Source organism: Carassius auratus, chromosome 11, assembly GCF_003368295.1.
Source record: "Carassius auratus strain Wakin chromosome 11, ASM336829v1, whole genome shotgun sequence".
Classification (NCBI taxonomy): domain Eukaryota; kingdom Metazoa; phylum Chordata; class Actinopteri; order Cypriniformes; family Cyprinidae; genus Carassius; species Carassius auratus.
Genome location: NC_039253.1, coordinates 4,492,562 through 4,636,740, shown reverse-complemented (window position 1 = coordinate 4,636,740; position 144,179 = coordinate 4,492,562). Strand labels below are relative to the sequence as shown.

The window sequence follows — 144,179 nt, the reverse complement described above, 5'->3', positions numbered from 1 at the left end:
ACTTCTCTCGAAAACATAAATAACTTTACAAACTTCTTAATGGTAAAAAGCTTAACTCAAAGAAATACCATGGTAGAAACAAACGTCCAAAAACACTCACTGTTTATGATTAGTCCATTTTTTATGTTCCTCTTATAAAATAATTAATGTAACATTTGTTAAAAAAAAAACAGTGCCTGGCATTTCAAACCACATACTGAGGATGCTTATTAATATTTGGCTTCTTTAGCAAATTATATAGTATGAATCTGAGCAAAAAGCATGAAATCTTTGAGAAGGGAAGGAAATCTCTTTCAGCACATTAGCTGGTGGAAAGGTATATATATATGACTATCTTATCAGTAGTAAGTTTATAATTTGAAGAGTAATGTCAATCACAGTGACACCCTCACTATGAGGAACTGCCTACAAAAACCTTGCATGTGTGGGCCAAAGAAATTTATGATTTAATGTTATCTCTGCTTAATGTTAACTGGATCTGTCATAAATTTGACAGTATGTCTGCCTGACTAGATGAGCTTTATCGATAAGAAACTGAATCAAATAAATCTCACAGCTGAAGGTATGTACTTTCTGAGGCGGTGACAAACATAAAGAAATTATTAAGTCTGAATGTAGCTTTAAAATGTATTAGTTTAGAGTAGCAAGCAGTGTAACTTAAATGACTGAAAACAGTTGATCAAGACCAGATCGGTCACCAAACAAACATGCACAATTAATGCCTGTTTTCAGACAGGTTTCCGTCTGCCATTAGTTGGCCAAATTAATCGTCTTACTTAAACTCTTAAAATATCTTATTTGGAGGTTACATATAACAGTTACTGACTCCAAAATTTGAATAGTGTGTGCTCACAATCAGTATTTGGCATTGAGTTTGTACTAATATTTCCTTCCTAATATGCTCCTTCCTTTCACCCCTCTTTTTTTCATTTTCTAATATGAATTCTGTCCTTATGCTCTTTATCACTCACATCATTCGATCATTATTTTCTTCCTTCAAAAGTAACTAATGCATTTCCTTCACCCCTATTGCTTTTCCTTCTACACTTCTACGCCCTTCTTTACACACTTCCAGGACTTCCATGGTTACTCAGACACTTTCACAGCAAATGATTATCACTTTATCTGACATGAGCTGTATTATACATACACTCTAAACGCTTCATTTGCAGTAAACATGTTTCATTTGTAACAATTAGGAGCGTATTCAACGGAAGTTTTCTACAGGTGTTTTCCTGGAGTATGATATTTCTACAAGGACACATACTCAACGTGAAGCTTTGCACAAAGCTTCAAGGTCACAGTGAATCCCCAACTAATTCAATCAGCGAAAATGTAGCGCACAAGATAAAGCATTATGGATTGACTGCTGCACAGACTAGATTGACTGCTGTACTTCATGTCAAAGTTTGCCATTTAATCGCCAATCAATACAATTTTCTGAGCTGATGTCATAGATGCATTTATTTGACACTAAAGAGATTTAACACAGTGAATGTTGAGTCTATTTTTATATAGAAGCTCAACTTTTTTTGTGGTGCACTTGAACTTAGATAAGCTTTTAACGGTAAAATCCTTTCACTGACATGCAGCCGATGTCAGTAAACATTATTACTTTAATTCAAACGCTATTGCTTTTTCACAATATCCTGTTCATTTGTTTACTACGAGCGAGTCTCACCTGGGAGGCCTGAGCAATGAACAACAGAGCATGTATTAATATGAGGTAATGCATTGAATACTGAATTGGACCGGCATGGTGCTCCAGAGGCCAACTGCGTTTGGGCCATTATGTGATGCCTGTGTAATAATTTACCTTTCTGATTCAATGATTCACATGCTCATTGAGATACATTACAGATACATAATTTTCAATGAGAGCCTGTTGTCGGTCAGCAATGGTCAAGGGTATTTTTCCTAGCGGCAGTGTACTGTGGATAATCAATTCCACTTTGGGCGTGACATTTTCATGAATCATTGGAGAGGCATGCGAATTAAAGCTGTAATCAATGTTTAGTGAGTTTCAATGGTACAGTTGATATTCTATGCATCTTATTGCATCTTCACAAAAGACCCAACTGTGTCATCACATAATTACTTTGAGGTTTGTTCCAGTAGATCGCTGGAAAAAGGGGTAAAAAAAAAAAAAAAAAAAATTAAACAGTTCCTTTTTTAATGAATAAATTTGATTACGTGATTATCTGATGTGCTATTTTTTGTGTAAGCAAATATGCTGGGATGTATTTTGCTGAGGTGGTATGGAACCCCAGGTTTCTTTGACAGTAGCCTTCAGATCATCTGCATTTTTTTTTTTTTTTGGTCTCTTGTTTCTCATTTTCCTCTTGACAATACCCCATAGATTCTCTATGGGGGTCAGGTCTGGTGAGTTTGCTGGCCAGTGAAGCACACCAACACCATGGTCATTTAACCAACTTTTGGTGTTTTTGGCAGTGTGGGCAGGTGCCAAATCCTGCTGGAAAATGAAATCAGCATCTTCAAAAAGCTGGTCTGCAGAAGGAATTATGAAGTGCTCCAAAATTTCTTGGTAAACTGGTGCATTGACTTTGGTTTTCAAAAAAACACAATAGACCAAAAGCAGCAGATGACATTGCACCCCAAATCATCACAGACTGTGGAAACTTAACACTGGACTTCAAGCAACTTGGGCTTTGAGTTTCTCCACCCTTCCTCCAGGCTCTAGGACCTTGTTTTCCAAATTAAATACAAAACTTGCTTTCATCTTAAAAGAGGACTTTGGACCACTGGTCAACAGTCCAGTTCTTCTTCTGCTTAGCCCAGTTAAGACGCCTCAGCAGTGGCTAAAAAAAGAGGAATACAACAACTGTAGCAAAATTCCTTGACACATCTGTGTGTAGTGGCTCTTGATGCCTTGACTCCGTCAATTCCTCAGTCCATTCCTTGTGAAGTTCACTCAAATTCTTAAATTGATTTTGCTTGACAATCCTCATAAAGCTGCGGTTCTCTCTGTTGGTTGTGCATCTTTTCCTTTCACACTTTTTCCTTCTACTCAACCTTCTGTTAACATGCTTGGATACAGCACTCTGTGAACAGCCAACTTCTGTGGCAAAGAATGTTTGTGGCTCACCCTCCTTGTGAAGGGTGTCAATGATTGTCTTCTGGACAACTGTCAGATCAGCAGTCTTCCCCATGATTGTGTAGCCTAGTGAACCAAACTGAGAGACCATTTTGAAGGCTCAGGAAAACTTTTGAGGTGTTTTGAGTTAGTTAGCTGATTGGCATGTCACCATATTCTAATGTATTGAGGTTTTTGTTAAATGTGAGCCAAAATCATCACAATTAAAATAACCCAAGACTTAAACTACTGTACTTCAGCCTGTGTGCACTGAATCAATTTAATACACAAGTTTCACAATTTGAGTTGAATTACTGAAATAAATGAAACTTTTCCGCAACATTCTAATTTATTGAGAAGCACCTGTAAATACATTTAATGCTTCAGTAATGACACATGCATATGAAAGCTTCAGTCTACTTTTTCTGTCATACCGGTTTAAAATAAAAATACAAATAAATTCTTACAATCTTTTCTAGATATTTTGTAAGAACATGACAACAATATCCCTAAAGAAAAAAAAAAAACAAACACACATGGTATGTCTGGTCACCTTATGATAACCATTATCACACCATTTTCAGGGGACTCTTTTTGACCAGTATAGAGTATAATTTGCCATTTACTCAGGTCATGTATGCCTCCATCATTACGTGCAGACGTGACTACAGACTATGGGCCTATTGCAAACCCAGCAGCCAGCTCTCTGTACCTACTGTTACTACAGTTACATCCATGGCTATAATTGCTGTCACTGTCCTCTCTCTGGCACAAACACATCCAGATTTATTAGAACTATTATATGGTATAAAAGAGAAGAATTTCCCCCAGTCTTTGGTGTATGTACTGCTTCTCTTTAAAGCATCTCTTAAAGTATGTAGCATCTCTTTAAAGTGAAAAAGGTCATTCTTGGTAATTAGGATGCTATTAAAATACAGAAAAAAATAAAATAATAAAATTGATATTTTATTGCAACTGTAATTAAGCTGTAAAAAGCGATAATAATATGTAAGCAGTGTTGTATGTCTTGGATGGTCTAGTAGAAGCCATCAAGCTGTGCAAAACATGCATCTACTATCATCTGGGACTAAAATGATGAGAATCATCTTTGGGAGTATCTAATTAAATTCAAATGATGATGCTACAGCTGTAGATTTTGGCATCTACTTTAAGTCAACATGAGACACATTTCTGAGTGCAACAGGATGTTCAACAAGATAAAATTTGAGAGAGAGAATTGATTTGCATCGGGAATTGGTTGGATGATGAAAAGTGGAATGAAGCTGAATCTAAATATAAGATGTCGGTGGGGGACTGTTGTACTACACCAAGAGGCCGAAGTTTTGATTTGGTGGTCTGTATTTATAATACATTATAAGGGTATTCTTAAGACATTGTCATGAATGCATAATGCATTATAAAAAAAAATAAAAAATAAAAAAATAAAACGTATAATATGTTGTATCATCTCATGGATATTCATAAGAACAGTTTTAATATATTATAATATTTACTTATTTGTGTTTATAGCTTTTAAGAGTATGATGATTTATAGCACAATGAACATGTTGCATCAACTTTTGCAATGAATTATACTACTCATAGTTATAATGTAATATAAGTCACATATCTTGCCATTTTCTGATGCTACTTTACTTCACTTATAAGTAGTAGTAGTAATAATAATAATAATAATAATAATAATAATAATTTATTTCTAATATTATTTTGATTATTTTGATGGTACTTTTTAGACAGCTATTGATAAAGTAACTCCTTAACTACATGTCAACTAGCGGTCATTAGTATGAGTATTAGTATGTCTGCTACTGTAAATATATGCTAACACTTTATTTTGATGGTCAACCAACAGATAAACTGAGTACACGTGTTTTTGCAAGTACATCAACTTATTGTATCATACTAGATTATACCATTCTTAAGCATATTAATACTCTAATGAGGTTTAGTTGGCATGTAGTTGCAAAGGTGCTTACAGTGGTTTGATTAAGGGGACCATCAAAATAAACTGTAACCATTTAAAACATTGCACTTTTTTCAGTTGGAGTATTAAGCTCACATCAGTTAATTAACATTAGCTCCACAGGAAAGACTCAAATAATACTCAACATCTAACCACTCACAAGCTATAGTAAGATCTGTGCAGACCTTAAATAAACAATATCAAGATACGATACAGTCCATTATACTGTTAATGAAGTAGATTTAATATAGTGTTCATTGTGTGTTATAAATAATCATACTCTTAATCTTATAACCACAAATATGTAAGTATTATGATGTATTATAATTATTTATGAGTTGATATATTATAAAAAAAAAAAAAAAAAAAAATATGTAATGCATTATGCATTCATTATAATGCCTTAAGAATATCCTTTTACGGTATTATAAAAACGGGCTTCATAGAAAGTTTTACCAAAAATTAATTGTTGTACATAATCACATACATTTTCGATAATTTTAATAATTTATTTGAGCATTTTTAGCTTTGGTGGTTTTATGTGGTATTTAATCTGTAAATTAATAAATATTTTATAATTAAGAATATATACAGCATAAAAATCATTTAAAGGGAAATATATGAGATCTTTAAAAAGAAATAGTGCCCTCCACTATTATTGGCACTCTTGTTTAAATAATTTTTAATTGTTTAACTTCAATGAAAGGTTCGAATTTTGTGAATTTTTTTGAATGAAACATCAAAAAGATCAACGATGCAGATTTTTTCACAGCAGCCAATATTATTGGAAGGCATTATACATTACTATTTCACTGTCTACTATTGGCAAGATTTCAGAAAATGGTCAGAAAACAAACAAAACGAACCCAAAGCTACATGACTCATGGAAAAGTAAAGTTATTTTGAATCATAACTGAATAAATCTTCCACAGTAAAGCAGTTTAAATTAAAGTTTTTTTTTTTTTTTTTTTTTTTTTTTTTCATTAGCTTTTAAATTAAATTAAATTAAATTCATGCATTTAGCAGACGCTTTTATCCAAAGTGACTTACAGTTCATTCAGGCTAACATTTTGTACCTAACATGTGTTCCCTGGGAATCAGACCAACAACAAATCCTACATAATTAATACAGTCACACATGTAGGTGAATGACAGCAAACAAAAGTTAATTTTTTTTTTTTTTTTTTTTTTTTACATATGTAGAGAAATCCTTCAAAGCTGAATCTATCTATGCACCTCCTCCTTCAAGGGCAGCTTTTCTTCCAAACAGAATCTTCCAAACAGATCCATGTCCATATCTTCCCCCGAAGGTAACCTGATCACACATACATGAGCAATTAAATTCAAGGGCCTAGCCTCAAGGCCTGCCTCCACCTCTGCACTGTCTTTATTGAAGTTTAATGGGAGCCCTTTAGTACTGAAACTGCAGTCCAGTTAATTGCCATTCTGCCTTGTTGTTAAAGTCGTAAAATAATAAAATCAGCACCCATTAAGGCAACAGCAGGTGTCCTCTTTGACAAAGATGGCGAGGGAAAATGTTCAGACGAGAAAGGACACCCAATTCTTCTCTGTGTGTATTACCAAAATAAAATATCTTATTTAAGCATCATTTGAGTGAGTCACCTCCAATTGCTTTTTAGAAAAATTATATCACCGCAGACAATTTAATATTTTTAAATAATTGTGAATATGCGGTGACTCTCTGTGTTTAACCCTCTGGATTCTAAGGGTATTTTTGGGGCTTGGGGAAGTTTTGTCATGGCCTGACATTTGTGCTTTTTTTCAGTTTCTTATAAACATTCATATTATTATTATTATTATTATTAATTTTGAAAAGAGCTGAGAATATTTTTTTTTTTTAAAGGTTTTTAGGGGGGATAAATTGAAAGAGCAGCATTGTTTTATATTTGTTACATTTACATTTATTTGTTACATTTATATTATTTACATCAAGCTTTTGAATGGTATAGTATTGTATATTGTTATTGAAACTTCTTAATATTTTACTTGATTATACATGTAGTCAGGAATTATAGTTTGGAAAAAGTATTTGAAAAAAAGAAAAAAAGCCTAACTAGTAAAATGTTTACACATTATGTGAAAACTAGTACAAGTATATAAATAAATAAAAAGAGACTTACTCATGTTTATGATTTCTGCTGAATAAAGTGCTTCATTCTTTTTTTCTGAGGAAATCCAAATCTCAAATCCTCAACCACATCACATCTTTTTCCAATGTTTTTTTTTTTTTTTTTTTTTTGTGTAAATAATTATATTCCTTCATTGCTCTTAATATCAACCTATTTGATAATGCCAGTGAGAGAGTAGGTGTGAGAGAGAGGAGCACTGCATGGCAGCCCATTGTCTGGACTTTTATTCATCTCTCTCTTCCTCATTTATGTTCTTACCTCTTTCTGTCATCTTTTTCTCTCCTCGTTCAGCTTGCCCTGAAGGCCGTGTAGGATTGTGTGAGCTTCCTGGGAGTTTGGGATAAGAAAAACGCAGTTATAGTTTGACACCCAGAATTGGCACGACCGGGGAGTGATAGAGAAGTTGAAATGGCCGTTGTCTGTGAAGAATAACAACTACCAGAGATTCATTTCCAGAGGGAAATGTTATTGCTAACATGTTGGGCTTCACATTTAGGGATCTTACTGGTATGGAAATGGATAGTTGACCCCATAATGAAAGCTATGTCATTGTTTTACTTACCCTCATGCTATTCTACATCTGTATGATGACTTTCATCTGTAGAACAAAAAAGTGGATATTTTGAAAGTCCATATATATACATGGTTTATGTCCCACAGAAGTAACTGAGTTGTACAGGTTTGGAACGACATGAAGGAATTATAGAATTGTTAAGTTCTACAGTTCTTTCATTGTTAAAAATTTTATCTCAAAATTTCTTAGGATTGACAACAATACAAAAGATCATAATGTGACAACTGTTTTTAAACTTTAATAATATACGTAGATTTATGAAGTGGAAATTAATATTCAAAGCAGCTCAGATAATTTGGAATGTATTAACTATATATTGGGTGAGAGATATGTAAGATTACTTTGTCTTTTTATCTTTCAGGAGAAATAATTGGACTAGAGTCTTGAGGAAAAGTCTCCATTTGATTCCATTGCTATGTAGAATAAACAACTGATCTCATTTGTGATATTTATTTTTTCTTTGCTTTATCAGATGAGTGAATGAAAGCAGCACCTATAATGAAATGTATGCTCAAGACCCTTTGGCCAATCAGCATAGAGATAACACTACATGGGCTTTGCACTAAAGCTCATAACTTCCAGGCTCCAACAGTGAATTTAATTTATTCACCCCATGACTGGACTATGGAATCTATATTTTTACCAGTGGAATGTAAATTTCCTGCCGGCAGAAATGATATTAAATCAATGGGCCTGCTGAAATTTATTTGAGTGGAATTTTGCTAAAGATTTGAATTTGGACAAACTCTCTCAGCAGGCTCTGATCTCTTAATTCCAACAGTCTGTGCATATGAATTATTAATTTAGCCATTATGCTAAGTCTCCTTTTTTGGATCAATTCATTATTAGCTTTGGCAATTATAGCACAAGGATGCATAGAACATTAAAAATAAAACATTTGATTGAGCAACCTTGAGAAGCGAATTTAGAAAACACTTAATTTTAGGACAAAAACCTGCACTTTATTCACTAATCTCCCGCAATCCAGTTTAATCTGCTGCTAAATACACAGTACCATAATTCAACTGTTTATGATTGTTTTTATGTAAGTTGAGTCTGTTTTAGGCTGTCACCTTTTAAATTGCGTTATTACGTTATTTGCGTGTTTATTTAAAAACATATTTTTATGTGATAATGGGTGTTGATTCTATGTGAATTACTGTTTCCAGTTGCATGGGGGAAAGCAACATGGGCATTGTATAAAATGCTCTTTTTTATTTAAATTCATATGGTTTTAACCAACCAACTCTCAATCTCTCAACATGTAGTTAAACACATTGTTTGAGGCTTTTTTCTTTAAAAAAGGGTAATGTTCAAAGATTAAATGTTTTTTTAGACTTACATATTCCAACTTCATTATGTGAAAATAAATAAATAAATAAATAAATAAATAAATAAATAACAATTATTAAAAATACATAAATGAATAAATGAATTAATAGAAATCATGAAATCAGCGTCTGTGACAGTTGTCTTGTAGTGCAATGTTTGGAAAAAGACTTATTCACAGTCATAATTCGGTAACACTTTAGAATACTGTTTCTTAATTACTACATAACTAATAAGGAATTATTGAAGAACTAACAGGTGATTATTCATTAACACTTAACTCACTAGTGTTAACTACTAAGAATGATGTGTTAACTAATCAGTATGTAATACAATTTATTAATTTGTTAAGTAACAGTTACCTAATCAGTAACTAATATATTCTGTGATACCTCCTGAAGAACTACTATTAATTATCTACTAGTTAAGGTTCAAGAAAAATAACTATGAAATAACTACTAATGTACAGTTATACGCAAAAAATCACTATAATAATCAGGCTGTGTCCCACAAATAAAGTACTTGAGTAAAAGTACAGATACCCCCCAAAAATATTACTCCAGTAAAATTATAAGTAGGCCTATTCATTTTCAAAGTTACAATAGCAACTACTTACAATAGCAACTTTGTTACAGCCCACTTATTAGCCTATAATGGAAATGAAATATGGATTTTGTTTGCTTCTAAATGTTTAACTTTTGATTATGAAATGTTTGTTAAATTAGTTAAAATGTGGGCAGTATACATGTTAAAATTGAATAAAATATGCTGTTTTAAGAAATTGTCTCATCTGAAATAAACAGATGAGAGTATTTTACAAAGTTTATGATCACTTTTATAGTTTTTTTTTTTTTTTTTTTTTTTTTTTTTTTAGTCAAAATGATGTAGTTTATTATTATGTACTAATAGGTTCACTTTAGAATTCTGTAAGTCCTGCAAAATTATTTGATAATTAATTATTAATTACTAATGGGTTCCCTATGTTTTCACTTTAGAATACTGTTTCAGATTCTAAGTAATTCTTCAGGAATTATCTGATAATTCTTTATTAATTACTAATGAGTTCCCATCATTTCCACTTTAGAACAGGCTTAATGTTTCAGGTTCAAAATAAGTCCTGCATAATTATTTGATAATTAATTATTAATTAATAATGGGTTGCTTATGTTTTCACTTTAGAATACTGTTTCAGATTCTAAGTAATTCTTGAGGAATTATCTGATAATTCTTTATTAATTACTAATGGGTTCCCAATATTTTCACTTTAGAATAGGCTTAATGTTTCAGGTTCAAAATAAGTCCTGCAGAATTATTTTATAATTCTTTATTAATTCCAAATTGGATACCTGTATATTCACTTTTCCTCAGGCTTTGCCTTACATAAATAAATTGAATTAATGGCAATGTGGTATATGCTGAGGAGGCACACATACAGTACTGTATATAAAATATAAAAACTAAGGTAAGTTATCGCAAGGCACTGGAGTCATGGTGGGGTTTCTATCGGAAGCTGATTTCTTACAAAACACACTCACAAAACAATTTACTACGTAGGCAAAACCTCTATAAAATGTATTGCATTTATTAATATTGCATTTTCATACAACTACTACTATTGCTAATAACATTTATATGAAAGGGTCACAATTCAATGTAATTGTGTAAAACTGTTCAGTAGTAGTTACTTCATAGCTATTTTTCTTGAACCCCGACTAGTAGATAATTAATAGTAGTTCTTCAGGAGGTATGACAGAATACATAGGTTATTGATTAGCTAACTGTTACTTAACACAATCATAAAATTGTATTACATACTGATTAGTTAACACATCATTCTTAGTAGTTAACACTAGTGAGTTAAGTGTTTATGAATAATCACCTGTTAGTTCTTCAATAATTCCTTATTAGTTATGTAGTAATTAAGAAACAGTATTCTAAAGTGTTACCCATAATTAATTTAGTAGATGAGCAAAAGTGTCATGGAACATAATCATGAGATCAGATGAAGCTGATTTATTTGACATGTGCTGTCTTTCCCAAAAGTACTGTAAGCCTAAATTGATCATAGAACCAATTGTCACCAATGGTGCTACGATCAATTTAGGGTTACAATGGTTTTGTGAAACATAGCCATGGTAAAATAAAGCAGCTTTTTTAGGTTTCAAATCTAACTGAAAACTTTATTGGACGTCAGTGACTACGTTTACAAGCTGTTAAAATTCGGGTTATGGTCGGGTTAAGGTCACTATTCGGGTTTCTGAAACATTTGGGATAACCCGTTTACATGCGTGAGCAGAGAGAGTTACTCCTGTATACATGGAATGTGTAATCAGTCACCAATATCCAGATGTAAATGGCGACGCACGGTTAGCGTCTGGACGTACGGATAACATTAAGATGCAATATGCGTCATTTCCGATTTCCGTCTCTACTCAAAAGACCAAGATTCCTTGCGAATAGAACATGCGCAGAACACACATTTTGATGGGGATATGCCGAAAGGCGTTTACAAGAACAAATATTCGGGTTAGAAAAGGGGTAGCCCAGGTATAATATCCCGGTTTTTAAAAACGGTATATATAGGCCCATGTTGTGTAGGTTAATATATATCTTTTTTTTTTGTAATGAAAGAAAAATTATGCAGCACACTTTTAGCTGAACTCCAGCACAGGCCTTTCTCTCCAAACTCATCCGTCATGTCCTCTCATTTTGAGCACGGTTGCATAATTTACTGAGCTTCAATATAAATCTCAACTTATTCCTCTGATATCTAGCGCTGGTCAATTATCTCATATTATCAATATCTGCCATCTACTGTATATTGCATTGGCTCATTTGAATTTCATAACCAAACACTAATATTCTGCCTTTTTATGAAACCTTTATGGTAATTCAGCCAAGGTTCTCGGGGCTATCAATTACTTAGTGTGTGTCTGTAAAGCTGGAGCGAGTGGGAACTAATGTCTTGGCCCTTAAGGTGGCAGGACATACCATCTTTTACCTTCATTACCGCAGTGAAGTGATGGTTTCCCCCTCAACCCCCATGGCAAGTCATTTAACCTATCTACACTCCAGTCACACAGTTTGTCAAAGCACATTCATGCGACTGCGGTACAGCTATTAGAGCCACAATGGCGATCATGTAGGAGAATGAGAAGATGAAGTAAGTGATGATAACCAGTTTGGCTCTAGGTTTTGCTCTGGTGAAATATACTGTTTTGCGCATTTCACTTTACGACTTTCACATTTCTTGATATGTTGGCAATTTCCCAGTATACTACAGTTGAAGTAAAGCATAGCATATCCTAATTTCTGTGTGCATTATAGTTTTGCAACCACTTGACACCACAAACACAAACTGATTCATCTTGAAATGGAAAAACTGGATCAACCTCAATACCAATATTGAATTATTTATTCCAGTCAGTGTGTGTGTAAGGATGTCCAAGATGATGCAATGTTGGCCTCATCTGTTATATTTATAATTTCAGATAAAACCAAGAAAAATAACAACAAAAACATCTGCACAACACATAGGTAATAGCTCACATCCAGAGAACAATCACCTCATGAAAGGAGGAACTGCGTTTTTAAATGTCCTAAATGTTTCCTGTGTTTGACTACAGAACTATATGCTACTTTTCTATATGGATGATAGGGCTTGATTAAAGGTATATGATTCAAGGTATGATCTGTAAGACAGATGGACATGCACCATAGTGTACAGTCACTCACAGGATAAGTGTATTATATGAATGAGTCTACTTCCTCAAGGCCCAAAGTGTTGAGTTCAAATCTCTCCACGTTGATGCCATATTGATGCTTGTATGTGTAAATTCCAAGTGGCGTGAGCTCAAACAACCTTGATGCTCTTTTGTGCTCAACACTATTTAGCTGTTTAATAGCTATTTTGCTTCTCAAGTGCAATATCGCTGTGAAATCCACTCTCATAATGCAAAACTCACTCAATGGACTGTTACTGAAGCAGAAAGGCCCATGTTGTGTAGGTTAAGCAGATGGAGTTCTTCTGTACTCTAATGTTGATTGACAATGAGAACATTATAGTGGTCCCATGAAGAAACCTATAAAGAGAGGCAATGTATATGCAAATAGGTATCTTTTTGGAAAGAGGAAAAGAAAGAGGTGGAAGAGGTTAGAAATTATAGGGGAGCTAAACAAGTTGTTGAATGATTTACTATTGTAATGTAGAAGAGAGAGGATAAAATAAGTTTTGGCTGAAGATTATTCATTGATGGAAAATCTCTGGAAGCTTTGACTACAGAAAATTAAAGTTGTGTTATAGCACATGGCACTGAGCTTGCACGGCAAAGACATAGGTGGATCTTTCTATCGCTCATTCTTTCACACTGTGAGTAATTCCTCATTCATTCGTCCTTTATTTTTGCACAGTCTAGATTCAATCAACAGGCATAAATGAAAGGATCCTAACCTCAATTACAGATGTGCCTTTTGGCAAACAAGCATTTGATCTGAATTTTTGCTAAAAAACTTCAAAATGATGTCTCGCCTGATTGTCTCAAATATTTTCCCCATAAAGAACGCCCATAAAGAAACATGTTGTTGTTGTTTTAATTGCAAACTTCTAGGGATGGGTCTTCACCTTTTTTTTATCATATTTTCCTTTTTTTTTTCATGAGTTGCTTTCCTACACTGAAGAAAACAATGTTGTTTCAGCTTTAAGTAAGTGTTTGTGCTGCCTAAAATGTAATGTTTAGTCAACTTGAAATGTGAATTTGCATTTAAGGACAACTCTTTAAATCTTGGTAAATATCTGGAAAAGAAATGGATTTTGATGGATGCATGGAGAGAGAGAGAGAGAGAGAGAGCCATCTATCTCATATGTGTCTTTAATAATTAATGACATCTAACACCTTAACTTGTGCTGTTCACAGTAGTCCAACACTTGTCACAATTTTCATGGGCATATCAACAAAAAGTAGGTGTAAAAGCCTGGAACAGCATTCCAGACTGTTATATCTCAAATCAGTGGGTACAATCATGTTTGATATTCAGGACAAAGCGATGAACGGTGGGTGCTCCTGTATGCTCCTACTCCGCTAGAATTAGGTTAATTAATCTTGTTGCCGATCTAGGACTTGACAAGATTAAATATCAGTGATGTTGCTAGCTGGACTTTCCAGCCCATCAAATTTGCACGTCGCTCCCCAGAGATCAATTTATTTTCAATTAGAACACCAGAATCTGACAACCGATTTGTGGAGAAGAGTTTCTTCATTCAGTCTCCAGAAAAAAAAAAAAAAAAAAAAAAAAGATTCTTCAGTTCTGAGAATGTAAAGAAAATTTTAAGAATCATTAAAATAAAAATAAAAATATGCAGAAACACAACAATGTTTTATTGCTTCCATGTGTGTTAGAAATAGCTTGTGTGTGTGTGTTTGTGTGTGTGTGTGCGTGTGTGTGTGTGATATATATAATTATATATATATATATATATATATATATATATATATATATATATATATATATATATATATATATATTGTATAATAATATAATATATAATAATATAACACTATATATATATATATATATATATATATATATATATATATATATATATATATAAAAATCAGATATATATAGTTAAGCAACAAAATACTACTTTGAATAGTTTACTGAACTTTTACTGTTTTTTTTTTGTTTTTTTTTGTTTTTTTTGAATGAATGAATGAATGGATGGATGAATAAATGAATTAATTAATTAATGAATCGTCCAAATAATATTTATATTTTAAGAGGGCATGTTTGATTATGTTATTTTACTTGACTATAAAACTTCATGTTTCCCATACGGTTACTGCAAAACATAAAATGGACCACCTTTGGACCACTTTTTTTGTCATTTTGGAGGTTGGCAGCCTTTAATAACAGTCTTTTCACTTAAATGAAAATGAACAACAGAGATTTTATAGATATCTTATTTTCTATTTGTCTTTCCTATGGGATATTGTGTCCTCTGTAAATGAACATTTGACTAAAGTCATTTTCACGCTTGCTGTTGATGCAGCTGTGTTGTGCCACTCTGTATAATAATTATGACACGATAAGCTTTAAGGAGATTAGCATAAACTCCTTAATGTAATTATCTTAAGTAATGCTATTTACCGGGTTTATGCGCAGTTTGATTTGACGTATCCCAGAGAGAAACATGTTTTGAGCGCATCAAGGCTTCTGTCCACTGTTTGGCCATTTGAAATGACATTTCATTTCTCCTCATGAATACTCGGAGGAACAACCGGATTGAGAGCCATTCTGTAGTTCCATTTTGAGTGGTTTGTGATATTTGACGGAGTGGATGTGACAGGTGGTAGCTCTGGATGACAGCTGCCGCTCTGAAGGGAGTCCCTTACACAGATCAGAGAGTGTGCGAGCATGTCCGAAAATCTGTGTGGTTAGTCAGCAGGACACAATCAAAGGGTCTGGTCACCATCCGTGTGTTGCTTAACACACACATACACACCTGCCAACCTGCCAACTAAATTAAACATTTCAGGAGTGTGTGCTGAATTGCACTTTTAAGTGTTGCACTAATCGATCAGTCTGCCACATGTCTTCAAAAGACTCAATATGTGTGATTGTTTATTTATTAATATAAAATAAAAATGTACTTTAAAGATTTACTTTATTCTGTTTTTACTGTGCAAAAACATTCATCAGAATGTGATAGCTTGCTCCATGTCTGAAAACCTTTTTAGCTTACATTACATCGGTTAATCTTAACCAGTAGCCAAATAGCTGTTTATGCAGTGTTTTAGGCTGCTGTTATAGGAAATGCAGCCCTGGTGAAATCTTGCTAGCAATTATTGCAGTAATTTAATGTTGGCTAATGTTTCTGTAATAAAGTTTAAAGCAATAAACATTACCATTGGGACATGCTGAGACACTCAAGGGTGAACGTGACCTTCGGCTTTCTTAAAAGTAGGTGCTGGTATTGTTTCTCAAGAGGTTCAGTTCTGGTTTGAAAAGCCCAGTTTTCACAAGCAAATTAATTCAAGATGAATAAAGTCGAGTCTCACCACACATTTTTTTTTTCTTTTCTTTTTTCTTCTTGTTAAATACCCTGTTTTACTTAAGAAATAAGTCACATTATGGAAGAAAAAAAATAAATAACACAGGTTAAGTCATTATTGACTGAAATTATTTATATGTGCTCTATAGCTCCCCTTGACACGTTCATGAGAGCAGTTTTTGTTGCATTTTGTGACTAAGATTCTAACTTGAGTCTGTTCAATGAAGCAGCTTTTTTGTGTTTTATATATTCACTTTATTTTAATTTTAGTGTAGGAGTTTTGTTGTTTTGTATACATTATTTTCTTATAACTTATTTTAGTTAGCATTAGCAGGTCAGGATTTCAAATTTAAGTTTTTTCATTTAATTGTTTGTATTTTTTTTTATTCTTCAGTTCCATTTCCAGAAACAATTGTAAAGTTTTAGTTAGCAATAAAAAGACTGCACTGAAAGAGATCTCATTCACAAAACTGGTCTGAGTGATTAATTTTTGAATTGACTCACTCACTTTCTTTTGTGTTTTGTGTGAAAAACAAATTAATACATAGATTGATAGATTAGATTGACATCAAAATGAGTAAATGATGACGTCATTTTTGTCTGAACTATTCCTTTAACCATCTCTCTCTCTCTCTCTCTCTCTCTCTCTCTCTGTTTCTCTCTCTTTCTCTGTTTCTCTCTCTCTCTCTCTCTCATTATCTTCCATGAAATATATCGACAAAGTCTACAATTTGACAAGATCCAATGTCTGCAAAAGTTAACATTCTTTAACATGAATTCAAACAGTTCCCATCAAATTCTTCCACAATGAAATGATCAGAACCAAGCTTTTACATTAATTTATATTCTTACTGTTTTTCGACAATTGATTCATTCTGAGTCTGCGCCCCCTCCCCCAAGATATTTTAAGAAAACCATCTCCAACAAACTTAATGCTTAAATGAACAGTGACTGAGAACTCCATTAAGTCCCTCGAGCTATGAATTCCCATCCTCAGAGCAATAAAAGTTTCCCCTGGGATCCCCACACTTTCACCGACACACTTCTAAAAAGCATCACGACTACAACCACACATTACGATACCTTATTACATGCAATGAAAGAGGCAGAATATATAACACTGTCCTTCTGCGATCAGAAGCGAGGGCAGGTAAATGAATAATCCGGAAGTGATGATCACAAACGCCAGGCGGTTTATTACTTAACTGTGCGGCCTTTGTTTGCCATTCAGAGTTTGTCCCTGGGGCAGAACCAATTCCTTTTTCATCATGACTCTGTATGAACAAACTGGCTCATTTTAACAAAAAGTTTTATGAAAATGGGAGCGAGGGCAGGTTGTGGTATGCTTCAATCAGTCTTGCGCACTTGCTCACAATGACCTCTATTGATCACAACAGCCAGAGCAAGAGATGGGAAGGACATGCAGTTATCATAGAGGAATGGACAAGAAAAGAAAGCATGGGAAGTAGGAAGTAGGTAGTGACAGAGACATAGATGACAAAGGGGAAGAATGAGTTTCCGAAGAGAACAAAGACACTGTAATATAAGTGTCAGGGCCAATTATTGTTTCCTTTTCCTCAGCATTGATCAGTCAGTTTGTGCCCGCCCTACTGTTGCTTCCTGCTTTTACGGGAATATCAGGAACAAGAAACTCAGAATGGATTCAGGGACAATTGACAAGAAGATTATACAGAAGTCTTTGAAACTATTATTTCAGTCATGTCTTTAAAATGTGTTACCCAGACTTTTCCCCACAAAAACCTTTTACAAGTTAAATGTTTCAAGAACCCGTTTTATAAATGAAAAAGGCACTTTTTATAATAATTGAACAGCTGGGTGGCCAAGATCAGATTTGGGAGTCTTCTTTCTCACACCATGAGTGCTCGGTCTGGGGTTTCTCTCACCAGTAAGCATGGAGCGAATCAGGTACAGTATGTGCAGAAAATTCCTCGGGGGTAGGGTGTGTGTGTGTGTGTGTGTGTGTATAATTTATAATTTTTTTTTTTAATCTGCTATTAATCGGAATCAATTGCATTGTTATGCACAAAACTAATTTTGCATTCAAAAGTAGTGTATTGTACACATTTTTCATTTAACAAAGTACTGCTAAATTAACAAAAGTGCAACAGCATTTGCTTTGCAAACACTTTAAACAAATAAGTTGCTTTTTACAGCAATATTCCTTTTAGTAGCAGTTAAATTATTTCTTGTAACTCTTAACTTATAACATTAATGTAATTAAATTAAATAGGCTATAAAACAAGCATCGACTCATACGAGTTAAAATAATAAACCACAAAGTTAACAAAACAATGAATGGACCCATAATTTGTCTGTATGTCTATTCAGAGCCAGCGAGCAACAGACTTTCATAGTAATAAAAAACTGTTAACGTCCAATAAAATAATTATCGACGTTACATATTTAATAGTTTTTATTTTGTTCACATTTTTATTTTTAATAATGAACCTACAAAACAAGCATAGGCTTATGCATTTATTTATTTATGAAGAGAACAGATGAACAGGGACTGTGTGTCACTTTTCTTGTTTAACACCACACCCCGCAGTGACAGCATAGGCAAAAAAAAAAAAAAAAAAAAAAAAATGCTAGGGCTGGGTAAAACAAATAAATAAACAACAACAGAAAAAGATTTCTTTTTTAATAGATCCACATTTTTATGAACCAATATCGACTCTTAAATCCTAATCGATGCTGTTTTCACTTGATGTATGAACAGTATAGTGCACCTCCTATTCAGTCAATGGCAATGGACTTAGCTTTGTGCTTTGTTACTTTTGATACGAAACAAAGTCTCATGTCAATTCTATTAGCAAATTCAAGCAATAAATATTGTTTTAGCGCTCTTTAATGTGGAGTGATAGACTGCTGTAGACACCTCAGATCAAGCGAAGCGGCAACACACATAAACTGATCATCCCTTTCGCTCTACTAGTTTGCACTTGCCTGTGCGTAATCACAGGCATAGCAAAAGTGACAGTTTTATTTTTGTTCTGGAAGCTGATAATCCCACACTCTGCTGCCACACTTAAGTGCACTTGCCACCAACTGGACAGGGTGGGATTTACAGTTACAAATGAATATAGCTCACCCTCAGTGTAATCTGTCAAAGTGACAGACGGCCTTCAGATTTTTCTATCACTGCTAAAAAAAAAAAAAAAAAAAAAATTGTCGATGATGGAAAATTTTAGGTTAACATTAAGGTTAGCGTGATTCATATCAATAGCCACTTTGCATAGCCACCTTGCATTTAAACACTACTTGTAATTAATGTGACTTCTAATTCAAATTAATTTTGTTTTATTGGCCACAATATTTTTGTTGATAACTGTTGAGATAGAAGCACTTTTGGTTAATTTGAGAAAAGGGCAGGCGCTTGAGCCCCTAAAAGCCTATTCTTAAAAGCTAGCCAAATCTGTTTTCCTTTTTTAGCAAGATAAGAAAGAGCAGTAGCTGTATGAAGCACTTCCTAAATGTATTTATTTTATTTTATTTTTTCTATGTGATGCATGATTCTTTCTCTATAATGCATCACATTTCAGCGATTTTGACATGCCTGGTATCTATCAAGTGTAATCTTCATTAGACACAACGTTATGTGTATGTGTTTGTGTTTAGCATACCAAGACAGTATGTGGGCACACTGATGAACCGTGCCAAGACAAACATCTCAAACACAACAACGGAGGGATGTTATCGCAAAGGCACAGAGGCTGGTGAAGCCTGACACACTGTTGTTTGTCTCTCAGGCTTTTCAGCAGTAAACATCACTTCACCCTAAGAATATGGCAGTGTACACAAGATGTGCAATCATTTCTCTAATTCAAGGCTATGCATCTATAACACAGACAAATGAGCTTGTTTTATAGATAACAAATGATTTATGCAGCACTTTTATGTGAATGCAGCCCTGCAGGGAAACCCTGATCATAAGGTGGTTGAGCTTGTTTTTAGAACATGATACCCATTTGATGTAATCTAATGAGTCGAACCATTAAGATCTACCAAGTTAAAACCATATCTTTGGACTATCTGATCCAGCTAGGACCTGCTAAGGGCCATGAATTACCATCTTACACCAGCAAGTATAGCTGACTTTGTTTTAAGGCATTTTAGATACTGTATGTTTAATTGGAAATGTAGACAAAACCTAAACCAAAAGCCAAAACCAGCAAACCATTTTAGGGTAAACATATTTTTCTCCAAACCCCTCTAAACCCATCAAACTAGACCAGCTTAAATCATTGTGTGGCAAGCCTTTACCTGGTTAAGGTAAATATATATATTTTTTTTTTTCCTTGAAACTATCATATCACACCAACTTAAACAGACCAGCATGCCAATTAAGTTGGTTTAAGTTATTTGTATCTCCTAAAACCATCTAGCTAGACCAACTTGAACAGTTTGGTGGCCAGCCTGGAACAACAAAGCCATTTAGGATAGTATAAGACATTTTATTTTTCCCCAAAAGCCCATTAAAACAATTTAAAAACAGCTTGGTCGCAAGCCTAGACCAGCAAACTAGTTTAGACTGGTTTAAGACCATTTTTAAATCCTTAAACCAATATAAAAACTAGCTCAACACATGCATGGCCAGTTTAGTGAGAAAAACTGTTAAGCAAAAAACCCATCTCTAAAAACATCAAGCCAGACAAGCTTAAACAGTTTATTGCAAGCCTAAACTTCAAGTGAAGTTGAACAGTGTAGTGACAAACAGTCAAATTTTTCTGTCAGCTCTAAACATAATATATTGAAAATCACAGTGGTCATTTCGCTAATATCATATCATATCATATTCGATAATACAAAGCAAGTTCAATAACTTGAGTAGAAAGTGCATCAGTCCCAGTCCCTCAAGGAGTTTCTGTCGTAGACAGTCACAGTCATCATTCAGACCCCATACCCTCAACCAGCTGGCTCTTAATTACACACACCTCATAGCTTGCATACCCATTGACATGCATGTATGCTCACACACTGTTTTACTCCCATAGACCTGCTGTTTGATTCTGATCTGTCAATAAATATTCTAGCCCATCATCATTATTTATGTCCTACACTATTGGTTTTACATCACAATATGTTCATTTGCATGCCTGTACAGGCCGTACGGTACAGGTAACCTGCTGCAGTGTTGCCCACAACCTCCTGCCGTACCCTGTAATTTATAACACACATCCTCAATGAGCTTTCCCCAGGCTAGCGTCTCCAAAAAAGCTCAAGGTCACTCTTAAATAATACTCATTTTTCCCAGCTTGGCCCACCATAATAATTTACCCCCCAGGCACCTCCTCACCGCAAAAAAGCCTTCCAAACACCTTTGTCTGCCAATCCTTATGGGCTTTATTGATGGCTGGAGCTCATCTCTGCTCTCAGGTGCCTGGGTTGTCAGTGTATCAGTGTGAATACATCATCAGGGAAAGGTGTGAACACCTAAACCCACTCCAAGGCAATAAATCTGGCAGCCGAAGGGTCCGGGTGAGATGAGAAGTCCCTCTTGTATGGAGACGATAGGTGACAGTGAAGGACACTCCATATCAAGATGCTGCACTGTCTGTGCGACAGGCCTGAGCAATAGGGATTACAACATTGCAGGAATGGGCAGCGAAGATGGAGAAAGAGGGAAGTGGGTGGTAGAGATCGAGAAAAGTTTTGAGGGGGATTTATGAAGAGGGAAAGGACAACACATGCTTGGAATACTATATAAGCTTAGCCTCATAAACTAAAGTCAAGTTTGTTCTTTTCACTGAGACTTTTTTACAACTGTTCCATGTTCCCAGAGGAAGATTTTAGATGCTCTTTCAAAGCTGAGGAGGATTTGAGAAGAGTGGGTTATGATTCATTTAAAGGGATAGTTCACCCCCCACCAAAAAAATGAAAATGTCATTAATTACTCAACCTTATTGTTTCAAACACATAAGACCTTTGGTCATCTTCGAAACACAAATTAAGATTTTTTTTTTTTTTTTTTTTTTTTTTTTTCATGAAATATAGAAACTTTCTGACCCTGCATAGAAAGCAATGGAACTGAAGCATTCAAGGCCGAGAAAGTTAGAAAAGAACATCGTTAAAATAGTCCATGTGACATCACTGATTCAACCGTAATTGTAATAAACTACAAGAATACTTTTTGTGCACAATGAAAACAAAAATTGCCACTTTATTCAACAATTTCTTTACCATGCAACATGGTTTGGAACGACATGAGAGTGAGTAATTAATGACAGAAAATTGATTTTTGGGTGAACTGGAGATGTTGTATATGTTCAGAAATATATAATGTTCAGTGATACAATGTTCCAAGTAGTCTAATTCAATACTTCCAGGACCAGATTTTGCAATGTTTGAAACTGAGATCTCTTCTGATCGCCATTTCCTGTTATATTATACTTTTAGAGCAGTATCACTTATTAATTTATTTTGGGATATTGTCAGGCTATTTTTTTTAATAATTTTATAATGTTCTTATTGTTATAATGTTTTTTTTTTTTTTTTTTTTTTTTTTTTTTGTATATAGAAAATAAGCTTTTTTCTAAAAAGTCAAAAAGTCCAGTTTGTTTTATTATTCATCAGAAGTTATATCAGCACACAAATTATTTTTTCACAACAGTTGAAAAAAACTTTTTTTTAAAGTAGGCTCCTGTCATTGTATCATTTTTAAGTACCAGCCTAATTAATCAATTATTTTAAGTATTCAGATATTTTAACACTGACAATCAGATTATAGGCTTCCTCCAACCCAGAGATATTTTATTATTATTTATATATTTTAATACTTATTCATATTTTCAGTTAGCTTTTATATTTATATTTTCAGTTTTCCTTTTTATTTCACTTAAGTTTTAGTAGTTATATTATGTTTTTATTATTATTACCACAGCTGTCAAGCTCTAAAAAGCACAAACCTCTCTTCCACTGTTGCTTTCTAATAAAATGAGGCAGGCCCCTTTAGATGCGTTATGTCGGATTGGAAGTCCATGACATCCAATGTCACAAGTCTTGTCTCCTCTGCACGCTCCTTCTACAGGTGAACTCTATCAAGGCCCGGTGAAGGACAATAACTAATTCATATGCTGATGCTAATGGACTGATATGTGCCTTTCCAGATCCTCTTCATTAAGTAAATGCACTTAGTGACTTATAATCAAAAGCCTCATCTGGATTCGACTCATAGTGACCACAGATGTGAAATGATCAACACGTGAAAGCGAAAAACCACATTAGGATGTTCTCTCTCTTAGCATGCCTTTCTCACACACACATACACCCTCTTTTTCCTATTAGTGAACAACAGTTTTGTGATTACACTGAATGATTTAATTGACCTGACTGGGTTACCATGTATTTAAGAGAATTAAATTAATCTGCGCGTAGACCGAGCTCCTGTCTGACAGATTACAGCTCTATTTCCTCAGAAGCAGGTCAGGGATCTAAAAACAGACACGGCAGTCTTTTGCCTGCATGCGTTCAGGGATTGCTTGGTGCCAAATGAACGTGTTTAATGAACGAACCATCGCTCTTGTTCACATCGCTCGGCTCTGATCGGTGGCCGTCGTATCTGGAGGGATGTCGGCTATTTGTTATGCTAATATAACATCTTCAGCTCGCTGGCACTTCTAGATACGTTAGGCAACACTCCACCTATCGCAAATGAGATTCGTTTGGTAAGCAAAGTGGAAACAGCTGCCTTAGGTGCTATTTGTGTGCTTTATAAAACCGGGAAAGAGAAAGAGAGAGCAGGAAAGAGCAGTGAGTGATACGGAAAAACCACCACATCTGTCAACAGGCATCAATAACCAAGACACAGCATCGCCCGTCTCTTTTAATTAGCTCCTGAGGCAATATGTTTCAATCGAGCCTCATTCGCTGCTTTTTCAAATGAGCTATGAAACAAAGCCATTTGTGTTTCCTCTAAAATGAAGCATGTGCTCCGGAGCCAGATTTGTCTCGTGTCTTAAATTATAGCAATCATGTTTAAATCGTTTTCTTCTAAAACCTGTCGTAAAGCACTATTTTTTATAGTTTTTTTTTTTTTTTTTTCATGCAGATGGCGGTTTAGAAGAGGACAGATGATTATCCGCTGACCCCTGTGGACAGTCATTTGACTCTTAATGGAGATCTCCCCGCTGAACGATCCAGCCTTGCTAATCACAGCATTAGACTTGTTTTGCACACTAAGACTCGTATGGGATGCTGGAAGCTGGTTTGCTGGTCCCCAGTATGGGAAGTACCACCAAAACTCATGTGTTACATATACTGTCTTAGGGTGTTTATAGTTAAATAAAGACCAATTATCTAATTAATTAGAATTATTATAAGAAAAACACAAGATGCAGGTAACATGTTTAATTAACATGTTAAACACTGCTCAGTTTTCATATAGTCCCAGTCCATTGAGTAAAAGTAACCCACAAGTAGAAGTGCAGTTAGTTAGATAAATTAGATTGACTTTACGAGATTGACCATTAGTGATGACACTTGCAGTTAACAAGAACAGAAAAAAGAAGAGAGAGATGAAATCAGCTGCAAATGAAATCAATGATAGCTCAACCAGAGCATGCTTGAAATAATCCAAAAACATCATCACAATGTTTAGTTATTATAAACCATTTTGGCTTTATTTATTTCATATGGTCACCATTATAATGATATGGGCATTTGGCCTTGACTTTAATTCTTGAATTAAATCTACGTCAGCAATAGTTGGAAGTTCATTCTATTAATATTGTCACAATATTCCGTACTCATGACTGCAATGGCATTCGTTTTACTATGTAGACCAGTGAATCAGTGGCCAAGAGTTGGATTTTGACACAAGTTCTCAAATTAGTCTTTAAAATCAGCAATTTTCAATTTTGAACTTGTATTATCTTTATTAGCAATGTCATTGAATTAACTGTTTATTAGTATGCCGTTATTTGGGATTTTTTTCTTTGTTTTCATGTCTCTGTATGTTTTAGTTTTAGTTGTACACGAGTTGTTATACTCATTTTAACTGTTTTGTGAACACATCCTTTGAAACAGAACATAAATCTTTTGAAACATTTGAATGGTTTGTGTTTTTACTTTTTTTCAAAACTTAATAATAGATTAATAATATAATTATCATTCCTAAAACAACTAAAATTTTCAGTTCTACTGTCTACAGAGGGAGCTCCATAAATTGCTATGTTATAATCATATATTACAATAAATCATGTTTTAATTTTATATGGTTTCTGCATCATTAATCTGTTAAATATAGAAATATGCTGGTAAAACAGTGCTTATTCCTAAACACAATGCTTGCATACAGACAAGTGGTCTACTCACATTTAACTCTTCAAGACCATGCTGATGAATCAGCTTCAACAGCATGACTATGCTGGTCCACCAACTAGACCAGCACTTTATCATCACTAACCAACATAAACACGCCTGGACCAGAATGGAATTCATGCTGGATTTTTCAGCAGGGCTGTACAAACGAATTCAGCAAATGAAGCTAAAAAACACAAAGGCTTCTTGTGTGCTTTTGGAAAATCAAATCGTTTGCTACTGTGGAAGATAAAGTTCAAGGCAGCTCTCAAGGGTCGAGTAACCTTTCAAAGCCTTTATTTCCTATATCCTGTAGGCCTTTTATAATAAAATCTAATAAAAGGCTTTTTGATTTCAAAAAAAGCATTTTCAAGAATTCTGTTTTGAGATTAAATAACCTAGAGAATAACCCTTTCGAAAGACAGACACTTGTCTTCATACTTTCTGTAGGGTATGTTTTGGTAATCGATAACTTAAAATGCATCAATAAATAAAATAAATGCTTAAAGTGCATCAAGAAATGAAATAATGCATTTAACTACACAATTTCATGCAGATAAATATTTTTTATGTATTATTATTAATCTGTATCAGTCAATCAATCAATCTATTTATCGATCTATTGTGTTTGTGTGTGTGTGTGTGTGTGTGAGATGAGATTTGTATATATATATAGAGAGAGAGTGAGAGAGAAAGAGAGAGAGAGAGAGCGATAATAATAATAATTATTCTTATTAATAATAATAATAATAAAACAATTATATAATTTGTAATTGTTTTTTATTATTATTATTCTCTCTCTCTGTCTCTCTCTAATCTGTATTTAATTATAGAAAAGTGCAAGCATTTTCACTAATGGTCTCACACTTTTGGACCCCACTTTTTTTGCCATCTGGCAGCTTGTGCCCATGCAATTTTGGACAGGTGTACTCTGTTCCCTAATGAAATATATAACTGTTACAAACAACTGACCAGATTATCTTTGGAAAGAAAATCGGCTAAGGATTTAAATCATTTTAGGATTTAAATGCAGCTTTCTGATATTTTGGCACAGTCAGTAAGCAATAAGGAGGATCATTGCAGATTTGATCATGGGGGTCTAGTGATAGAAGAAGGTTCATCTTGAATTCGAAGACAATACAATTGTTAAAAAGACAAAAGAAGGTTTTGAGGGCAATCAATAAATAAAAACAATTTGTGGAGGCGAGTTTTGGGTCTAAATAGCATCTTATCTAGAGGAGTAATGACAAAAGCAACAGGGATGGGATTAGTCCAAGCTCAGGCTTAAAGCCAGCTGTGCACACTGTGTATGCTCAAAAACATGGCTGTACACCTGATCACACATTCAATTGCGTGTAAACCTTGATATTTATTATCGCTTTCATATTAAAAGTGACTCTGTGCTCCAAAAGTAGAGGAAAGTGGTGAGGAAGTCATAACTTGATTTGTGCATCTGGTCTTTGACAATGAAAACCTCACAAAAATAACTTCTCTCCCTCATTGCTTTGATTAAATCTTTTAGATGATCAAAGGATTGAAGATATTTGGTATTTGGTGTAATGCAATGTGTTTATCTGATTTAGTATTAAAAAAAACACATTACTTTCCACATAAGGTACATTAGTGTTGCTCCTCTATACCCTGCCTTTCTGAAATGCGGTGATATTTAAAAAAGCTCATCGTTCTGAAAAGCAAGGTTCTGAAATCGGCCAGCTATCCAATGCTTTGTGATTGGCTCAATATCTCATGAGTGTAACAGAAATATTACGCCCCTCAACATACTACGATACCATCTCCCAGCAAGATGAGAAAAAAAATATATAGAGCACAAATTCTGAGTATGGGTCACCATACTTGGCTGAATGTCACGTCACTTTCACCTATCGAAATGTCCATCTATACCTCTCTCCATCAAACTGTTCGCATCCGAAGTGCATGCACTCCCCCCACCCACAATTCCTGCCGGCCCGAGGCTCGAGCTCACAACCTTTTGATTGGGAGTCCGACTCTCTAACCATTAGGCCACGACTCCCCCTTCTAGATGGATGGATGGATGGATGGATGGATGGATGGATGGATGGATGGATGGATGGATGGATGGATGGATGGATGGATGGATGGATGGATGGATGGATGGATGGATGCACTGACTGACTTGGGTGAGCAAATCCCATCCCAGTCGTCCATTAAGCAGTTGAAGTTTGGAATATAAGTTAGTACAGGAATGAAATGTACTGAAAGTCCGAACTGTACATTGCCAAAATGCACAAGCATTTGTTGTCAAAAGATGTGCTTCGATAGAGCTTACATAAAGCCTAATGGTTTCAATTTAGGAAAGGGCATACAAAATCATCTCAAATTCATTATAATTATGACACATCGAACAAACCAGCCATTGTGACCTTAAGTCTTGTTTGTCAAATTAATGATAGTGTGGAAAGAACCGGTAAAAGACTTGACATTACAACAGATGATGCAAAATGGACAAGAAAAATGTGAAAATGAAAAAAGGGTCCCTGAATAGGATTTAAGCTCTGTAAATGGACCATATAAAAGGTCACTCAATCACATGTGGTCATCTGGAAATACAAGGATAGAGAAAATTAAGATGTGAATGACTCACTGTCAAGCACATTAATTTTTATGAAATACCACACTGAGTAATATGTTAATGGTTGAATGTATTTGAATGCATAGATAGATAGAATTTTTTTCAATAAAGTTCTGACTCCAAGTGGCTTTACAAATATTAAACTATATCTAAACGGTAATATAAAATTTAATATAGGTCTGTATGAGGGTTAGATTTTGAAAAACCCATTAGCTTAGTATTAAAACAATAGAAATCAATTGAACTACCATTGTAGTGTGTATGTGGGGGGAGGGGCATATCAGGACACAACTTTGTATAATGAAATGGGTATGACACAGGTATTACAAGGAGAGGGTGACTTATGAGGAAAGTAAAGTAAAAGAGTTTTTTTTTTTTTTTTTTTTAGAAAGTAAAAATGCACAAAGTTTCCTGTGAGGGTTAAGGTTATGCGTAGGGTTGGTTAAGTGCGATAGAATATACAGTCTGTACAGTATAAAAACCATTAAGCCTATGGGATGCCCCCATTTTTCACAAAAAACAAACATGTGTGTGTGTGTGTGTGTGTGTGTGTGTGTGTGTGTGTGTGTGTGTGTGTGTGTGTGTGTGTGTGTGTGTGTGTGTGTGTGCGTGTGTGTGTGTGTGTGAAATGTTCTCTCTAAGACTTGAAGCTACATTTTTATTATAATTTAAACCTGTACCACTGTCTTTCGTCACTCCCTTGACAATAGCACTGGGCAACAAATTACTATACCCAGCACTATTCATACATAAATAACAATATGCACACACACACACACACACACACACACACACACACACACATATATATATATATATATATATATATATATATATATATATATAGTAAAGTGTATGATATATGTGTACATCAGCTCTAGATGATCCTAAGAGGCTTATTGTTCATATTTTATTGTGTTCCTGCAGTCTTGTTGGACTCTTAAAATGACTTCTCGATAATGTCACTGACATTACTGCCCAAGTGGGCCTCTGAATCTCTTTTAAAAGCTCCCATTGCTTTCCGGTTGAGGCTGGAGCCATTTACGTCAGGTGGCGATTGAGCGCTGTGTGTGTTTGTGTGTCCATGTATGAATGCTTGCAATGCATCTCTGCAATATGTGTTTATGTGCTTGGCCATATTGGCCTGGGTTCATGAGTTTTTAATGTGTAATAATGCAGCATCAAGTGTAAAGGCATAGCTCATTGCTCTTTTCACAGTGACGCCAGATGCTGGAGCCCTTTGCACTGAATGGCCATAATTATGATGAGCAAATATCAAAATGGTGTGAAAAAAAAACATTTGGTTATCATCTCCGTTAATGTTGTCATCAAGTTAATACCCACCTAGCTCTACTGTTTATATAGTTTGTCTCTGGTAGACATATTAGACTAGAAATGTTAATGGTAAAATAGAAATAGCAGAATGTGTTAAATTTTGAGACTGTCCTCCAACAAAAAACGACCATATAGGTCGTTTGTGCAAGCATCTTATTACGACCTATATTTACGTTTTAAATTTAAGCGCCCTCTAGCGGATGTAAAAATAATGACACTATTGTATAACGTCATTACCGATCAAAATGCTTGTTTATTTAAATGGAACGTGTGGGCTTTTTACACCGATCTCACAATATTTCCTTCATATTTTACTAGGTGGCTTATTCATGCTAAATTATTATTTATCTCATATACATTTTCAGGCACGTCCGTTCCCTGGGATCAAACCCATGATAGCATGATTACACATCAAGGTATGACCCACATATGACGAATGTACCAACTGAGCTACACGAACACAAATCAGAGAGCAAATAAAAGAGTACAAAACATTAATATGAAAACAACCTTTTGCCGATAGGGGCGCAATTGTAGTATACGCTCTGATGGGTCGTATTTCAGGGATTTGGACAAACGACCTATACGAGCGTATTGGTTGGAGGACAGGTTGTAAATTTCTATGTAAACATTCTAATACATTTTAGAAATGTATTTCTTTGCATTCATGTTGGTTCAGACATTTTTCACAGCCACACATGTAGGTTTAAAGATCATATGAGTTTAGACCATGAAATATATCTTCAGGTATATGTGGAGACATGAGTGATTTGAAGCATGTACGGTCTGTGTAACAAGAAACTGTGACTATAACAAAACTCAAGGAGCAGACAGAGAAAAGTATTAAGAAGGCCTGAGGCCTATGTCGTCCTGGTTTAGTCTGTCCATCCGGTTAGAGTGGCGTCTGTTGGGAGGACAGTGTGACTGCAGTGTCCCTTTGCCTTTTCCTTTAATTCGCCACTGAACTACTGAACCACAGAAAGAGTCCAAACAGCTGCACAGAGAACTCAATGTATGGCGGAAGAGAACCTCGCAGCACTTCGACCTCGGCGCAGAAATATAATCACTCCTGGAACCCCACCCCACCCCCCTCCCTCCCTCTAACTTCCATCAATACAACCAACATGAGGAGTTTTCAGGAGTGATGATATTACTGTGCCGAGGTCGAAGTGCTGCGAAGTGCTACGCATCAACTAGTCATAGGTTGGTTAAATTGAAGGAAGAACATAGTGGAATATGGAAGAATGGTGGGGTTTTCCTTTAAGCAAAAAGCATTAAACCTACCCTGAACCATAGATTGATATGTGATCTCATATTTTACACCCATTTTCTCATATGTGAAGTGAAAATTGTAAAGCTTGTCACTTTGTAAAATAGCAGCACACCTTTCCTCAACTAGTCACACGATTTAAGGTGTTAATCAAGTCTGTAACACAAACAGTGTGGAGTGCAAGTTTAATACTCAGGGTAAGAGAATTTATTCAAATCACTAACCTTAAGCAGTAGTGTTTGCGATGCTCACCTTTGCCAGCACTGCTAATAATCTTCATCTTTCTCTCTCTTTTGTTCTCAGCACTGGTGGTTTTTCCTCTTGAAGTAACGGTTGCCAGGTTACAGCTTCTTGAAATGCACAGTCATAATTATTTTGAATAAATAACGAGAGGTCTATTCAAAATGGACTTGAAGGGAGATTGGGATTCAGCTCATGGAAGAATGCAGATTCAGCTCATGGAAGAATGCAGAGGTAGCCATGCTCCAATGCTCACAGTGTGTGTGTGTTACAAACACAGAGAGAGTCTATATCAGGATCCATTAATCATATCACCTCATTAAAACAAAAGCGCAGGAAGGTCGGCAAGGGTTTGAGTGTGTATTCTACATGTGACTGCATATTACTTTACATTTAAATATTAATTTGTTTAGTGCAACAGCTTAATGTGTGCGAAGGGCTGTAAATCTCACCAACCTCCATCGACTTAACAGTGCAAAAAAGGTCAGTGGGAGTGTACGAGTGTGTGCGTCCTTGATTCAGATGAGTGCTCGAAGCAAACGATGTTGGTAAACACAGTGTCTATTAGAAGTCCTCCTCTGGACGGGGACGTGCTCGCAGATAATGTTCATTTGCAGCCTGCCAGTCCATAAACTCCAGCCATATCGCCACTGAAAGAGCTTTTCTTTTTCCAGATGGTCAGCTCCACTATTGAGTCCCACAGGCGTGCATATACAAACACAATCTGAAAAGCACTGTGTAAGCTTGCCCAGGCGTGGCCATTTTCCTCTGAAACAGAACAATTCAATTAGAAACAGAGAGCTCCCCTCCAAATTACTGATGGAGGATAAACAGGGTATTTAAAGGTCTCTCTTTTTCTCTGTGTGTATGTGTGCATTTCAATAAAATCATCTGTAATCTTTCTCCAAGCTGCCCCCCAACCAGCTTTTTCTAATTATGTTATAACTTATTTTTAAGAAGGAAAAGCTCTCATCTTCTGCAGTTTTGATTAATATTGTGTCATGGTGAGAGAGTAAAATGTCGGTGCCTGTGACAATTAAGGTCACTGCATAAATTAAAACATTCCCAAAGTCTCCCGTTGTTTGATTTTCAATCTGATATTGTTATTATCAATCCTAGTATTGCAACTATCAGTAGCATACTTTTTTATTACTTCTAAGGATAATGTGAGTAATTATAGTTCATATTTTATTTGAAATTTCATTTGACATCTTTTTTATAGTCCCCATGACTTATATGTTTGCTTATTGTTTAAGAATAATTACTTCAGTTTAAACATCTTTATCACTTTATTACTTTAGTCATCAAACAATCACCACTCAACCTTTTTATAATAAAAGTCAAAGAAAATTAGAGCTGTTCCGATTCTGATATCTACTAGTATAGCGAAGAAGAAATGAAAACGCGTTAGCAGTACGTCCGCTGTTTAGCAGTATTTCAGACTGCACCAACCAGACAGTAAAACGGCGACTAGTGAAGCCACAAGTACTGGCTTTTCACTACCAGGTCGGTGCTGAAAATGTAAAAATATGATGATACCAGAGTCTCTGTAGTACCGGTAGTAAGTTACCGACTCCCGAGCATATTCGGTACCCGCAGCTGCGTTCAGTCGCTCCCGTGTTAGGGCTCCAGGGCTTTAGCGGAATATATACTAGTGTCTGTGAATATTAAACTGCAAAATAATATTTAGGGCTCAAGCCCGAAGGGGCGAAGAGCCCTATTGTTCCCCTAAGGATTATTCTTTTTAGGGCTCAAGCCCGAAGGGGCGAAGAGCCCTATTGTTCTTCTAAGGATTATTCTTCTTATTATTATTTTTTTTATTTTTTATTAAACCTTCCGGGGGTTTTTGGGGGCCTTAACATGCTCAAAAACTCTTGAAAATTGGCACACACATTGGAATCTGCGGCCATCAGGACGCCACAGAGACTGGGACCCGGGCGTGGCACAGGGGCTCTACAGCGCCCCCTGGAACACAGTCAGAAATCTTGAACCATAGCTCACACACACTTGCATATATTTATATGAAACTCAGTACACTTGTAGATCTCATTGAGCTGAACAACTTTCGCGCTCTATGTCAAAGGCTCCGCCCAACAGGAAGTCAGCTATTCATGGCTGTTTAAAAAAAGCATGCTCTGGAATTTGATATACTTGTCATAGGTTTTTTACTTGATTGCCACCAAACTCGGTGAACATGATCTCAAGAGATTGGGGATGAAAAATTGCGAGGGGATTTTTGATATCTCGAACGGTTTGCCCGTGGCGAGGCGTTGAAATTAGGGCAAAAAGTGAGAAACAGGAAATGCCTAATAACATCCACATACATTTCCTGAGTTTGATCAAACTTCATCGGTTTGTTCGATGTATGATACCGATCGTATATATGTGACTATTAAGAGTCAACGTTATAGCGCCACCAACTGGCAGCAGGAAGTGTGTCATTTTCAAAATGCTTTGAATTCAGCATCTTATTTTTACTCGATTTGCTTCAAACTTCATCAGAATAATGACAAAACATGGCCGATGTAAATCTGTTGTGGGGATATTGATATCTTATATATTGTTGCCATGGCAACGTGTCAAACTTGAATATTCTGTTATGGTGATTTTGAGGCAGATAACAACCTCAGATTTACATGAAACTCAAAACACATATTAGTATTCTTGATAGCTAGACAATGGAAAAAGCTTTTAAAAGGGCGTGGAAGAGGCACTCTATAGCGCCACCTTTTGTCAAAAGTGGGGGGGTTAGTTTTAGCTACAGACACCAAACTCGGTACAAAAATTGTTCTTATCAAGACGGACAACTTTCTAATTCACAGTCATCAGCTACGATCAACAGGAAGTCAGCTATTTTGATTTGAATGTGGATTTTTTTTTACATTTAGCTGTGAATTAATGCATACTGCTCAGAGGAGAGTAACACTATACACACCAAACTTTGTCTACATGATGCCAAAACATTTTAAACAACTTAATTTGCCAATGGATTTTGGATAGCTTGAACGGTTTTGTCGTGGTGATTTTTTTAAATGACAGTAAAAATGGAATTATTAATTGTCCTGCATTTTTAAATTCCAAACACTTCCAAACCTTTTTTCATACAGAAAAAAAGTCATTCTGAGTAAATATGGATAGTTTCACGACTTTACAACACTGTATGGATAACAGAAAATAAAAAAACTGTCAGACATCTCATCTCACTCTGTCCCTCTGTTTGAGTGTATGTGCTTCAGACTTCCATTGTCTGAGAGAAATTGCGCCCCTACAGGTGCAATTACCGGACTTTTACTTTCACTTTTAAATCGGTTAATAATACACATAAATAGTTAGATTTAATTCACACTGACAAGCTAAACCAACATATCTGATTATTACCGGTTCAGGGCTCAAGGATAAATTATTTCTGGCCAGAGATACGTGAGAAATAGGAGAGATGAATCACCGCTGTGATCACGAGCGTCTGGAGTAAAGAGCTCAGAATAACGAATTTATTCCTGTTTTAAAGCTTTTAAAAATAAATTATTACAGCGATATCACACAATCAACCAATTAGAACACACCAAGAGCTAAATTCAGATGTTTTTGAACTGTTTGTGTGAAAATGAAATATTTGTGGCTGCCTATCTGAAATCACCGCTCCGATCAGCGCGTACAGTGTCGAGCTCAAAACAAACGAATTTATTCTTGTTTAAGAGCTTTTTTAAATAAAATATTACCACAAATGCACACAATAAACCCATTGTAACACAACAAGAGCTAAATGCAGGTGTTTGTGACCCGTTTAAGTGTGCAAGACTATTTGAAAGCGCGACTGGCAGAATAACATATCTCTTGAGCTGCAGGTTTCTGTCTTTCGTCGTACGAACGAACACATCACGGACAAGATTATTTCAAAATAGCTTAGGCCTTATCCTTTTCTGACAGTTTAAGGATTTTTAAAAATCCTAAAAAAAAAAAAAAATATTTGTGCTGCAAATAATAATTTCAAACTCATTTGATACTGACCTATGACATCCTGTGACATTATATTTATTTGAATTTACATAATCTCATGGATGTAACAGTAAATCTGTTCAGCTCACAGATCAATACTAAGCTGTAATGCAAGCAGAACTTTCACAAATGCTTATGAGTCATTTAAGGATTTGATAACACTGTAAAATAATGTCTAATTTGTTAACATTAGCAAATGCATTGATAACACTTTATAATAACTGCACTCATTAGTAAATAGTCAGTTCATGCTTTATAAAGCCTTGTCCCAATATTAATAGTCAGTAGTAAGCAGTTTATAAATACAGCTATAAATAGCTTGTCCTTGGTTTATAAGCACATTTATTAAAAAGGAGAGTAAAGGGTCAGTTATCTTCCTATGAAAAATAAAAGATAAAAATAAACAAACAACAACACAGATTGATACAGAACTCAGAAATTTTATTGTGGATTTATGATAAAATCAGCCTGTAAATGAATTCATACTCCTCCTCATACTACTCCATACTGCTTTTTCAACATGATGCCAATATACTGAGATGTTAAATTGTGAATAGGTTTAGGATAGCTTAAATGGTGTTGCCATAGAGATTTATTAAAGTAACATAAAAAAATACAATAGTTATTTTACTATATCTTTAAAAATTTTCATTCTAACTCTTCATAATTTTTTTATATAAGTAGAAGTCATCATTTGAAGGAAGCACAGTAAGTTTCATAGCTTTATCATTTTCAAGAGCCAGCATAAAATTAAAACTATCATAACTTATAAATCAAGCTTGCAATTCTTAGTACCTATAATGGTCACCAGAGGGAGCTATAGGATTACTTTTAAATAATTATTGTAGAAACGAGTATGATTTAAATCATTTATAGAAATCTTAAAAAAAAAAAAAAATGAATTGTATGTATTTTACTGATAAAATGACCCTCACTTAATTAGAATAACAAGCTGAAGTATTGTGAACTGTATATTAAGAATAATTCTTAATAGGCTTTATGGACAGATACGTTTTGAGTGACTCTTGAAGGTTCAGCACCACATCCTCTTTTACCACTGTTTAAAGAATTAATCTTACACAACAGGTGTGAATGAATTTTGGATAGCTTGAATGGTTTTGTCGTGGTGATTTTTTGAAATAATAGTAAAAAAGGAACCAGTAAATGTCTTTTTATTTTTTTAAAGTGCAGCTTCTAAACACTTCAAAAAAATGTACACATAGAATACCAGTTTTTTACATTTAGCCGTGAATTAATGCATACTGCTCAGAGGAGAGTAACACTATACACACCAAACTTTGTCTACATGTTGAAAAAACATTGAGGAACTTAAATTGTGAATGGGTTTTGGATAGCTTGGATGGTTTTGTCGTGGTGATTTTTTTAAATGACAGTAAAAATGGAATTATTAATTTTCCTGCATTTTTAAATTCCAAACACTTCAAAACCTTTTTTCATACAGAAAAAAAAAGTTATTCTGAGTAAATATGCATAGTTTCATGACTTTACAACACTGTATGGATAACAGAAAATTAAAAAAACTGTCAGACATCTCATCTCACTCTGTCCCTCTGTTTGAGTGTGTGTGCTTAGACTTCCATTGTCTGAGAGAAAATGCGCCCCCTACAGGTGCAGTTACCGGACTAAAAAAGGGAGGAGACTCTCTTTTGGTTTCACTTTTAAATCGGTTAAAATACAAATAAATACTTGGATTTAATTCACACTGACAAGCTAAACCAACATATATGATTATTATCAGGTCAGGGCTCATTAATAATTGATGTGTGGTCAGTGATACGTGAGAAACACGAGAGATGAATCACCGCTCTGAGCACCAGCGTGTGGAATGATGAGCTCAGAAAAAACGAGTTTATTCTTGTTTTATAGCTATTAAAAATAAAGTAGTGCAACGATATCACACAATTCACCAATTAGAACATAACAAGAGCTAAATTCAGATGTTTTTGAACTGTTTGTGTGAAAATGAAATATTCGCGGCTGCCTATCTGAAAACACTGCCTCCGATCAGCGCGCACAGTGTCACAAGTTCAAAACAAACGAATTTATTCTTGTTTAAGAGCTTTTTAAAATTAATTATTGCCATAAATGCACACAATACACACATTATAACACAACAAGAGCTAAATGCAGGTGTTTGTGACCTGTTTAAGTGTGCAAGACTATTTGAAAGCGCGACTGGCAGAATAACATAGATCTCTCGAGCTGCAGGATTCTGCCTTTCGTCGTAAGAACGAACACATCACGGACAAGATTATTTCAAAATACATAATAGCTTGGCGAATATGAATGAAAACAGCCACTTGAACATAAACTGTTGAGAAATAAATCTGAAGTGGATCTACTGGATTTTAATATTAAGTGACCGCATATACCAGCTGCTTCTGTCTTCAGTTTTAATCTATATAAAAAATGAAACTCATTCATTGGCTGCTTTTTTAATGTGTGTACGTATTTATTTATTATTTTGCTCTAACAAGACTTAATCTATATTTAATTAAATCAATTACATTTTATTTTACATTTGATGTGTCCATTTCTGCAACTAAACGCCTAAAAACCTAAAACATGCTCTATTATACTATTGTTAGCAATTTCTTTATCGTCCAATTTATCTGGTGTACACACTTTTATTTTCATAATAAACTTGTTTGTTAGATTATACACAGTTACAGTGGTCTATAATAAATATTAACAGGTTTTATTCAAGCTGTTTAGAATGATTGCAGTAGGCTAATTTTTTTTAAATGTAAATCCCCAAAAAAAAAAAAAAATAATAAAATAAATAAATAAAAAACATTGCAAAAGAATAACTGTTGTACTTTTTTATACATTTTGTATAATTTCATAGTTTATGCATTATAGTTATAAAAACAAATAAATTTAGCCACTCACATAGAAATCTTAGGCCTTATCCTTTTCTGACAGTTTTAGGAATTTTTAAAAATCCTAAAAAACCTTATTTGTGCTGCAAATAATAATTTCAAACTAATTTGATACTGACCTCTGACATCCTGTGACATGATATTTATTTGAATTTACATAATCTCATGGATGTAGCAGTAAAACTGTTCAGCTCACAGATCAAGACTAAGCTGTAATGCAAGCAGAACTTTCACAAATGCTTACAGGTCAATAAAATCATTACAAAACACTTACAAATCATTTAAGGGATTTGATAACACTGTAAAATAATGTCTAATTTGTTAACATTAGCAAATGCATTGATAACACTTTATAATAACTGCACTCATTAGTAAATAGTCAGTTCATGCTTTATAAACCTTGTCCCAATATTAATAGTCAGTAGTAGGCAGTTTATAAATACAGCTATAAATAGCTTGTTCTTGGTTTATAAGCAAATTTATTAAAAAGGGGAGTAAAGGGTCAGTTATCTTCCTATGAAAAATAAAAAGATAAAAATAAACAAACAACAACACAGATTGATACAGAACTCAGAAATTTTATTGTGGATTCATGATAAAATCAGCCTGTAAATGAATTCATACTCCTCCAAAAAGACACAAGTAGTTCACACCAAACTTTTTTAACATGAAGCCAATATACTGAAGATGTTAAATTGCGAATGGGTTTAGGATACCTTAAATGGTGTGGCCATAGCGATTTATTAAAGTAACATTAAAAAATACAATAGTTATTTTACTATATCTTTAAAATTTTTCTTTCCAACTCTTCATAATTTTTTATATACGTAGAAGTCATAATTTGAAGGAAGCACAGTAAGTTTAAAATTAAAACTTTCATAACTTATAAATCAAACTTGCAATTCTTAGTACCAATAATGGCCACCAGATGGAGCTATAGGATTACTTTTAAATAATTATTGTAGAAACAAGTATGATTTAAATCATTTATAGAACTCTTTCAAAGAAAAATAATATGAATTTTATGTATTTTACTGATAAAATGACCCTCACTTAATTAGAATAACAAGCTGAAGTATTGTGAACTGTATATTAAGAATAATTCTTAATAGGCTTTATGGACAGATAAGTTTTGAGTGACTCTTGAAGGATCAGCACCACATCCTCTTTTACCACTGTTTAAAGAATTTATCTTACAGAACAGGTGCGGATGAATTTTGGATAGCTTGAATGATTTTGTCGTGCTGATTTTTTTAAATAACAGTAAGAAAGTAACCAGTAAATGTCTTTTTTTTTTAAGTGCAGCTTCTAAACACTTCAAAAAAATGTACACATAGAAGACAAGTCATTCTGAGGAAATATGCATAGTTGCATGACTATAGAACACTATGATAGAAAATTAAAAAACTATCATACATCTGATGTCACTCTGTCCCTCTGTCACTGCGGGTAATGTGTGTGTGTGTGTGTGTGTGTGTGTGTGTGTGTGTGTGCGTTAAGTGAATTAGGTGTGAAACTATCAGGGAGTATTTAGTCTCCATCGCCAACATTTTACAGAACTGCCACTTTCCTGGAGTCTCAGAATTACAATGTGTCAGGTTCTGAGAGATCTAAGATTCCAAAAAATTATTTAATTAGAATACCATGAAGTATTGTGAAATACTATATATTAAGACTTTATATATATGCTTTATGAACAGATTAGAGTGACTCGTGAAGAACCAGCACCACCTCCTCTTGTCTGATGGTTTGAGGAATATATCTTCCAGAATCCGGGATTAAGATTTAGGAGCTCATTTTTATTTCACCTCCTTTCCTGAAAGTCTGTCTTGCAGAATTGACTAAAAATTAATCTTCACATTAATTCCTAATTATTTTGCAATTCTTTTTGTCAGTTCTTCTTAACCTGTTTTTTTCTTCTTCTTTTCTGACCTCATGACCCAGTCAGCATTTTTGTACAATGGTCAAGTCTTAACTTATCCATTTCTGTATTGCATTTGTGTTTGATATTTCTCATGGGTATTACATGGGGACTTTACAGTTTGAGTTAAAACTCTTTTTTTAGCGCATTTCATCTGTAAAAGAAAACATGCCTAATAATTCTGCACATGAATATAAGGAGTTTTTCTCTTCCAGCTTTCCTGGACTATTGAATAGCACTCGTAAATGATTAAATAAAAAATAATGGTAGTTATTAAGATTGATATGTTTTGGAATTGGTAAAATGTGCTTGGAAAAAAATCACAATAAAACAATGTTTTAATGTTTAAGTTTGGAATATTAACTGACATGAATGAATGCTATATAAATATTGTTCATGTTGACATAATGTTTATAAATGAAATCTTATTGTAAAGTGTTACTAAAGTTATATATATTGTTCTGTGAATGTTATTTTAACGTCTAGATGATTCGGATTAACCCTTTAACTGCCGTATCCTTTTAAAACCTCACTGCCAGAGGGATATTGTGAATGCATGTGCCCGCTGGGCACAGTTTACCTGATGCCACCGGGGTGGCGATGGCATTGGTGGCTTGAGCCCGCTATCGCTGCTTGCAGCTATATTTCTTATTATTATTATTATTTTTTTTATTTTTTATTAAACCTTCCGGGGGTTTTTGGGGGCCTTAACATGCTCAAAAACTCTTGAAAATTGGCACACACATTGGAATCTGCGGCCATCAGGACGCCACAGAGACTGGGACCCGGGCGTGGCACAGGGGCTCTACAGCGCCCCCTGGAACACAGTCAGAAATCTTGAACCATAGCTCACACACACTTGCATATATTTATATGAAACTCAGTACACTTGTAGATCTCATTGAGCTGAACAACTTTCGCGCTCTATGTCAAAGGCTCCGCCCAACAGGAAGTCAGCTATTCATGGCTGTTTAAAAAAAGCATGTTCTGGAATTTGATATACTTGTCATAGGTTTTTTACATGATTGCCACCAAACTCGGTGAACATGATCTCAAGACATTGGGGATGAAAAATTGCGAGGGGATTTTTTATATCTCGAACGGTTTGCCCGTGGCGAGGCGTTGAAATTAGGGCAAAAAGTGAGAAACAGGAAATGCCTAATAACATCCACATACATTGCCTGAGTTTGATCAAACTTCATCGGTTTGTTCGATGTATGATACCGATCGTATATATGTGATTATTAAGAGTCAACGTTATAGCGCCACCAACTGGCAGCAGGAAGTGAGTCATTTTCAAAATGCTTTGAATTCAGCATCTTATTTTTACTCGATTTGCTTCAAACTTCATCAGAATAATGACAAAACATGGCCGATGTAAATCTGTTGTGGGGATATTGATATCTTATATATTGTTGCCATGGCAACGTGTCAAACTTGAATATTCTGTTATGGTGATTTTGAGGCAGATAACAACCTCAGATTTACATGAAACTCAAAACACATATCAGTATTCTTGATAGCTAGACAATGGAAAAAGCTTTTAAAAGGGCGTGGAAGAGGCACTCTATAGCGCCACCTTTTGTCAAAAGTGGGGGGGTTAGTTTTAGCTACAGACACCAAACTCGGTACAAAAATTGTTCTTATCAACACGGACAACTTTCTAATTCACAGTCATCAGCTACGATCAACAGGAAGTCAGCTATTTTGATTTGAATGTGGATTTTTTTTTTACATTTAGCTGTGAATTAATGCATACTGCTCAGAGGAGAGTAACACTATACACACCAAACTTTGTCTACATGATGCCAAAACATTTTAAACAACTTAAATTGCCAATGGATTTTGGATAGCTTGAATGGTTTTGTCATGGTGATTTTTTTAAATGACAGTAAAAATGGAATTATTAATTGTCCTGCATTTTTAAATTCCAAACACTTCAAAACCTTTTTTCATACAGAAAAAAAGTCATTCTGAGTAAATATGGATAGTTTCACGACTTTACAACACTGTATGGATAACAGAAAATTAAAAAACTGTCAGACATCTCATCTCACTCTGTCCCTCTGTTTGAGTATATGTGCTTCAGACTTCCATTGTCTGAGAGAAATAGCGCCCCTACAGGTGCAATTACCGGACTTTTACTTTCACTTTTAAATCGGTTAAAAATACAAATACATACTTAGATTTAATTCACACTGACAAGCTAAACCAACATATCTGATTATTACCGGTTCAGGGCTCATGGATAAATAATTTCTGGCCAGAGATACGTGAGAAATAGGAGAGATGAATCACCGCTCTGATCACGAGCGTCTGGAGTAAAGAGCTCAGAAAAAAACGAATTTATTCCTGTTTTAAAGCTTTTAAAAATAAATTATTACAGCGATATCACACAATCAACCAATTAGAACACACCAAGAGCTAAATTCAGATGTTTTTGAACTGTTTTTGTGAAAATTAAATATTTGTGGCTGCCTATCTGAAATCACCGCTCCGATCAGCGCTTACAGTGTCGAGCTCAAAACAAACGAATTTATTCTTGTTTAAGAGCTTTTTTAAATAAAATATTACCACAAATGCACACAATAAACCCATTGTAACACTGCAAGAGCTAAATGCAGGTGTTTGTGACTCGTTTAAGTGTGAAAGACTATTTGACACCGCGACTGGCAGAATAACATATATCTCTCGAGCTGCAGGATTCTGCCTTTCGTCGTACGAACGAACACATAACGGACAAGATTATTTCAAAATAGCTTGGCGAATATGAACGAAAACAGCCAATTGAACATAAACTGTTGAGAAATAAATCTGAAGTGGATCTACTGGATTTGAATATTAAGTGACCGCATATACCAGCTGCTTCTGTCTTCAATTTGAATCTATAAAAAAAATGAAACTCATTCATCTTGGCTGCTTTTTTAATGTGTGTACGTATGTATTTATTATTTTGCTCTAACAAGAATTAATCTATATTTAATTAAATCAATTACATTTTATTTTACATTTTATTTGTCCATTTCTGCATCTAAACGCCTAAAAACATAAAACATGATCTATTATACTATTGTTAGCAATTTCTTTATCGTCCAATTTTTCTGGTGTACACACTTTTATTTTCATAATAAACTTGTTTGTTAGATTATACACAGTTACAGTGGTCTATAATAAATATTGACAGGTTTTATTCAAGCTGTTTAGAATGATTGCAGTAGGCTAATTTTTTTAAATGTAAATCCAAAAAAAAAAAAAAAAAAAAAAATTAATAAAAAACATTGGAAAACAATAACTGTTGTACTTTTTTTATACATTTTGTATAATTTCATAGTTTATGCATTATAGTTATAAAAACAAATAAATGTAGCCACTCACATAGAAATAGGCCTTATCCTTTTCTGACAGTTTTAGGGATTTTTAAAAATCCTAAAAAACCTTATTTGTGCTGCAAATAATAATTTCAAACTCAAAAAGTAAATAGTCAGTTCATGCTTTATAAAGCCTTGTCCCAATATTAATAGTCAGTAGTAAGCAGTTTATAAATACAGCTATAAATAGCTTGTTTTTGGTTTATAAGCACATTTGTTAAAAAGGAGAGTAAAGGGTCAGTTATCTTCCTATGAAAAATAAAAAAATAAAAATAAACAAACAACAACACTGATTGATACAGAACTCAGAAATTCTATTGTGGATTTATGATAAAATCAGCCTGTAAATGATTTCATACTCCTCCAAGAAGACACAAGTAGTTCACACCAAACTTTTTTTAACATGAAGCCAATATACTGAGATGTTAAATTGTGAATGGGTTTAGGATAGCTTAAATGGTGTGGTCATAGCGATTTATTAAAGTAACATAAAAAAAATACAATAGTTATTTTACTATATCTTTAATTTTTTTTCATTCCAAACTCTTCATATTTTTTTATATACGTAGAAGTCATCATTTGAAGGAAGCACAGTAAGTTTAATAGCTTTATCATTTTCAAGAGCCAGCATAAAATTAAAACTATCATAACTTATAAATGAAGCTTGCAATTCTTAGTACCAATAATGGCCACCAGATGGAGGTATAGGATTACTTTTAAATAATTATTGTAGAAACAAGTATGATTTAAATCATTTATAGAAATCTTTCAAAGAAAAATAATATGAATTTTATGTATTTTACTGATAAAATGACCCTCACTTAATTAGAATAACAAGCTGAAATATTGTGAACTGTATATTAAGAATAATTCTTTATAGGCTTTATGGACAGACACGTTTTGAGTGACTCTTGAAGGATCAGCACCACATCCTCTTTTACCACTGTTTAAAGAATTTATCTTACAGAACAGATGCAAATTAATTTTGGATAGCTTGAATGGTTTTGTCGTGGTGATTTTTTGAAATAACAGTAAAAAAGTAACCAGTAAATGTCTTTTATTTTTTTAAGTGCAGCTTCTAAACACTTCAAAAAAATGTACACATAGAAGACAAGTCATTCTGAGGAAATATGCATAGTTTCATGACTATACAACACTATATGGATGATAGAAAATTAAAAAACTATCATAGATCTGATGTCACTCTGTCCCTCTGTCACAGTGGGTAGTGTGTGTGTGTGTGTGTGTGTTTGTGTGTGTGTTAAGTGAATTAGGTGTGAAACTATCAGGGAGCATTTAGTCTCCAGCGCCAACATTTTACAGAACTGACACTTTCCTGAGCCCCTTTCACACTGCCATTCCGGCAAATACAGGGGTAAAGTGTTCCTGTAATTGTTTCCTGGTCGCTAGATTTGGCACTTTCACACTGCCAGTCATGACCCGGTATATGTGCGTGCTTTCACACACAACCCTTGAAGATACCGTAACGACACGTGACATCAGCGCGTGACGTGTAATGTACGAGTCGACAAAGCTTGGCACGTTATACTTTAACTGAAGCAAGCGAACGATCTCAGTGTCAGCGCGGAAAGTGAGGAACTAACTGATCTCTGCTTCATTACAGTTTGCACATATGTTTTCGTCGCGAATGTTGATCTTCCTTCAAAACAGCCGGTAAAAAAGTCGCGCGATAACGCGCGTCATCACTTCGATACCGAATTAGATCTGGCTTTTGTTCACACAGCGCTCGTTCCGGATCGATTACCGCAATGTTACTATGTCCCCGACCCGGGTTCGATTGGGTAATCAATTCCGGGCGTGGTTGCTTTCACACAGAAGGCGACCAGGCAATGTTACGGGAATATTGCGGGTCCGACGTGCAGTGTGAAAGGGGCTCTGGAGTCTCAGAATTACTCGGCGTCAGGTTCTGAGAGATCTAAGATTCCAAAAAATGATTTAATTAGAATACCATGAAGTATTGTGAAATACTATATATTAAGGCTTTATATATAGGCTTTATGAACTGATTAGAGTGACTCGTGTCACACGTATATATATATATTGTTCTGTGAATGTGATTTTAAAGTCTAGATGATTCGGATTAACCCTTTAACTGCCATATCTTTTAAAACCACACTGCCAGAGGGATATTGTGAATGCATGTGCCCGCTGGGCACAGTTTACCTGATGCCACCGGGGTGGCGATGGCATTGGTGGCTTGAGCCCGCCATCGCTGCTTGCAGCTATATTTAAATATTACTCCTGCAATTCTAATTATTTGTGGGTGATGGGCGCAGATTTTTTTGTAGTCTCTGCCATGTTTCACTATATGAGGACACGAACACACCGTCACCTTATGATAATTTACCGTTTCATTTGAGAAAACTGTCCTATCATAAACACAGACACTTGAATATCGTCATGGCAACCCATCAAAGTAAATGTTCCATTTAACTTAGATTTAGCTATGTCTCTATGTAGTAATAATAATACGTCTCTATTAATAATCATAATTATGCCTAGACGGTTGCTTGTTTTTTACTTGTTTTGTTGTAAAGAGATTATCTGATTAATATATCATTTTTTATATTCCTAGACTAATTTGTTGCAGTTTTTTATACAGTTATATTGTAAAACTAATATACATTTTTTAGTTTGCGGTGTTAGATTTTTGGCTGCATTTGAAGTTCTTTTTCGCTTGAGAAAATAAATAATATTACTGTCAAATTTGTGTCAGATAATAAAAATACTGTAATAAATACAGTAATTAACTATGTATTTGTTCATGTTTTATTAAGGGATAAGTCTGAAGCACACCATAAAATAATTCTAGCAACTTACACAGGGCTAGAAGTATATACAGCTGTATATACAGATACACACCCAGGTATCGGATCAGTACTCGGTATCGGCCAATACCCTGAGCCCAGGTATCGGAATCGGTAACAGGAAGAGAAAAAAGGGTATCGGAACATCTGTAAAGAAAATTCACTGATGAGATGTTTTTTAAATTTTTGTTCTTTTTTAGACAACAGGATAAAATTTTGTCCAAAAAAGCTTTGAAAAAATAAAATAAAAATAGCAATCTCACTTGTGTCTCACTAGAGTTTCTGAATAAATATCAATAGTCACCCAAAAAAGCTCCTATTTGACAAGATAGTAAATGTAATTGATTTACTAACCAGAATATAGCAAGACCATTTTTTTTGTCTGTGAGTATTTACAAGTGTCTGCACACATAGAGCAGTTATGTACAAATGTGTTTTGTTCAACTCAAGGTCAAGTGTACTTAGTTGCCATGAGGTCATAACCTTCCTATTGTGTAAAAAATGAGGTTACTGCTGGCAATAAGGCACAGTCGGCATCATAATAAGTATTCAGGTGACACGGACTGCAAAAAAGCAAATGTTTTGCTCCCATTAAAGCACAAAAGTACTCTATTCATCTCCGCAAAGGCTTCAAAATGAGAATAAAGGGCTTTAGTGGTCCAGTAGTTCCAGAAGTGTATTGACAATCATTTCTGTATTCATTTGAAGCCTAAAAAAGACTCATAAAGTATGGTGATGTTTCTCTTTAATTTCACAAAGAGACATGATATAGGCAGATGGTGTCTGTTTTGTGATTATTAAAACATATTATGCTTTGTGTACATACACAAACATCCCATCATGTTCTCATCGATGTTTTTAACTAATTAAAAATCTCATTAAAATAACTGCAATAATGATTTTATGATCCCTTCATTGGCATATACTGTAAATCCGGTCAGAAGGTGAATCAGATTTGCACTGATTATAACTCATATCAATGTGCAGCAGGTCATAAACAAACGATTGTTAGTTTTTAAACAATGAAAATGTATTTTTATTATTTATCTTTCTGAATGCCATCTCAGATCTCTGTTTGGCTTTTACAAGATGCTGTCGATCACGACTTTTCCCAGGAGAGAGAGAGAGAGAGAGAGAGATAGAATGTTATTAGAAAGACTGTAATCCTGGATAAAGTTTAAAAGTCACTTTTTCAATGTTCTGGCCAAGATTGTCTGCTAATCATAAATCCGAGATTCAATCTGGAATCTACGGCTTACTCCGGTGCGGTCTTGATGGATGGCATTGCTCTGGATTGTTCTAAATCTGCCGCAGCAACAGCCTCCATGCAACTTACATGCAACCGGCCTGAGCACAATTCCAAATTGACCTTGGAGCAATGAGATATCCAGAGACGTTTTTATTCTCCACCTGGCCGGAATTGGGCCTGTATCAGGGCAGTGAGAAAATGCTTTGCTTTTGATCCACCAACACTATCTGCCATGGCTTTCATCTCACTGTAATAATCTCATTGTTTATGGAGATGAAATTTTGTTTTCCAGAAATGTGGTTGCTGTGCTTTCGAATGAGCTGTGGAGAGAATGCGTGTCCTGGAGGTGCATGCACAATATGTTCTGAGAGCAAACGTCGGCTTGAATCTCATTACATTTGATTTTACATGAGTTGACAAGGGTAATGCAGAAGCGGCGGGAATTACAACAAATATAATTCTTGACAACAGAATCAATATAGTTCACAAATGAATTAGATTATTCCTCCTCCTCCACAGTTTTATTGTACTGTGTACAGTCAATATACCAGTCACTCCATCTGATTCTACATAAGTCCTGATTTACCCACAATTCCTAGCATGGATTCACTGCACAAAGTTTTTAAAAGGTTATTCTTAAAATCAGTTCCCTTTCAAGGGAACCTCAAACTGCATCCTCTAGGGGGCGCTATGGGGAACACCTCATCGTGACTCGTGTCTGAAGCATACACTGAAACAACACCAAGGAGTTGGCCAGCGACAGCCTCTCACGTCACTACCGGTGTGCCTAGAAACAGACACTGGGAGAACACATCATTCTCTTCTTCGTCTTCACTGACTGTTCTTTTTGAAGCGTGCATCTGAAAGAACTGGTAAGAGCTATCTTTCTCTGTCTATCATGGTGACTAATATCAAGCATTTAGACAATGTTTGCAACCGTGTCGTTATTTGACACCCAATGACACACACAATCTTTGCGTCATTTGTTTGGGTGAAAGCACGCATGCGATGTCTTTGAGGAGGCAATCTGCATGCATTGTTAGCATTCTCGTTCTCATTCTCGTTTGTCTCTTCGAGGAAAAAAAGAAAAAAAAGGCAGCCATCTGTTTCCTGCGGTTCAGAACCCACCGCTGCTGAGGCACGGAGGAGAATGAGATTATGAGAATTTCAGGTGGATCTGTCTGAATGGTTTAGAGAGGGAATTCCCCTTTCACGATCGTAATGGCGGCAAACGAGAGAGAGCCTCGGGAGGATGATGTTATATCATTAACACATTCTGAGGTTAGGGCTTTGCTGGGTTTTTACGCAGGAAAAGCAGGAGATATTTGAGGATGGAGAAGAAGCTGAGGCTGAGCCTTCTCAATTCACCTGCCCTGCGTATGTAGAGCTTTAAATGGTTATGGATCGCGCCACGGCAAATTGGACTTGCCATGAAAGTGCGCTAACAAGGTGACGCAGTGAGGCCGCCTCGATGAACGTTATCTTTCTGACCATAGCCCTCCAGCTCAGGTGAGCCTTCCATTTCTCCCTAATCTCCATACAGAGATGAAAAAAAAATGAAAGAGGCTATTTTCTTCTCGCATCCATCTGTTTCGGCATATGAGAGGATGCCACCTGTAGAAAGAGCTTTCTTTCTGTGGGGGAGACATCCTCTCTTAATCTCCCTCCTTGTTATCTAAACCCCTTCAAGAAATACATCTTGCTTAAATGGCAAGTCATAAGCAGCAGCAGGTCAGGCTGTGGCTTTTTTACACACGATGGTGGTGCTTCAAGCATACCAGACTGATCTATTAAGAGACCTGGATAGAGGCGAGGACCTTTTTTGCCTGATCAGGTAGCCGAGCTGCGCCGCACCACAGATCTCTCTCCATGCTACCAAGCAGGACTATAGCGTCCATGGTGGTGGCGGAGAGACGTCTGTGGATGAACCTGGCAAACATCGGGAAGAAAGAAAAGTCTTTCTTCTCGATGCTCAGGTTTTGCCCTCTGAACTTTACTCTATTTCCATAGAGATCGAGAAGTTCAGGTACACGAAGGCACGCTCCGCTGCTTTCAGATCCTTTGTTTCACGAAGATCCGTGTCTGAGCCCAAACAACATATGGGTCCTGGCCTGTCTCGATCTGAGAATCAAAGCTGGGCACAGAAGGCTAGTGTCGCAACTTATGCTCCTCCCCCACCTGCGGGCAGGGGTAAGAGGAATCGTTGGTTACAAGGAGGTAGGCAGAACCTAAGGGATGTGATCCAGACAAGGCAGCGTTCTCGTCCGAATCAGAGTGATACAGAGGAATCTACTTAATCCCTTCAGGGATTTTTTTACTTCTGCTTTTATCCTCCCTTTCCTATTTCCCCTATAATCACCAGCTCTCCACCTGATCGAGGTTAGGTGGAAACCTTTCACATAACAGTCTCCTATGCTGGACCTATAATGTTTTTGGCTGGTTCTATGTTAATAGCAACCACCCTACTGATGGTCCAGACTAAAAGGAGGCGCCCCTTGAGTGGGGTTCCAGAGCAGAAGGGTGGGTGAGTATGAAACCCTTTCTGTATATACTTATGCGTATTACATTGCTGGTGGTTATGTGTCTACTAATAAACTCTGTGAGTTTCCTTTGCAGTACTCAGTTACAGTGTTTACTAAACACTCGTCAGCACCAGCCATCTGGCTTCATGTTCCGGTATTTGGCGGTTGAGATCACAGGTTTCTAGGGGAGCCTCCTTGATCATCAGGCCTGGCACAGCACTGCAGGGAATTTCACAAATGTCCGGCCAGGTCACCCTGAGGGGTCTCCTTGCCGCTTAGCTGTGCTGTCGCATCCAGCGGGAAGTGAAGGTGGCAGTTACAGAAGTCTTCTTGTATATGCTGACTCAGATGATGCTCCCCTCGCCAGAGGTTTGTAAACTTTGAGCTTGCCACTCCCATTGCTTCAGCGCCTCTGCGATGCTTAGGAGCCTTTAGGTACACACGTTAAGCTCTGTTTACTTTACTTTCACGTAAGTGGTAAGTGTGCACGCAAGACTCTGCACACTTTCTGAAATCCTGTACGGTAAAGGTTACGTGCTTGGCCTCATTCCCCTTTCTTAAGATGATTAGACCTTGGTTCCTTGGGCTCCTTTCAGCCAATGTGTATTTGTTTATACACTTCAAGCATCGCTTCCCTCAACATGAGGGGCTATTTCAGCGATTCTCGTGGTAGTTTAGCAGCACTCCCCTTTTCCAAGAATGATCTCCTATGAGTTCTCAGTTTTTTTCCCCAGAGTGCTCCAGCATTTTTCCACAGATTGAGTTGATGACTCTCAAACATACAGTTTTGAGATGCATCATTCCATCTATGAGCTGCTCTATCAGAGTGCCACGAAAGCCCCTCCTCAGAACAGTATTTGAAAATCCATGCTATGGTAAGTGTGAATGTGAAGTCTTTGCACACTTACTGAAATCCTCACTGTGGTAAATTTGCATGCTATTATCCTGCATTCTTTCTTAAATCCTTTATGGTGAGGGCTTTGCACAATTGCTTCATGCCCTTTCTTGAGTTGGTAAAAGTCCCATTCATCTGTGATGCCACTCCACGTATGTATCCTTGGATACCTGTCTAAACAGGGTTTTGCTACTAGGGATCTGTTGAGACAGCTCCTTCAGCAAGCTTATGCAAAAATAAGCAGTAGCCCCTGTGTGACAGGCAAGACTTAGACAAAATGCTAGGTTCTTAGCCATATCCCTTTAAAGGAATCTTTCCTGATTCCAAGCCTTCAGCTCAACCCCGGGCTGAGGCCCAAACAATTAAGTTGGTTATGTAGCTTAGGCCTTTGGCCGTAAGGAGTACTGTCACAGACAGCCATCTAAATGTCCCAGGGGCAACTCCCATGGAAATGGTAGAGTTGGTACTTAGTGTTCACCATGATTCTGGCCTGCACTCCCCTCAACTTGGCAGCATGGGAATAATGTTCCCCATATTGCCCCTTAGAGGATGCAGTTCAAAGTTCCCTTGAAAGGGAACGTCTCAGGTTACAAATGTATCCATGGTTCCCTGAGTAGGGAACAAGACACTGTGTCATCTAGCTCCCTGCCATGCTTCGGACGCAAGCTTCAGACGAAGAAGTGAATGACATGTTGAAATTATTGAAATGCTAAAGAACCATGCTTTTATTAATGTATTTATTTAAGGTATAGTTCACCTAAAAAATGAAAATTCTTTCATCAATTACTCACTCTTGTGTTGTTCCAAATCCGTAAGACCTCCATTCATCTTAAGAACACAAATTAGATATTTTTGATGATATTTGAGAGCTTTCTGACCCTCCACGGTGAGACAGGAAAGGAACTACCATTGTCAAGGAACAGAAACGCAATAAGGGCATTGTAAAAAAAAAAAAAAAAATCCTACATGGTTATTAAAGCTATCTTGGACATGGTACTGCCATAATTTTATTGTGTTAATATATATTTAAGACCATTTGAAATGCACAAATGATTCAGCCCATTACTTTAATTTGGCCTCTAAGGACAGGGTTGTAGTGCGGTATTGAATATATGTTTAGTAAACATGGACACATTTGAACAATATGATTCTTTATTTATAAATGAGCATTGTTAACAGACAGAAAGGAGAGAACACTCTGAAGTGGCTTTAACAAGCTTCAAGCTTTTTAACAGTCAAGCCTCTAAGGACAAGGCTGTTGTTTCTTAGAATGTACTTATGGAAATATGGTCAACAACAGGATTTATTTATTTTATTTCTAAATTAACACTGTCAACATGAAGAAAAAGTTAGAGAGATTGACTAAACAAATTGCCTGTGAAGGCTTTCAAACAACTAGGTCACTGCAGAATGTCAGAATGTTTTTTTTTTTTTTTAAGGTATATTCTGTACATACAGAAACTGTTGCAAGAACACTTCATTATGTTGAGGGTAAAATGGAAAATAAACTTCTAATACGTTTTTAGTTTACTGTAGTGAATATGAGATCGAAAGGGTTTAAAGTTAGTGGCAAAGCGACAAATTTAGCTTCCGTCAGACAGAGAAAACACATGTGATAGAACACTTCCGTTACCATAGCAAACCAAAGCACGCAGGAAGTCCTGCGGTGAAGTCCGCTGAAACGGTAAGGAAACGAAGGAAGCGCGTCTCGCACTCCTAACCGAGTGACGGATCCCCTGGTGCGCGCAAAACCGGCCAGAGAGCGCGTATGGCGGCGCGCGGAAGCGCGGTGACAGTTCCCCTGCTGGGTTAAAAGATGACAAAATGAAAGGAACACACATGCTGGGACATCTTGTGTGAAATGCTTACCAAACTACCAAAAAGATAAAGTGAAAAGCGTTTTTCTTGAGCTTCCCGAGGATCTGGAAATGGCCCATGTGGCTCGTTGTTTTTTTTGGCTTTAATTGTAAATTGATCGTTTTGACATGTGTCTATTGCGTTTGCCAGTATGCTTTTGACAAAAAATAAATAAATAAAATAAATAAATAAATATATATATATATATATATATATATATATATATATATATATATATATATATATATATATATATATATATATATATATAATAATAAAAATAAAAGAGGCCACAAACCTCAATACAAGACTAGCCTTTTTTTTCTTTTATTTTCTTTTTTCTCTCTCCTTCACTACGTTTCTATTTATTCTGCGACTTACTGTTATGTTCCTGCTCATATAGCATTTTAAGTACTTTAATAGATCCAGGTCCATTTAGCTACTGAGTTTAAAACTTTCTGTCTTGCTTATGCTGTTGACTGCATTTCCATGTTTCAATATGCAAATACAGCTGGCCTATTCGGATGGACATAATACTGCATAATGCATAGACACTGACACTGGCGCATTTTAACGCGATGGGATGTGCGCGATCCCGAGCCCGCTAGGGTGAGAGCTGTCAATCAAACACCACGCGAATCAGCTATCCTGTGTCCCCGCGACCTTGTCAAACGGCGCTTGATATCTCCCCGAGGAGTAGCGTTATTATCGTTACTCATTATCTCCCTGCTTTTGGAGTCGTCTGTTATGATGACTGATGGATCTTTTAATCAGAGGAACGATATGAAGTTGCTGGAAACAAACTGCAGGAGGTTTCTCTGAGGAAAAGTAAAAAAAATAATAATAATAATAAAAAAAAAAATTATGTTAGCAGTAATAGTAAAGATTAATAAATAAATAGCTGTAAAGGTCATGAAATTGGAATTGGTGCTCTGCATTTAACCCATCCAAGTGCACACACACAGCATTGAGAAGTGAACACACAACCGGAGCAGTGGGCAGGTATAGATCCAGCACCCAGGGAGTAACTGGGGGTTCAGTGCTTTGCTCAGGGGCACTTCAGACATGGGTATTGAAGGTGGAAGAGAGCGCTTTTCATTCAATCCCTCCACCTACAACTCCTGCCAGCACAGAGATTCAAACCACCAACCTTGTGGTAACTAGTCCAAGTCTCTCACCATTCGGCCACAGCTGCCCCACAACTTCATAGAAGTTGTCTTAAATTAGGAGTCTCTCTAATAAAAAAAAAAAAAAAAAACAAATATATATATATATATATATATATATATATATATATATATATATATATATATATATATATATATATATTTTTTTTTTTTTTTTTTATTATTAATTATTATTTTTTTTTTTATATGACCTGGACCTGGTAAGATATCTGTTTGACATGACCTGGGGACAAAGTCCACATCAGTCCATCTGCCGAGTTAGGAGGAGGGATGAGACGGGAGAAAGAGTGGCTCATCTTAAAATGCTCCACAGAGCTGCCATGATCCAATTAGGAGATGATTGTGTCTAAGCTTCTAATCCTGATTTAAGAGTGCTGAGCATGAGGGTGCGCTTAAACCAGCGTGAAAAACAAACATTACCCCATCACCAAAATCAGGAGCTGGAAATTCCTTGTCTGTCACGCTGATGTCGCACATTGTTTAGAACAACCTAACCAATCAGATCCCATTTTGTCAGAGTACAATATAAAAGCAGCACAGCTTCAGACTTTGCTCAAAGCAGCACACTCCCATGCACGAATACATTGATGTTAGCAGATGCTCCAGTCGCTAGCATGGCTCTTTGAAATCCCTGAAACAGCAGAGATTAATGAAGTCTGAAGATAGAAAAACAATCTATAGGTAGCGATTATCAGACACACACACACACACACGTGTGTAGTCAATTTTGTATATATATATATATATATATATATATATATATATATATATATATATATATATATATATATATATATATATATACACATTTTGTTATATTTGGACTGGAAGATCATTTTCTGGTGCAACATTCTCCAATGTTGTATATATATACGTGTGTAGTCAATTTTGTATATATATATATATATATATATATATATATATATATACATATATATATATATATATATATATATACACACACACATTTTGTTATATTTGGACTGGAAGATCATTTTCTGGTGCAACATTCTCCAATGTTGTGTATATATATATATATATATATATATATATATATATATATATATATATATATATATTAGGGGTGTAACGGTTCACAAAATTCACAGTTCGGTTCGATACGATACACAGATGTCACGGTTCGGTTTGGTACGTTTTAGATACAGCACAATGTAAAAACATCTCAACTTTTCAGAATGCCGCAAGCGCACCGCGGGTCATGTGACAAGAACTAACCAATCAGATTCATCCTTTCCCATAACAATGTTGAAAGCTCAGCCAAGATGAAGGAACAGCTGATCATATTTGTATATGGATTGCAATTTTGAAATAAATTTAGTAGCAGAGCTACTGCAAGCGATTTTTAGAGCTGCAAATCCATTTATCCTTTGCTGAAATTTCCGCGTCTCATGGAGAGAGCACGACATTGTTGCTTAGCAAAGGCAGACGCCTCAGCGGCGCTTCTGCCCGAGCGCTTTGGAAAGGAGGAGAAAGACGCGCCTAGCGTTTTCCACACGTTTTTAGGCACGATATGTGAACGGCCCCTAAGGCGCTCGCTCAATCAGCACGCGCTGAAGGCTCGTTGAAAAATGTCTAATGCATTTAACAGACCAGAAATAGAAGATCCTCCAATAACCAACAGGTCTGGTGTTTGGGTGCACTTTGGATTCCCTGTAAGCTATAATGGTGTACCGGTGTCTAAATGCTGCGGGGATAGTTTGTTGCGTGTATGTTTCTCCTTTTTTTCGTCTTTTCCCAGATACTGACACAATAAGGTGATTATTTTTTCTTCTTCGGGAGTGTCAGGGGCGTTGCCTGTTACGTCGTTTGGGTTATTGGGCTACCTTGTTGAACGCATATCATTATATTTCTCTTTTTTTTTTTTTTTTTTTTTCAAATATAATTAATTAGTCCAACGAACCATTCAGTATACATAATGCGTACCGCGCACCGAACCGAAAGCCTCGTACCGAACGGTTCAATACGAATACGCGTATCGTTACACCCCTAATATATATATATATATATATATATATATATATATATATATATATATATATATATATATACACATTTTAAGGTGTAATATTTTCTTTGTTTTATTTAGTCTCACTTAAAAAAAAAATTACAAAATAAAGTATACGACTGTTAATAGATGAATTAATTAATTGAATGTATGAAATTAATAAACATGTCCAGTTGCAAGTCAGAATTTTTATTTGTTGAAAAAAAATTCTCCTAGTCCTGTTCTGCTCATCCTTTTTTTATTTATTTATTTATTTATTTATTCAATTTGTTCCAGGACACTTCATTTCCAAAGAAAATGTTTGGAGTGTCCAGATATTTCCAAACAGTATGGCTTTGGGAGAGTTCTGTTTACCGTTGGCTTGAATTAATTGTGTTTGCTCATTCACTCCACACACACATGCAGACACACAGAGCCTCCCCAGAGCCATGTACCCAAACACAAATGTATTTTGAACAAACCTACCTTGTGTGTCAGTCTGCATGGACATTGTCTGGAAAGAAAGTACTTCAGTTAAAGTGAATATGTGCTTTTACAAGAAGTACATGAGTGATTTATTTTAAGCTCTCCTACCAGCAATTTAGTTTCTGCAGTGAGGCAGCCACAAGCCAGGCTCTTTAACCTTCGGGGTCCATATAGAACAATGCATAATTAAGAAGGCCTTTTTCCAAAAAATAGTTCAAAGACCAGCGGCCAGTCTTAACCATCTTATATGCATTCGAAATGGCCAGAATAAGCAAGTAAGAGGACCCTTGGCATGCTTCAGGCTTCAGGCAGGTATATCATGTGCTAGTGTTGCCAGACACCATCTAAGCTCCTAAGCGGCTCCTCTGAGTCCTAACAACCAGGATTGTGCACCATTCAGAATTGAATTAAGACTGCCTTTTAAATTCCAATTAAGTCCATAAAGAATTACAAGTTATTTTTATATCGATATTACAAACAGAGTGGGTAGACAAGTGATTGGATGGATGGATGGATGGATAGATCTAGGGAGCCAGTTCTGAATCTGGCCTGGCCCTGTTAACCGCAGAGGAAGTTTCAACAAACTGCCATCCGATCCGGCTGCCCCCGAGTGACCACAGCGGAGCAGTACAGACACATCAGACTGGTCCATCTGAGAGATCATTTCAGATCTGCCACCTGTACCTCTGCTGAAACTGCCAGCAGACTCAATGCCCGGTGAAGGACAAGCGACCTGTCAGCCTCTGCTTACACCTCCTAGTCGTCACACCTGGCTGGCTCGGGCCAGACGGATGCTACAATGGACTCGTCAGCAGTGGCACTGGGTCTCCCTAAATGAGTCACTCTTCAGCATACTCTGGAGAGATGGAAGACGCAGAGAGATGGAAGAAGAAATGAGTGGTATGTTAATGCCTGAAAACTAACCCCAGGGATGAAAACTGGGACACGGTGCGGGTTGGCATCTACCATACAAATAGAATGCAGCTCAGTTTTATTGAGAAAGACCATCCAGAAGCCAAAATGCCAGTCCCTTTAATAAGAAACGCATAGTTTGAGTAATTTAAAGGGATAGTACACCCACAAATGTTTTTAAAGTGTTAGTCCACCCAAAAAAAGAAAAATTGGTCATTAATTACCTTTCAACCATGATTTTATGAATCTTAAGAATACTGTTTTCTGCACAAAGCAAATGTAAAAGTAATTTAAAAAAATAAATAAAAAAAACTAAAAATATAATGACTTCTTCTCCCCCAGGGTAGTTTATTTGCAATCTTTTGTAATATTATAAATGTCTTCCATGTGAGTCATTGGTTGCTTTAAATGTCAGCCTCTTCCTGTTTAAGTTGACAGTTTTGCGGAGAATCAGCTGACCCTCAAACCTCTGGCTATATCATACTGTGTAGAAAGAAATTACAAAAAAATATTCAACTGCTAATCTGCACTTTGTTGTTGTTTTTCAGAGAATTTTTGTTTTTTTGGTATTGTCAGCAATGAAGGTTGAAATTTCAGTCAAACATTAAGCATTGCATTTCCTTTTGCCATCAATATTTGTGAATATTGAGTGTGTACTGTATACTGTGTGTTTCTGTATATGTGTGTGTGTGCCTGTGTCTGTGTGTCTTTGTTGAGTCTGAAATTCCTTTCAGGTCAAGGCCTCGGTCCATTGATCTGGATATTTAATTTCATCCAGGAAAGCCCATTTGCAGAGGGATTCCTACTCTCTCATCTCTCTCCCTCTCTTTCTTTTTTTCATTCAGCAGTGTTTAGCTCCTTAGTGTTGCTTTCAGAGGGGAGAATAGGCTGGTCTTCTCAATAACGATAGAGGGAAAATGAAAAAGAGAAGGAACGAGGGAGAAAATAGGAGCGTGTGAAATGGCTTGAGTCAGTCTCTGGCGGGTAGAGTGGCATCAGCAGGGTACCTGTCAATCAAAAGCTGTGAGAAAGACTAGCCCTTCTGAAAACTTCAGCTCTATTATAAGGTAGGTGGCTTATTCTTGGTGCTTCCCCATTTGTGTGCACATTACTTATTGCTTAATTATCAGAGGGGAAAAAAGACAAAAAACTGTAACTGAACTTACTATAGTCACTTAACTGTTTAGCATGTAATGTAAAGGAAAAAAAAATGTTGTATAAAAGTTTGTAATGTCCCTGTTAATCACAGTTTATAATTACTATTTAATTTGTTAAAATATAATCTACAAAAATGAGGTGTAATATTGTTTATGTAAATTAGACTTTGCAAACCTTTTCTATTTTGTGTAAAATTAATTAATGTTTTGTTTATGTAAAATGCTTCATGCATTCAGTGTTTTTTTTTTTTTCAGAATTATTTGTTTGCAGTTGTTTATGATTACAGTATATTACCATTTTGAATGAGCTTATGTGTGTGTGTACACAACAAAAATAAACAAATAAATAAATAGTTGAATATATTTTTTTCAGCTATTTATTTATTTATTTTTCAGATTTAGTTTTACTTCAGCTTCAAGTTCTTTTATTTCAGTAGCATTTCTAGTTTTCATTAAAGTTTTTCATCCAGTATTTATATTTTATGTCAAATGACAACAACATTTAATAGTTTTTAATAATTTTAGTTTGCAAACTAAGAATTCAGAATTTGTCTTTGTCCCTGCACTTTCTGTTATGTTTATACATATTGAACTTGTCAAGCTCAAAATATATGTTGAATATGGAATATATATTATATTAAATAATTAACTTCTTTAAAATTTCAGGAACCATTTTTGCACTACGTTTGCAGCAACTTCAGTCTGATGTGCGACAAATCAGTTTGTTTGTGCTTAAATTGAGAAATGTGCAATGACAAGACTTAATTTCTGTATTTTAACAATACTGTAAATTGGTGCCAGACATGAGTGAATGCCGAGTGTTTACATGTTATCTAACATCAGCACAGCTCACAAAACAAGCACAAACTTTCCAAAAACACTTCTGATTGTCACAGCATTCTCTTCTCTTATTTGTCTCAACTAATGCTAATAAGCTTTGTTTCTCACCTCTGTTCTAAACAAGGAACTGCAGAAAATACTGCGCTTGGTTTGTTGTCCGCTTCACTGAAATCATGTGAAACCCACACATTGCATTTTGGCGGCTATTTGCTGACCTGTTTGTGAGTTGTAGCCCCAGACAGAAGCCAGTGCTGAAAGCCATGCGGTGTGACGGGAGAGATTGTGAGGGAGTGTGTGTGAGATTGAGGTGTCTCGTCTCACTTTAATTATGGCCTGGGATGTAATCAAGTGCAGAGTGTCTCCACAAACTGCGCTGCCCTCTGCCACCTTGATTGACACAGGGGTTAAAATGAGTCTCATTCAGAGATAAAGACAGAAGGACTGAAACTGAGGAAAGGTTGGAGAGACGTAGATGTTTACTACAAATCAGTGCAATCTTTAGTGGTCACTCTGGGTGTTTTGTTTCTTGTTAATATCATGGCCACCCTTTTAAGGGGTCTAATACTGTACCTAACCACAGTTGTGTTTGTTTTGTGGAGTAGAAACCAGAAGCTGTAGATTTGCTGGTACCAAACAAACTCTCCTAACCGGTGAACTCTCAGGTGATACCAACCATATTTTATTTATTTATTTGTGAATAAATAAATAAATAATGCCTACTGCCTGTGTCATATGCTGTTGTATAAGAACAGAAGGCACTACACAGTGTATAGCTATAAAGTTTGTGCAGTTTTATTTCCAGTGGTGATGTTTTTTGTTACCAGGGACTGAACGAGAAAAAAAAAAAAAAGACACACTTTAGTAACATTAACACTGTAGTATAGGGACCTATATCTATACTATTGTCACTATTAACTAGTTGTGTATTAGCATGCCTATTATTGAAATATTGGCTGTTTATTAGTACTTATAAAGCACATATTCTGCATGACCATATTCTACATCCCTAATCATAACCAATACCCAAATGTAACAACTACCTTACTAATTATTGATAAGCAGCAAATCAGGAGTTTATTGAGGCAAGAGTCATAGTTACTGTTTTATTTATTTATTTATTTATTTATTTATTTTTATATGGTGACAACTGGGCCTTACAATAAATTGTGACAAGAAATAAATACAAAATAAATAAATGAAAACATTTTAGCTGTTTAAGTACAACTTTGGTTTAGGCTCAAAGGTAACAGACATGGACCAAAATCTATTTTAAATTGCATTTAAAGTGCAAAGAAAAATCTTGTTTGACTTGTGAATAATCTGGAATAAATCGGAGGTCTCTTGGAGAATTTTTTTTACAAGCAATTTTACATTACAGCAGTTTACTAAAAAAATAATAAAAAAAATTAAACGTTTTCATATGCACTACAACATTGTTTTTTGTTGCTTACATGGACACGGTAATGTCATTGTTTTCAAAAACGTGCACTTTGAAATTGTTTTCAAAAGTCTGCTTTTTAGGACTTTTTAAACATGCTGTCGTATAAATGAACAGCCAAAATGTCTAAAAGTTTTCCATGTCGTATAAACAGGCTCCTTAGTAATTATTTTGTGAATTTGTTTGTTGCTGCAGAAATTCGAGTCTTCGTGTTTAGGAACTGTGGATCTGATTGTCTGAAGGTGTCAGACTGTCCTTTCAGCAGACGGATGATATCATTCAGCCACAAAACAGCAGTGTCATGATCACAGCATACTGCAGGTCCTCTAAAATGACCTTTAGCTGCAGAAAGAGAGGGAGCGACCGAGAGACACCTAAAGATGATGAAATGCTGCCACAGCCCCAGCTGATGGACTAGAGGTCAAAGGTTAGACTGTTATGTGCAGTTTTCCCTCCAATCTTCATCCTTGCTTCCGTCTTTCTTTCAAAGTAATATTCTCTGTACATCCCCACATTAAAGCGGACTAATAATTCTATCAGTTTCGACCTGGGGAAATACTAAGATACAACAGAGGGAGCAAAGGAGAAGAGCAAAACAGAAAGATGAGTGTGTTTGGTTGCTAAGGAACTGCTTGGTCGAACTCAGATTGTACTGTCTGGTGTGTGTCAAAGTGATGGCGTGGAAACAGGAGGAACATGAAACCACTTTCTTCGCTTATTTTCATCTCCTGAACAGAGAGATAACCTCCTATCAGTCCGCACGCATTGGGTCCGAGACCTCTCTTTAAAGGGTTAGATTGTAGCTGGGCCGCTTTAGCTCTCAGCTTTACCTCATCAAGCTTTATGGTTAACCTCTCATCTGTGCCTCAGCACACTACGGTTAACCTTGTGTCGAACTTTACTGTTAACCTCTCATCTCAACCTCGGCTAGCTTTATTCTTCATCTGTGTAGCACATGTTTCAAAGTGAATAAAAATCATAAACGGAGAACCCATGAGAAGCAGGAAATATAGAATATTGAAGGAAAACGAAAAGAAGGAAATAAAGTCTTGTCTTCAGGTAAAAAAAAAGTACCAATAAGTTTACTGGTAGAGTGTGTATATGCATTAGCCAAAGCAACTTGAAAAACATGTTTTTTCTTTTAGCCTAGACTGAAGAAGTAAAATATTATGATAACATGCAGCCCAGATTTAATTGTTGATTTGAAATATGTGATTGGAGCATAAGCTTAGCCAACAGTTGTGGAGATTTGAGTTTTATTCATGTAGATAGGAGCCTGCATGCTTTTTTGAAATAGCCATCCAGGGACATTGTCAAGATAGCCAACAAGTGAACTGACTTGCTTTAAATGGAACTAAATCAGTTTTATCTGTTAAAACAAGAAGCATTTAAAGCTATAACATACATGTGAATTGAAAATTGTGTACGAACCAGCTACAATAGGCCATTCTTGGTTTTTATAGAGTGCTGCAGGGTCAACCCAAAATTTGGCGTCACTCCAATTTCCTTGATGAAATTTCAACAGGATTTTTCCATTCGGCTTTGTAATTGTTGCAGAAAATAGGCCTTGTGTCCAACAAAAGTTTGTTTCGTACATGTTTTGTTCACAGATATACAAAACTTGTATGAATTTTGAAGGCTAAAACCAATTGCCAAATGTAAAAAGCTATTCTTTATCTGAAAATTAGAGACTGGGAAGTTACAATAGTTTGCAAGAGTGTGAGCATAAACACAACAAGGCTATTAAGGCTTTAACAATTTTTTTTTTTTTTTTTTTTTTTTAATTTTGCATTACAAAACCTCTCTTCCCCAAATGACAAATGACTTTTGCTGGAAACCTGTAGAATCACAAGTTTGTGAGAGTGACAGAAATTCATGTAAATGGACTTGGCTAACTATATGCAGTGTAGCCTTGAGGGCAGTGAGCTCTATAGATGTAATTATGGAGAAGGCGTGGTGGAGGGATGCCATAAGTATTTTCTCAGGAGTTAGATGAGCAGCCCTGTATGCAGAAATATGATTGGCATGATTAGATGTACATGGTTCTACGAAACCTTTGTTTCCATTATTATTATTCTCAATTTTTCATGTCACCGATAAGAGTTAATAATTTCTTGGTACTGTTGTCCACATTCATTGTACAGAGTTCATTCACTTGTGCGCTACGTAATGTACATGAAAATGTAGAATACAAATCAGTTATTATGTATTTCCTGCCTCTTTTTTTATCTACATGATTTCACACCTCGTTCCATGAGGGGCTGAAGCAAATAACAGCAATTACAATAACCACATTCACACAGAATAACTGTGTTTATACCTGCTCCCTCTGGGCCTCACATACACACACTCTGTTTGTGTGTGTGTGTGTGTGTGTTTGAATAGACAGAAGGTTGGGGGGAAACTATATAGTTCATGGGTTAAAGCAATAAATAAAAAGAATATGAAAGCGCGGATATTCAAGGTCAAGGGCAAAATAAATGACAAAAGGTTCTACATCATCATTCATTGAAGATGAATAAAATGAAGACCTTTTCATTTGGGGTCAACAAAATGGATAAAAACTTTTTACAGTTTCTACCAAATGCATTTGCCTTCATGTTTTGTTTGTGTTTTATAGAGGCTTGTGGAAGAGAAAGTCAGTGCAATAGTACATAAACAACAATATTGTGTTACAGGCTTAATTTGCTTAATGATTACTAATGAAGATATGCTTTCTTAATGGAGAGAGGTCTTTGTCCTCAGTGCCTTCATTTTAATCTTGAAAAATCCTTAACATTATAGTTTAAGATTGATTCTTTTTGTAAGTTATGTGTGTCAGTTTCTCTAATCGTATTATAATCTAATCTAATCTTATTTGTTTTACAGAGGAAAGTCACAGGTTTGGAATGAACACTGGTAACAGAAATGATTAAATATGTCCAAATGCACATGTTGATTGAACTGTAGCATTTCACAGATTCGTTATTTTCTATTTTTCTTCAGTGCTTTCTACAACACAACAAATGATCTCTCAGACTATTTAAAAAAGAGTGAGCAAACTTTGAATGTTTCATTAGTTCACACATATGATACACTAAAATACAGAAATCCTCTTTAAGTTAAGGTGCAATTAGTGTTTTAGGCACTTTTGGATGCACCACTAGATGGGGCAAAAGAGCACATTAGAAGTGTTGAACATAAATCATTACATGCACTGTCCCAGGACTATTAGCTTGAAATTGATTTTAAAAATGAGGTATAATAGAAACAGTTAAGCCTAAATGAGGATAGGATGTAGGGCAAAAGAATAGCTTGCTGAGACGTCTGTTCATTTGCATGCAGTGCAGCTACTAGGTCCAGTATGCAAAGTAGGCAAGATTTGCTCTCTTAAACAGGCTTTCCTAGTCCTATTGTGATTGGTCAGTGCATGATTCTCCAAAGACTCATTGGCCTTGCAATATTTAATCAAAATGTGTTGACATAGATGTTCCACTGTCATATATTTAAGATCAAGTCAGTACTAAACATGTAACTAATTGTCTCTGTATTTAATTCCCTTGCTTCCCAATGGATCCTCTGCAGTGAATGGGTGCCGCAAATGAGAATCAAAGTATCTTATTAAAACATCACAATAATTCACAAGTAATCCACATCTCTCAAGAGTGTGAAAGAGAAAAATGCAGTTCTAAACAAATATGTTGGTGGACAAAAGGAAATGGACATTTTCATTAAATATTCTCATATTTTAGCCAGAAGCAACAATTTAAAATTTAAGTGACTTAATGGATTTGTTTCTTACTAACATGCGGCATTTTACTTCACAAATCATTAATTGATAGACGTGATGGCAAGTCGTGTGGATTACTTGTTTTATGTAATTATCAGCTGCTTGGACTCATTAATTCTGGCGGCACCCATTCACTGCAGAGGACCTATTGGTGAGCAAGTAGCTACATTTCTCCAGATCATTCTGATGAAGAAACAAACGTATCTTCACATCCGTGATGACCCAAGGTTGAGTAAAGTTTTTGAGTTGAGTTTTTTTTTTTTTTTTTTTTTTTTTTTTTTAAGGTGAACTATTCCTTTAAAATATCTCATAATTATGTATGTACTGTACTCAACGTAAGCAATCTGACATGTCGCTACAGTAGCCAGATACAACCCACTATCAGGTAATGGGTACATTTTAGTCATCTCTGTCTCTCCCAAGGGAATTAAACGCAGCTAAACATCCTTAACCGCATACCACAGCTGGCACTCAGCAGTCATAAATAATAGAGACAGTGTTTTGCTCTTTATAGAAAGCACATTGGGTACAAGGATTGGTGCGTCACCTGGAAGTCAGTAAGGAATTCTATTATTTTACCCCACCTTGATTCCTCCTGGTATGAAAGTGCGGAGCGATAGGGAGAGAGAGACAGCACATGTGAGCAGGCAGAAAGAGTGAACGCAGCTCATGCATGAGGGGACTCGACACTTGAAATGGGTTACATGCCTGACTTGGCTTTGTAGCTGAAGATAATAGCAGGAACCAGCTGTGAATTGCTGGTTCGATACCTGCACAAGCACGCTTCCATTTATACACCGCAGAAACACAAGCCGGTGCACAGAACGAAGGAGAGAGAGGCAGGAGGAGAGCGAGAAAGAACAAACACTTAACAGCTATTTAGGGAGAGGAAAGAGGAAGGAGAGGGCAGACAAAGTCAGAGCGAGAGAGAGTGATTTGTTTTATCTCGGTGGTGAGAAGCATCAATCTCTAATCATTGTCTCTTCGCAGGTGCATCAGTGGGACATAGATCCGTCTGACAGCTATTTAAATAGGTGCTATTTTAAGGGGTGGAAATACATCAAGAAAGATGGATCAATATGTTGCGTTGGTAAATCTGCCTTTGAAATCCTCCACGCAGCTGGATTCAGCTAAATGTTATCATCTATATAATGTGTGGTATAATATACTGACCAATCACCATCCAGAACTAGAAGTAGTTAGTGACTAATGTACAGTAATTCAGGCTGGATTATTCAGCCAAACTTCAAGATTTCAAAAAAGAATTCAAAATCTTTCTTCTGTCGCTTTGATTTTTGCTGGTAGCATTGAAAAAGGATAATGAATATACTGTGTATTTTGAGTAAGCATTGTGTTAAGGGTGTACCTTATAACAGACATAAAATAGGATTTTGTCCATACAGTTAAAGTGAATGAGTTCTAAAGCAACACTGGATCCTGTTAACTTTAAAAAACAATGAGACTGATACCTTTTGTTTTCCACAAGACCGAAAGAAAGAGGCTGGAACAACATCAGGAAAAGTAGATGATGTACATATCCCTTTACATGGAATAGTATGTTTTATTTATCAGACATGCACTTTAATGACCTCTGATGAGAAATTCCTGCAGAGAATCTTCCTAGCCATTGAGTATGCAGGACTGAGTCGTATGCAAAGCCCACCGCGTTAACTTACATCGTCACCCCTGATTTCCACATCAAAGTGTGCGAGAAGGCATTGTGAGATCATAAGAGGCTGCTCTTAACGGAAGCGCAGTGGCACAAATACGAGTCAAGACGAGTTAGATGTCGCTGTCGAGTGTCTCATTCTCAAAGCTCTCTTTCCTCAGAAGTATTTTGGACAGGTTTATAATGTGATCCAGCAGTGCCTCAACGGAATTACTGCCTGGTTTTCGTGGGTTTCCGCCACCTCAGTCAGAAAAGAAGGGTTCACTTGGCTGATACTCAATTTGTCACTTCATAGGAATCCAAGTTTTTTAGAGTAATTTTAAGACAAAAAGAAGGTTGTATTTCATCCCCCAAAAACAAAGCAATAAATAATCAATTTTCTTTTAAATACTTAAAAGTATTTAAATACTGAGTAATATTTATTAACTACATGTACTTACTGTATGGTTAAGGTTAGTGTAATGCAAACAATTCAACTCAATTTGTATAATATCTATACATACAGTAAGTCTTATATTTAAATAAAAAAAATAATTTGTACTGTAAAACAGCACAATTTTAATAGGAATTTCAAAAAAATATATATAAGTAAATAAATAACCATACACATTATGGTAATGATACTTTTGGGGAAAGTAATGATACTCGTGAAAATAATAAAATATCATTTATTTTTCTATCTGTTGTTGTTGGGGTAAAATGTGACATTTTCATGAGATTCTCCCAAATGCATCCTAAAAAAAATGCACACATTTATAAAGCATCCATATAAAAATATCTCTAATGGGCATTAAACAAAAAGCCAGCTGAACAGAGATGATTTGCCCTTATGTTATTTCCAATCTTCCAAATTTACCAAATATGAATAAGGGGAGAAGCTTCATGAATTGTTCGCCTCCTCACTTCCTGCTCGGTTTCTTTCCTCCAAAATGACCCCTTGTCCTCATCTCTTTCTTTGGGTGAATAATAACAATAATTGGGGGCTAAATTACAGCTTTTGAACAGAGTCGCCTGACAGTAGCTTCCTCAGGCACGATTTCAGCCTCATCCTGGCCCTGTGACACTCACCCATGGTCTCTGTCAGCTTCCAAATAGCCATCTAAAACATGTAAACTCTTATACCTCCTCGTTCCATTTTACAGACACTTCTTTGAAAATATGTGACTTTATTACCCTCAACTGGTTCTCTTATTTTATAGATGTACTGTAAGGACTCCAAGCAACAAATTCTATTAAAGAGTATGTGTGGGGACAAAAAAAAAAAAAAAAAAAAACTGTGTGAATACGTCAAGGACAAACCAAATTAAGAGCTAAGAAAAGCATTTCATCCTTGATAGAGTCTTTGACCTTGTTATAATTACTTTGTTGGTCGGAATGAAGAAAGAAATGAATTTGAATGTTTGGTTCTGTGCAGCAACCTGCCAGAATATGGAACGAAATTATTTTACTCAGCCTCATTCAGTTCAGTTTTTGACACAGCTAATTGCAGTGTTACACTGAGAAAACATGGCATTCTCTGAAAGCGGAATAAATCAAGAATGAGAGATTTTGCCGATTAAAGTGACGATGGATTTATTATAGATTTCGTGTTAACTGTGATTCACATTATTAATTCATGAGCCAGGCTGTCACTCATGTGAATTCACTGCTGTGAGCTCTCAGCAGTCTCTGGCACAAACACACACACACACTCACACACACACACTTGTCATACAGTAGATGTGAGAGTAGAGGATTTATTTACTGTAGATAGGATGCTTCATCTACAAATATGTAACCTAGAGCATGAAAGGGAAGAAAAATCTGAATAGGAAAGAGATTTTCTTAAACTATCTCCCTTTTTTCTTTTGTAGCTCAACTGTTAGATATGCAACTAGCAACACCTAGGTTTGATTCCCTGCAGGGAAATAAAAAAGAAAAAAGAAATATTGATCAGATCTATATATGCAGGTAAACTGTTTACTTCATGACTCATGACTGCGAACATCACTTCATATATCATTATTCTGTTGTTAAAACATGCTGCACTGTTGCTTAATGTTTCCAGCTTCATGTCTAAAGTATTTCAGTCAAGTAATTTTCAATAATAATAATCAACATTAAGGATGCTATTTTAAATATCATGAACTCCATATTAAAACTGTGTTGCTTGTCGTCCTTGAGTGTTAGAATTGATGTAAAACAAAACAAACAATGTTCCCTTTCAGCAGACCTTCTCTGAAATAATATTGGGCAGGAAAATAAAATAGCAATCTAACATACACTAAACTGTGCTTGAGTCACTTGTAGCTCTTGTTTTATCACAGTGTTTAATTGACAGGATATTTGCTGTTGGCGAATACAAACTGTGGGGTTTTCACTACCTCTGAATGTGTTTTTTAGTGAACAAATCACAAGAACTCCATCTGTGAAATAAATGTTAATTCCAGGTGAATGGGTCTGTCTTTCTTTTTCCGCCTGATCTTTCCTTGTGCTCTTCTGATGTGGAACCTCTCTTTTGTTCTCTCTCGGTATACAGATATATCGGACATTTAAATGTTGTAATATATTGAACAATTACAATGAATTGCATAGGCCCACTACATTTTACAGTATGCCAAACTTTATTACATTGGCTAAAAAAAGAAAACCAACTTGCTTTTAGTTTGAGTTTTTACATTTCAATAAATATTCTCAACACAGATGACGATTATCCTCCTGGCTAGTGAATATGTATTTACTACAGTGAGGAACGAACCAATCTTACTCTGCATAGATTCGTTCGTTGTTTTTGAGAATGGTGCCATTGTTGCGTTTTCTTACATACGACTGAATCTCAGACTTTTCCCGGTGAACTATTAGGGCGCCTTCATTACCAACTTGAAACAATTTAAAATAATTTCTTTACTTCTTTAGGGCTGATGTGCCTTGCCTGAAATCATGCGCTGACCCAACTCCCCAGAACAAAGAAAAAAATCCCTCTGACCCATTTTAGTGTGAAGTAGTGCAAGTTTCTATTCCGTCCTTACGGCTGAGATGAACAAATGAGAGCGCGGAGGCCGTCCCCGCTGTCTATAAAGAGCATTGTCTCACACAAACCAATTTATTGCTATTCCCACTAGGACAGAAATAGATTTGAGTATAGTGATTGTGCGCTGTTTTCATATAGACAATGATCATGCCCGTAGGGCTAGAAAACGAGAGAAACAGAGAGGGAGGAAGAGAAAAGGGGTGTAAAATTGCTGAGATGTTGGGCTGTGGAGGCTGGTTAACTATCCCACATCTACAATGAACGCACTCAATGGGTTTGCACCGCAACAGCCTGTCTACACCATGAACGCAAGACACAACAAAACCATTAAGCGTGTTTGGAGTGTTTGGAGTTTTGTCACGTGGCGTGGCTCGCTTGCAGTGTTGACACTTCAAAGTTGGCTGTGCTTCAGGGCTGATCAATAATCACATGTAGAGCATTAGTTTCTCCTGCCAAGTCTGTATCCTGTTTAGATATATATACCGACCCCGTAGAAGCCGAAAACCACGGGCAACTCAATTTGATGAATGCAGAGCAACAGCATTACACACCAATTAGAGCGAACTGAAAACGTGGGTGTTTGTGTTCAAGTAGTTGTGGGTTTGAAGGGAACAAAAACAATATTCTGATGGGCGGATGTACAATCTGACTGTGGGGAATGTTAGGCTGGAAAGAGCTTTTGAAAGAATATTCCGGGTTAAGTGCATCTAAGGCATACAACTTGTGTCTGAGTTCGTAGAAATAAGCACAAACTCATAAGGAAAGTCTATGGGTCAAGTCATTTCTGTATACACTTTTTTGAGCATGATTTAGGATGAACTAGATAACTTTAAAGCAGATATTTGGTATCAAATAATTAATAAGCACTTAAAAAAATAGAAGCTTCTCTTTTGGCTTTTATAAACCTCTGAAATGTCCCACTGACTTAAATTTTAAGTGCATTACTGCAACAGATGATGTCAATAGCTGATAACATTAATCAATATTTTATTTAGGCCTGTTTATGGGCAGATCTTTGATGGATACTACCACACTGTAAACGCTTGATTTATGCAGATGTTTAGGGAAAATTAATTTCCTCCTACTGCACTTATTTATTTATTTCGGATGTTCTGATTTAGTCTTGATCATTTATAAATAATCATTAGAAACGATGCATGGTGGAATTTGCAGCACACAGTAAAAATAACTTATGCAGGTTGTATTAGGACCTAGCTGGGTTTAAGGTTAGCGGAATGATTTCGCTAAAGATTGATGTGATATGTAACTTCCTGTCATCTGCATTATGAGAGTTGTTACTCTCATAATACAGTGGCAATTACAGTTAAGTGGTTTGTCTGTGTGATGTTTATAAGGCTGAAGAAAAAAATGAGTCAATTATCAATGGTGGAAGAAAGCAAGGAATTGAATGTGTTCTTATGCGGCTACAATGGCTGCTTGTACCATTAGCTTGAGAAACTTTCATCTGTTTATTTCTTAATTTAATCTTCTAAACATTTATTAAAATGGTATATTTGTATGGGCGTGCAGTCCAAATTACTGTCGTCCACTGATATCATGGTGTTTTAGGCTGACAAAACATTAATTAGAAATTTTGCCTTTGTCAACTTATCTCACACCTGCAGGATGTGCTTCCAATCTCTACTGGCCAGGCAAGTTTAAGATCGAATCAATGAAAGGAAAAATAGAAATAGAGGAAGATGATTTTGACTTTTTCAAAGTAAGGTGCCATTTAAACAGAATACACTTTTGTGTTTTTAAAGCATGGGCAGTGGAATAAAACACAAGTTCCATAGATCTTATTTTAATCGTAGCGCTGCATTTTTTGATGCACATCATACATCCATTCTAGCCCATGTTAAGGTAAAAAAAAATAAAAAAAATAATGGAAAAACAGTGCAGTGAAATGCAAAAACTTTTACAAATCGGTTGAGTCAATGATTTAGTGACTTGCTCATGAAACACTCATAAAACACAGATGAGGTGTTTTGAAAGAATCAGTTGTTTGAACGACACTTGGACACAAGGAGACTTGTTTTATACCTGAATGAATCAGTGTATTGAACTAATCAGTTGATTGAATGATGCAGCATCTTACTCTTAATGAGTCGTTTGTCACTACCTACTGGAATAACAATGTAACATACAGAAAAACATTTCAGAAAAATCCCCACCATTAATGTTCATACAGATAATGTGTCCTGGTATTACAGAATATGCTAAATTAATAAATAAGCTCAACCCTAAAATATAATTGGTGGCTAGAAATGCTGTTAAGCATGAAGATATAAACATGTGCGAATATAAAGCATATTGACAGTATTTGATTCTGGGCTCTAAAATTTTGTCCTTGTCATCAAAGCCAGACACACAGACCTATTTTGACACATTCAAAATATTATGCCTGGTTTGAAACAAAAAGTCAATTATAAAAAAAAAAAATGTCTGTTGATTATTTTTTCCTCAGAGTAAATGAGTGAAGTCTCTACAGTATGTACATTCAGCACCTCAGAAACTGTACAAAAGGTACAAAACAACATACATCTGCTCAGACTCTTGCACTTTTACTTACAAACCAGAATGGCACACAAACACTTCAGCGTCATGTCTCTGAATCCAGTTGGCAAGGTCTCTCTCTCTTTCTTACACACAGACATCACCTCAGCACCATTACCAGTCCTCTGAATGCAGCATGGCAGAGCGAATGAAGCCAGCAGACCTGTCGTTCTCTCCTCCCCCGCTCAGCCAGGACCCCCAGGTGTCTAGCAGGGTAAAGTGGAAACCTTTTTCTCTCAAACTGCCCCAGGTCTGACCCACACATTCTTGCTTGACTCATGGTGAGATGGAGCCACACACTGGGCCTTTTTCTTGAGTTGTTGTGGTGTCTACTCTGAAAGCCTGCTTAACTGTTCTCAACACTGAATGCACAGCAGGGATGGGTGGGTGATACCTGCTGCTATGTACGTCTGAATTAACTTTAAAAAAAAATGACATAAAAATATTATGAACATTTCACAAGTTTATTGAATTTCAGTGTGTGGGTTGCCTGTGGAATGGATGGTTGGATTGCCTATGAGCTCTGCTAGAGGGCACTCCATCCTGTATTCTTTACCATTCACTCCGGACTCCACTACCCATAATCCTTTGCCTGAACATATCATCAATTGCAATCACCTGTCTCTCATCACCTCATCAGTCTCCCATACACACACACACACACACAAACAGTCTCTCTCACTAACTCACACTCTATGACATCGCTGATGATTGAATTTTTCTTAGTTTCTGTGTTTTCCTAGATTTTGCATCTCTCATGTTTGGATCCTTGGGCTGTTTCAATGTTTTGATTGTTTGCTGCCTGCCCTGACCTTTCCCTGTTTGTGGATTACTCTTTTCCTCTGCCTTGGATATACCTGTTTGCCGTTACTGGAACCTGCCTGTTATGACCACACTCTTTGAATAAAGCCTGCAATTGGATCCCCACTCCATTGTCACACCACAGCAGGCAGGAATAAATAAAAAAGCAGATAGACAGATAGACAGATGTATAGAAAATAGGAAGATACATTTGAAGTTCTGTCATTTTGTGAGTGCAGGGACAAAAAAGCTCTGATTCTAAAACCCCTTCAATCCCTTACCACAGAACAAGAGGAGAAGAGAGCAAACGCAGATGAATATGTTACTGGAAAGGGCAGCTACATTGAAAAACCATATCCTCTGAGAATTGTCCTTCACAGATGTTATATATATATATATATATATATATATATATATATATATATATATATATATATATTGCATTTTGTACTACATAAAAGCCTCCTCGCCATAGAAGGAAGGAAAGAGAGATGCTGCTTTTGAAGCAGCCCAGCCTGTACAAAAAGACCAGCCCCTCGCAAAGTCTCATTACCTGAAGAAAAACTGTGCCATTAAATTGAAATTTAATTTGCAAAATTGTGTTTTAATGTAGCTATTCGCCTCCATCCGTCCAAATGTGGCTTCTGTCGCCGGCATTTCTTAAGGAAATTTAATTGGACTAATAGAGACAGCTGTTAATAGCAGGGCTTCTCTTGTGTGGCTTTGCTGGTTTTTCATCAAGGCTGGACCCTCAGGACACACTGATAGAGTTTGAAGTAGATTCAGTTGGAACACAGAAGAGAGCTTTCAGCTTCTGCGAGCAACAAGGAGAGAGATTCGGCACAACACACGCAAGCACATGTGCCGTATGGCTTCTCCCAGAAAGTCCCTCAAAATCCGCTGAAGTAATTCACATGCCAGTTTTAGCTTGCCAGTGACACCATATGCATCTTTCATGTAGTCAAGAAGAGGAATGAGAGGAAAGATTCAAAAAGAAGGATATGCACTTTCTGTTATATCCCCATCCTATAACAGGTCATCATGACTAGGACATATTGTGCAGCACTTATCAGAGAATAGAAAAACATCACCATCAACGTCAGAAGGAAAGGTCATGTCCAAGGTCAAGGATACAGCAGCCCATATTGAGTCTGAACGGGAAGATTTACAACTATCTAACGCTCCTCTATCTGCGCATAATCAAAGGGCATTAGAGACAGAGAAGCTTCAAACAGCCTGCATTATAGAGGCAGCCCTGTAATGGTATGACAATGGAGAAGCATCTCTAGAATATTAAAGTGCCGTGTGCTGGAATTCACAATGAATTCAGACACCGGCTCCAATCCCCATGTTGGCCGATGATGAGTCAGGCCCATGTGAGCAGCCTCCAATATGAGCCAGTGAAGACTTGCGTCAGACAAAGGCAGCAGATCTGGACTCAGATTTATTATTTGCCATCAAAAAGGATTACAGAGCGTGACTGACACCAGATCAGTGGATGGGGGTGAGTTCTACCTAAATATCTTTATAATTGTTTTTTTAATCATTGCTCCACATGATATATTAATTAAATGTTATTAAATTTGTATAGTACCAATTTTCATTTTTTTTTAATTAAATGTTTATTTTTATTTTTATAATTAAAAACAAATGTTTTAGTATTATTCATACTTTATTATAGACATATAACAAATTTTAATCAAATATTATAAACTTGTATTTGTATAACATATTTTAAATAATTTCTATATATTTTTTAACAATTAAACAAACACAAGTAAAGTCATATCATGTTAATACATATACAGTATTACATTTGTATTACTCTTTGAAACAATATTTAATATTCAGTCAAATATAATAATAATAATAATAATAATAATAATAATAATAATAATAATAAATATGCTTTATACAATATATTATATATAAATGTATATATATATATATATATATATATATATATATATATATATATATATATATATATATATATATATATATATATATATATATATATATATATTTAAAAAAAAAAAAACAATTCTTAATGTGCAGTCATAAACGTCACTGAGACTGGAAAACGAGGGAAACTCTAGTTGGAGGTTCAAAGGTGTCCACTAGAGGGCCTAATGAGCTGGTAGAAGCATCTTGTGTTTTCTGTTCCCTTTTCATCCTTCAACTGCTTGGCACATCTCATAAAGCATTTATATAGCACTTAAAAACTTTTTTTTTTTTTTCTTTATCATATTTTCTGTTTCTAAGCGCAGAACAGTCTGAAAACCTTGCACATTTTTCACTGTTTCGAAGTATGCAAACCTATGCAGAGTATTCTAAATATTTTAAAATGTGGCTGCCAGCCTTAAAAGATATTCTATAAATGGTTTTGTATTCTCTCTCTTTCTACCAGATAAAACTGACAAACATATTAAAACACATAGATGCTAGATGAGATTAAGTCAGGTTAAGAAAGCCATTGGTCTTGAACCTTACATTTTCCTTGACTAATCATTACAGCTCTATTTCTTGAGATTTAAACACAAACTTATAAATTAACAATTTATGAAATATTGACTCCTTGGAATCCATTAATTTAAAGCCAGCTCTAAAAATATACTTTACTGGTGTTTTATGTCTTTCTTTAGAGCTGAAGGCCAGACACAAGACCAGCACCAAAATGTCGAAGAAAAAAAAAAAAAAGAGAGAGAGAGAAACAAAACAGAACTTCAGTCTGTGAAACTGGCAAGTAAGTGTTTTCTATAATTCTCATTGAATAAACTCAAACAATGAACTTGTATAGCCTGAAGGTTTCTAATCGTTCAGTTATCTAGTATGGTGTTGGGTTTTGAACATTTTTAGACATATGCATGCCCCACAACTTCATCAATGCGACTCAGATAGCTCTTTATCAATTCCAACACGGAAATGTGTTTCTTTTGAATTCATATCATTTCACATTATTATTAACAATGCAAGTCAGAAGGCTGATATTATTTTAATCTAACAAAACAGAACATTATTTGGGTGGGAAACACAAAGTTGCAAATATTTTGAGTGACAGCCACACAAACATACACAAGCACCATTATTTACAGTATACATTACATTCAGTGTGCAATATTTACCATCAGGATCTTCTGTCTATGAGCGTATTGTGAAGGTCTTAGATGTTTATTAAGTGTGTGTGGAAAATCTGTCAACTGAAACTAAATAAAGGCTGTTTCTTCAACGTAAAGATTTCCAACTCCGCTCGATCTCCTAAAGTACAAGAGCATTTTATAAACTCCCGTCTGCGCTTAAAAACGCGTCCACATCACTCACATAAAGGACCGCTTTGGAAGCCCCGCCTATAATTTGAATTCCGAGAACCCGATTGGCTGCGTTATCCTCCTCCTCCTTCATCCATTGGTTGGCGGCGGATCAGTAACAATGTTTAATGCACTATGAGACCGAGTCAGACAGTCAGAGAGAGAAACGCGCAGAGGAGGCAAAGGGGACACCGGCACACCACAGTGCATTTATTCCGTACCGTTATTGACAACTGGTCTTAGTGACAGTACGAATGGACTGAACACTTTCGCTTGATATGCACATTTAAACTTTGGACACACTTGTTTTCCCCATTTCGGTTTTTGTATTAGGGACTGGACGCATTTATCACGGGGATGTCTCATCCCGCGTCAATGCAGTACAAGAAGCTGTTCGCGCTGGTGATATCAACGGTTTTGGATGTATATTTTACGCTTGGGTCAAGATATCTGTCCTGAAGCGTCGATGAGCGGAGGAGAGTCACTGCATCCTAATCAGTCTCATTGACATTACAAGCGCACTTTTAGGGAGCACTTTATTTTTCCATACAGTCTAGCTGGAGTTTTTCTTTTTTTTCCACTCATTGGGAAGGTGACTAAAGGATGTAAATCGTCTTTGGTGATGGTTGTGTTTAGACTGGGTATAAGGCTACAGGTAAGTCTGTGTGATGTTTCTTATCACCATCATTCTGTTTTAAAAAGATGAGATGACATGTCATATATGCTCCTGGAGATGCTGGATGCGCACAGTGCCAGAGAGGATGCAACAGCTTCTTCTCGTATTTATTCAAGAAGCGCAGTATAAATAACCACCCAGGATTGTCTTTCATTTACTGTGCTTTATGCGACTATGTGGGAATTGTATTTAATAGCCGGATTATGCCATTTAAGAGGCTTATTTAAACGCATTTGCATTCAAGGTGGTTGCCTTTAGACAGCAAGGTATATATATGGCATCAGTTAAAGCAGCTGTTTCAGGACCCAGGGACATAGAAAAAGATTTATCCGTTTTTATTTGCTCACCACCTTAATCCATAATTGCCATTTTGATGCGCGTAACGCTCTTCTTGCCACATGGCGCATCCTCGACGCATTGCTTAGCCTACATGTTGAAAGCAGAATAACACAAACATCCACCTGTGTTCAGCGCTAAAGCGCTCCGACGCATCCCAAGGTTGGATTGACATGCCATCCACGTCGTTAGCCAGGGAATGAGGAATTGCGCATTAGAATTACGCGGTCACACTAGAGAGAGAGAGAGAAAGAAAGAGAGAAAGCGCATATGTTGAGACACGAGGTGTTTGTTAAAATCTGTATGTCAGAATTAAAATCATCAAGTGTAATATTACATGCAATAATCTAAAAGAGATTTTTTATTTTCTCTTATTTTCTTTTATTACAGGAGAAGAGGCTGAGAAAGGCTATTTCATTGTGGAAACTGGATTGTGATTATACCTCCAATGCGCCTGGGCGTTCAGCAGAATATAAATTAGCTGTACAGCCCCACCGTTTGTTGTAAAAACTCAGGATAAAGAGAGACCTGCTACGGAGGAAAGAAAAGAGCATTCAAAGGAAAACCCCACATAATGACTTTATACATTTTATATCATGAATTGGCATGTGTGCTCAGTAATTGAAGGTAGAAACTGTGATATTGCCAGGAAGATCAACAGGTCGGAGGTGTAAAAACGCATCAGAAACCTAAGACACTCTCACTGAAAGGGATGCATCTTTCTGTTTTCCTTTTCCTTCTTTTATGGGCACGGGCCCTGACATTGAAAAACTTAAACTACTCAATACCTGAGGAGAAAATTCAAGGCGTCATTGGAAACATTGCCAAGGATGCGGAGCTGGAACTGGGAGAGCAGGGGAAAAAATCCAACTTCAGGGTGTTGGAGAACTCTGCCCCACACCTTATCGATGTGGATCCCGAAAGCGGGCTATTATACACTAAACAGCGGATTGACAGGGAAACACTGTGCAGACAAAACCCCAAGTGCCAGCTCTCCATGGAAGTGTTTGCCAACGACAAGGAGATCTGCATGATTAAAGTTGAGATACAGGACATAAATGACAACGCACCAAGCTTTCCTTCTGAACAGATCGATATCGACATATCTGAGAACGCAGCCCCAGGTACACGATTCCCCTTGGGTGCTGCCTATGACCCTGACACTAAGGAGAACGGCCTGAAAACATATCAGATCACACGGGATGATTATAGCATATTCTCTTTGGATGTTAAATCCAGAGGGGATGGAACAAAATTCCCTGAATTGGTCGTTCAGAGGTCCTTAGATCGAGAGGAACGTAGCCATCACACTTTAATTTTAACTGCCACAGATGGAGGGGAATATCCCAAATCTGGCACAATGCAAATTAATGTGAAAGTCACTGATTCCAATGACAACAGCCCTGTGTTTGAACAGCCTTCATATGTAGTGGAGATACCTGAAAATTCACCCCCAGGCATGGTACTGATAGATTTAAATGCTACCGATCCTGATGAAGGGATTAATGGACAGGTTACTTATTCCTTTAGCTGTTATGTTCCAGACAGGATCAAAGAGTTGTTCTCGATAGACCCCCGAACAGGTGTCATAAAGATTCAGGGTAAAATTGACTTTGAGGAGAACCCAATTATAGAAGTTGATGTCCAGGCAAAGGATCAAGGCCCCAACCCAATTCCTGGCCATTGTAAAATCACAGTTAAAGTTCTTGACAGGAATGACAACTGGCCATCGATAGGTTTTGTAGCTGTGCGTCAGGGGGCGGTTAGTGAAGCAGCAACCCCAGGGACAGTGATCGCACTCGTCAGAGTCACAGACAAAGACTCGGGCCGCAATGGGCAGCTCCAGTGTAGGATTTTGGGGAACGTTCCCTTCAAGCTGGAGGAGAACTATGATAACTTCTACACAGTAGTGACCGACAGACCCCTGGACAGGGAGGTAAAAGATGAGTACAACATCACTATTGTGGCCAAAGACAATGGCAACCCACCCCTGAACTCAACAAAGTCTTTCACTGTTAAGATCTTAGATGAAAACGACAATGCACCCCGCTTCACAAAAATGGTCTACCTTCTACAGGTCCCTGAAAACAACATCCCAGGGGAATACCTGGGTTCTGTTCTTGCTCATGACCCAGATTTGGGCCAAAATGGTACTGTGTCCTATTCCCTCCTTCCTTCGAATGTAAGCGAGGAGTCTATTACTACATACGTTAACATCAAACCCACCGATGGTGCAATTTATGCCCTGAGGAGTTTCAACTATGAACAAACCAAGTATTTTGACTTCAAGGTCCAGGCGAAGGATTCAGGTAACCCTCACCTGGAGAGCAACACCACTGTCCGTGTCAGTGTGCTGGATGTTAATGATAACATTCCTGTCATTGTCCTTCCGTTACTTCAGAATGACACTGCTGAGATCCATGTGCCTCGGAACGTGGGAGTTGGACACATTATTACCACTGTGAGAGCTGTGGACAATGATTTTGGTGAGAGCGGTCGCCTCACTTACGAGATCTCAGATGGCAATGAAGAACACTTGTTCGAGATTGATTCAGTGACGGGTGAAGTACGGACAGCCCAGCCACTGTGGGAGGAGGTGGCACCTGTTGTGGAACTCATCATCAAGGTGACTGACCATGGCAAGCCATCACTGTCCGCCATGGCAAAACTTATCGTCAAAGCCTACTCCGGGCCCTTACCAGAGGGTGAACCGCGCATCAATGCAGAACACCATAACTGGGACATGTCGCTCCCGCTAATAGTAACCCTGAGTATCATCTCAATTATGCTCCTTGCTGCCATGATCACCATAGCAGTCAAGTGTAAACGGGAAAACAAGGAGATCCGCACATACAACTGTCGGATTGCAGAGTACACTCACCCACAACTTGGCAAGGGCAAAAAGAAGAAGATCAACAAGAATGACATCATGCTGGTGCAGAGCGAAGTGGAGGAGCGGGACACCATGAATGTGATGAACGTTGTCAGCAGTCCCTCCCTGGCCACATCCCCCATGTACTTTGACTACCAAACTCGTCTGCCCCTCAGCTCTCCTAGGTCAGAGGTCATGTACCTCAAACCCACCGCCAACAACCTCAGTGTTCCTCAAGGGCATGTTGGCTGTCACACCAGCTTCACGGGACCTGTTACGAACACCACAGAGACGCCAGTGAACAGGATGTCAATAATACAGGTAGCAACAACTTATATTCTCCTTCCTTATTACCCTCCATCCCCCTCTCGTCCTGCCCTGTCTCACTTGGTCAATACATGAATGGATGAGTAGATGTGTGTGCATACAAAGCAGCCAGTGAATCATAGTGTGGGGGGAAGAAGGGGATCACAACTGGTGATAATATGAAACACGAGTCATTCTCCACCCATCGCCAGATGCTAAAAAAAAATTTTTTTTTTAAATCTAGCTTTGCTCATTTTGTTTCAAGTAATGCGTTAAGAGGAAATTGAGTATGGAACACAATTCTGTTCTGGAGATATTGTTTTGATGTTACCTCTGGTGTGGAGAGATTTGATGCTCTGACAGGTTCAACCCTAAAGGCTAGTTATTCCATAATGGCCATACCATGATGATTTGCTGCTCTTGACTAGAATATATTTCCAGCTACTATATTGCAAATGAATAGAGCTTCAATCAATATGTAGTTTCCTGTGGTGCTTTGAATGTAAGGTTCCTACGGTTTGCCCCTTACAGTGACAGAATTAATGTTCTTTTTTTTTGCTATTGATTACATGCTAGGTCAAATAAATACATGAAAATGCATTTTCATTCAACGTAATGCAATTTGTCTTGATCTCAAACATTTCAATTTTCAGTTTTGGCATTGTAACACCCTTAATGCATTACTTAGCAGGTTTGTCTCAGCTTCGTACTCAAGAACACTGTGACAATCCTCTATTAAAGACGCTTAAACTGCATTTTAACGAAAGAAAGAAAGAGCTTTCCCAGATTTCCTCGTTCTTTGCTAATACGTCTTTGTGTGGAGCGATTTGGTTAAGCCAGTGACAACTTATGTGTGTCTGTGCTGCTAAGCCAGTTTAAAGTCATTTGAAATCTGTCGTGTTAGATGAGGCTAAAGTCACCTCTTTAAACTCTGTACATCAGGTACGCATGTATGTGCAGTGACTGAGATTATAGCTGGAAAAAATTAATTTAGCTCTCTTTTGATTTATGCCTTTATATATCAATTGTATATACATGTTTCTTTGTAATATCTCTACTTAAGAGCATGTTTTAAATGTATAAATGTATGTTTTTTCACATGCAAATTTTGCATCATCTTATATTTAGTGTTAAAGATTTGAACAAATCTCTAACTTAAAGTATTAAACTCTTGACTAACTCGTCCCACAACCCTGTTAACCATCCAGAGCACATTAGCACTGGGGATAATTAAAAAAGTTATATGTGAATGATTTCAGAGGTGTGAAGCTGGAGTTTTTGTGGATAAGCTTAAATTTATATTTGCATGTTTTCATGGTTGTCTTTTGTCGTTAACATTCTCTAGATCTGTGTGTTTGCTGCTGCATGTGTCTGCCCATGATTGTGTGAGTGTCTGCATTGCTATTCATCGCTTCCCAGCTGCAGGTCATAGGTCAGAGTGAGGCCCATTATTCTGGGCCCTTTTATAATGAGCACAATAACTGCAGAGGTCTCATCAAACCGCAGACGCGGGCGCTTCTGCATAGATACATGCCCTTTTCTCTCGCTATGATGGAGCTCCAAGACACATGCGTTCTGTGTTTACACAGATCCATACAATACAGGATATACTCTCCATTATTTACAGCAGAAGTGTGTCGAGAGGCAGATCTGCTATCCTGTTACTGAGCCTGTAAAACAATCTGGATCTCAGCCTGAAACAGAGAGTGAGTGAGATAAAAAAAAAAAAAAGAGCCGTAGAAATGCAAATCCCAGTTGAGAGGTCATACATTTTTTTTTAGAAATACCTCCCTTTCCAGTCGCTGTGGATCAATGTGTTCGGGTTCTGTCATCTTTTCAAGGTAGCCCGAGAGCTGAAAATAAATGTATATGTGTATATATATATATATAGTCCCCAGTGCTTGCTACACAGCTGCACAAGAGCCTTTCAAATGTTTCCCATCAGGCCCGGTGGCAACAGCAGCACTTTAATGCTGTTTTATAGTAGCCGATCCAGAGGTTACGAACATCTGGCCATTGAAGTAATAGCCTAAGTCTGAAATGAAAAGAGGTTGAGGGTCAATTACAGCACCAGAGCGTTCTGCTCTCGGAGAACACAACAGAATGAGGGGTGTAATTCGATTGGCTGAGAAAAGTTTCCTCGATAAAGGGATGTAATAATGCTTAATTGCACCACAGGCATCCGGATCTATTACTTAATGGCGAATTGAGGTTTAAGAAAATCTTCAGTGTTATCCTTCTAACCTAGTAGCAAGGGATTTTCTTAATTATTGTGTCTAGAGAGCATTTAGTATCCACCCTCATGTCTGCAACATACAATACTTAAAAAAGCTAATATATAGTTGTGGATTTATTTGCAGGTGGAACAAATCATAGATTATTTTGCTGTTAAGGTGAATATAAAATTTTAACTGTTAGTCCCCTCAGTTTTAGAGAGAGGAAGTGTGTGAGAGGATGAGCCAGAGGCTGATATGGCTGCCGTGAGCATCAGAGTTGGTGTATAAAACACTATAAAAGTGTCCCCTAGGTGGCGACAGTCTGCCTTCGGTGTCTTGCAAGCACATAGCAAAGTGAGTGAGGCTTGATTCGAATGCACATGCAGTGTTTGCTATCAATTTTATGTCTTCTGTAAGTGTGACTATAGAGTGATGTTAATGAAGTGACAGCTGCATGCAGTTTAACATCTTTTGATGCTTCCATCCCTATTTTTTTGTGTATTTATCTTAAATATAGAGATCAACTGATGTGATTAAGGTAACAAGTAAACAAGTATGGCCTGAGTAGCCATTGGGGGGAGGGCAGCGGGGTTGCCAGTTATAAAGGTCAATGGTTGGAGGGAGTTTGCTGCCGGAAAATAGTAATGCCTCTCCAGGGATTGTCCATCTGAGCTATTTCTTTCCATTAAATACACCTAAAAACAGAGAGGAATGGGAAGCAGATGACAACAGATCATGCTGTTGAGAGTAACTGCTTTGATATGAGGACCGTAGCTGTGCTTTTGGCATAATGCTGTTGTGTGGTGTGGTGAAGTCTCAGTGCTTCATAGAGATTGGGTTTCTGACTCCTTGTTTTTGCAAAATTGAGCGATAAAAGCGACTGTCAGGTAATCAAATTGCTGCATGAGTTCTAGATGTATTGCTTTGGGAACTGAAGCGAAATGCTGTCAAATGGCAAGGCATGAGAGAGTCAATGTCTGACAATCTGTTTAGTGCCCTCTTTCTCCCTCGTGCACTGTGTGTGTGTGTTTTGCAGTGGGACAGCAAGAGTAAGAGCACAGTCATGCATGCTAATGGTTCTGTCCTTGCATGCTGCATTATACGGTACATTTGTGTGTGTGTGCAGTGTGGGAGGGAGTATTAGTGTGTGTGTGTGTGTGTGTGTGTGTTTGCAAATTGAGTCATAACATTTCCCCTTGATGGCTGTATTGTTTGTCCTCTTCTCTTCTCTTCTCTTCTCTTCTCTTCTCTTCTCTTCTCTCAGTGTAGTTTTGTGTACTAAGGCTTAGACATTTTGAAGTCCCCATACCACCCCTTTAAGCTCCCAGCCTGAGAAATAGAGCGTTTGTTTACGGCTTTGAGTTAAAGACAAAAGACCGAAAGAGAGAAAAAGGGATCAAGGAGAGATAATCATAAAAGTTCGGAGAGGAGTTCTTCCTCCTCTTTCGGTCCCAGCTCGTCCTCCTTTAGCTTTTGCCTATCAAATTTGTTCTTTCTTCTGCCCTTGGTGTCTTGTTCATATTTTCAGATGGTGTGTTCGCACTGAATTATTGATAGGCGGTTTTGATATACACACGTGATTGATGTGTTCTGCAGTATACGAGGGAAATCTAAACAGCACTTGTCTGCCAGGCCTAAACGGTGCACATGAGACCCTTCAGTAAATCTTGCCTTTGTTTGTTTGATTTCTTCAAGCTTTAGGCCTTCTAGAGTTGCAAGGGTTTTATTTTCTTTACCTCGTGATCACTGTTTGTGTGGCTGTTTATTATGTGTGTGTGTGTGCTCTGAGCTCATATGATCCTCTGCTATATTTACTCGCTCATTAATAAATCAAATTTAACAGAACAAGACAAGACCAGAATGTCGCGATAAACATCTTTAATTTCTCACACCACTTCATGTTAACAGCGGAAGAGTGTGACCACTAAACCCCACCTTTATTAAATGGTCTATCAGAGGATGTGGATATTTTCTTCATCCTTCATCTACGCATAATCATCTATGCTGCACAAACAGACACTTGTTTTTATTCATCCGCGAAGAAGCCTTGGGTTTCAAGTGCTTTGAATCCAGATTAGAAGAAGGATTGAGATTAGCCCAGTTCTTCAGGAGATGAAAATCAATCCCGCGAAGCCAGAAACAACAACAAAAAAATCCATCCGTCTGTCCTCCCCTCCCTTCCTCCTTCACGTGGTCACTGACTTTCTTTGGGTGCACTGGAGTGCGTCAAACCTTGGCATGAAAAATATAGAAGGGAGGGTGAAAAGATCTCTGTAGTTTTTTTTTGGCACACATTTGGCCGATTAATTACCACACAGCTGAAGTGTACAGATATGTGTATAATAGCAGAGACATTTGTTGAACTGCATGTATAATGTATGGCAATTCTGGAAATCCTAGTAATGCCATTGAATTATTTATTGAGTTGTATAGCTCTATAACCCAGCTCCGTCCGCCCTGCGTGGTTTGGAACCCCAGACCCGTTTGGGAACCAGCAGGCTGAGGCCATTAATAACTCATAAACGCATTCGTAATTTTACCCCGCCCTTGTACAGTTCCGCTTGAACGATGGAATTAATCTTGAGAAAGTCATTGTGCCGGAGTCGTTGGGCTAGATTGACGACATGCCTCTGAAAGCGCAGACGAATGAATGGATGGATGAGTGAATGATACATATGGTCTGGCAAAACGAACGGATATGAGAGGCTGTCGGGTTTCTTCCTATCCCTCTTTGTGACCAAATACATCTTATCTCAGTGAATTTGGAGCCAGAGAGACTTCTATAGTTTACAGTGCTTTTGTTCTATACTTTGTTTAACTATATGCCCTGGTCAACATTCAGAAAATAAACATAAATGTCTTAAGTATAAATATAGTTATTTAAAATTAATTTGTATATATATATGTATAGAGAGAGAGAGAGAGAGAGAGAGAGCTCTTAACAACGTACTAACAATGTCCCATAGTCATTTATGTCACGTCTCGACTAACATTACCGCCTTTTGTGGTGAAAATGACAATTAAACTGTATTATCGATTTATTTTATTTTTTATTTTATTTATTTTTTGCATAATTTGACAACATTGCAGCTTGACTGGAAATGGCAATATATTCTCCTAAACAAGTACATCATCTCTGGAAAACTTTTATAGGATTTATTTGTTGTGGTGTAAATGATGCACAGCCATGGGATTTTTTTTTTTTGTTTGTTTGTTTTCTTGTCACATTTAGAAATGATCTTCTCATAAATATTGAAATGGTTTATGATTATTTCAGCCTTTGTTTAGATAATCATCATTTTAAACATTTAATAATTCATATTTGTAAGATAGATTTCCATATTTGAAAACTGAAAGTGTGTCGGGTGGAAGAGCAGTGCTGATCTAGGAGAGTATAGCACAGATAATTTTAGATGTTTATGTTAGTTAATGTGTCATTTTTGGCGAAGCGCAGCTGGCAAGTAATGCTCTTACAGAGCAGGGGTTATTTTAATTACTTAAGCAAACTCTAAAACCTATTCGTTCTGAATGTGAAAAGGAGAATATTTGACCCTCAAGGCAGAAAACATAGAGGCACTTAAACTAATTTGCTTGGTCAACTCAGAGAAGGACATAGTGGACTAAAATTGTTTGGAGGAATTGAGCATTAAAACGTTTGTTTGAATTATTTCTGCAACAAAATTTTCTCTTTTTTTCTATTGATTTCACAATAAACACAAATGTTCCTAGTTCCTTGTCCACAAGTACGTTGCATGGCGGGGTGTTTGGGAAACAAGTCCCATTTAGTCCCTGTCAATATTTGTTCTGGCTCCTTCATGCGAACAGTAGTGGCTAAAGCTAGCCTTGCTAATGCTTGAGGGCATTGGCGTTGGAGTTGCTGTCAAAGGTTTGGTTGCTTATGTGCTTGTTTGTTTTGGATAGTGGGATAAGCTAACCCTGATGAACATGGTTTAGACTGTGTCAGTGATGTCGGGCAGAGTGACGCCCACATTTCAGATGGCTTATGGTTGTGTTTACACTCCTCTCTCTTTTTCTCTGGCACCAATTGCCACCTAGCCTTTTTAGCCATGTGGCGCTTAGTTTTAGAGACGCGACACTCAATAAGACAACTGCTCTTTAATTAGAAACGATAACATCATCTGCATGCTTAAATGATGCAGACGCTAAGCTAGAAATCTGCTTGGTTACACGTGTCAAATGGTTGACCTCTGCCCTTGTTTCTTCCCTCTGAAAGCTGTAGCAACTTGTAAATAGTTAATGCTAGCTGTGTGAACAGTGTGGCAGCTAAACACAAAGCCAAAATCAAATTACAAGGCCAGCCTGAAAGAATCCAAGACAGTAAAACGAATAGTTGAAAAAGTTTGAGCTGGATTTAATGAATGAAGTGAAATCTCACGCATCAGCAGATAGTGAAAGACTACATTCACACAGTAACAGAATAGGTTTGTTAGACCTGTTTAAGAGTGTTTTGCTTCATGCTGTGATGTTTTTTTCTTCTTCTTTTGTATTCCATAGTGACCCTGTTGCTCATGACATCATAAATATAGTCATATTAAAAGTCCCTTCGTACACACATTAATTTGTTCTTAAACTAGATCTAATGTTATTGAGGAAATAATATTCTAAATGAGTGACTGTGTGCACAAGTGTTATCAGTTTGCATAAAACACCAAATCCAGACCATCTCCATATAAGGTCTTTCCTTTAGTCTTTTCACCACTCTCAGCAAATATATGATGCCCTCTACAGATGCATGCTTTTGCATATGTGTGGTTTCAGTTGTCCAACTATTTAAAATAAAATTTGAATACAAAAGTTTTTGGTAAACTGTTTGTTCTTGAAAGCATTTGCATTCAGATTTCACCCACACATTTGTGCATGGTTAGTGATTAAGAGCCAATATTTCAACCACGACTACTGTAAGCTGTTGTACGAACAGGCAAACCACAAGTCGCACCTGTTCATAATTGCGCTTGTCGATTCCAAACTTTGTAGCCAAAGAAAACAGCAGCAACTTCTGCAAATTTTGCTCTTAATCAATGCGAACAGATCGTTTTCTTTGCGTCTTCACGGCAAAAACACACACAGCTGTCTGTTGCGGCATGTTTGGCCATAGGGAAGCCAGTCCTCACAGCTCTCTGCTGCATTCTTACTCTATGTGGCAGAAATTGTGGAGCATTGTTCAATCACAAGCTGTGCTTTCAAGCACCATCTCTCCTTTTATTATTTGCAGATTGCGTCAGTTCCCCTGCAGGGCCACTCTAGAGCCTGAAGGGTTCTTGGTATACCTCCCATGGGGCTGCTTCTGCTAAACTGTTTAAATGGCAGTATCCACTTAAGGCCGTGTTTGTTTGCTTACCTTCATTTTATTTTATTTTTTCGTCAAAAGACAAAGTTTGTACATTAGCATTACAATTCACAAAGCACACATCTGGGAATTGACATGTAGAAGGTAACGATAAAAACGGCATCTTGTTTCAGTGTCAAACGATGTGGAACATGTTTTATTAAGTGTTGGCAGTTGTCCAATCTACAGATTTTCTTTATTTATTTTTTTCTTTTTATTTTTGACAGATGTGTTCTTAGGTACTTTTTCAGACTGGGAGTTGTGGTCTTTTCTTTTATTTTCTCTCTATGGGAAGTAAAGAGAGATCTGCTTTCAACTTCTTAACGTTCTCCTTTTTCTCACATCATGTCATTTTACGATTTGCGGAACTCTTTGTAAATATCCAACAGACATGTTGCTGGTTGCAACGTTCTGATGCCATTAATGTTGTCAAAGAAAATAGTAATTAAAGAATTCCCGCTAGCATAAACAGTAAATTTGCACAGTTCTTGTCCGCCTTAGGGTGATGTTCGAACAAGTTCTTCATACTCCTCTCGTCTCTTATTCCTCACGCTTTAGTGAAATACCTAAAGATAGCTCCTGGCTCTAGGCCTGTCTTTCCAGTGAGGTGTTGTGCGGAGGAAGATGGCTCTCTTTCGAGATATCGGATTGCCATGTGACAGGGCCGGCTGGTAACATAAACCCTGCCTCTGTGGCCCGGTCAACTTTAATGAGTGAGCTTGTCAGCACTCATGTTTTGTACACAGTCTTATCTGTCTACAGTTACATCTTTTCACCTGCACTGATGGGCTGAGGGCTGTCGGCACCCAAAGAAAATGGCTGGCAGTTTTTATGGGGCTCTTATTTCTGTTTGTTTTTCTTAATCCTAGTAAATAGAGTGGGAAAAGGCTTGACTGGCAAAAACCTTCTATCTGTTTATGGTTCCTTTCTTCTGTCTATTTGTTTTGTTTTTCTCTCTGCCTGTGAGGGCGAAGTCCTTTTGTGTATGCTTGGGTTCAATAATGCGGCATTCATGCAGAGACATATGGTAAGACCTATGTATAAGGTGACAGGTGACACTACTCATAGGAAAATGAATGGGAGAAACTGCAATGCTCATTATCGTGACTGTAAATTCCTTTCCATAAAAATATGTCCAAGTGTGGGATTTATTATTATTATTATTTTTTTTTATTTTTTTATTCTAGGACACCAGTGCACTTTTATCAAGATCAGCAACACACACACACACACACACACACACAGATGCACATGCACACACACACACACACACACACACACACACACACACACACACACACACACACACACACATATATATATATATATATATATATATATATATATATATATATATATATCATATTATTTATTTTTTCAACTGTAATTGAAATGTTATTGAAAATGTAATCTTAAGTTTACAGATTTTAGCATCTTTCCTCATTCCTCATTGCTCTTCATTTTATTGTTATTTTCTTACTTTGTCGAGAAAATATGAAGGTGCCCAACTTGAACCAAAACCTCTTGGATTTATTGTTGCCTTATTTTATTTAATCAGACAAGAAATAGTATTACGATTCTGGCATATTGTAAAATCATGCAGGTAATGTTGATTGTTCATCACTTTAATACAGTAGACAAATGCAAGGTTTCTGAGAGCAGATTGTAAATCAATGCCTCACTCAAGTATCTGTATTGTATCACAGCACTTAAACACCGGACTGAAGATTACTGTATAGCTATCCACTTATATTTGCAAAAACAGTATATCAAAACATGCTCACGTTACAAGCAAATAACAAAATGAATGCGTCTTGAAGGATGCACCATCTCTCCATCATTATTGGCGCCCTTTTAAAGTTAAATCAATCCACAGTCTCTGCACGATTGATTGATCCAAAGAGTGAGAGGTTCATAACTGGCCGGGCCAGTCAGAGAGTTGTTTTCTAAAAGACCACTAACACACTCGGAGCTGATAATTGCAGCCTCGCTTTCTCGTACATGCTCTCTTTATGCTGTTGTCATTTCACATCAGAGGTGCAATGGCTCATGTCGCTGACGACCAAATCCAAATTTCTAATGATTAAATTATCTTGTCACCATAGCAATCTTCACACCTTTCCGTCAATTGATTTGTTAATAAATGAAGTGGTGCTCTCGAAATCTGTCGCCTCCATTCTGAGCCGGATCTAAGGTCAGTGAATATGCAGGGCTCAGTGATGTAAATGCCTTCCCAGCTGGGTGTTTTTAAAGGGATAGTTCACCCAAACAATTGAAAATCTCTCAGAATTTAGTCAAGCTTATGACAATGCTTCTTCTGTGAAACACAAAAGAGGATATTGTGAAAAACATAATTGACTTGAAATGGAAAAAGGCTAAACAATTCTAAAATATAAATGTATAGGTTAAAATAGAATTGCTCATATCTTAATAAAAAGTTTAGCAAGATCCATAAATATCCTGGCTTGTTCTAAAGTTTTCCATCTCGTTCCTAGAGCATACAGTATCTATATACAGTATATTTATGTTTGGATGGATATAAAATTTTACCATAAAAAAAAAGGTTTAATTCCATTGGTGTTGTCTGCAGGACGTAACACTGCATGATAATTTATACAAGATTCAATAATGATATTGTAATTTATGCCAATAGTCTGCCTTGTCTTAATTACAGAACATAATTGCAGCCCTAAATGGATTTAATAGCGACAAAAATGATCAGACATAATAACGACTAAAGACAACTTGTGGAAAAAAGATTCATTTGGGACAGAATCCAGTGCCACCATTCCTCGGAATCCGAAGCAGGAGTCGATATTTTCATAACAAACAAAAAGGTATAGCAAAGCCAAAGCAGAGGTCACTTTCAAAAAAAAAATAAAAAGAACTCATATGGACTTTTATTCAGAACTGTAGGAAAGGCAGGAGTAGCAGTCAATCATTCCTCTTCATAGGAAGAAAAGATTGGAAGGCTGAAAGGAGAGAGAAATCTATTGACTCAGACCCTTTAGCTCCCTCAATCTCCCGTTTGAAGGTGGAAATTTAAGCGCGTTTGAAGGCAAGGTCGGCCGAGTTTATAGCTTTAGATTATGCAATTGTTTCTTCAGGGGTTTGCTGATTAATTCCATACTCTGGCTGACAGGTTCTTAATGCACAGCGGACAGGGCTGCTGCGGGACGTTCTGACAGCATGGCATTAAGCAAACCTAGCTTTTCTCAATTTATATACGCACGCATAAAGAGAGATGCGCGTAGCTGACCCTGAGAGAAATGGAAATGGAGAGAGCACGAGTCACCTTGGAGTGAAAGACAATTGTTATGAGTGCTGCCACGACTGTAATGCGTGCAGGCTTTTATGTGCGAACGCATGTGTGTTTTTGTGTGTGTGGCATCTCTTTCTGGAGCTGTTTGGAGAGCCGTCTAACAGCTTAACAATGCATGCTTTCATTACTATATTGAATCATATTATATATTTAATTTTGGGCTTCGTTTATGAATTGTTTATCATCTCCCCGCGACCTAAATTCAAGGCTTTGTTTCTCTGTTGAGTCAGTTGGCAACATTTTAATCTTTATCAAAGCATTTCGGATTGCAGAGGAAGGCTGCTGTGCTAATGAACGGAGTCTAATGGAGTCTGGTCCCACGGTTTCTGGATTCTACGCCCGGCGCATGGGAACTACTTGACGTGATCTTTGGTCTGGTATAGATTATATCATGTGTTTGTAAGAAGAAGAGTTTGTTTTGAAGTGGTATGCTGTAAACTAATTATGGGTAGAGATCTGAAACTCATTTGCTTAACTTGTTTCCAAAATGCTCCAGGAGTGGATATGTTTAACCGCCCTCCTTTCATTATGGATCGCAAAAGGCTCTAGCTAGTTTGGTGTTTTGTAATTAGTGCTGCTTGCTCTAGAGCTCATGCTATCATTCATGCTTGGGGATTTGAACAGACACCTAACTGTGAGAACTGCATCTCGGCATGAATGTGACCACCTACAGTAAAATCCTAACCACCCAGACCACCCTAGCAACCATCTGAATATAAATGTACCAAAAAACACTAGCAACCAGTTTGAAATGTGTCAGCAACTTTTACAAGCATAAGTGGCACTCACATTGAAATATTTTGGTTCTGTAGATAGTCTTAGTGGCAGAATGTAATTTGCAATTGAAAAAAAAAAAAAAAATCCTGAATGTGTTTGAGGTCAACAGCAACACACAGTCTCTCGTTTCTCATTTCCATCTAAACTTCCACTAATGAATCTTTTGCTGTTCACTGGGAGCCTTCAGGAGATGATCAGAGATGAAAATGCTTCTGCTGCACTGCTTTAAGCACTGTATTGGACATAACATCCTTTCAATTGAGTGTACTTTGTTTTCAAACCACCTTGTTATTTAATACATTTAAAAAATCGTTTTCACACGCCGGCCTGACGGTCTGTGGAGATTGTTCCTGCGTGATGGCGGGAAACGGTTTGGCATGAAACAGCCTCTATTTTGAGAAAGCGTGTGAACTGCTGTGTTAGGAATTTCAGGGAGAAGGGGAGGAGAAAAGCGATATTTCATTCCCCGAGGCTGTACATGTCACAGATGCGGTTCGGTGATACCAACACAAACAGTCCATGGACATCCCGTTTTAAATTTCTCATCTTCTTTGAAGAAAAAAATAAAGCTTCCATTAACAATATCTGTGCTCATCATAAAAGCATGCTCATATGAGAGATGAGAGGCAGCTCATATACTCATCACTGCTCCTTGATGCATTAGTATTTTTCAGCATTCAGACCCCTGAGAGGGTTGCACATAAATAATCCATCATTTGTTCTGCAGAGATCAGGTTCATTCATTCATCCACATCAGACTTCCCGATAAGTGCATAAGGTTTCTTAATACACACACACACGCTTAAGATCACTGGTTCTAAACGGATCTGATATATTTTTCATAATCCTGCAATTTTAGGAGAGCAGAATAAATATGTTTAGTGACCTTTGTTGACAGAAGTCTAGTACAAATCACATCTTTTGCTATACTAAAATAGTGTATATTATAATGTTTTAATATAACCGGATATTATGTTGCAACTTGCAACTTCAGTGTAAAATCTGGATTCTGAAGCAAAACTATTTGAGAACTGCTAATTTTGACGGTTTCTCACACACCCCATTGCGCAGAGGCCAAACGCAGCATGACTCGCACGACACCCGGGGGCGGCTTAGGCAAAGCTGATGATAGCCTCAGCTCCCAAATCACTAACAGGTGGTCCAAGACTGGGCTGGACTCACCGTCTGCAAACTGCATGGGGTGTTTTCTAAGGAAAGATTAAGAGGTCTTTGACCTGCTGCACACAGGTTTTAACACCTTCTTTAGCAGAGTTAACCCTATTGGTGAAAGCTGTAAGGCTATTGGCCGAGGGGTTATCATGCTTAAATGGGTTTTGCTTGGCATGCCAGTTATCTGTTTTGCGTTTGAAAGACGACCAAGTGTCGTTACCTCAGCTCAACTCCGGATCCAACTTCCAGCGCGCTCCCACACGCAACCTCTCAGATACTTATCCAGCGATAATTAAATTTCCTGCATCGAGGCCGGAGAATCCCGACCACAGCTCCATTTAAGTTCCCAGCTTTAGCCTCTTAACAGCGAGCAGATAGGACCGATATCGAGGGCCGATGTCTAGTTGGATGTGTTTTGTGGTTTGGCTTGAAATTTTCAAAAGGCCTCTGTTACCTAAAGTGGAAAAACGAATAATGGAGGCTCCAGCAACGTGGAGAATTGCTTTGTGCACTTCTCACCAACATGGGCTGTAAAAGTTTGATGTACAAGTTGAGCGCTTGTAGGGCTTAGGTTACAGTTTGTCTCTCAATCTTGTTTTCTTGTCATGCCTCATTGTCTTAAATGAGGAGATACGTTGGGATGAAGCAGGTTGATATAGCTAGCTGCTAAGAAGCTTGGGAAGATTTGAGTGTATTGATTTTCCTGTTGTCTCCACCTAGTGCTTCTTAATGTTCAAATTCTTCTATGCTATATTTATCGTTATTGCCTTCTTGATATAAGTTTCATTTCTTTGCAATTTCTGTACTAGGGTTGTCATTTTCGTTGTTGTCTTTCTTTTAAATGTCACATTTAGTCCATCTCTTTCCTGAAGCGTTTACCTCAAACAATTAAGAGTTCGATTTCCTTATAATATATTTGTCATACTTCCAAGGAATTTATTTTAAGGTTATTTGGATTATTAAAAACATAAATATTAATGAATATTATGGAAATGTTTTATGTGGAAATGTTAAGAGCAGCTATCTTAATTCATTATTTGATGCATGCTTCAAAATGTCTTCCTCATTTTAAAATAGTGTTAGCAGTAACATCCTCATTTATACAAAATGTTATTCTGAGTAAAAAAAAAAGCCTTTATTGCATGATTCCCTATAAATAAATAACATTTATAACATTTATATAATCTTTAAAACAAGTAAAAATAATTGATCATTTGAATAGTCATGGAAAGTCTGCTAAGCACAGCGTTTTGTTGGTTTTAAAAGTGTGTCGATGTTTATGAATGTAAGAGGCCGCAGTGGACCAGATCTTTGGCGTTTGTTTGTTTTTAAAGTGCTTTAAAAGCTTTGCGCTCTTCTGCGAGGAGTCCTCGGGGAGGTCTGGACCACCAGTGGTGGAGAATCAGGAGGAATGCAGGAGTCTTTTGTGCGAGGCTCTGGGCTTTCAGGAGCGACCTCGGATGATTAACAAATCAATTACACGCCGCTGCATTTGGAAACAGAGAAACATGTGCCGTAGCTCTGTATCCTCAGCATGGAGCCGTGACGATTTGAAACACCCAACACTCTGACCGACCCCTGACAGCACTGCTCCAGCCGTGAACCCGACGGGTGACCTCATCCAATAAGAGTGAGCAGATTGCACGTGTTTGTTTGTCTGCACTTTCACTAAAGCAGAAGTGTGCTTGACATTTCCAAAGCAGTACCTCAAAGCCGCCAGCGGAAACTTTTAACAGCCTTCCACTCAAGAAACACATTCAAGAGTTGGCATCATACACCCAGAGCCGCTCTTAATTAGTGTGCAGTCCATTTGCGGATGGTTCTATTTCGAATATACTTACATTATCTCTTTCAGTATCATGTTTGCTTTTTTAGAAACCACTTAGCCTCTTTCCAAACTACAGGGTTCAGATAAGGAGTAACTGTCACGCTGTTTGATGCTAACCATCTCATATGGGGTTCTCTTCCATGTAACACCTTTTTGAGATTCTAATTAGTCCCACACACTTCATGCGAACGAAATCAAATTATGTTGGAGATTTCTGCACAAGTAAAACATGCAGTGCAACGTGGGAAGTGAGGTTGTTAAGCTGCCGGTGAAATCGCAGGGCACATTTTGGCCGAACCGCAGGGCTCACTACTTGAAAGGGAATAATACAGGAATAAGCGGTGCACATCTTCGAACAAATTCGGTTTGAACAAGAATATTTGTTAATTTTTTTTTCACACATTTTCCCAGCTTTTTCAGCTATTTTCTACTCCACTTGTTTTAAGAACTACGACCTGAGCTGTAAGGATGGGTTGCATGTCAGAAAACCTTTTGCTTTTTGCATTCAACAAACCTGAGAGAGGTTTTTTTTTCTCTCACTGTACTAAAACCAGAAAAGGACAGCCGCCATCTTTCTGTCTTTTCTGTTAACATACTTAGTTATGGGATTATGTTCTGCTATTTCCAAAGAGAAAATTGGGTCTTATCTGGTCTGTATGACATTTGCCACAGACTGCATCCGTGCCGGCCGGACACAAAGAGTAGGGAGATAGAAGCAGGACTGCCCTGAAGCGCTTATAATCCCACCCGGTATTACTGTAATCTCCCTCTCTTCATTTTTAAAATCGGGATTTGTGAAAAGAAATAGTGACTAGATGTGGTTATTGCCACTGAGATACACTAAGGCTTAAATATGCATAAGGGCTTCTTTTGTGGCTCAGATCGCTTGATCTGTAGTTGCAGAGAGCACTGGAATTGGAAATCACAGTAATTTCTTTAAGAAAGGATTTCATGTATTCAAGACACAAAAGAACAGACATGTAAAAAATGTAATGCAGATCTGTGTTTAGATATTAGCACTTATTATTTTGATTCAGGCATTAAAATAGCATTTAACATAAAAAAAAAATACTAAATAAAATTGGAGAGCCTTTAATCACAAACGTGTCTAAGGGGAGACACAATATAAATGTTGTGGCTTTGCTTATTAATATGAATTCAGAGATATAACATTCATACAATAGGTCCGACTGAAATGCAGGTAGCCATTAAAACGATTTTAAAAGCTACAGGAATGACAAATATGTCAGTATTTTCTCACCCTCATGTCATTCCATGTCTGTTCATGTCAGCATTCATGTCAGTTTCACTTTCTGTGTAACACAGAAGATGTCTTCTGTGTAAACGTCCGTTTCATCTGGACCCTGCTGGCTTTTGAGTGTAAGGATAAGAAACAGTTGAAACACTCTCATATATATATATATATATATATATATATATATATATATATATATATATATATATATTGGCTCTTGTGTTCCTGTCTGGGATCACTTTAGGACAATGATGTCACTCAGAAGGAGCATCTTGCATGGACATTTGGGACATACACAGATTAGACTTCGGCATTAATGGCGATTTATCTAGTGTGTCCATGCACATGAGCGCTGCTTAAAACCTTAAACAACAGAAAGCAGTGTGTTGTGGCTATTATATTTAAAAGGTTCCTGTCAAATCCAGGCTTAGATAAAAACGGATGACCTGTGGTGTCTGTTGGGCTCCCTGTAATTAATCTCGATGAATATATCTCTGACCACAAATATCTAGAGTCATGTGGCATTAATTTCAAAGGAAGCAATTAATTTTTCAAAACTTTTAACTGGGGGTCTGGGGCTGGGAGCAGGAAATGAGCGGCGATGGCATTTGGTTTGTTAGGGCTAGACGATTGATAGACTCAGTAACCACAGGAAAACACGTGACCGGCTAATTGAATTTGATCACTTGCTAATGCACTAGAGAAATGACCTAATCAATGCTCGTGCCATCGAGTAGGCCATTCTTTGTCTCTCCCCATATAGTGAATGCATCGCTTGAGAGTCCGATTATTCTGTTATTCATTTGATTCGGCTCGGCACGCACAGGGGTAACTTGTCCTGGTCTTGTTTGTTATGTAGTTGTAAACATTGATCGCTCTTTGTTTATGAAGCTTTATTGTGTACATTTCACAAATGCTATTCGACCCAGGGGCCTGGTGTTCAAACAGCCAAACAAACAGAGGCAAAAAAAGCCCTGTTTGCCCTTGAAACCTTTGGTTCTCAATAGCCCGTCATGTCAGATGGCTGTTTTACACTCAATTAGGGAGCTGTTGGACCCGAGTCTGTTTGCAGTCAGAGTTAAGTTTGGTTAGTTGCTGAGAAAGTTTTCTTCTGAGGTACAGTTAATGTGGACTCGGTTTGTATGAATAAATCTAAATTATGGAAGTGACCATATTTGAGGTTCATTTGCATCTTTGCATGCTTTTAGTCACATTTACCAAAGTTTAATGCGTTTCTCATAGCCGTTTTTCCCAGAATCAAAGTTGTGCTGGTAAATACAACACAACCAAATATGAATAAAAAAATAATAATATTTTGAAAGTAAAGTCATTATATATAAATATAATCAATAAATATATATATATATATATATATATATATATATATGTTGCACAAAAACAATACCTCTATAAAAAAAAGGTTTCAAAGTGCAAACAGCCTTTGTTTTACATTGCATTGGTTTAATGTAACCTTTTAACTTGTACATCAAATAGTAATTGCACACTACTGAGTGTTTGTGTGAATGATATATAGCTACCATCCCAAAGAGTAAACAGTTTGTCAAAAAAAAAAAACCTGTATATTTGTACACTTGGCAGACTTGCAAGGTGAAACTGGACAAGTTTTCTCTGTAATACACACTCTTTCCTGAGTCGTGTTTGTGTTGTCAGACAGCAGAGGGCACATATCTGGCACGCCCGAATACCCAGATGCATTTCACAAGCCGGAGAGCTCCAATGACGTTAGAAAGGCAAATCTATGCTGCATAAGCATCCCTTCCTTTCCCTCATGGCATCTTCCCTCCACCTATGCACCTTTCACTGAATGTGCCTCTGTTTTTCTCTCTGTGTTTGCCCAGTAAACACGCTAATGCACACACACAGGTTCTCCTGTCTTTTGTTCATTTGTCTCTATTGAAAGGAAGCATCTGGCTGGTCACCGTGAAAACACTCCAGAGAGGGTACTGAGGATTCACTGAAATAGATGAGCCATTTTCTGCCTATCTCTTGAGAGAGTCTGTTTTTCACCCACACGCTCCCTTACACATACAGATTCCCTCTCGTTTTGTTGCTTCTCTTTGGACTGGGAGCTTAAGGATACTTTTTAATGAAGTGGCTTGTGATGTTTGCTTAGCTGTTGTTAGGGGAATTTAATGTTTATGTTCAGAAGTTAGCTACATCTTATAAAACTTTTTGGTATTAGTATTTATAATTTAAGTTAATTTATTATTATTATTATTATTATTATTATTTAATATAATGATGCAATGCACGACAGAATACATTATATTTAATTATATATTCATATTTGTTTATATTTGTATTATAATTATATACATTTTCTGTGTGTGTGTGTGTGTGTTTAAAGATTGTTATTTTAAGAATGATGATGAATGTTTATTACTATTTAATTTTAGGGAGTTATGTCAGGGGTGTTAATCTTTCTTTATTATTTCTAATCACATATTTTGTGGTGACGGCATGAAAACTGGAAGGAAATTAAAAGAAAAATGCAATTAAAGAAGGGAATGAAAACTTGAGCAGTATTATTCTTTGTTTTACCTGCACAAAAGTGCCACTGTGACACTTTTTAAACGTTTTTTTTTTTTTTTTTTTTTTTTTTTCAGAATTAATGCACAAGCTGTGATGTTTTCTTTGAAAGGTATAAATGTAGAAATAAGAGTTAGCAGTTAGCCTTTGTCTCTGTCAATTAAGAAGCCACTGGCATTTTTGAAAAGTCTATGTTGAAGTTTAGAGATTAAAAACTTAGAAATCAGCCAAATCACTAAATCTAGAAATCAGTCATGGAAAGTCTGAAGTACTAAGCGTTTTTGCTAATGGCACCAGATGAAAACATGCAGATGGAAGCTAAGCATGTTGTTAATACTCGATTGATGCAGTAGCACAAATGATGGTCCAGTGCCCTCAATTAGGATTTAAACACTCAATTAAAACAAGCACAAGTTTAGTAACAGCGATAAGTAGTGTAGGTCATTAGCTGTCTGCTAGCCTGTAGCATGTAACAGCTGGACTGGATATGAAAACAGCAAAAACACAGTGCGGCATTATTTATTAAAGTCAGCTGATGGCTACCTGATGCCATCCACATCTCATTAAAACAAGGACCCAGACTTGTAAAAAATGACTGTGTGCTAATTTGCAAGAGAATATGTGCTCCATACTGCTGTAATGTACTTTTTATTAGCTTTTAGTTGTTGATACAAAGCCTTTATTTATAGCGTCTCACAGCAACACCGTTGGAACGAGAAGTCAGCTTTGGATGCCAGCCTGCGAGACTGTGTTGTGTTTTTCCTGATTGTGGATATCTGCAGGTTGGATGCTTCTGATGTAGTTTTCGCTAAAGACACGTGGTAGAAGAAGAAAAGATAAATAAGCAGGCCGCATGGACTCGTGCATGACCCAACGTTACAGCGGACACAGCTTGCGTAGTCTCAGAAAAGCCTCATAAATCTCGATTTAGACCGGCACTATCCTTCTCACTCTCTCGATCAGATGTTTTCTCCAGGGGCAGTTTGCATACAGGCAGGATGTTGTAAAACACTTCCCCGGAAAGTGCTCTTATCAACCTTTTAAAATGTCGACGCGTAGAGGTCGTATTCCTGTGATTCCTGTCGCTGCCAAGGGCACACAGACGCTACTATTAAAACGAACAATCTTCTTCAATTCTGGCACCCCTCTGATTATGTTATTAATAAACGGTGCCTTTTTTAACTAATTTTTTTTTTTTTATGTCTGATTTTCGCGTTATGGGAAATTGGATGTAGAGCTAGTTGAATGTACCGTTTAATACTACATTTGCTCTTTTTACCTTGAAATGCTGCAGCTACATGCATCAACACTGCGAAAAAGGTTGATTTGTCCCCTGACCCTTGCGTTAAAGAAACCGTTCTACACTTTTTTCCTCAGAAACTAAAGTAACAGAACCAGAGTTCGCCTTGGTTTTTCAAAAGAGTCATTGCAATTACAACTTTAGCTATGAAGCGTTCCAATCGCTGATTTAGCCTTTGATTCGGCTTCTGCATCTGTGCTTTTTATCTGCTGCTGGGGTTGAAAGACGTGCTCCGTACCATGCTACAGAATCTCAACAAAGCTTTGTAAAGGTCACGAGGGTAAGGGGAGGCCTACGTGACCTTTCACACAATCCCACAATCCCCTCCTGCTGTGGCTTTACCGTCTCGTTTCATCATTTCATCCGTACCATTCAAATATCTCCTTCTGAAGTCCACCGGTGCGTTGCAGAAAAATATGATATCTCTTTCTAGCAAATCTCCATATATTGTTTTATGGTGCAAGGTTTCAGAAGCAAAAAAGAAAATTGAAAAGATAAACATTGCTCTCGTACTTTGATTATAAAGCAGTTCTCTTTTCATCTAAAAGACCCCGATTTTCCTGGTTGCATCTTTCAGATGTCTTTGAAACAACAGGTGCGATAACACTTTGATACGCCGAGTACATGTGGTAATGTCAGGCATAAAAGCGTATGTTAGTAATAAAGAACATTTCTGCACTGCATTACTGTACCATCAAGATGTCTGAGAGGTTTTATGGTGGTGTAGAGTGAGAAAGCGAGAGAGTGGATGTGGACGGGAGAGAGAAGAGAAATGAGCCAATGCATTAGTCTCCCTCAGTCTCGCATTTAGCCGTGTCAATATTGTCTGGACCACAGCTGAGTCCAGATTCTCTTCTGTTCCACTCCGTATTGACTCTGAGATGGTGCGCAAACACATGGTGGCAACATTGATGTAACATCGAGTTGAGTAATTGAAACCCATAGGAGTGGGATCGGAGAGGGTTTATCAGTTTTTCGGTCATCATCAGCCATTTAAGAGAGAGAAACACTGAGCAAAATCAATCTGCAAAGAATGACAAACCGGGGAAGTTTAGGCTGCTCAATAAAGCGTTTCTTACTACTCAGCTCTGTTTTTATTTTTTATTTTATTTATTTTATTTTTTTGCAGAACTGATTAGTAGATGTTATTTAGTAGACATGATTAGTAGACTTATTCTTTTTTTCATATAATGATTAGATATGCATAAGTCTTCCGAGCTGAAGTAAATAAGCTTCCCGAGTAAGAGTAGGCAAAAATTTCAACATAAGTATATGTGAATATTTAAAAACAAATTCTGATTTAATATGATTTAAAAATAAAAATAATTAATACTTAAATCCTTTTTTTTTCTCTCTCCATACTAGGCAAAGTGTTCATACACACACCGAATCAAAGCAGACATATAAACAGAGAGGATATATAATACATTTATTAATTTCTATCTTTTATGTAAGCAATATAAATAATATAAATCTGAAAGAACAACAACAAATAATATATACTGCTATAAAATAAGCTCTATGTGAGACATTAATGAGCATTAAGACTATACTGTGGTGCAGGCAGTGAATAGTGAATATAAAGTTCAGATTTCATTGCTGTAATGGTGTGTATTTATTTTAGAGTCAGTGTCAGTCTAAAGTAAATACAATTAGCTTCTATTACGAACAAGAGTTGTGAATGGGAAGTTCCCTGATGGATAAAGAAGGTTGTGCATGTGTGGGTGAGTGTGCAAAGCTTTTAACAACTCATCCTCTCATTTTCTTACACCAACACACTCCCTTATTTCCATTCCATTTTCTGCCGTGCTTCTCCACTCTTATTTGTATCTAACAGGTCATTAAGTTCACAAATGTGCAATTGAGTGTTTAGGATGTTTAATTAGCATGTTTCCCTGACTAATTAAAATGCACAAATCTAAGGATTAAAGCACCCCCCACCCCCCATTTCTCCCACCCCATTTTTTATGAATAATTAATCAGTCCCTTTCACCAGGAGATTCTGTTGCACACCAGGACACATTTCAGTGTCATGCAAGATGTAAACTCTTTTCCTTTTTCCTTCACAGACAGACAATTTTCCTGCTGAGCCCAATTACATGGGTAACAGGCAGCAGTTTGTTCAAAGGTAAGGCCTATTTAACAGTTTTCTCAGCTTTTTTTTTTTTTTTTTTTTTGTCTCAAACTCCCCATGCACACAAATGTTCTTCAGATAAGAACTAAAAACCTAAGCATCCTTGCCTGGGTTAATCCGTTTGATTGTTTTCATCTTGTTTTTTTGTCCTGTAGCAGCTCCACATTTAAAGATCCCGAGCGAGCCAGTCTAAGAGACAGTGGCCACGGGGACAGCGACCAAGCGGATAGTGATCAGGACACTAATAAAGGCTCCTGCTGTGACATGTCTGCTAAGGAAGCACTCAAGATGAAGGCCACTGGCCTGAAGCCTCAACCTCTTGAGCAGGGTGAGTCCTTCAACATCAGCAACTTCATTATAAACCAAAGACGGAGTTGCTCTCTCTTTTTCTGTGCTTTTCTCGCAGGCTTTCTTTTTGTTATTCACTCATCGTTGTTGGACATTCCTTTTGTTCTTTGCGTGTTTGTTTGTTTTACTCTGGTTTTCAGCCGTCTCCTTGTAACGCATTCCACAATGCAGTACATCTTGGTGTCCCATGGTTTTATACTAGTTGGAGGCCTCCCTGACATATCATACAGAACATAGTACATACTTTTAACAAACTGTGTTTTATTATATATATATATATATATATATATATATATATTCACACACACATATATATATATATATATATATATGTATATATTTATATTCATAGAATTTATATCATATAGAAATAGATTTAATATATAAACATACAATTTATCATAAATATTTAAATGCATCTGAGTGTATTTACATATGCATAAAAATCTACACAGTGCACACACAAACATATATTATGTAAACAAAAACTTTTATTTTGGATGTGATTTATAGTGATTAATCTTTTGACAGCACTATATATATATATATATATATATATATATATATATATATATATATATATATATATATATATATATATATATATATATATATATATATATATATATATACACAAACACACACACACACACATACATTTTTATTAATTATAATATTTTAGATATAATGTCTTATTATAATGCATATGTGTGTACATTATAATATTATAAAACATTATATTTACAAAACTAATAATACAATTAAATTATTATTATCCAATATTAGATTAAAAAAAAAAAAATTCAAAATATTTTTAACATACAGTATAACATTCCAAGTATAACAACAAATGTGCCAAATATTGTATATAACGCTTTGACCTTTTGAACCTTACACCTTCTCTCTCTTTGCAGTTTTTTAATATATTTCTTTTTTTTTCTTCAAATGAAGATTTCAGTGCTTTCACTGAGTCTTCAATCAGTTATTTATGTGCTGATCTCACCACAGTTGAATTTTCTTGCTGTCTTACTCTCATTTTCGAAACAGCTCATCTCTTTCTCCCGCTCTTTTGCTTTTCAAACTATCTTTCATCATTTAGACTTCTTATTGTACTTGTCCTCTTTCCTCCATCTTTCATTTCCTCCCTCTCCCTCTTGCTCACTCTCTCTCTCTCTTGTATTCTAGCCACGTTCTCAGTTTATTAAAGCAGGCAGGCCCATTATGATTTTATAAGCCAAACCACTCTAGCCGTTCCATTTAGTGAGTGCTGGCTAGGCGCTGGGAGGCGCTTCCTTAAAATTTTGATAATGGAACATGGAAAATGACTTATCCAGCAGGCCATGTCACATTCTCCACCTGATTAAATATGAATAATTATTCTAGGTCTCTCTTGGTAGGACAAATTAGTCGTGACATGGGTAGAACAATAACTTCTGATAAGCAAGCAGTCCCTTGCTCCCTTTCCACTGAACTCGTTCAGGAAGGAAGCATATAAAGATGGTTTAATTCAACTAAACCCAGGTCTGTTGGGTCATCTTGAAGACTATTACACTGGTTGCCGTATCCCTCAAATGGCAATCCAAGAAAAAAAAAAAAAAAAAAAAGAAAACATGAAAGAAAGAGAATAAATGGGCCACAGAAAGCAATACATCAAATATAATGGCACAATTAATCAATAGAACAGAGGGGAATCTACCGCTATCTGAGCCGAGGCAGCGGTCGAGTACACCAAGCCTGTCTGCCTTGATTTGGCTTGTGTGTGTATGTGTGAGTGCTTTCATTTGGATTCACGAATAGTCTGAATGCACTTGCAAGAGAAATTGGCCAATTAAAGAGGCCCATATGTTTCATATTTTGAGAATGTAGTCATTTAATGGTGCATGGGAATGGTTGGAGAATGGCTGAAATTAGCTAGTTTTACGGTGACTCACTTACACTCACAAAGACAAGAGCTACAGTTGCAATAGTTGCATGTCCAACAAGCTTTATAATAACCTTAGCCATGAACAATGAAAACCTGACTGCGATTTGCAACTGCGTTATCCTTTTTTGTAATTGTTAAAGTTTTTTTTTTTTTTTTTTTCTGCATGTTATGCCAGTAGGTGCCAATAGGTGGCGACGAGCAACTGTCTGAGTGAGTTAAACTGTTTTATTTAAAAACACTGATTCATTCATACACTAAACAGCTGTTTTAATTGTTAAATAATTGAATCATTTACTCAACCAAATAGATTTACTCAAAAACTGTAATTCATTCAGGAACAAAATGGCTGACTATCCAGTGAATCATTTACCCAAACTTAATCGATTCATTCCTGCACATTGATTCATTTAGGTTTGGAATGGCTGACTGTATAGTAAATCCATTACTCATATTGAATAGTTTCGCTCAAAGCACTGATTAATACAGGAACTAAACCTGCTGACTGTCTTTATAAGTGAATAACTGAATCATTTACTCAACCAAACTGTTTCATTAAAAATGTTGATTCATTCATTCAGGAACAAAACTGTTTTTTTTTTTTTTTTTTTTTTTTTCGGAGAGAAGAAAATTCAAATTTACTAGAAAGTCACTCAATATTTTTGTTTATTGAACCATTTTATGATAGCAAAGTCATAGTTTTTCTGCATGGAAAGACAAAAGCTATTCTCAATAAAACATGGACACTGAGCAGAGAGTACTGCGTAGTAAACAAACTGTAACTTGTCAAATCTTTTATTCTTTGCATTAAATAAAATATGCTGCCTTCTGGATAGATCTATAGTATGTAAATTTATTATCTCAAACTATTCACTTTTGGTTGGCAAGCTCACTTTACTTGCTTTCCTCACTATGTTTTCTTCTATTGAGTATAGAAATCAATATTAATTCTGCAAGACAAGTAAACTGGGAACGGCGGTCTGTTTTGCCAATATCACTCCAGAGGGCTGGGCGTATCTTTTCTCAGACAGGGATGCTTGAAGCTCTCTCTCACACAGAGATGACACATGACAGTCTAGAGAAAGCCCAGGCTAGCCTAAAGATCCCCTGTGTCCTCTTGTAAGCATTATCACCTCCAACATTAGACCATCTCCACTACAGCCAGCTTCTAAATCTGCGTTAAAAGCCTTTGAAATGGATATTTTACTGTTGCTGGATGGCTATAACAACATTGCAGTGGAGTCAACGTTGTGTTTCACAGCATATGCTGCTTGATATAGCGATGTCTTTAACAGTGGAGTGTTATAGCTGTTTATGGCAGCAAGTTATGGTCAGTGTGTGTGTGTGTGTGTGTGAGGAGCCGCTTGGGTTTGATGCATTATTTAAGGAATAGGAACTTATCTTTTTTCTGCCTGCTTTTCCCTTCTGTATCATTCTCCCTAATCTTTAATTCCTTAACATTGACTTCTATAACACTAGACATCGTTTAGTGTAAATAACTCTAAATCTATTAAAGTATGCATTATTAAAATCATTCGTTTGAAAACTTCGATACTATGGGTGAAAAAATAATAATAATAAAGTGACCAGGTAGCTTCCTCTCCATTTAATGAGACACCTGAGCTTGTTTGTCTTTCACAAGATTTGGCAGTTTTTGTGGATTGTAATTGCATCTGACATTGTGAGGAATAGACAAGTAACAAACAATCTGGCTCACAAATCTTCTTCTGCCCACTGTCTATATATGTGTGTGTGTGTGTGCTCTTGTTTTTGTGACATATCAGGACACAACTTTGTATAATGACATGGGTATGACACAGGTATTACCAGGAGAGGGTGACTTATGAGGACATAACCCATGTCCCCATTTTTCAAAACGCTAATAAATCATACAGAATGAGTTTTTTTGAGAAAGTAAAAATGCACAAAGTTTCCTTTAAGGGTTAGGGTTAGGTGTAGGGTTGGTGTAGGGCCATAGAATATACAGTTTGTACAGTATAAAAACCATTACGCCTATTGGATGTCCCCACTTTTCACAAAAACAAAGATGCGTGTGTGTGTGTGTTTGTGTGTGTGTTTCCTTGGACTGTTTATTAAGTCATAGTTTAGTTGGTTAGAGAGAGACCAGACCCTATTCACACAGACATAAACAACAGAGGGTAGTAGAAGACAATACTCATCTTCCTCTCTTTCTCTCTCACTATCTACTTTAATTATGCTCACCCTCTGGCGCAAACACATTTATAGCAATCATAACTGAAAAGACATACGCATTGTGAATAGAACCGCAGTCTCTCATGGATCTAGTGTCATGTTTATATCCCTGTGGAGAGTTAGTTTTATCTGCCATGTTCCTCTCACTCTTTTGTTCTCTCTGCTCTTAATTGGATCAGAACCAAGTTGTTCTTAGAACAAACAAGAGCTCTGTTCCAAAACCTTGCAAGCTGTCTACCTAGACATTGTTTTAAGGCATCATGGGCACTTTCCCAGTGGGAATGTTGTTCTGAAATGAGGGCAGCAATTTAAAATGTTGTTATGGCCAAAATGTAAGAAACCTTTACAGACACCGAAATCACCCTCTCCCTCCATTCTTTTTGACGCCAATGCTTGTGCTAGTGTGAAACTGATTAATTAGGCTCTCTAAATTGGGAGCTGTGTATTAATTACGCATAAAAGTATTTTATTATTATTATTATTAATTATTGATTAATTGATGTAATGTTTTGCCTGCAGCAAGGGCTAAACCTGAAATGTGTTCATCAGCGGCCATCACACGGTCCGATACGCACGTATGCAAGTTACAAACACCGGCCAATTATACGCAAGTGCCGAGATGCGTACCTGCGATAATGTGTGCATGTGCGTGCTTGAAAAGGTCCCATTAGATTGCTGTGTAAGTGTTCTAGATGACCTCCCTTAATTGTATTTGATTGGAGCGCGATAATCAAATTGTCTCACCTCTTTTCCACTGTAACGCTTCAGATTATTCATGTGAGGGAGCAAAATGGAAGAAATTTAAATAGAAAAAGGAATTATTATAATAACTGAACCATTGTCATCCCAGGTTTATCCAGTTTGCTTGGTCCAGTTCAGTGCTACTTTAGTATCACTGATATGCTATTTAATATTATTTTTAATAATTGTTACTTTTAAATTCAGTTTTAGTTCTTAATCATCGTCCAATAAACTGTAACTATACCATTTAGGAAAATAGAGCAATATTTCTCTATATTTCAAAATTCACTTATTTTAAAAGGACTCTACACACTGAATTGTCACACAATTTCTGAAACCTGACACTCAAACACCAGAACCAAACATCAAATATGCAAAACCATACACTAATTCTCAACCTTTGGCTCAAAACACAATACACAATTCTCTATGTTACACAGATAAATTTAACAGGAATTAATATTATGGCAAAGGTGTTTGCAAATGTTTGCTTTTGAGATGTGTTTGTGATATTTTGAATGCAGTTTCGAAAAAAAAAAATATATATATTAAAAAGAGTATGCATGTAAGCAGTTGCAAAAAATCTGTAAAAGTGTGATATGGGTTTATGTTCTTTATTCACTTTTCAATCACTAATGAAGTATTTGAAGCAGTGCCATCAGCCAATCAGCATCATCATGATGTCATTTTCGTGCAGCTCCAGAGTGATTAGTTATATGACATTTACTCAAATAAAGACGTTAGCCAGCCAACCAACTGCCATGGAGATGAGTGAGAAAGCTAACGGATATCTTTCTCCAGGCATGAACCCAGTCACCCATTTCCCGCAACTTTTTTTTTTTTTTTTTTTTTTGGCAGCGTAATCAAGATCTCTATTACCCACTTTATCTATTGGAACAAAGCACTGTGATGCTTGGTCACACACGCGTTCTAGTTTTAGGACTACCTGAGAGCGACGGCTGATTGATTCTCTGTGGCCGCTGCAATGCTGTGAATTGAATAGTCGGGTGGAGGCAAAGCTCTGGGAAACAACAGACGCTATAGCAAGACTCCAAAATGCGTCAGAACACCACACTAAGACGAAAGGTCTGATCAGACATATCGATTATGATCCTGATTCTACAAGCCTTGTTAAACTTCTCCTCTAGCAACATGATTCCTTCATCAATAAATGATTCATTCAGTAGGACCTTCGTAAACTAAACAGGTGCTGGAACACTCAAAAGTGTTTAAAGACAACATGAGAAACAGCATTCATTATGCGTGCAACTTGGAATAGTTTAATTCATATATATATATATATATATATATATATATATATATATATATATATATATATATATATATATATATATATATATATATATATATATATATATATATATATATATATATATATATATATATTTACATATACACACATTTTACCAGGGGTGTGAAAGAGTTCATTTCAGATATTCAAAATATCCAGTGGGCATATTGGGATTTGGTTCAGACTTGTAAAGCTATGATATTATTAATTTACATTAATTTCCCCCACCCACGCAGGTTGTGGTTGCATTAGCAGAAATTGTGTTTTTGAAAGCGAAGAAAGTTATTACATTTTCCTTCAGAATAGCATGCTCTGAAGATGCATGCACATTAAGATCAAGGACGTTTGCTTTGTTGTCTCTAAGAACTGTGCATTACTTTTCTCACACCTGTTTTGTACATGGCATCAAACGGAAAGCACTAAAAGATACGCATACACGCACCGCTTTTAATAACTGGCAAGATTGTCTGGTGTTGAGATGATTTTTTTTATTTATTTTTTTATTTATTTTTATTTTTTTCAGGTAGGAAATAAATCATGAAATGTAAAGCACTCTGAAAAAATACCTAAAAGGGCTGATGTATTTTTGTGTGCATATCCCACTTTGTGATCCTTGAACACATCCACTTCAAAGGAGCCAAATCTGTTAATTAATGGCATTCTAACTGATGCCCTTTTCCCACTTGTTGCCTTGGTAACCTTCTCTTCTTGGCGCTCAAGCATTAGTGGAATCCATATTGACAGATCTGAATGTCTATTCTAGTTTTTTTTTTTTTTTTTTTGCTTATTTTTCCCCTTCAAAAAGGTAATTTCCTATCATTTGTAGTTTATGCTCAAATAATGCAGCCGTGTTAAGATGACGGTGTGGTGTTTTGAAATGGCTCAATACTTCTACAAGGCCATTCATACTCACTCTCAATAAAATATATAAGCATTCCTGGCTTTCTTGTCAATTTTTTCCACAATGCTTCATTCATCTCTTTTCCTTAAGTTTCTCATCTGTTTTCTTCTCTCTTTTCTACATAGAAAAGCGGCTCTGTGTAATACAGATAAAGAAAGATGTGTGTAAATGACTTCCATGTAAGACACCAGCCTGTTTTCTAAGATGGTAGAGCCGCAGTATACACACACACACTCAGAGAGACACACACACATTTTGGGTGACTCAAATATCTGCTTAGATAAAACATAGGCTTGTAAGGTGCAGGGTTTTTTATTTTTTATTTTTTTATAAATGCTATTAATATAACACTTGCTAACCTTGACTTATTAGTTTTAATTAACAAAATTCACAAAACATATATTTTTGTTAACAAAATAATTATGAAACGTTTAAACAATTATCAGGTTTTTAAGACCAATTATATAGGTTTTTATTTTTATTTTTATGTTTTTATTTTTTATATTATTTATTTTATTTTATTTATTTATTTATTTATTTTGACATTTCTAATTAAGGTTTTCTTGTGATATTTATCACCAGCTTCAGCTTTATTTAAATTAACCGAAACAAATGTAAACATTTTAGTTAATAATAACAACACTGACCATGAATGCCCTTACAAAAAGAGGGAACTAATATATTGATTTCAGATAATAAACCATAAAACTTACAATTTGATCCGTATTTCAGTTGGTTAAATCAAAGTAAACTTGCATTGATCCTTTCATTTCTGTAAAGCAGTTCTGTATGGATTTCACTCTCGCGTAACTCTTAATTTCCAAAATGTATCTTACTGAAGTTTATATTGCAGAAACTCTGGAAGCGGGGCTTTTTTGAGGTTCATAGGAGTAGACTCGGCTCTGTCATCAATGCTTTCGTAAGCTGACTGTCAGCAAGAGTAATCACTGTCATTGTCTGCCTTTAAAGTGACTCAAATATGCATTAATATCACATAAATCTTTCAGTTTTAGACGGCAGTGTATTTTTCATGTCTGACAAGTTTCGTATCTCTTTTTTTAATTCGAGGTAGAGCTGTCACCGCGCATCAGATTTAGCCACATAAGCTCTTGAATTTGTTCTCTATCAATTCCGACAATAACAGACATGTCGCAATAATGCAATTGATTCGCAGTCAGGAGAAAAATGCAACTAACAATGTAGACAAATTGAAGGGTCAGCTAATCTCTTCAGATTTATTTTGTTCATTTTTTTTTTATAACTCTCGGCAGTGGTGCAGTGATTCATCAGTCAAAACCCCAGAATAGTTAATCACATTCTTTTCTGTATTTTTATTTTTTTTTTTCACTTCTAAATGAACATTGTGCAAATGAGATTTTGATCAGAACATATATCAAAACTGATCGTCTATTTTCCTGAGTCATGTTCCTAGAAACATGAGGGTGAGAGAGATGGCAGACGGAGTTGTGCGAGCACAGGCTTGGCCGTAGCAGATATATAGCCTGAGACTTCGTGAGCATGACCTGCCGAGTCCCGTGAGGAAGAGCGGCTTTTCCCTCATAACGATTACAAATCACCAGCAATGCAATTACCAGGGGCTAAGCAATGGCTCTCGCAACTTAAGCAATGGTAGACGGTCTCGGACAGCATTGTTCAATAGCAGAATAAAGCTGGAGATTTGTTGCTCTCTCAAACGCAATAAGACACCACGTCCATTCACTTCACAGAGCTTCTGGGAGCACTGAAGGCTGTTTTCAGGGACCATTGAAGTAATATTCATGCTATTAAGATATCTATCTAAGCATTTAGCATACCGAATACTACCTCCCAGGCTTCCAGTTTCTAATGGAGATGCATGTCTGCCTGGATTTTTAGGTATGGGGATATTAGGGATAATTCTCACTGTTAACTAGTTTCTCATTAGCATGCCTGTTATTAACATATTGACTGTTTATTGGAAACAGAATTGAACACTTTCCGAGTTGGTTTTTCATTCTTATATTTTATGTTATGAATTGCACTTTATGTTTAAGAGATTAAGGACATTTCCATAAACTCAACAGATAATGTAGTGTCAGAAAATTAACAGTAAGTTTGCCATGGGAGGGTTTTGTTTTGTTTTGTTTTCTTACACTATTCACTGAAAGGCTTTTTGGGGAACCAAAAATAGTTCTTCTGTGGCATCGCTGCGAAAACCCCTGTTTAGGAAGCTTTATTTTATAAGAGCATTCAGTACTAAAGTGTTACTAATTATTATTATTTTTTTTTTTTAAATCATTGCATTTATAGTTTTATTCATATTTTGAATTATATTTTATTTTTATATTATTATATTTTCATTTTAGTTGAAGTTTAAAATACAAGTTGTTTGTTTGTTTTGTTTTGTTTAGTTTTTAAGGTTTTGTGAGGTTTCAAAGATGATTTAGTACTTCAGCAAATGAAAAAAAAGCTGCAAAATATATTTGATGTTATAATTTGATGTTGTTTTAATTTTTTTTCATGCAATGAAAACATTTTTTTATGATTTTTGTTTTGTTTTGTTGTTTTAGTTGTTTAGCAGTTCCCCGGGCTACAAAATATACAGGCGACATCCCTGTTTGTTTGTAAAAATCGCATTAATGTTGTATTTATGTTAAGGACAACAGCTGCTGTTGCTAGCCTCGGCCGAGAACTCTAATTACCGTGTTTGTACACACAGGACCTAAACACTTACCATATGGGAGATTGCTGGTTCATATTTCAGACATCTGTCTGGTAAATGTGATTAATTGACGTTTAATGGTTTGCATCTCAACTCTACCGATCAAAAAATATATGTCTCAAATTTTTGGCCTCAGTCGAATCAAATAAGGAGGTGAACTGCTCTTATAGTGATTTCATGGAAAATGCTTTATTTCTGTGAAACTTGCCCTTTTGCATGGGAAGTGTGCAACTTTGCCTGTCAGATGGCAGGCTTTTGTTGATGTTTCAAATAATTATTTCATCACACCGAAATCGCTGTTTTTCGCCCTCATTAATAGTGCCTCTCCTGCAACAGCCTTTGTTCTCTAACTGAATAAGCACGACCCAATTGATGCATGCGAATGTCAGAAGAAACATTTGGAGAGGGAAATTAGAAGCCTGAGCAATCTGGAGTAGTGTGAGTCTTATCATTCATGTATCGCTGTTGTTTGTTGTTTTGTGTCCTCACCTCACTCGTTCACACTCTCGGGCTCAGACACGCACACTTAAAGCAATTTAGTCCACTAAGCAAGTGCAATCCCACGGAAAGGCTGCAAATCGTTTTAAAGGCAATATCAGGAGCTTAGGATTTTGTTTCCTTTTTTTATGGAAGATTTAAGGGATTAGCTTTCATTCTAAGTACACAAAGTTTCATTTTGTTCCATTGTATGAGTGTATTTGTGTGATACCAGACCTTAAGTCATCCCTGAGGTTAAGAAAAAAATGTCCTCTGTCTGCTTGTCCTGTAATGATTGATGACTGTGAGAGCTGCAATATTTTCTAACCATATATAGCCCAATATAGCATAGTTCATATCCGAATGTATTAAGCCTAAATTGTCAGTGTATCAACTTTTTTTTTTAAATAAACTCACTGTTTGTCTTTTTATTTTATTTTATTTTATTTTGAAAAATCATGTTAAAATTTATGAAGTATGATACATCAGGGCATTTGGGGATTGTTTATTTGTACCATTTTATGTAAGTAGTCAGCTATATTGTTATAAGATCTCATTAATGTAATGTATATTACAAGCTAATAGAAATTCATCTTATCAAATATAAGCAACAGCCAAGGACTGCATATCTTGGCTCAGTTTGTGCCTCTGAATAAAAATGAGGTGCTATATGACCTGTAAAAGCCTATGAAATATGATACTAAACAAAAAAACACACATGCTAATTATTATTATTATTTATAACTCTCTAAACTCTCCATTCAAAGTTTAATTTGTGTCAGCATAGAAATGTTCCAGGAAATATTCTCCCTCTCTCTCTCTCTCTCTCTCTCTCTCTCTCTCTCTCTCAATATTCAAATATTTTAGTATAAATATATATGTAAATGCTTGTTACATGCTTTCAACAAAAATATTGAATATTGTAAAACAAATCTTGTGATTTTTCTATTTTTGCTCTACTTCTCAGTCCTTCTGCCGGTGTGTGCGCATATACCCACATACCTCTTTTTCATGTAATTAAGCAGGAACCTCGTTAGCCCCGAGTATCGTGGTTATGATATTTGAGAATCATAACGACACTGAGTCCTCTGCCTTCTGAGGGAGCAAACCATAAATCTGTGACATTAGCCCGCCGCCCCTGTCGCTGTAGTGACTAATTATGCTCTGTTTGTATAAGTAATGGCTTATTCTTCACACAGTACAGTGTGAACATGATTAAGAAGGGACCCGCCAGAGCCGTAGACTCATTTTCCTTTGCTCTCATTGGCGGCTCGCTCATCATCTCCCTCTCCTCTTAAATGAAAACTCATTATTTGACGTGTGCTAAATGCTATTCGGGGTGTTTCTCCCACTAGCCCATGCTGGAAAGAAGAAATTAGGAGGTATTAATCCATAAAGAGCTAATTTATACCTCACAAGCGAAGTGGACAAGGACTTGTTTCAGAGAAAAACTTTGGCGGTGGTAATTGGAGGCCAGGCACAGCGCGGAGCAGCTCAAGTGCGACTCACACGCTTGTTCTTTATGATCTTTTGCATCTGACCTTATCATTTGTTCAAACGCTTTGACATAAAGGTTGGAAAAAATGTATTTTGGCAAAAAAAGTGTTTGGTTTTATTTTTCAGGGTTCAGCCTGGAAAACAATGCAGTTTATTTTATTTTCTTAGTTGAGAACCTCTTTTTACTGTCTAAGAATAGAAAAATGCTTTATGAAAGCAATCAGATAGAGACAGCATTTAAAACTGGGCACAGTGGCTGTAAACCATTACATCCAATATCCCAAGAACATCAGCAGTAGATTAATATACTTTAACAGTGCTTGAGAGATTTTCACATATGAGTTCATAAAACAAACCTGACAGCTCCAGATGCAGGCTGCAGTATTAATGCAAAAACCTCTCGCCTCTTTGTTTCCTGCCATACATGACCCGTGGTACTTTTTGGCAGTTACACAGTTACAGACAAATGGAAATGCCCAAACCGTGTCAGATGATGTATGTCACAGCCATTTTTGTGGACTTTTTTTTTTTTTTTTTTTTACCAAATAGTCAAGTAGAGTATAGTTTTCTGTTTATATCACTTCAAATGCAAATATGTGTTCTGGGCCACTGACTGGTTTATCTTCATTGTGTTTCATGCTGCCTCTTTATGTGTAGGTTAAAGCAAATGTAGTTTCCTGCTGAAAAGAAAATTACAAGGAAGATTAGACATATAGGTTGGATTTATAATGGTGTCTCCAACCACAACAAGTGGCAAGAACAGCACTTTCAAATTTAGATGGTTCACTCTCTCTCATATGGTTCCAAGCATGATTTTTTTTCTTCTGTGGAACACACAATAAGGTGTTTTGAAAAGGTGTTTTTAAGAAGAAAGAAGAAGAAAGTCATACAGGTTTGGAACAATTTGTGGTTGAGTGCCTGACAAAAGTTTAATTTTCAGGGGAGTGATCCCGTCAATACACATTTTATTGTGTTATTGTGCACATATTTTCAATACATGTTATTCCTGGTCACAATCCAGTCGATTCTTAACAGATAAAATCAAGTCTCAATGTGCAGTATCCATTTCTGTCTGTCACTTGAAAAAAAAAAAAAAAAAGGTAAAATGGGTTGTGAATGTTATATCAAAGCAGTTTTGCCTAATAGCCTGAACTATTTTTGACATTTAGAATAGCTGTAGATCGTTTTCTTCACTTTCTTCCCTTTCCCTCCCCTCCCTTCTTTCTTTCCTTCTCATGGTTGATGTCACTTAAACTGATTAATAACTTTGATAAGCACACATATGTTGGATTAATTAATGCGCTGAGTTTAGTCCCCAGGCAATCTGGCTCACATTTTAGTTCTAACCTTTTACTTTAAGGCATTGTTGGGTGTATAATTACGCTTGGCTTAATTAGTGAATTATTAAGACCTGTGATGAGATATGACAGGATCTAATGGACTTCAAAAAAAAAAGGAAAAAAAAAAAATTGACTGTAGGATTATAAAGGTTGTTGAACTGCCTTGCATTTCATACAAACAACTTGATTAAATTGAAATTGCTTTCTGAATGGTACTAAATAGCAACACAACTAGCTGTTGCTTGCACAGCGCAGTCTATTTTCACAGGCAGAGCTTAAAGCATACTTTCAACGCTTGTGCAAACTCCATTTCTGATGGAGGGAAAATGATTGGATCTATCAAATAATAATCAACCCTTATTGTTTGTTTCCTGAGGTTTTATTCTTAAGCAGGGCTTTTGCGAGAGCACAAATTGGTGACCTTGGTTCAAGTGCCCAATCATCTACACAGCCACCCTTCCTTGTCAGGTCTATCAAAATCAAAATCTCGATTTTTCTGTCCCCTCTCTCTCTCTCTCTCTCTCTCTCTTTCTCCTTTCTATCAGTCTCTCTGTGATAATGAATTATCAATTATTTCCCTTTTATCCACACTGGCCTCTTCTGAGATAAACAGCTTGCATGCTCAAAATAATTCGCAAGGACCTTGTTCTCTTTGACATCTGCAAGCATTATTTTGAAATGTTTCCAATGCAAGTGATCGCACTGGCGCCTCCATGTCCTTTAAAGCACGCTTCAGCTTCCACTCTCTGCACAAACAATGTGATATGCGTCAGCACACATTTATAAAGGTTAAGTGTTTAAACTATCATTGTGGAGCTGTTTTATAACTATAGATTCAATTTGTTTCTTGTGATTTCTTGTGTGACTAGTTTAGACTAGTCGTGATGATTTGAGAAGGCTACATTGAAACTCACTGTCTGCCACTGGCCTCTTAGTCATTACTTAAAAAATAAAACAAATAAAAAATATCTAAATTAACTTATTAAAATAATGAAACAAAATGCAATAATTTTGCCATTTCATAAAGAACTGAACTATTTTAATAGCTAAAACAATAAGCTGTTTTGAGAGAAGGGGAAAAAGCGAACTTGGGCTGAAACTCAGGCTTAAGATTCTCATAAGCTTTTGGACAAGGGCCAGGCTAGAGCCTAGGTTCTGGGCCCATTTGGGCTCTAATATACATCCCATGTCTGTGTCAGATTGGAAGCAGGTTAGAAATAATTCATGGTCATGTCCACTTTCCTCAGGGATGGCTCCATTTCAGATTGCGATGTCTTACTGGCGACCCAGGGAATGTTTTATGAATCATTAACAACTGAAAAATGTTTATGCTAATGACTTTGAACTAATTTTAACTCTTTCCTCAAGGCAACCACTTTAAGGTCTGTTAGGAGTAAAGCCGAGCACCAGATATTAAGTAGCTGGAGACATAACTCAACTGTACGTAAAAATTACATCATTTACTCAATCTCATATCTTTCAAAACCTGCATGGTTTACTTTCTTCTTGGGAACAACTTGGCCACTTTTTGCAGTTACAGTGAGTGGGAATTGAGCCTTTCAGTACAAAAGCACTATTAAAGCATTATTAAAGTATGTTGTGAAGCCATTCGATAGCTTTGTGTGAGAAAAGATTTACTGAGTCAATGAGTTGAACTCGAGAACTGGTTCATTAATAAATCATTCAGATCATCATTTTGTGAATCAGATCAACTAATTAATTCACTGTAAACTCTTGATGTTAGTAAATAATTGATGTTAGTAGGGCAAACTTAAACTAATTAGTTCAAACAAATGGACTTTTGAGTGTTTAGAACTTTTCTTTTGAGTTCACAGAACGGACACATTTTAAGTAATCTCAATCGTGAGAAGTAATTAACATGGATGAGTATAACATTTTAATCTATCAGTTCTTCCAACTGAAAATGTGACTGTGAATTTCTGAACTGACTACCTCAAATTTTGAGTTTTGCCAAATTATTTGGATTTATAGTGTTAAAAGATCCAACTCAAAAGAATAATTTGTTCATGAAGCAGGCAACATGAACATGCCACGAGAGATTGGTCTGATGTCAAGATTTATTTATTTAATAACATCTTATATTTCCATCTGTTCTTCATACAGGGCTATAAACTTGGAAAATTTACTTATAATTGGTTATATTGAGGCGAGTGTGATTTCACCATATTCTGTTTTAGGCTTGCAACCAGAGTAAGGTTCTTCTACATTCTTGTTAATCAGATATAATTTCCCACATATTTTGGGAATACATTATGGGCAGGGTTAGGTTTAGGGGTAGGGATTGGGATTAGGTTAAATCTATATTTCTGGACAATAATGTTGATTCAGGATCATCAGAAGATGTTGATCCAGGAACATATCTTACTTGGCAAAATCACAGTGACCGTCATATTAATTATGGTACTTTGAATCTTTTAAGTTTGTATTTATTTATTTTGTTAAATTTAAATTTTATTGTGTCTTATGGAAGAATGAAAGTCATGTTTGAAACAACATAAGGGTGAGTAAATGATAACAGAAATTTCCATTTCGGCTCAGCTATGAGGCTAATAGGATTTTACACCATTCCCAATGTATATTCCCAAAACAGCTTAGTTACACATAGTGCCAATGCATCAGAACGAAGTCTGATTTAAGATTGCCTGCTCTTTGCCAACTTTAAGGGGAACTTGTTGGCATTAAACCATTTGTTGGCCATTGTTTCTCCATTAGTGGAGGTTTAACGTGACCCTGGTCTCATATAGGAGTGTTTAGTTTAATGAGGCGTGCTGCGGTGTAATGTGTTGAGTGGGTACAGCCGGGCAGAAGAGCTATGCAGCCTTCAGGCCTAAAGAAGGCCTCCTGACCCATCTTTGGCACACTTCTCTACTTTAGCTTGTACGCTATGTGTACGTGCTTGAATAAATCTGTACCTCTGTGTAAATTTAAACTTGCGTGTGTCTGTCTCCGCCTCTCAAACTCTGTGGGGAAAACATGTTGTCCAGCATCGCCATACCGATGGTGCCCCAGGAGGAGATTATGATGATGCGTCCAAACTTCCTGGCTGTCTGCCACTTCTTCCCATCTGTGCTCTGTCTTGAGCAAACGTTTCGAGTGTGCTCGTGTAGTAATGCCATTTTTAAAAGGATATGCAAAAGAAAACACAATGTGGTGTGTTCCAAACTCCTTTTCTTAGTCAACATATTAGCAATATTATTATAATTATTAAATAGTTCAAAAACAGGTTTGGAACGACATGAGGATGAGTCAATTATTTTTTATTTTTGGGCAATGAACAAGACACAGGAGACTTGCATAATTCAACATTGTTCCATGCTCTTACTCTTGCTTTTGTCTGCCTAGCCTGTTCTATAAATGATGACTTCCCGTTCTGACAGCTATGGAAGATTCTCAAGGTTCTGCTCTCTAAGCGACATCTTCTCCCCTTAATCTTCAAGCTGTGTTTAAGCGACTCAAGTGCGACCTCTCTGTGGGAGGCCTCCTTACATTCACACTTGTGAAGGGATTTGAGAGAGATGCACATGAAAGCTGTCTGCACCCGTCGGGCTTATCGCGGTGTTCTTGTATGTATAGGTTTTTCTCCCTGATGGGAAATATTTTGTCTAAGTTTGGTGGGTTTGAAATGCTCAAAACCAGTGTTTTCTGCCTTTTTCTGCTCTATTGCATTTAGTTATATTTATGGTGGCTTTCTGACTACTTTCTGGGGGTCTGTTGTGATAAGAAGAGGGGGAAAGGAATAAAATAAACAATAAAGGAGATCGGAGCTATGGAATACCAGTTGGAATTTAGTTACAATGTGCCATGGTGCTCTAACCAGCGACTTTATTGTTAAATAAAACTAAAAATATGATTGTTTTTATTTTTATTTTTATTTATTTTATTTTTTGTGAATTGAAATGAAGTAAAATATAATTATTCATAATCATATCATAAGACTATGATAATTCTCATACTCAAACGAAGACACATTTATTTACTGAACTGGCTAAAATAAAAAAAAATTAAATAGAAAATGAAAAAAGACTAAAACTAAAATTCTAGAAATTCTAAAAGCACATGACAAAATGTACAAAACTAAAATTAAAATGAAGTTAATTCAAAATATTAATAAATGTTATAACACTAAATTAATAATCCTAATATTAAAATAACACTGACATTATCTGAAACCGACTTGGGAGTTTTCTGATCCAGTTCCCCAACTTCTCACTATCATTACCTGTAGAAATAAAAAAAGTAAAACCAGATTATACTAATATTTGCATATTTTGTATATTTGATGCACTTTTATGTGTGGGAGTCTAACTCGGGTCATGTCCCCAGCCCACTTCATCCTTCTGTCTCTTTTATCTCCTGTCTACTCTCATACTATTTTGAGATGGAGGATAGACAGAGATAAAGGGACTGAAAGAGGATGGAGAGGCCAGCTTAAGTACAGATCTGTTGTTTCCCGAGAGCTATAAGCCACCTACAGTTCAAATAATAATCAAAAGACAAGCTGCTGAGTAAATGAGTCTGTGTGCTTTATGGTAATTCGACGGATCACTTCTGTATCTTCTACCACGGTACTTACTGTGATGTTAATCATTCTGCTTTATGGTACCTATACAGTGATGTTAAAGTCTATATGAAATCAGAAATATAATCAGACTTTCTGAATACCTTGTATTTTATTATAAATTTTATATTATTATAATGCCTTTTAAATAAGTGTACACTTAAAAGTAATAAAATCAATAACATTTTTATTTTATTTTAAATGTAATTATTTTACATAAAACCATACACCATACACAAAATGTGTCGCTTTACTGATAAAAAATGGTTGTGCGTTTTGATTCATTTGACTTTAAAGAAACATTATTGTCTTCTTGTTTCACCCTGTTGCTCATAATTACTACATTATTTAATATATCTCCACTGTTCTTGTAATTCTTTAACAAGCTTTTTTTTTTTTTTTCATTAGCAGAGAGTGACAGTTACTCAAATGTGCAAACACCAACACAGGCCTTTCTGATACTACATGATATATAGAGTATATAGTGTGTCAATGTGTCTGTGATCATTTTTGTAAATGTTGAGAGTTTTTCCTTGATAACCTGCATTTTTCGGACTTTTTGTTGAACCTGCTGAATTAAGATAAGAGGGTTTGTTAATTAAACTGTCACATGGCAGCACCTTGAGGAATCGCAGTTGAAGAGCTTTTTTAATTGGGAAGCTATTGTCTCACTACACACACTCATCTTTATCCAGTGACTATCATAACACAGAGCAGGGAGGAAGTATCACCCAAGACAACAGGATGTCAGGGAGTGAAGGGATGTTGTTCTTGGTGTGCAGTATGATGTTCAAATGTGTTACCTTGTCAACATTTGGTTCTATCTATCTATCTATCTATCTATCTATCTATCTATCTATCTATCTATCTATCTATCTATCTATCTATCTATCTATCTATCTATCTATCTATCTATCTATCTATGTGTGTATATCTTATCAACAGAATATAACCTACACTGAGAAATTGGTAGTACAATTGCTAGTAAATTGAATTAAACATGAATAAAACTTTAAACTAAACAAGTAGAAAACATTATTGTAAAATGTAATCCAATTATCTTTTTGTTCACATCTTGGGGAAAAAAAAAAATCATTAATGTTTATTTATTTTTTATTATTATTATTTTTATTGAAAAAAAAATTGGTGTTGAAGAGGCACAGTCTTTTTTATTTATTTATTTTTTTCCCCAAGAAAATGTGCCTCTAGATTCCCTTTTATCTTATTATCTAGGGTGTGGTTCTAGAGGATCAGTGCTTTTAAGTGATGAACCGCTTTGGTCATGGCATCAACTGTAAATACCATTAGCAATTAACAGCGATCAGAGAGAGAGAGAGAGAGAGAGAGAGAGAGAGTCGTGCATGGAGGATCAATTATTGAAATTTTCTATCTCTTTACATCCCATGGTTCTCATTATGTCCGTGGCTATATCGGGTGGTGTGTGTGAATGTGTTTCGTAAGGCGGTTATTTTGGCGTTATAGATTCACAGTCGCATGCAGGCTTGTGCCTGTAGTCTGTAAAAATCTGTCCTGCCATCTGGGCTGAAGGTGTTCAAAATCTGCCTTGATTAAAAAGTGCAAATCTGGAGATCACAGGCCCACTGATCTTCTCCTTCACCCTTACATGCTTAGCCCAGGCTGGATACAGGAGTGACCCCTTCAGTAATCTCAATAGTCTGGAGATTATGATGATGCTTCTTTAGATGAGGATGTTGTTAAAGAGGAAGGGAGGGCACGAGACACACAGAAAACACTGTTTTTGTAGCTAAGCAACTGCTAATGGCATTTGAATAAGAACTCAAAAGGTAAAACCAAAATTCCATGTTATATTTGGACAGATACAGTGTTAACAATTATTATGTCCTGGCTAGAATGCAGTGCAAAAAAAATAAAGTAAAAATAATAAAAATAATTTCTTGCTCAATGTTTTTTTTTTTTTTTTTTTTGTCTTCTTTACCAGTAAAAATATCTAAACATGCTTTGAGAAGCATTTTATATACTTGTAATAAAAAGTGCAGATTTGTACTTTTCAAATCTGATGGAAAAGTCATTATAGATAATATTTATTGTGTAAAATGAGATTTGTTTAACTTTCATTGTGGTTCATTGTGCCAAATTTTGCCCACTCGTGGTGTATTGCTTTATTGACCAAATGAGTTTGTGAAATTGCATGTTCTGTAAACCGGTTTCAACCAGTTAAAGCAGAATGAAACAAGCGTTCAGTTCATGCTTCGTTATCGCTTCTGCCAATTACAGTCCTGCCTCCAAAAATCGGTTTTGCACAGATCGTGAGCTGCCTGTCTGAGTATTTGCCTCCGAGCTTCGGTTTCCCACCAGCCGCTCGCAATCGCCTCACCCCATCGCCTCTCGAAAGCACGTTGGGCGTGCAGCTGCTACATCAACATGACAAGTGTTTCTAGAACATTCTTCATTGTTCACTGACCAGTAATCGAAGTGCAATGGTCGCCGTCGGGGGATATTTTCTGCTGTTGGGCTCTGAAAAGTGAGCACCTGGGCCTACACTGAGGAAAGAGAGATAGTCATGCTCAAACAGACCACCTCATTGTGATTTCACCTCAGGCTTTGTTGCTTTTAAAGAACTTAAATCCTGCTCCAAATCAGTGATGTTTTTTTGTTCATTTGAATTCACTGTAAACCTCACACTCCAGTGGTGGAGAGGGACACATTCGTTTAAATTAGCTTCAGCTCAGCAAGCGCAAATACGTTTATGACCTCTCTCAGACTGTGACCAAAATTTTATTGCTTAAGCAGAAAGTGTATTCCACAGAGGAAACTTTTAAAATTACATGAATTAGGGTTGGGCGATGTCTTCAAATTTGGCATCAGATGACGTCTACAGTAAAACATTGTGATGGACGACGACATCGGCGTGCGTGAGGTGTTCCCAAAGCGTGAATTCTTATAGGGGAAAACAACTAACGATTCCTAAAACTGTCTACACCAGATGAGAGCAACACGGCGCAATAAAATACTATAGAGCCACTGATGTATAATAGAGAATCATTATATATATATAATATATATATATATATTATAAATAAATAAATATATATATATATATATATATATATAATGAACAGTCTGACACAGTCTGACACAAATTTCAAATGATGTTCAACGGTCCCTTTGTCCTGCCGCTACACGGCAACTTTTGTGTCCGGTGTAGACATGGTGTAAGGAGAGATGACTGGGGACAATTATGAATGATTTGCAGATCCTCAGTACCACTGATGAACATATAATCATATAAAATGTGTGGTAAGTACTGCCGCTCCATAGTATAAACAAAGTATGCGAATCTCGAAAGTGAGAGTGAAACTAAAAAGCAATTGTGCATTCGAAAGGGGGTGTATCACGATGGCGGCGCAACATTGTGATGTCTATTAGCCATTGGCAATGGACAGTGGTATCGAATATTGGACCAACTCTAACATGAATGTCAGTAAATGATGACAGAATTTTAATATAACAACCACCCACATGTGACTTTTTCATTGATATACAGATCAAAAGCTGTTCTGATTTAAATCCAACTTTTTTGTAGTTTCAGATGAGAATACATGATTTTTCCAAGGAAACTCCGCTCCACTTTTCTCCAATTCCATAGAAAACATGAGGAATCTCATAAATCTAATCTGTAATTCAGAACAGAGAAGCCCGTGGAGCATATCTAATCCCAGTGAACCGCTTTTACAATGACCACAGTCTGTCATCAGCTGTGGATTTCAGGAACGTGTCACTTCCTCTTCTGTTACTACAGTGATTGTGCTTTTAAATACTAATAGTTGCTTAGTGGCTTCAGCAATGCGTTGTTTGGTTGTCGGTGTGGCATGTACATGTATTATGAGGTTGTTTACAAGCCAGGTGTTTTGGTGAAATCTCAGATTGGTGTTTTAACATTGTTGAGCATATATAATCCTTTTCTTAGCTTTGTTTAAACCCACTAATCTTTGAACTTAATCTTAAAGCGCCACACTGAATCAGAGATGGGATTTTTTTTTTTTCTGTCTCTTCCACCCATCTAAACGCTGAAAACAAGAAAAATAATTTGTTGATATCATTTTACTCTCATTGAGGGAGTCAATAAAGTCCATAGTTCATAATGCTTACAATTGTATTCTTCATAAACGGCATTATAAATTACCAACCTGCAAATGTGGAAAAATAAATAAATTAGCAGCTAAAAACAGCTGAAATCTGATATTAAAGTGAGATCTCCAAATGGGTGTCCCTCAACAACACGAAGGCTAAGCGTCTCTTATTGGATTTCAGTCAAACATCTCTTTGTAATTTGATAAAATTTATGAAGCAGCGAGTAAATATGTATTTTTATGAAGGCTACAGAAGCGGTAAGGCTCTAGACGGCACAATGCTGTGCCTGCCGGAGAAGGCAAGGTCAATGCTAATTTAATAACATGAAATGGAAATATGCTAGCATGCTAAGCTAAGTAGTGTGGCAGGATATGGAAGCAGAAGATACAGGATAAGAGCTGGACAGAAATGCGGTCAAAGTATGTTCGTTAGCTCTGTAACCAGGTTAGCACCAAGATTCATACGTTTAATACTTTAAACAGAGAGACCATCCTCTTATCTCTTACTTTAGTCACGCTTTTCTTGTTTTTTTTTTGCGTTTTAAGGTTGTTGCCATTCAGTAAAGCATGTTTATTATTTCCTTGTTAACTCCAGTTTAGGTATGAAAACTGACACTACACTATATACATATATATATACACTACACAATATATATATATATATATATATATATATATATATATATATATATATATATATATATATATATATATATATATATATACTTTTTTTCTTTTATAAGCACAAAATAACGTTAAACATTCTCACTGACACCAAACTTTTCAACAGTATTACAATAACTACGGTATTTTTGCAAAACCTATTGGTTACCATGGTAATTCTTTTAAAGTACATTCTTGGAAAGCATTTCAAGTGGTCAGGTCCTCTATTGAACCTGAACTGTTGTGCATTCTGTAGGATTCCTAGACGCTCAGTCCCTGGAAATTTGCTGTCTTCATATGTCACATATTGTAGCTCTTCTTTGAGCTGCATGGCTTTGCACAGTGTGTGTGTGTGTGTGTGTGTGTGTGTGTTTGTGTGTGTGTGTGTGTGTGTGTGTGTGTGTGTGTGTGTGTGTGTGTGTGTGTGTGTGTGTGCGCACCCCTGGTGTCAGAGATTGGCCCTTCCGTCAGTGGCAGGCTTGCTTACGGTGGGGGCCCTGCAGCTGTTGCACAGCCATTGCAACACTGGCCACAGTTGCTTTGATCACAGAAATACCAAGAATAACAAAATATGCCCTTTAAGTGTATTTATTTATTCTTTTTAGAAATGTTTAAATTAGGACTGTCAATCGATTAGCAAAATTTTATCAAATTAATTACATCCCATGCCAGTTAATTCGTCAAATTAATAGCAATTTGTTTTACATACATCAGTATTTTCCACCTTCCGAAAGCATTAATTTGAAATCAAAATTTGTGGCTTTAGCAGTTATGTTGATTTCTGTACTCTCACATTTTAAGACACCATGTTTAGTATCAACTCTTCAACTAAGCACTGACTGCGGATTCGCAAAACATGAAGTGTCACTTCAAGCATGAGTTGCTTTGATGGTAGGAAATCCCTTATTACAGCATTTGCAGGGTCAGGAGGCATAATTAATAGCATTCAATTTTATTGCAGATTTAATTTCTTTTTTTTCTTTTTTTTTGTAACTAATCACACGAAATTAAATTGACAGCCCCCTAAATTCATAATCTCAGCCGCTCTCTCAACTGCAATGTCTCAATTTGTGAATTAGAATGAGGACGAAACGAGTGGACGGCGCAATAGAGAGCCAGATTATAAGGGGGGCAAGGAAGCCAACGCAAAATTAAAGGACTGGAACAGCTGTGTGTCAAGCTGTGTGAATAGAGAAGGATCTGGCTGTGCTCTCTTCCTGTCCCACTGAAAGCCACTCATGAGATTCAATAGCTTTCTCCGCATGACCCTCAATGTTCACACTGAGAGGGCCGGCTTCAATGGATCAATTACCGCAATGATTACGTTCATCAAATACTTGATTGAAACTCTAATACTGCTATAGAGTGAAATGTTTTTCTCACGCGCACACTCATCCAGATAAGAGAGATGGATTAAAGACACTTTCGGTCTGTTGTTGACCCTTTGTCTGTGTTTCTTCTTTTCATTTATTCCCTTTCTTTATCTTCCTCCTCCATCTTTCTGTCTATTGTCCGCTTGTCTTCATTAAAAGGTCACACTTTATCTCTCTGAGTTTATTTTTGCTGTTTCTCCTCTCTCTTTTTCGTCTTGCCTGCATCCTTTCCTCCCATTCCGACACTTAATAGGGTGAAAGCCATCTCCATTACTGTGAAGTTGTACACACGAGTACAGATAACGCCTGCTGTGTCTAGTAATGAGTGATTGGACATCATTGAGCGTGTGTGTTTAGTTAGCTTACCGTGCTACCGCAATCCTCCTGCATCTTGGAGAAAAGGAGATAATTGACAGACGTATAATCCTCTTCCTCCGCATGGGACTCCGGGGAACCATCACGGTGACAAAGTGATGACACGTGGAAAAGTATTAAATCCAATTGTGGGAAAACAGCAGAGAAAGGAAGGCGCATAGACCGAGAGTGACATTTACATTACAGGAAGTGATTTAGAAAGAGAGTTGCTTACTGCAAGTCACTATTCCGGTCAGATCAGATTGATTTAGACCCATGCAAGGCAGCTGTTTGGTTTTGTTGGCTTTTGAATGATGGAAATACTTGTTTATATGCTGTTTGTCAGGTTTGGTTGATATATGTAATTATGTGAGATAATAAGGAAATGTTAACAGCTAGATTTATATTTAGACTTTCCTTAGTCAATACTAATAAGAATGTTCCGAAAATGTATTAACTGTCGAGTGAGGAGCAGTCCCCTTTTTTCACACGTTATATTTTTCATCACTGAAAAACTGGTGGGTTGCTTTATTAATTAGATACAGTAAGTCAATGCTTTCCAGGCTCCACATTTGTTTAGAATTGTAAAAAAACTTAAATACAAATGTACACAGAGATGGAAAAAATAGAGAAAAGAGGGAAAACAATACTGTATAAATTACATTTGGGTGAAATTAAAACAAATTAATACGATTAACGAAAAAGGTGTTCTGTGTGTTTGTTAGCGTAATTATCCAGTTATTATAGAAGCAAGTGGGACTTGATTCACAGTAGGTGTGTGTGTGTGTGTGTGTGTGTGTGTGTGTGTGTGTGTGTGTGTGTGCACCTGTTATCCAGTTCTTTCCCACCTGTGGAATCCCGCAGCGGATTCATTTCAAGCTTTTCCAAGAATGAACTTTGGCTGCCGCTGTGGGCGATCATGGCACAAAGACCACAGGAGAACTTGAATGTCAACTGCCGTGTTCACTAGAAAGATATTACAAAAACGTCACCCTGCATGAGCGCGACTTCCTCCGTTCCTAATTACAAAAGCATAAACGGCACAGCGAACTTCATTTTGCCTTTTCCATCATTTTCTCTTCTTTCACGCAGCCCTGTAATGGGCTGATTTTTTTCTGAATGCACAAACAGGTGAGGAGCTGCACCTGTGTCTCGCCCCAGTCATGGCAGCTCTTGAATATTTACAGCGCACATGAAAGACATACCACAGTGTGTGTATGTCAATGGGTAGAAATCTTTTCCTGTTTTATCCTCTTTCATTTTTTATTCCTAAAGTCTTTTTCAGGTAAACTTCATCAAAAATAATTTTCTGCCCTTGTGTCGCCTGTGTGGTGCAACTGGAGCTTTGTGTGAACCTTCCCTCCTCTCTAGTTTCCATTCAGCTGCCTATACACAAATATTGAGAGTACCATTAAGACTTCCATTAAGACTTTTCTACAGTTTATTTTACAAGCAGGCTGTATATTTATTTGGATGAATTCACCATATTACTATTTAACTGTTAATATTAACTTATTATAATATATATATATATATATATATATATATATATATATATATATATATATATATATATATATATATATAATGAATGCCAAAAAATTCATGTTATTTGCATATATATTGTTTAATTTAGTTTTCATTTTTTTATTTATATACATATTAAAAAATCTATAAAGAATTGAATGTAAATCTTGAAACAATAAATTAATAAAATAAGCAATACCAATAATATTTTACATTTTAAATATTTAAATTGTTATGTGTGTTTATTATTATTATTATGAATAGTATTATATATATATATATATATATATATATATATATATATATATATATATATATATATATATATATATATATATATATATATATATATATATATATATATGAAACATTATGAAACATTATGAAACACATTTTATGAATTGTATTAAGTTATTTCTGTATTTTATAGATGCATAATGGTGCATTAATGCAAACATTGCCAGGAGAATATGCTTGAGCAGATTTTGTAATGTGAGTTCAATCTTTTGAAGTATGTGTAAACTAGTAAGTCTAGAGTGAAGAGGACAGATCTGAGCGTGAGTATGATCACTGAGATCAAAGATGCTGAGATGCTGAAGTCCTCTTTTGCTGTTGAAGATCCTGATGATGCAGATGAATTTAATTATCTGGGATGCTTTTTTTCTAGAAACTATTCGCCAGCCAGACAAACATATAAACACACTCGGGACGGCACAAAGGCACACCGAACTACACAGCACATAATGGAGCTAATTTCAGCACATTCGTACCCACACAGAAGAGTACGTACTCACCCAAGAGAGCATGCTTTGTTGAAACGCGACATCCAGCGATCCATAAAAGTAACCATAGCCCTCCACCCCCAAAGTCCCTTTCATGTGTGTGTTGTGAAGGTTAGCGCATTCTCTTTGAAAGGCCAACAGATCTTTCCCCTGCAGGTGAGCGCTAAAACCCGTAAGCCCTGCACTGAGCCCCTGCTGCGCAAGGAGAAAAACATCTCTCGCTAACCTCTCTCCTCCCCTCAGCAACCATTCTATGTCTTGCACTTTTGTCTTGTTCTGCCAACTTCCGTCTTCAAGGAGGTCCTGCGTGTGAATGGCCATTGATTCAGCTTTGTGTGTTTGTTTGGAGTCATCTCCTTCGCCGTCTACTCCGGAGGTGACCTATCCTGAGGCCTCAGCTTAGAGCAATTTAACCAGGAATTAGCTGCCTGCTGCTCAGCTGAGAATACATAATGAAAAAGGAGCGTTTGATCAAAAGACTTTGTCCTTGGCTTAGTTAAAGCATCTTCGTGTTCCCTAGTCATTTTCGGGAGGCTTGTCGATGAGCCTCCCCAGAGTCCATCGGTATTTGCCACTGTAACCCCTCACTTTATGTGTAAGAGTTTACATACAGTAGATGCTGTTTCACCACAGTTCTTTATAAAGAATGCTTTGATCCCGGGATAATTTGGGAGGGGATAATTTGCCAAACCTTGTTCTTGCCCCGAGTGGGTCTCGAACCTGGGTCTCCACCGCTGCCCTCAGTTACGCTCACCCCCCCTAAACCTCAAGAGATGGTAGTGACCGTAGTGGCTTCAGTCATTTAGCATCTTTGTAAGTGCGTCCACCTCCCACGCCAGAGACCCGGGTTCGAGATCAACTCGGAACTAAAATGAGGTGTGGCAGTGAGGACCTAATGTTAGTCATGTGACTTTTGCTGATTTGACCAGCAGAAAGATTTTTGCTGACTTTCCCAGATTTTGTCCCAATTAACAGTCTGTACAAGTTGACACAAATTACTGAAATTCAGAGCCAGTCTGCAGATTTGAATTGACAGATTTAATTCAAAACCCATAGTGTATGATGGTCACAAACCCCAGTTGTTTAGCTGCAGACTGTGATCTCATCCAGTCTGAGGATATTAGACATTTCGAAACAATTTTGGAACACAAATTGTTTTCATTTGTCATGTGTATCCTAGCTCTGAGGAGCATGTTTGTGTCTGTTAGTGTGTGATCCTCAGTCATTTAGTGTATGATTCCCAGTTTTTCCTCTGTATCTATTTATGAAGTTAGAAAGTTTATGATGCCTAGTGTTTGATCTGTTCAGATTTTAAAAGTCGTGCAGTGTAATCCAGCCTTTAGTGTGAAAAATGTCTTACGAATCAGGAACAAAAGAGAACCTTTTTAACTATAAAGAATCTTTTGCGCAGTGAAAAGATTTCATGGATGCTAAAGATTCTCCATGGTACCAAAGATGCCAATAGACCAATTCGGTGTTTGCAAACAGTCATGAAGCTTTTCCACCAGAGCAGCTCACATCAGTTTTGTGTTTTGCACGCGATTTCAAATGCTCTGCTCACCACCCAAATTTAAAAGCTGCTGTTGGTTAATGAAATATTGGTAAACGTCTCCGTTTAGCTTCAGATGGTGTCGTTGGTGACAGTATTCTATAAAAATTATTTTCATTCTGATTCTAACATCAAAGAGCCAAAACAATATATGTTTTCTCTTATTGCATGGATTGTACCCATATCCCTCCAGTTGTTACCAGTGTTTTTCTGCCACCACAATGTGCCCGCAGCTGCAAGTGACATAACTGTGTCGTCTATTCCAAATTGCTCTATAAAGAACCCTAATTTTTAACAGTACTTAGCTGTGGTTTAAACCTGAGAGATCTTCACTGATATATTCCAACCGCTCAAACATGCAGACAGGTGCGGCAGCAGCCTGTCACAAACGCCTTGAGGCCTGTTCCAGCTGCCCTGTGAGCCTTCAAGGTACGAGGCCGACTACACACACTCACACATGCGTTCATCCCCTACCAACTGCGCCCCAGTCTGCCAGGGCACAAGTGCGAGCGCTCTGATGCTCTTCTGCTCACGCTGCGCAGCAGTATTACACTTTCTACACAAAGCCTGTGTTCACAATCCCCACCCCACTGCGATTGTGCCCTCTCATGTACCCTCACTCCACATCACCCCCAGTGTCACACCTTTTCAGATGTAAGGCCAGTGCACACAGTCCACATGAATGCGAACATGCAGTACTAGCTGCTAACATCAGGTTTGATATTTAATGTAACATTCATTTCATATTCATACAATCAAACCAAAAATTATACACACACACACACACACACACACACACACACACACACACACACACACACACACACACACACACATATATATATATATATATATATATATATATATATATATATATATATATATATATATATATAATTGGACATGTTTTTTTTTTGTTTACTTTGTTTTTTTTACTAGTGGGTACAGGACACTATAGTTAATTTATGTAAGTAATATATATATATATATATATATATATATATAATTTTTTTTTTTTTTTTTTTCATAATCGAATCAGAATTTTTTAACCTTGCTGATATTCAACTAAAAGTCGAATCATGTTTTGGGGGCGGGGCAAAATACACTGAGTCAATTCAGTAGAGTGAGGATTTGATAGCAAGTTTTTAATCAGCGGGATTGAACTCATAATTTCATGCAGAATACGCTTTCTTATTTATACAACCTAACATCAACATAACATCATTCAATGAAGAATTTTTTATTTATTTATTTATTTATTTATTTATTTTTTACTCCTTTATGGCCTCATGATGTTTTGTTTCTTGATCATGACATAAGGGCAGATTTATGATTGATGTTTTGGATAGTCATCTCCTATTTGCGCCCGCTGGTGGTGTACAGCAGATTGAGAGAGGGAGAGAAGTAGGGAGGTGAGGAAACTGATGTGGGCTGAAATACTCAGCGTGGACAAACGAAAGGAAGCTGGTAGTGCAGGCCTTAGATCGGGAGGGGTCACTGGCGAATGAGCACAGATAAACGTAATGACGGGACTGAAAAACGAGATGCTAATAAAAGATTTGGCAGGAGGCCTTTATGCACTGAGTCAGAATATACTATCTGTCTCTCTTTCTGTCTACCTCATTCTGCTTCCCAGCAGGAGAATCAAATAAAGCACCCAGCCACCCGAATTCTTTGGAGAGATGGAGTAAGGAAAGAAAGAGACCCTGGCATTTGAAAGCTTCCTTCTTAATTGAGAGTGTGAGGTGTTTGTTAAACGGCTTCAAACCCTTTAAGTTGTCTGGATTCTCCTGTATTTTCACTCTTTCTCTCACCTACCAGGCTCAGAGGGAAGTTTCTCTGGGCAAAAATCAAATGAGGGTGAAGATGAGGACTATGTTAATTATGTCGGCTCTCGCAGTTGGCTTATCAGACTGCTGAGACCGTGCTCAGTGTTAGATTGTGGGATTCCAGTTCCAATTTATATAGTCCATCACAAAGTTTTGATGGCAAGATTTTGTGCATTTAATCGACTGTAAATGATTGACTTGATCCAAATAAGACGGCAGTCAGCAATTATGCACACACATGCATGGAATCATTCAAAAAAATCAGTTTGTAATAAATACAATGTATAAAAAAAGAATTATAATTGAAAAAATAATTTATTCCATATAAAAAATAACAACCTGGTCATAAGACAATTTTTTTTTTTTGTATATAATTTATTCTATATTTTTAAATGTATCACAAAATTTTGTTTGTAATGTATTTCTTAAAATGCAGTATATTTCAAACTGAATTATAGTGATGTCTATTTGTATATTTGTTGATTGCAGATTGTAACATATATTTTATTTTATTATTTTATTCCATTAAAATAAAATATATTTTTACAGTAATTGTATGACAATTCAGTTTGTAATGTGTTCTGAATTATGATGTCATACATATGGGATAATTTGTTGATTGTAGACTGTAAAATATAATATAATTTATATTTTAACATAAATCATAAGAATTTTTAACATACCATCTATTATAAAAATAAAATATATAGTTTATGCCATTTATTAAAAATGTATAATTGTATGACACAATTCAGTTGTATTTTTAAATGAAATACATGAAAAATGAATCATGATGATGAATATGTGTATATTGTTGATTGCAGATTGTATGTTATTTTTGCAATATTTTGCCTGACCTCATTATAAGATATATTTTTTATACAAATTAACCTCTACAAGCACTGTTGCTAAAAGTATGAATTTCATTGTAAGATTATAATTGAAACATAATTAGGATATCAGAGGTTGTGCTAATATAGTTATAATATAAAGCCATTGTTAAGCAAGCCATGCAATACCTACCCGTACAACCCTTTCAGGTGTGACAATATTCACAATATAAGACATCTCAACTGTCATTTTTCCAGAATCAGCATAGAACAAATCATGAAGTAGTGAATATATTATGAAGTGACCTTCTGTTAGGACTGTCATATAAATATGGCGTCATCTCAAGTTGATGCTATGCCTTTGGGACTTTGTGTGCAAAGTAAAATGAGATTTGTCATACACACATCATTAGCTTGATGAGTGGGACAAGCGCTGTGCTAGCAGAAGCCTCACACTCAGAAACTGAAGTCTGCGAATTCCAGTAAATGGTGCACAGAGCCGAGCGAGTGCTTCTTGTGATAATAATTGGGCAGTTGGTTTGACATTCCTGCAGAGGGGCCAATGAGCAGCCCACAGCTCACAATGATCCATTCGATATATAGATCTGTGTTTGGACCATCAAGAAAACACAGGGATGTCACACAATGCAATTATAATGAAGTGTCCCCAAAACAGCTTGTAATCTTGTGTACTGACTGTACATGAGGAGGGTTGGGGGTGGCAATAATTCATACCGTGCCTCCTGCTTTGGATCTGGCGACGAATTAGTGGCCTCAGCCAGTGTCACATGTCTTATTGTTAGTCATGGCGACCCTGCCAAGTCTCAAGGTCACCTGTTCCGCCCAGGCATGAATAATCTATTGAAGGATTGGTTCCTCCTCACTGCCTGCATGGAGATGTGTCAGTGTGGATTATTTATGCTTTATTGTGCCTCCATTGAACAAGCAGTCAGTTCTGAACATACTGGAGAAAGCAAGACTGATTTGTTTTAGAAGCTTAGCAATGCATTTCTGTTTTTTTCTTTTTTCACCCGGAAGGTTTTTGGGTCGGTAATTTTTCTTTTTATATATCTCTTATGCTCTCCAAGGCTTCATTTATTCATCAAATTTGTGATAGTAAAGCTTAATTTTCAGCAGCCATTACTTCGGTCTTCAGTGTCACATGACACTGTCAAAAATAATTTAATACGATTTAAAAAAACAAAACAAATTTCTTATTGTAAAATAATTAATTAAAAAAATATGATATGATATGTGAAATACTATATGAAAGTGTGAAACAAATATATTCCCACTCACACAGAGAAACTGTTTAGCATTCATACCCACACTTATTTATGTTTAGGGAAGATAAACATCTGCAAAATCTAGCAAAGCAGCTCAGATTCAAAGCCCATGCAGATCTGAAGAGGACACTGTTTGTGTGTGTGTGTGCATGGGAGATCTCATTATTTAAAGTGGACGGCATGTTCTTCCTCACCTTGTCACACATTCTAGTTTGTGCCACTGAGGACTAGCCCTTGTCTTTCTCTCGCACAACACATGCTAAATGTCAAGCTCTCTATCTCCCCTCTTATATGGTACTTACTCCTGTCCTCTCACACGCTTGTATGAAGTGTCCCTGAGGACGTACCAGCCTGCTGAACCTCTAAATACGCAAACAGTCTTCATACATGGCACAAAACCCTAGGAGTCCCCCTAGGTTCAGCCTTAGGCCCGATACAGAACTGGCTTTCCCTCTGCTCGGTCCACAGATGCACCACAGATGTCCGTATGTATGTATGTGTGCTGAAAAGACATATTTTGACCTCAGGAGACGCAGGTGCAGTGTACCGTTACCATTGAGAATGGGTAGGGAGTTTGAAAACTTTTTCAAGGTTAGCAGAAACCCCACAGACCAGAAACAAACTTGTAGGGAACCCCAGGGATAGGCTTTTGTTGGCCAGACACACACAGTGAAATCTGGAACAATAGGGATTCGGGAGCCGAGTTCCAGAGGATCATTTTTCATGACATGGCTTGGCCTTTAGCAGAGAAAAATCTGAAAGAGCAATTTAAAATATGATTAATGATGAAAATAAGGTCAAGTGGTCATCATTTATACACGCTGAGTCTTGCACATTGCATGAAGAAAGAAAACCAATTGGCTATACTTCTGCGAAAGTAAACACAGATATCAATTTAGCTATGAACACTTTACCACAGAGAATTGATTCACTTTCACTGAATGAGAAAAAAAGAATAGTCGTTACTTCAAGTTGAATATCCTGATTGTATTTCGATATGCATTGTTAATGGCATGGAGGGAAAATTAGTAAATCTGTCTGGTTCAGTTTCTAAATCAAACTGTTCTGAAACTTTAACAGGCTTTTTGAATTACTGTGTACCATTGTTAATTTCAAGAAAAATGAAAACAGAAGTGACATGAAATAGAACAAGTAACGATCAAGGAAAATAAGATACAAAACAACGTTTTCATGAGAAAAAAAAAAAAGTTTCTAATCTGATCATGCACTGTTTGAGGTGAAAGATAGATTAATATTGTTGGGAATTATAGTTCAGAACATCAGTAACACAACTGAAGATTCTTCCAGCATATGCGCTAAAGTCATTTTCTGCTATCATCTGTTATTCCCAGACACTTTTTGGGGTCTTAAATGGGTGAGTGATGACTGCTAGATTATTGAAAACGTTTCTTCTCATAAATTCATGAGGTTGTTTGTGTTTCCATGCTTTTGTCTCCCAAAAGACAGACATCATCAAACTATTAAGTATGGATGGAAGACTTTTGTTTATTCTGCTCAAATCGCTGCACTTCTCTTGTCAAACGCACATTGAACCGATGGCACAGGTCCCGGCATGTGAGGTTTTCGTGTGTTCATGACCTGGGTCTCAGCTTTACCTGAGCTATTTGAGCATTTATATTCACAGGGCAGCAGCTGCACTTTCCTTTTCACTTTTTAACTTTCATTTTTTATGTTTTTATTTTCCCCCTTATTTTCCCCCTTTTCTTTCATTTCCCATTATAAAATGCATTATTTTTTTATCCTCTTCACAATCCTGGACCCATTTGACACACCATCAGAACACCCCACAATAATCCAAAATGTGGTCTCATCTGAGCTGAGATGAAAGGAGGGAAGATGCGCACACACGCACACACACACACACACACACATACACATGCAGTGCCACACTAGACACTTGGCTCTGTGATATGGCAGAGCTGCCTTGGGATAGCTTCAAAGCCCAGTGACATAAATTTATGATAGTAGCGCCACACTTTTTGCCAAAACTGAGCTGTTGTTGTCTTACTGAGGGCGGGACGAGTAGAGAAGGAGGCCGTACTATAGAATGCGTGAGCATGATAGCCGGAGAATGGTGTAATTCTTTGCCATCTTTTTGATGATCATGTTCATGGAATAATTTAGACAGATAATTCTCATTTTCCTCATTGGCCTGATTGTGGTGTGTGTATATATTTAGGAGTTTTGGGTTTATAAGGTATCTTAATGTTTTTAAAAGAGGTCTCTTACGTTTGCAAAGGATGCATTTATTTGATTTACAGTATTTAGGAGAAAAAAAAAAGTATTTAATTATATTATATTCTATATTTATTTAGCAATTTAAGCTATATTTATGTTTTTTTTTATGCCTTTATTGGGATAAGACAGTAGAGAGCTGACAGTAAAGCATTGGGTGGGGAGGGGAGTGGGATCAGCAAAGGACCTTGAGACTTGAATCAAACTCTGGTCATTGCACTTTATGTCTGCACACTATCCACGAGGCTATCAGAGTCAAATTTGTTGCAATGTCAAATAAATTTTGTCTTTTTTAACATATTTATTTATTTATTTATTTATTTATTTATTATTTATTATTATTATTATTATTTTTTTTTTTTACTGGATTTTCAGCAGTCATTTCTCTAGTCTTCAGTGTCACATGATCTCTCAGAAAGCAATATAATATGCAGATTTGCTGTTCTAGAAACATTTTTTATTGTCAGCACGGTTGTAAACTGTTGAGCTGCTTAATATTTTGTGGTAACCATGATAACTTTTCTGAAGAGTCTTTTTGAATGATTCATTAAAAGCACCAGCAGATATGAGTCATTTGTTCATGAATCATATTACACCAGTTGTTCTGTATGATTGTTCATTTTGCTGGAACACAATTTATTTTATTTTTTTCACCAAATTAAATATAGACTCCAAACTCACATTCATAACTGCAGTAATTTGTGATGTGGTGAAGGAAACTCAATAGTTATGTTACGACGATCTGTTTTTGCACTGATGACAGCTTTGTACATTTGTGATGAATAATCTTTGGGTTCGTTGGAGATGACTTTTTAATTCACTTGATTATTTAAAATTGGCCAGAATTTCACAGTGTTATTTCTTAATTGAATTTCCATCCAAATTCATATTTTTCTCTCTTTCTCACTCTTTTCAGAGGAGGACTGTTTGAACTGCACGGAGGAGTGTCTAGTGCTGGGGCACTCTGACCGTTGTTGGATGCCCCAGTTTCCCGCAGGGGCTGGAGGAGCAGGAACTCCCCAAGCCGAGGGCTCGGACTACCGCACCAACCTCTTCGTACCGGCTGGCATGGAGGCAGTTGCAGTGGAAACCGAAACTTATGAGACGGTGTGCAACCCCAACGGCAAAAAAACTTTCTGCACATTTGGGAAGGAGCGTCGAGACCACACCATCCTCGTGGCGAATGTTAAACCTTACCTAAAGACCAAACGTGCCCTCAGCCCTCTCTTGCAGGAGGTTCCGTCTGCTTCATGTAGCCCTACCAAAGGCTGCAGTAAAGGTTCCCCGTGCTCTTCGGCCAAAGGGATGGGCGACGGAGCAGAGGGCAAGCCCAGCACCAGCCACTACGGACCCCCAGATGGACAGTACATCTCCCCAAACAAGCAGAACAAAGAGCAGGGATACTCCACGCTGCCTCCCTCCGACCCCGTAGCCAAAGTCCTAGCTGAAGCACGTTCGCGGATCAGCCAGGAGACAGCGGTGGAAATGGACAGTGTTTTGGAGCAGGGCGGAGGAGAGATGGGCCGCGTCACCATGGACGCAGACCAGGTGGTCAGAGACATCGACAAACTGCTGCAGGATTGTCGGGGAAATGAAAACACCCCCATCAGAAAGTAAAACAGACTTTGCGAGCATAAGAATCTACAGCGGATGACACATGGACCAAGTCGAAACACTTTCAGAGAGAGTGTGATGCAGATGGGGACAAAAAAACATATGTACTTGAAGATCTTGACAAATAAACATAGGGAGCAAAAGAACAGTTTGCTTACGTCCGCTTGGATGCCGTGTTGTGTTTTTGGGGGCAAGTGAATTTCTTTAGAGTTGCAGAAGTTGCTGCTTCTGGCTTCTTGTGAGCTTTTTCTTCTTCTTCAAGTGCCCACCAGCTTCAAACTATTTCTTATGACGTCTTTCTGTCACTGAACTGCAGACGGAGCGTCCCACCCTTCTACAGGGACTTTTGGAGGAGAAAGGGTGGCCAAAAATGGTTTGTTCTGACAATCGCAAGTCTAAATGGTTCGGGGTGCATCAGCCACCCCCGGAACGGTTGGACCACACCAAGACAGAGACTCTCTCTTTAACTTTTATTGGCTTTGTAATATCAGCGTAAGAAGTGCAAATGATATAAACAAACTCGGAGGGGGTGTGTGGGGCCATGAATCTTTAGGGCGGGTGGGGAGGGTTGATTATGAAATGTAACCATTCTTCACCTGTCATTTCTAGTCACGTGTAAACTGTGTCCTCCTCCCCCTATGTATACGTACACATGGAACATTCCAGAACGGTGAACCTGTTACTCTCACTTATTGGTCCTCTGTGATCATCTGTCTTCAGCTTTTCACTACTTTTAAGGTGACTTTCCACGTGTCTGACGTTAAGTTATAACAATCACTCTCTTGTATATAAGGGACATTTTTCCTCAACTGTGAAAAGATATATCTATATATACATATAGATAAATATATATAAATATATGAACTTATGTATAGTGTCCAGATAACAATGAAAATATTTATACATTTTGTAAAAAAAAAAAAAAAAATACATTAATCTCAGAAAAAAGAGGGTGCGCACAGAATGAAAATGCAGTTAAAAATATTTATTGAACTGCAAAGGACACCGTTTCAATTTCAGAAAAACACACATTAACAACAACAACAAAAAAGGATTTTAAAAAAGGAAATGTCCCTTCACATTGTCACTTATACACATCATTTTAATGTGCAAAATGTATCCGATTTAATGTGTTTACATCAAAACAACATATTTTTATTGATTTTTTCTGCAGTTTCTGTGCATTTGAGCCAAATTGTTACGTGTACAAGAGCTATATTGTGTATTTTATTAAATTAATATATGGTTGTGTTGTAATATACATGGGCTTATATTGTACTTGGCAACTGATGCCTTAGTAGTCGTCAAACTCTATGAGTTTAATTTCCATTCGGTTTCATTCTTGGTTCACTCTCTCGCTTTCGCTTTCTGCTTCGCCTCGCTGCTGTGCGTTTCGTCAGGTTATGTTGTTTAAAACACGTGTTGGAAAAGACTTCTTACATGACATGTTCACTACTTGCTAAGCAACTTGTTTTTGTCTACAAGAAACAAAACTAAAAAAAGCCACACATGACTACACTTTGCGTAGTTTTTTACAGTACAAAAACTGTTTTATGGGCAGCTAATTACAAAAATGCTAATTGTTTGGGTGCATTGAAGTGTTTTTTTTTTTCTTCTTCTTCTTCTTCTCAGCCTTATTGCTTTATTTTGATTTGATGAGAGCGGCAGAAAATCCTTTGTGAACTTTTAGTGATGCTGTCTACTTTGTCATTTGTACTGCAGAGGATTGGAAGAATTCAGAAAAAGAACATACTGTTCATTGCATAAAAAGGACCAAAAAGAGGTTCCCTCTGAGGAATTTGTAAAGTCATGGATATATTTTGTCATATTCTCTATTCTTTCTCTGAATGCATAAAGCCTGCCACATTTAAAAAACTTTCGCTCTGACTTTTTGCGCTGTTCCAAAAAGTCTCGAGTTTAAAGCTCAAAGTTTGACGCAAGAGGAACAAACCAATATTTTACATGCATATCAATATGCAATATTTTTGAATATTGAAAGTTAAATAATTATAGAATCAATTTTTTTTTTTTTTTTTTTTTTGGTCACTAAGCTTGTTTTAATGCATTCTTCGGTGTTTTATATCTGGTGAAAGTCAGCATAATTAAACCTAGATTTTGAAACAACCTTTGCGTCAGCAGCACAAAGGTTCCCACTGAGGGAGCTCGTCAGTTTTTTAGAATGTTTTTGAATTTTCTATGTCAAATGGAGCTCAGTTTTAGCAGCATTGGTATCACAATCTATCCATCCAGTTCAGCTTATAATACTCATAATGACCTTGTGCACTCTGTTCATATCATGGAATATGAGAATATAAACAATGAATATATGAATATATATGTCTATATATTTATGTTATTAGAACGGTATCCTGCCCACACAGTGCACTTTGGGATTTGAACTATTCCCAGGCACAGCAATATAATGAAAAAGAACTCCTCGTAAACGAACTCCAGTTATGCTATGTTGCCAAAGTTTTGCTGCATTGTGACTAAAATGAGCTGCCACAATCACAAAAGAAACCGAAACAAACCCAAGGGGAAGAAAAGCATTTTCATGATCGGCTATTTATGTCATCAGAAAGTGTTGCCCGCGGTGTGCGTTAAACACAGGTCGACCTGCACAGCTACCACAGGGAGTGGGGAAAAAAAACTTCTCTCATCTTCCGTAAAGACACAGTCGCGTCTGTTCCATTATTTATTTATAATTTCTTGGTTTATTTATTTATTTATTTATTGTTCTACTCGTGCATCTGTTTTCCTGCTTCAAAGGATGCACTCCTAGACTTGGTCCTTTGTTTATGTTTTGTTTTTTTCTCTCATCGTTTCATTCTTTATTTTCCGCACAGTGGGTTTATCAGTACCCGGGAAAAAGAGACAAAGTGGAAAAAAAAGAAAAAGTGACAAAGTGAAAAAGAGGCACTGTGTTCAATCTAAATGAGTTTTTTTTTTTTTTTTTTTTTAAACATAGTGATGAGTTTGGCATGCCGACACACTTGACACAGTCGCAACAAATAACAATACACAGCGCGGCAGTTGCATCTCAGATCTCGCTGTGGTGTGTGACACAAGCACTTTTTATTTTCTACTACTGAGCTGATTCTCCGTGATCAGTGCACTGCCACGGTTCAGTCTATGTCATTTACACGAACAATGCCTTCAAGAGACATCAAGGTTCTTAAGAACGCTTTAACCCGAAGCCACACAGATAGAAATAACTTCCCTGCCTGTCACTCGTCTCAGTTTGTTTCTATTTTTTATTCCTTTATACCTTTAGTTATTTTTTTATTGCTTCTAAATGTGAGAGCCAAGCACCAGTGGATGCCTTCTCGTTGATGTGTGTGCATAAGAGAGCTATAGTGTGTTTCATTAAACCTTATATATCTTATACTAGCATAAAATACAGTCTCTGCCTGTCAGTGGTTGGTGGTAGGAATAGCATACTCACATATGTATACAGTATATAGTATGTATGTCAATTTTAATTATGCCAGGTTGTTGTGAGCCAATCACTTGAGCTGCAAATGCTATGTGACTAATCACAGGAAAATGAGACCATGGAAAAACTTTTTTTTTTTTTTTTTTTTTTTAAGTAATTAGCTACTCTCCCGAGCTGATAGGCACTAGTGAAATATTAACTAGAATTAAATAAAATTAATTACTTGTTATATAATTCCTATATAATTTGTTATATAATCAATTATTTGTTATAATATATATATATATATATATATATATATATATATATATATGTGTGTGTGTGTGTGTGTGTGTGTGTGTGTGTGTGTGTGTGTGTGTGTGTAAAAACTGAAGGCAACAGAGCATAATAAATACTATATTGTATCCCACAATGCTTTTTCCCCAAAATATGCTTTTTCCATAGGATGGAAAAAATACCCTTCAAGCAACTGACATTAATATTATAAAGGCCATCTATGTGAAATAATGCAATTCTATGAAAAATATGCAATTTTGAACTACAAGCAACTCACATAATGCTTAACATTGTCACAGAATTTGTATTAAAATGCACACAAATGTAAAATACATTATATTTCCAAGGTAATTAACTGTCACCCACTGCATTAAACTTGCAATATGAGTCATGTAGCACATTTTTTGATCACGCTTTATGTAATATTTCATAAAATTTATATTTAAATCAAAATTATATTTATTCTAAATATATATACAAATAATAATAAAAAAAAAACAGGAACTAGTAAAATATCTTCCATAATTAAAAAAGCTGAATAATAAAATAAGCTGATTTATTTTCAGCTGCTATAAATAAACAAATGAAATGCATATATACATACATAAATAAAAGGCCATTTATGTGAAATGGAAAATTTTCATACATTCTACATACTGCCTGTATAAACTATATACAGTGCAGAATTTGGTAATTAGTAAGCTAGTATTCTTTTCTTAACTTAGTGACGGTTATTTGCTGAGCTCATATGAGGTTCCCAATTCAGGACGTTCTCTAGCAATGCCTGGGCGTGGAATGCTTCAGTCCTCAGTCGAAGTGGAAGGCATGGTTTATTATGTTAGCCTTGTGAGCTATTTGCTGTCTAATGGACTATAAGTTGCTGAGGTCAACACATAGTTTGAGAACTAGCACAAAGCAGTTGCCTCATTATTGTCTAATTACACTCAGTAGGCATGAAGAGAGACTGATTGCAGTATTAGTGAACATGGATATTTTTGGCCATCAACGTCTAATGTATAAATTCATAATTGACTGAGACTTTCCACATGCGTTCACAACACATGCACACACTCAAGAAACAAAGCATACACTGTATAGATGAGCTGCTATTGCCTAAAGCTATATTCCATGTGATCTATGGCATCAAAAACTAAATTATCTTATTAATAGCTATGTTTCCATGTTTTGTCATCGTTATGCCATGGGAGTAAATATGCATGGTACATGTTCAAACAGCTGCTCTGTTGAGGTCTTGCATTGACAAAGATGGTGTTTTTATTACAATCATCAAACACTGAGGCGAGGAAATATCCTGGTGAGAAAAATCTGCAGCATGCTTCCATGCTTCTATTGGTTATCGCCTGTCATTCCCACCCGCCTCTTGTACACCGCTGCTTTGGGTTGAGGGATCAGCAAGTGTTTTTTCTGCTGAACATGGAGGATATCTTTAAAGTTTAGCTCCGGGCTAATGATTCTTAATTTATCTCATTAGTTCACATTCCCACCACTCAGAGAGATTAAAGCGCAGAGGTAGCCGTCAGGCACGAGGCAGGCAGCGAGCGCGCGGATGCTCTGAATCACAGCGATGGCACTTCTGCACAGTTCAGCTGCTCCAGGCACAAGACCAGAGGAACTTACAGGCAGGTTTATACACGAGAGCAGCTTTACTAAAATTACAGACACGACTTATAACGTAAACATCATCTCTTTTTGCATAATGCAAGTTTATTTTTTATTTTTATTTATTTATTTTTTGGCCCATTAACGATAGTAGTTTTTGCTTGTGTGAACAAAGAGTTCTGATTCCAGATGGCGGCCTGGAACATAAAGACCAGCAAGAAGAGGTAGATTTTGTTGAAAAGAACAAACCTAAGCCAATCCCTGTAACTTTTATGCACTATTTTATGCTTTAGAAAATCCACAATGATTTTCACTTTTTAAAACAAATAATAATAAATAATAAAAATATAAGTAAATATAGACATATAATTTAAATAATGAAATCACTGTAACAAACACTAATGATAGCCTATACTGCTTTTATCTATGCTTCAATGGAGAACCTTTAACATCAGCAAAACATTTCCCCTGCACTAAAGTTTCTTCATCTTTTTTCTTTATATAAACAAATTATATATTTTATACATACTATATTAAGATAGCAATATTTAACACATTATTATTATGGTTGACGTTGTTATATACTAATAGAATGCCTAAATCTGCTTCTAAAAGATGCCTTTGTGGATCATTCAGTCATATTTCAGAATTTTAAAAACTGTTTATTTTGGATCCAGCAAACAACTTTAGTTTGGGAATATTTGCCTGGGGTACAAATATTTGCAACTGAATAAATTCAATTGGACACTGATATCAGTAGCCCCTTGAAATTAAACACAAAAGTAACTCAGTTTCCCGCTTCTAAGCCAATTAAGAATTTCATGAAAATGCATAATGCGTGGTACAATATTTATTTTTCAAAATAATGTTGGATGGAAATTCATTTCCATCTCTTATCTTGTATTTGCTTCAATTTGCA

General features: G+C 36.6%; 1 protein-coding gene across 1 annotated transcript; it reads left to right on the top strand.

Moving 5' to 3' along the window:
- Positions 1-75,759: 75,759 nt before the first annotated feature.
- Positions 75,760-139,885, top strand: pcdh17 (protocadherin 17). The gene is made up of 5 exons (XM_026275021.1): positions 75,760-76,288; positions 77,036-79,838; positions 101,658-101,716; positions 101,878-102,050; positions 137,231-139,885. Exons 2-5 carry the CDS (start codon positions 77,358-77,360, stop codon positions 137,929-137,931), a joined length of 3,414 nt encoding a protein of 1,137 aa, XP_026130806.1. The 5' UTR covers positions 75,760-76,288; positions 77,036-77,357; the 3' UTR covers positions 137,932-139,885.
- The last annotated feature ends 4,294 nt before the right edge of the window (positions 139,886-144,179 follow it).

Bases quoted from the DNA above. Each gene is read 5' to 3' on its own strand.
- pcdh17 (XM_026275021.1), top strand. From the start codon at position 77,358: ATGCATCTTTCTGTTTTCCTTTTCCTTCTTTTATGGGCACGGGCCCTG. The intron at 79,839-101,657 runs GTAGCAACAACT...TTTCCTTCACAG, and splicing joins ACAGGATGTCAATAATACAG to ACAGACAATTTTCCTGCTGA. The intron at 102,051-137,230 runs GTGAGTCCTTCA...CACTCTTTTCAG, and splicing joins GCCTCAACCTCTTGAGCAGG to AGGAGGACTGTTTGAACTGC.